The 116,508-nt window shown below is 42.5% G+C and overlaps 1 protein-coding gene across 5 annotated transcripts; it reads right to left on the reverse strand.

The window, feature by feature from the left end:
• Positions 1-5,895: 5,895 nt before the first annotated feature.
• dscamb (Down syndrome cell adhesion molecule b) lies at positions 5,896-115,029 on the reverse strand. Of its 5 annotated transcripts, none has more exons than XM_086035904.1 (33): positions 114,304-115,029; positions 96,159-96,476; positions 95,934-96,080; positions 45,645-45,791; positions 44,551-44,829; positions 44,202-44,477; positions 42,845-43,141; positions 41,222-41,494; positions 38,473-38,751; positions 37,733-37,852; positions 33,525-33,704; positions 26,066-26,262; positions 25,839-25,935; positions 25,304-25,432; positions 24,554-24,721; positions 23,777-23,847; positions 22,475-22,718; positions 21,392-21,538; positions 20,615-20,770; positions 19,611-19,744; positions 19,291-19,444; positions 19,076-19,193; positions 17,789-17,955; positions 17,510-17,608; positions 16,545-16,733; positions 16,142-16,432; positions 14,337-14,513; positions 14,192-14,222; positions 13,994-14,109; positions 13,764-13,913; positions 11,841-12,041; positions 11,434-11,736; positions 5,896-7,203 (listed from the first exon to the last, which is right to left on the reverse strand). In XM_086035904.1, the coding sequence occupies exons 1-33, from the start codon at positions 114,344-114,346 to the stop codon at positions 6,707-6,709; spliced, it is 6,195 nt and encodes a 2,064-aa protein (XP_085892030.1). In that variant the 5' UTR covers positions 114,347-115,029; the 3' UTR covers positions 5,896-6,706. The 5 variants fall into 5 exon arrangements, with proteins under 5 accessions (XP_085892030.1, XP_085892027.1, XP_085892029.1 ...); XM_086035901.1 differs by having other exon boundaries at positions 13,749-13,913; XM_086035903.1 differs by having other exon boundaries at positions 19,605-19,744.
• Between the last annotated feature and the right edge of the window lie 1,479 nt (positions 115,030-116,508).

Genomic DNA, 116,508 nt, shown 5'->3' on the forward strand with positions numbered 1-116,508 from the left:
TTTTTTTTTTTTTTAATATTTTGCCTTGAACTCACTGACAAGCAAACATGTTGAATAAAAGAAAAACACCAACCGCAGTTGGCAGTATGTCTGCGTGTCGCTAACATGCAGAGATAGTGGAGCCTGTGATGTGTTAACTATAAATAGAAAAGCTCTTTGGGATGAAGCTTCGGCTGAATCTCCTCCGCCCTAAAGTTTGCTGACCTTCTCTATGTGGAACCGCTGTCTGATTCCCACGGAGCTCTTTAGCCGGAGGCACTTTAAAAGCTGCGCTGTCGCGTAGCGTACACTTTCACAAAGGTCGCGCATATTTAGCTCGTGCTCACCTCAAATGGATTTCTCTGATATTGTGAGCCACATTGTCGAGGCTTTTACCTGAATTTGAGTGCACTTGGCTCGTGTTTAAACGGAAAGCAGCCTATTAAAGTTGATCGCAGGATGCAGCGGGAAGTGTTGGAGAAATCACTGCGCGGACACTTGATGTGCTCTTGGGCACGAGTCGTCAAATAATGCATGCGTTACACCTTTGCAGATTCTTTGACAATGGTCTACGGGCACTTTACACCAACCAGACACTTCGCCGGGAACATTTGCATAATCTAATGTCACAAGTTAGTTTGACTGCACTTGTATAGAGCACACAGCATCATGCTGAGAGCTGTTTCTAATGTTATAATGTTATAATGTAACATTATTTAGATGCAGTAAATAACATTATTTTCATTTCTGTTTATGCTATTATGTTGATATTTTAATCGCGCACTTGGAGTTTAGTGCGTACATTAGTGTGATAATTATTTGTGTAAACCTGCTGTGTCCTCATAGTTAAGAAGTCATGTTGTACACAGTATATATATATTTTAGTGGGGTCAAGCAATAAAAAAATTCTCAACTAATTCATCTTAAAATTTTCCATAATTGCTCGCGATTAATCGCATTTTTTAACTACTTTTTTTTTACGAACCTTGGGACAAATATGTACCGGAGTAAAATCTTGGCATTACTGTGGGAAAATAAATCAAAAGTATATTTCGATTCAAAGATTGTTCTAATAGCTTTCTTTGATTCTTGAATACGGTTCTTTCCCTGTAAACACAACTGCTGAACACCAAAGATTGAATTTGGCTTTGCAAAGTGCGCCAATTATTTTGGATTTCTCCAATGAGCTGTCGAGCAAAAGTAGTTTTTAAAGTACAGGTACGTGAAAGTCCGTCTTTGTCTGTCTTTGTGACATTGACTCTCCTCTAAGTTTGGATGCGAAGTGAGCGGAGGTCAGCTGCCACAGGAAGTAAATAAAACTGAGTTAACCGAGTTTTTTTTTTTTTTTTACCGCTTTATAAAATTCTCCACAGTTAGTGCTTTAACTTTGACAGCCCTAATATATTCATATACATATATCGGGTGTTCCGTATGTATAGCCACAAGAGTTTGGTTGAAATCCTAATTTGAGAGTCCATAATATACTAAGTAATACCCAAGGTCCTATGAAAAAGTTGCTGCATGTATTATTTTAAGAATTAGGCTCCAGGATATTGCACAATATATCAGGTCTTACAAGGTTATACGTCTCAGAAGAATCTGAGGGTCACCAAGAGTTTAAACCGCTCAAAAAGCTGCAGAGCTATTCTTTAAATTTGGGATCATGACGTCGCAGAGGACTAGTGGAGAAATGAACCTAATAGCAGCTCAATGTGCGCGCCTGCGAGATTAAACAACTAAACCGACTGCACCAAATTCGTGCGTTGGATATGAAGGTGGTTAAAAAATAAAATAAAATACAGAACATAGCTTGCAACTTAATCTGTTCTCTTAAAATGTAAGTCTACATATGGATGTCCAGTTCAAGACATTCAGACTTGCAGCGGAAGTCACTATCTCAAGGGAATAATAAAGTCACAACAGCAACTCTGAGGGCATTTTAAAATAGAGATTCTGGAAAGTCATCTCAAGGCTTGCATCATTTCTTAGAGCCACACCGCTATGCTATCAGACAGGGAGGTATTCGTCATCATGTATATTTAATATGAACCTATGGACTTGTTTTACATAATAATACATTTGAAAACGGACCCAAAGTTTCCAGAAAAGATCAGTGACCATGAACATTTTTCTGTTGTTTGTGAGATTCCTCCACAGAAGAGAAGATGAAAAGCGTGATCGTAACAATGGAACAAATGGAACTTTTTGCGACGTAGTGGCGGACATGTTTCGTTCCTGGATGATCAAAGGCACAGCTTTCCCTCCCTTTCTTCTTGTCTGCCACATTACATCAATCAGTGTTTACATATCCAATGGCCGGATTATTTTGTATTCTTCCAAGACAGTTAAAGCGGAAGTCAACCCAAACATATTTTTTTAAGAATATGTTCTATGCAGGCCCACAAAAAAACACAGCATTCTGATTAATATTGTGTTCGTGGAATATGAGTTAAGCAACAAAATCCACACGTTTTTTATCCATCTCAGGGAGCGACCATTTTGTCACTTCTGTCAACGGAAAATGACAACGCAGATGCTCAGGGCTCAGATAACGACCAATCATAGCTCAGCCTCGGAAAACAGGTGAGCCGTGATTGGTCGTTATCTGAGCCCTGAGCAGTTGTGATGTCATTTTCAGTCGACAGAAGTGACAAAATGGCCGCCCCCGGAGATGGCTAAAAACGGGCGGATTTTGCTGCTGAACTCATATTCCACATGAATCATATTGCCTTGTTTCAACTAGTGGGCCTGCATAGAACATATTCTTGAAAAAAATAATGTTTTATAGTTGACTTCCACTTTAAAAATGCTACAAAATAATGCCACTTAAAATTACTCATACAACTAAGGTCAATAGTACAGATGATTTATTTACCATGAGGAAATTATGAAGAAAATGTGAAGAAAATGTATCGGGAATATGAACTAGAGTGCAGGTGTGAACCTTTCATCCTGAAATTGGAATACCAGTTGACACGTCTTTCATCACACTATGCAATTGTAGCAGTTTGAAGCTTTCAACCATCCTGAGTAAAACCAGCAGAGATTTAGTGAGGACCATTGTGGGTATAATTACATGTTGATATATGCAATGCAATGGGGGGCATTTGCACAGAGGATGAAACTGCAAAATTCATAGCATCCCTTCTGTTCTCCTTTGCGAGAAGATTTTGGACGGTGAAGATTGCGGATGGGGCAATTTCCTTTTCTGCTCACGGTTAAGTGAATGCAACATTTAATTTAATGTGGACGTGCCGTAGATGTGGGGCTTAGCAAATGGAAGTTGCTTGATAAGAGGGCTGAGATAAAGGTGACATTTATGGAAATGTAATTTTGTTAATGTCTTGCTGCGGGAATCAATTTCACACCATGGGGATAGTATTAATATTTAATCATCTGTGTAGTCTTAAAAAAAAAACAAGTCATTTTCCTGATTGTGTCACACGTAGTTTAGTGAGACGAAAAGCATGGAAGTGTACGGTGTGTGCGCGTGTGCGTGTGTGTGCGTGTGGCACTCATCTTGCATCACGTCATTGACATCTACTTACTTTCGCTCATTACATTTACACGAGTCATTAGCGGCTCAACAGTTTGGTGAAGTGAAACTAATAAAAAGAGTATGCAGTGGGAAATAATTCACCGCCTGCTTGTGTACGCTTGAAAGATGGAATTAGTTCACTTCATCATCCTCTTAGTGTGAAAACTCTCAAAATGGATTTGCTTTTATGCACAGACGCTATCTGTCTCTCAGTGTTGTGCCTCCAAAAGTCCATTTATTTGACGTCTGCATAACAGACTTGTTATTCTGATAAGTCCCCGACAGTGATGAGTCTTGGAACTCCTCAGTACAGACAAAAACAAAAATAACTCCCAAAGACTGATACATTCATCACATTTGCATTCTTGAATTAGGACAAGCGCACACACACACGCGTTCCTTCACACCCTAAACTGACTTCCACACTAATTCAGTGGGAAGATTATGTAATGACTTTAATTATTCTTTAAATAAAGTCCAGTAACTCACAAAAAGCTCTATTTAAAAAAAAAAAAATGGGTAGGACAATTTAGCATTTGCCATGAGCTCTGTGTGGGTAAGTGAGATTAGATAATGGCTTGTGTTCAAATAATTGAAAATGGAAGCAAATAAGGAGCTGGATTTCCTTTTGCTACATCTGGGAATATTTTGTGTGTACATTTTGTAGGGATTTTGTCACATAATTGCAGGGCTGTAGTCAAATCCGCCTTTACTGAGTTCAACTCAAATGCGAGTCCAAGTCAAGTTCTAGTCGACAAAAAAAATAATATTTCGAGTCCAAGACTCGAGTCCGAGTCCGAGCCTTGCATAACTGAAGTTGTGTGTTTGAGGGGAAGGGGAAGGCAACCCAAACATTTTCTTAATAATAATACGTTCTTTGCGCTTCAACTAGTCCAACCACACCATTCTGATTAATATTGTGTTTATGGAATATGAATTAAGCAGCAAACTCCAGCCATTTTGTCTCTTCTGTCGACTGAAAATGACATCACAGATGCTCAGCGCGCGGATAACGATCAATCATGGCTCGGCTACAGGTGAGCAGTGACTGGTCGTTACCTGTAGCCCGAGCAACTGCGATGTCATTTGGGGGCAGCATGGCTCAGCGGAAGAGTGGTCGTCTCCCGACCCAAATGTTGCGGGCTCGATCCCAGATTCCTCCGGTTGTCCTTGTGTGTGTGCTTCCCTTCCTGGTGGCTGGAGCAAGTGATCAAGGTCTGCTGCGAGAAGAATACCTGCGCTGTCCTGTCTTCATGTATAAGGTCATCAAATATTCTCGGAATACAATTTGGCCATCTTCCATCTTCTTCACCGCTTAACAACTCAACCTAATACCCCCAATTTTGTGGGGGTATTTCCTGCACATATTTTTTTTTCTGACACTGTGGCTAACGAGGCAAAACACGTGATTACATTTTACAACAGTGATTTGCCAAAAGATGTGATCACTTTGATGGTATTAATTTGATGGCATGTACTGTTAGTGCAAGCATGCAGTGATTTCACATCCGCATTTCTTTTTTTGTTTCTATACAGCGTTGTTCATCGTGACAGTCTTGGTCCCCTGGTGTGTGCTGTGGCATGAATTATTCACAGTATTCAAGGAGGCGTGTGCCTGCAAGTGACAAAAGTACACACCGGTAGGCTATAGGCTGCAGGGTCACCCTTGATGATGTTTCACTTGAGCTGGTCACACGGATTTTGCTGTACAAGTTTCCACCCTCTTTCCACCTGCTGAAAAGTCTGCAAACTCTGCTCAGTGAGACACGTAAACATACATGTGACGTCATAGCGCCATCTGTTGACCAGAGCAAGGTGATGAGCAGGAATCTTTTTCAACATTTCTCCTAGTATCAATTGTTTTTGTTTGTACAAAACTGTATATTTCTATTTGAGGTGATTCATGTGGAGTACTCCCTTATGTAAAATCCTTGTCTACAATGTCTACAATTTTCAGTATAAGAGTATGCTTCTGCAAAAAAATAATAAAGATAAATAAAAAATAAAAATTAACTTATTCAAAGGCTTTTAACTCACTAACCAAGGGTGCCAATAATTTTGGAGCACACTATTTTGCAGGTTGCCAATGCCATTATGTTATTTAAAGCTACGATATATTAGTACCTTGATGTATTTATTTATTTTGGATCATCCGTGTGTTCAGCCCAGTGGTGTATTATCAAAACATATAAAGCGTATAAAATAATGTTTATTATTATTATTATTTTAACTTTATACTGCCTTTAACTTGAAAAAGTGGAAAACAATTCCAAAACATAAAAACTGAAAATAGCTTGGCCAGGACTGAAGGTCAAGTAAAAAAAAAAAAAAAAAAAATCAGTAACGTTGGGTTCAAGCCATGGACTCCAAAACAGATGTGTGCAAACATGACTAAGGACTTTATTAACCAAATCATTTCCCCCGTAATATCCACAAATAAAAGTGATCTCTTTATATATATTCACATTGTCTATTTTTTTTTTATTTTTTTTTTGTGACAAAAAAAAAAGGACCTTTCTTGTGATTTCCCGCCATGCAGTCGCCAGGAGAGTTTGATAAAGATTACAATTGATCGACATTGGCGTCACTCTCCTCCACTGAAATACCTCCTCGGTCACCCAATCATCAAACTTACTTTAACAAAGAAAATAAATTATGAAAGCATTGTTCACCTTCAGATTACTTCTTGATCTTCCTCCATTACACTTTAATTTTTTAATATGATCTTTTAATATATATATATATATATTTATATATATATAAAACAATAGTAATCATAATAATGACTATAATCGTCCTTGATATAAATTCAATAGCATTTTTTTTTTTCCCCCTCTATCTCAATCATTAAATAAATCATTTTGGCAATTCTCGTGTGTCGTAACTTTAGAATAAAAGAATAGAATAGTCAAGTAGAAAATAACGGCCGTGAGATCCCAAAGAGGTGCGAGGGAATGAAACGTGTCAAAGCAACACAGAAGAGCGAGGGGGGGGGGGGGGGGAGAAATGAGAGCAAAAGTGACAGACTCAGAGAAAGAGAAAGAAAGGAAGAAAGAAAGACAGAGCGAAGGGAAAGCATCACCATCAGACGCATGTCAGAAACGGCTCTATATACAACAAAGTGTGTTGTGGAAAACCATCCTCGGTGTGCCCGTCGTCCGACAGTGTGTCTGCAGAGTCATCCCAGCGTTATACCAAAGTGTACGACTTGGCATAGGGGTTGTTGCTTTGTTTCAGGTGTCCTCTGGAGTCCAGCAGGGACTCCTGGGAGGTGCTGAGCTTAGCAGCCTGTGCTTGGGCCAGGTCCCCGGCGGGGGGGACTTCTGCTCGGACCTCACCCCGAGCCTCTCCCCGTTCCCGGGCATCCCTGTGCGGGAGGGTGGACGCCGTTCCCGGCTGCCACTGTTGCACCTCCCTGGGCGAGGGCACTTCCATGGGGGTGGGCTCCATGGGAGGGAGCCTCTTCAGGGTACGGCTCCTCTGGGGCTCCAGGCAGGTCTGGCCCATGGCTCCTCCTCCTCCTCCGCCTCCTCTTGTTTCTCCCGTAGCACCAGCAGAAGCTCCGCCCACTCCGGGACCGCCTCCTCCTCCTCCGCTCGCGCCGCTCGCCCCGCCGCCTCGGGGCACACCGCGGTTCAAAAGGAAGTCCATGCGGAGGTATGGTGGCAAGTGCACCAGCTCTCCTCCTGAGTGGCGAAAATGGACAGAGAAGACATCTGAAGACGCCTTAATCGATCAATCAATCAAATGGAAGACACATTTTCTTGGGATTGTTTGACATTGGAGGACTACGCCTATTCCAGCTTGATATTTCTGTACATCAGAGATGGGCAACTTAAATGCTGGAGGGGGCCACAATTTTTCCATCAGTGCTGCTTACTTTGGCGATAAGAGATGTATGACAAAATGCTGTTTTAAATATGGAGAAAATCTGTGCAAAATATGTGCTCTTAGTATTTTTCATTTGTCATAGTACATTTGTCAATGCATAAAATCTAAATGTAATATAAGAGGTATAATAGAAGGGTTTGAGGCAAACAAAGTAACAAAGAGTAATTTGTTAGTGCTCGCTTGCATCAAAATAATCATTGAAGGAGAGCACAAAACTGCTTCACAAGTAACCAACCAACCCAAATTGTTGATATCATTGAGGTACTATGTTTGTTCTGCATATCATTCAAAATCAGCAAAAAATAAATAAATAAATAAATTAAAAAAAAAAAAAAAAAAAAAAGGCCTACTCACATTGTAGTATAGGGCAGTATAGGACCCACAATAAACGCAACTGAGACATTTCTGCCATCTTGTGGTGATTGCTGATGTTGCAACTTAAAATTACAATCAACCTCTGCATATTTGCAGTTTGGCACCGGCAGATTTGCATATTTCTAGATTTTTTTTCCCCAACATTTGGACCCCCCCCCCCCCCTGTATTTTGTAGAAAATGTTTGAAGAATTTTTTTTAGGTTTGCATTTTTTGCCGAGGGGGAGATTAATCAAGGGGGGCCACTCATCGGGCTGCCGGTTGGCCATCCCTGCTGTGTATATGAAACATGGTCCAGCAACCTTCTGAAATCCTTGAACATGTTCTCCCTCGACTTTGCCACTTGGCTTTTTCCAGATGCATTTACGCAGTCATCTGCTTCGACATGCACATAAGGAACACACCAGCGACTTTTTAAACCTCTCGTCGGGAGGCTCTGCGAGACATTAGCGGTCGTTAAGTTTGTCTCGCAAAAAGTGCTTAGCTGGTTGTTTAGGAAGGTTAAGAAAGTGGTCAAAAAGCACCTCAGCTTTGGAACGTGGCCGGTTAGTAAAGTGAGACACTAAAGTGCTACAATATTACAAAATAGTCGGATACGCAACATGCCAAGTCATAATTGCCAACTGATACCTTACGAAAGCCACTTCAGCAGGGACTTAACATACTAAGCTAGTCCTCAACAAATGTACTGCCTTTGAAAGTACAATCCTTAAGTTTATATTTTGCAACAGAGAAGCAAATTGATGTGAGTACAAAATGTGCCCCAGGAGAGCCAGCAATGCAAAAAAGAAAATCTACAACAACCGAAGAAGCAACATTCCCCACCACTTTTAGTCTTGTGAGTTGTACCAAAACATTCTAGTCAGAGAGCCACAAAAGGCTTCCATTGCCCCTCATTACTCCAATGACGTGACGCATTCAAAATTGCTCAGCTGACTTCAGTTGATCAATTTAAAATTTGTAGGATGCAAGCTGATCGTTCCAATTTTTTTTTTGTTTTTTTTTTTTGGTCCCCTTCACCAATTCATCCCCTTTTAAAAGTCTCCCTTAACTTTTAAATAATCCATTAAGAATTTGTGAATTACATTAGAGTAAAAAAACCCAAAACAAAACAAAAAAAACCCAATCACAATCAAATCAAACCTCCTAAAATAATCACATTTTCTGACAAAGACAAGCCACACAATCTATCTTACTGTCAAGCTGCTGAGGTTTTACGCGCAGTGTAGCTTTTACAAATTGGGCTAACGATGACATTGAGGAGAGCCTGCTGCCCCCACATACCGCGCATCCTCCATTGTACCCTCGACGGATAATACACGCTCCTTGCAAGCCAGGGTTCTGTCACCTTGACTCCATTTTTAGAATCCCTCTGTTTGAATCGACGGCACACCGACGGCTGGAAATCTCATTAAAATCACGTTCACACTGTGACACGGGTTCACCTCGGGGTTTAGGGGATTGTGATCCACATTACGATGATTCTAATCTTATACCAATCTTCACCCGCTGGCAATGTAGCTGATGTAATAATAAGTGAGAGAGGGAAAACTGCGCTGAACATAAGGAAATGGAAGACTGAATTTACAATCGAATCTTCCGTGGCACCGCGCATGATGGTGATTATATTATTACACTTGTTGATACCACAACCAGCCGATTAGCTCAGTGGGCATTTGCGCCATTGTGGGCGTGAACACAGTTGACGTTCTGGCCAATGCAAGGGGCTCCCTTCATTCGCTTTGGCGCGCTAGAGGCTTTGACATTGCGGAAGCGGAAATAGACTCGCTGGACTGCATGCGGTCGATCCAAGTGCACAATCTACATTTATATCATCAAGAAGACCTCCGCGGGTCGATGGTCTTTTCTCTTTTCATGATATTATTTTGCTATTGTACGTTGAGAAAAGTTGTTCTTGGGCTATTTCCTCACGCAGTGGTTCACAAAGTAGTGAATCTAAGCTTTGCTCGTGAAAGTCGGCCGAAGTTTGCAGTCGGAATCGAAGACGAGATCGGTCTAACAAAAAACGAGTTTAAAATTTTCTTTTCTCCCGTAGAAATATTGTTATACGGCGTACACGATTTGAAATGATCAAAAAACGCATAAAATACGGGGAAAACGTACAAGTTGACAGGTATGCTAATGTATTCAATTTAATATAGGTTGAAAAGGATTTGCACATCATCGTATGGAGCTTGCCAAATATACACAAGAATTTTCAAAACAAACTGTCCAAAATGAATTGTATTTAAAAGTTAAATACAACTTGACCGTACCTAACAAATATAGCGTACTAGATTAAAAAAAGTTTATGTTCTACTGCGACGTTCGTAGTTCACAATTATTGGATCTCATTGAGATTTTGTATACACAGCACATGCTACACAGAAAAGGAACACATTAGCTCACGACTTTGTGACAAGCAACGACCTCGAAGGATTGATTCATGGATTCGCACGCGTGGCAGCTATTAATGCTGATAATAATGATGAACGTCCTATTAGGCATAATCAGCTTCAATAAAGACAGAAGTGTTTTGCTCATTGAAAAAAAATATAGATCTGCGATATCCGCCGGGCGGCAAATTGCTAAATTGATGAGATGTGAGTATAACAAACTGTTAATCTGCTGCTGCTCTTCAGTTCTGTGATTTTTGTGTCACAACATCTGCTGAGGTGAAAACTTTATGAGCAAAGTGCAGCAAAATGAATTTGAACAGAACCCAAACTCAATTATAGAGCCATTAAGAGGAAAATATATCAAAGTCTTGGATCAGTGACGATCGGACTGAAGACGTATTACGATGTGTCAAGTGTTCCTCCCCACGTGTCAATTCTAAATGAAAAGTAATACGTACGCATGACGAACGTAGTCAAACAATCAGTTTGACTGCCAGCCGGATTTGAAGTGTCTCGTTGAACTGTCCTGAACTGACCTCGGGGGTCACTGCTGACATTTTTCTGTGCAGTCTGCTTATCTGTTCTATGACGCCTCACCAGGTTGAGAACCAAACGGGGTTTTCACACCGACTGAGCTCCGTAACCGCATTGGTACAGGATTTCCTGGCGATTAGCGGCATCAAATTAAACTGCACTAATAAACTAACCACCAGAGGGTGCTGGAACTGCATACCGTATTTTCCGGACTATACGTCGCTCCGGAGTACAAATTGCACCAGCCATAAAATGCATAATACAGAAGAAAAAACATATATAAGTCGCACTGGAGTATAAGTCGCCCCCTCCTCCAGTCCTCCACCTACTTATTTAACACAATATTAGATTTTAACCGTTGAGATTATTCATGCATTTTAATAGCTTTTAGGATTTATCTTTATGTGGGTTGAAATGTGAAATGATATACAGGTTCATAATTTCACACATGAGTCGCCAAACGATGGCACACATGATGCCACACATGAGTCGCCAAACGATGAAAAAAAAAAACCTGACTTATAGTCCGGAAAATACGGTAATTGGAAAACAACGGGATTTTAAACAGCGTTGCTGCTATTAATATGGTGACATTGCCACGACGATATAATGTGGCAATTTTAATATCGCGATATCGCGATATTGCCGATATTAAGAGGTCCCTAGAAGAAACCAAGCACGACTGGATCCTCAAATCACAGACACGATGGCATCCTTACCGGGTCTGTGCGCCTTGGGCACGGCCATATTCATAACGCGGCTGACATCCTGAGGTTTGGGCGGCGAGGCGGTGAAGCGGCAGATGCCCGACTCGGACGGCGTGCTGGAGGTCAGGCTGTCGGTGTAGTCGTTGGTCCCTGCCGTCATCTGCTCGGAGGAGGTGTCAGAAATGAAGCACTCGGTGATGGTGAACTTGGCGTGGCGGAGCTGCTCCTCCATCTTGGCGTGCTCGTAGGCTCTGGCCAGCTCCTCATAGGTGGAGGAGGCGCTCTCGGTGGACACCATGCTGCTTCGTGCTCGATCTGAGGGTAAGTTGCATATTGGGACGACAACACTCAAAACGTATGGGGTACGGTGTATTGCGTTCTGCCCTTGATGTTTGGCAACACATGTATTGGTCACCCACCGGTGTCCTGTGATGGGCTGACACTGTAGCTGTCGCTCTCCTTGTCCACAGATCCGGTAGCGCGTGGCGTGGGGAGTCTCCAGTCAGTGGTCAGCGTGTGTGAAGAGCTGGTGGGGTGTGGCCTGTTCAGAGTCCACTGGCTGGCGTATCGGCTTCGTGCGGCGGCAGGACCAGCTTTGGCAGTGCGTCTGGCGGTGGGATCTTGGGGGGCGAGAAGGGCGCCAAATGTATCGTTCCATAAAGGCCAGGGAAAAGTGTTGACAGTCACGCTCACCGTTATTTGGCAAGATAATGAATTTGTCGAAGTGCGTTCAATCATATCGCAAGGTGTTTCGGATATTTCGGTCGACTTTTTTTTTTCAATTTAGCGACGTGAGCGTAGAAAAATATTAGGGACCGCTCTCAGTATACTCCACAATCGTTTGCGCAAGTGTCGGTCAAAACTGAGCCTAATTATCTTTGCAAAGGCAGAATGAATGAATGAGGCTTAGTGAAGTGGTGACCGAGTGTTTGAACGCATAAACAGTAATATATCGAAAAATTGCTTCAAATGAGGAAATACTACCAAGGTTAAAGCGAAAGTAACCACGTGCCTACTAAAGAGTATCTTGTTTAGGAGGGAGAGCGTGGTATAGTTTAAAGCAGATAATATAGGTCCTGGTTACTATGGTGACCGTTGTATTTATTTATTTTTTTTAATGAAGCGTACACTGTGTGAAAATAACAAACACAGGTGAGCATTTTACTCCATTTTGCTAGTCCGTTATTTGTTATCCGTCAACGGCCAGGGTACCCGTCCGTCATTCGTCAGTTCGTCATTTTTCGTGACGAACTGAATTGTAATCGTCAGTCCGTCAGTCAAGTCTGTCAGGTAGTCCTCAGAAGTATGTTAGTCCGTCAGTCGGTCCCCCCCAAAAAACGTCCGAACAACGGGCGTCCGCCAGTGACGGACTAACGGTCCGTCAGTGAAAGATGAGGATTACACTGACGGATAAAAACACACTTCCGTCAGTCCGTCATTTTTCGTGACGAACTGAATTGTAATCGTCAGTCCGTCGGTTAAGTCTTTCAGAAGTCCATTGGTCCGTCACTTGGTCTTCCTCAAAAAAAAACATTAAAAAAAAAACCAGGCATCCGTCAGTGACGGATGACGATTACGCTGACGGATGAAAACCCACTTCTGTCATCCGTCAGTCCCTCATCTTTAAAAGTTGTCCCATCATTCGACAATCGTCAACAAAATGGGCATCCGCTTGAGACGGATGGACCTGTCCGTCAATCTGATGGAATGCCCACCTCTGATATCAAGCCTAATTGCATTTTGGTCAGGATAGTCGTAAAAAATTTTTATCATAACGTATTTATTTGTGTTTTTGCCATTACGGTCAAATATAATTGAGGACAAGTGAAGGCATTGACAGAGCAGTAAGAACAGTGCTCAAATGCAACGATATAATCTTGACCTTGGAGGAGGCTCTACTCAGTATGATAAGTAGTTAATAGCTGTCTAATGCGTACTCTTTTAGCAATGTATGACTTCACTGTTAAATTTGTATAAGTAAGCGCAAGAACGACGGGGAGACTTGGGTGACGATGTGTCAAGGTGGAAGTATCGAGAACTTCATCAGTTCCGCTTCGATGGAGCACCGACACAAAGTCACTCTCCAGCACTATTGCTGAGTCATCATCATCATCATTGGTGGCAGCCGGAAGTCACCTCATTGAGTCGCTGACTAGCTTGCAGTAAGAAATATGCAATGAGGGAAAATGACCAATTACGTGCGACTCGGTTGTGTCGCAGTTGCTAAACGGACATTAAAATGCCGTCTTCCGTGGCGATGATGACAGCAATAAGTAGTACAACAACATGGAATATTTTTGAAAGAGGAAATAGAAATGGGCACTAACAATGGTGGGACTCACTGGTTCCGGGCCTGGCATCGGACACGTCCACCAGTGGTCCGGTGGCCTGGGAAAGAGACTGGTAGTGGACCGTATGCGTCACCGTGGACGACTTCTGCTTATTTGTGTCGCCGAAGTCGTTATCGGTCAGCAGCACTGTGGACCGGTCGTCTGCGCAGTAAAATCAAAGATCAAAAATAAAACCCACGCGAGCCAACCGCAGTTCTTTGAATGGATCATCGAGGTCTTACCGATTGTCTCCATGGTGTCCCTCTCCTCGATGAGCAGCTGCGCTCTGGGAATATCGATGTGCATTCTCAGCGTCTGTTGCTGCTTGTTGACATTTTCGGGCGTCCGCGTGTTCTTACTGCGCACATCAATGAGGGGCAAGACATTTATGTTGCCTCGGATTGTGCAAGGAGGCACGGGCGAGGACGAAAAATACTCACCTCATGAGCATTTCTGCCAGGCTTTTGGCATCTGTGAAGTCAACAATGACACTTGAGTTAATAGCGATAGAAAGGTGTCAAAATTGACAAAAGTGGCAGCGGATATGCAGGGCAGTTGTTGAAAGAGATTGTTTAAACCTCGTACCTCGGAGTCTTTTGAGCCTCTGCTCCCTGCGTCTCCTCTTTAGCACCAGAAGCATAATGAACACCAGGACGGCCACCACCAGGATGGACGTGATGGTCACCACCATCTTCAGACCGCCGCTTCCCGACATGTTGTCTGAGATGGGATCGCCTGTTTTCAGCAGAGGAGGAATGGTACCTTGAAAGAAACACATTTAGACAAATTTAAAAGGGGCGTTAGTGGCTTTAAATGAAAAAGAGTGAAAGCATGTACCCGTAGTTCCCGTCCTGACAATAGGGCAATTAATCGAAATTCAATGACGATTACGATTATTACAATCCACGATTACAGAATTGGCGTAATTGTAAAAAATGTTTGTTCACACAAAGAATTCTGACTTGAATTGATACATTTGCACCTATTATAAAATACATTTTCTTTGGTCCAAAAGGAACTTACCATACATAATTATAATTTTTCAATGTATTTGTCTTTATATTTTTTACATTAAAACATTTTCCTTGTTTTGTACGCCCCAAAAAATGATCGTTTGAATAATCATGATTGCAATTATCACCAAAATAATCAGGATGAATCTTTTTTCATAATCGAGCAGCCATAACTTACAATTTTATTTTTTTTCATTGAATTGTGTTATAGACCAAATGATTCTTTAAAAAGATTTGGAAAGAACCCTGTATGGATCGTGAATTGAATCACATTTGAAACAAGTACAAGTTTTCTGTGTTTACAGCATTTATTACATCTCAGAATGATCAGGCACTTGTCTACAATCCCTCCAGTTAGAGAAGAAATTTTGCCGTGATCCATGTGAGGCTCGTGTTGAATGTTTTGCTTTTATTCCAGCAGCTCAGCTGTCAAACTGACAAGTTCCCCCACAAAATCGTGTTTGCCCACACACGGGAAAAAAAGCACATCCAAGCGCACACGCGCCATCCCTGACAGGCAGCTTCGACTCCTCAAGCAAAAGCCCTCAAAGAAAATTAATGAGTACAGTGGAGTGTGGCGCTCTCCTCGCCTCCTGTCTGTCCGCCTTAAAGGCGTCCTTTCACTGTGCTGGCACAATCGGTAGTTGCACAATAAAGCTCTACAATTAAATATGAAGAGCAGCTTTCTTTCTCCACTGGAAGCGTGACAGCGAGTCTTGTAGATGCATATGATAATCAACCCTGGAAATATGCTTGGACCGCCCCCAGGCCAGATAATTGATAATTTTTTTTTTTTTTTTCCTGGGAATTTCTGTCAAAATTTCTCCCCGTCCCCGTAGGGAACATATTATGAATGTTTATCAGTGTTTAATGAAGATTTTTGTTTTTTTGTTGTTGTTGTAATTTTTTTGTTTTGTGGACCCGTTGAGATATCCTTGGACTCCCATGAAAAAATCCTAGCTCGGTCAGTGACGCCAATGTTGTGTTACTGTAGTCATAGCAACTGACTGAGTGGCAGCTCACAAACACAACGGTGATTTAATGAGTGGCAGACACATTCAAGTGCCTGCCACTAAGCTTGCGAAAGGGCAAAACATTTTCCGCTAAGTGTCCGGAAACTCTCCACAAAGTTTTAGCGGGGGATTTTCGGAAAAATCAATTTCATACTTTTCACTTGGTAATGAATGAGATTCAACTATCTGTTTGTATAAATCAAGATTACACAAGATCGCTCTGCGGAATTCATGTCTGTATTAAAGTGCAGATCGCAATCACCCAATGAAAATAAAAATCACATAAGTAAGTATATAGCAGCATCTTTTTTTTTTTTTAAAAACATCACTACTGGAAATAAATGTGCCAAAATGTCAAACTCACTTCCATCTGCATTGAGAGTGGCAAAGGTGAGCTTCTTTTCCGCCGAGCCGGCGCTGTTGACGACCTTCATTTGCAAGTCGTACCAGGTGGCCTCCTGCAAGTCGTACAGGATGTAGCTCTTGGTCAGCGACGTGCGCTGAGCCGTGGTCCAGGTGGCCGAGTCCACGGCTTTGTACTCCAGTATGAAGGAGGTGATTGGACAGCCGCCGTTGTTCCAGCCAACCAGATTGAGTCTGGCGCGGGTGGAGTTGATGCTGGTGAAGAGTTCGTGTTCTTTGGCAAACTGCGGTTCTGAGGAGCAGACGCACAGACGGTACAGCAGCAGCTCGGCTTTTGGACTCCATTTACATGGTTCATAACATCAATCCACCAATCTATCCTTTTTTTTTTTTTTTTTTCATACCTTTCCCATGGGTTTTAGCTTCGATGATCTCACTAATTCGGCCCGGCCCGACGGCGTTCTGGGCCGTCAGGGTGAATTTATACCAGGTGCCGCACTTTAAGTTCTCCAGACGGTACAAACGCTCGCTGGGACTGATTGGAAAACTGCCCCACTGCTCGCTGTTGTCCTCCGAGTATTGCAGGATGTATCCTTTGCCGATGAAAAGAGGATAGGATTATGTCATGAAAATCTTTCCAGTTCTGTTTGGCAATGTATTTGTTGAGCAGTCATGATGAAATATTTTATATAAAAGTCAAATAGTATGAAGGGATGGAAGGACAGAGATAAGCTATCACATTTGATCAAATAAGGTGAAAGGATACAAATGCGAACGTCGTAAAAGTAAGAGCGATCAACAAGCAAAATATGCAGTAAAGGGTAAATACTGCAAATGAAACACGTGCACAACGCGCAGGTAAATAATATTAACTTGACAAAACAAAATATCTGCAGACCTTAAAGCAATCAGGCGTCTGTTCTAATTTTATATGCAGGTTTCAGGAAGTTATAATTAAGACTTAAGACTTTGGTAAAGCCACTTTTTTTTTAATTGAACTGCTCTAATTCACTAAATATGCCGTATAGGAGTCTGCGAAATAGGCTCAAAAAATTTGATCACAAAAACTGAACAAATAATATTTTTCATAAAAATCCCGAAATATTTTTTTTACTGATTGCGGAAAAATTACAACAAAATACCGTATGGCAATTGAGTCGATCATGTCATTGTAGCATTTTAAGACTTTTTTTTTTTTTAACAGCAAATGTAAGGATAAAGTGAAATTGAAAAAGATCATTAGGATCTTCATTTTGGAAAATGAAATGTAAGACTTTTTAAGGCTCCGCAGACACTCTGGATAAAGTTTGGTAACGTGCTTGCCGATTCTACATTACAGGTTGCAGATTCATTTGCCAGATTGTCTCACCTCTGATGGAGCTGCCGCCATTGTCTCCCGGTATCCATGACAACGTGATTGAAGTTGTGGTGGTCTTGGTCACTGTGAGACGTGGCTGATCAGGAGGCACTGAGCACATAAGGATAAAGACATTTCAGTGCATGATGCAACATTTTGGTGCACGGTGGACCCTTGCATACTTGCAATGCAATTATAATCAATTACTCACGGATTTTCGCTATTTGCGGGCCCTATAATATAAATATATATATATTTTTTTTTTAAATGAACGATCTGTGCATGACTTGCCTTGAACCTGCAGGTTAAGCGTGATCTCGTCCGAGCCCCAGTTGTTGCTGGCCACACAGCTGTAGTTGCCGGAATCCTCTGCTTTGACCGTGCGGATGATGAAGCTGCCATTGGTGTGGACGCTCCGGCGGCCATCCACCAGGACGGGTGTCGGAGTCCCATTGGTGCTGCAGAAAAAAAGAGATTGGACAATAAATACCGTACAGATTACTATCCAAAACAAAGTATGCAACTACATTACACTGCACATCTGCAGAAGTGAATGTGTCCTTGATTCGAATTCTGTTTGGGGATAATGTTGATAATGTTAGACTTTGACTGTGTTCAAATCTCCCTGTCCGGACTCTGTTTTGTGGGGCAGCAGATCCCCAAATTACTTAATGGAAACAACAAAGTTGGTGTAGTTAGAAAACTTATAGTAAACTATCCTCATTTGTTCATCGGCATTGCGAGTCCCCCCCAAATCTGCCTAGCAACAAGTGGGATGCAAATGTCTTAAAAGGGAAATCAACCCGAATAATGTTTTTTTCAAGAATATGCTCCTAGCAGGCCCACTAGTTGAAACACGGCATTCTGATTAATATTGCGTTTGTGGAATTAGAGTTCATCTATCCATTTTTAGCCATCTCTGGCTTTTTTAGCCATTTTGTCACTTCTCTGGACTGAAAATGACATCACAGTTGCTCAGGGCTTAGGTACGACCAATCACAGCTCATCTTCGTCACTTCTGTCGACTGTCATCTGAAGCTGAGCCGTGTTTGGTCGTTACCTGAGCCCTGAGCAGTTGTGATGTCATTTTCAGTCGACAAAATGGCCGCCCTCAGAGATGGCTAAAAACGGGTGGATTAACTCTTATTCCACAAACGCAATATTTATCCGAATGCCGTATTTAGACTAGATGGGCTGCATAGAACATATTCTTGAAGAAAATGTTTGGGTTAACTTCCTCTGTAAATGACTGAATGAATTTTGATATTATTATTATGATTATGATTATGATGGTTGACACTACCCAAACTTTTTCATGCTTATATACCCAGTACAACATAATGTAATCATCAAGAACACAATTGAAAATAATTTGTGATATCACTCCTGAATTTAAACGTCCTATGCCAAGAAAGTGTGAGCATGCATCTTACACTCATTTATTATAACAATGAGTGACCCAACAAAAGTGACCTGGGTCCCATTTTGTGTTCACAGGGATGACATAGATTGACTATAGTTTTTCTGCAATGTACCCTAGGATGTTTTTGGGGTAACAATTATTGACGTGTGACTTACTTTCCCTTGAGCCACTTGATTGTGGGAGGAGGGTCCCCGACAGATTTGCACGGCAGGACGATGTCCTTCATCCAAGGAGTGGTCACTGTACCATTGAAGGTTAAAATTCTGGCCGGAGCTAAATACGACACACAAGCGTTGGAACAAATTAATGTTAAAACAAGAGACCTATGCAAAGGGAAGACCATCCTGGAACTATTCTTAGCCCACTGCACCTTTAGCCAGAGGCTCCACTGTGATCTTCTCGCTGTTGTTGCCATGACCAGCGGCGGTCACAGCCACCACCCAGATGCTGTACTGCCTGTTCCGTGCCAAATTTGTGATCCTGTAGAAATTGGCATCGGGAGAGGCCTCAAACTCGCTCATCACCTGCAAATTGGAGAGGAGAAGAGATTACTGTATCAGTGTGGACAACTTTGTCACACAGCATTGCAATTTGAGTCATCCGTTGTACGAGAACTGCGGAAAAAAAAGAAGAAGAAGAAGAAGAAAAAAAAAAAAAAAGGAGAATCCTGTGGCACACAAACACTATTACCATCGGATGCAGGTTCGAGCAGAAGACGATGTATTTCCTAATGATGCCGTTGAGCTTGAGAGGTGGCAGCCAGGAGACGAACACCACCGAGCTGCTGGAGGCAGCCGCCTTCACGCCCGCAGGGGGACCGGGAACTGGGATGGACACAAATAAGGCAAACTCAGAAAAGAAAACAAACATGAAATAGGGAGGGTATCATTACTCTCTGTTAGAAAGGCAATAACTCCATAATTCCATTTTATTTTATTTTTTTTAAAGCGGGAAGTTAAGCCAAACATTTTTTTCAAGAAGAATTTTTTCCACTAGTTGAAATACAGCATTCAGATTAATATTGCGTTTGTGGAATCTACGTAAAGCAGCAAAATGCACACACTTTTAGCATCTCAGGGGGCAGCCATTTTGTCACTTCTGTCGACTGAAAATGACATCGCAACTACTCGGGGCTCAGGTAACGACCAATCACAGCTGACCTGTTTTCTGAAGCTGAGTCACAATTGGTCGTTACCTAAGCCCAGCATTTGTGATTTTCAGTAGACAGAAGTGACAAAATGGCCGCCTCCTGAGATGTCTAAAAACAGGTGGATTTTGCTGCTTAACTCATATTTCACAAACACAATCTTAATCAGAATGACTGGTTTCAACTAGTGGGCCTGCATAGAACATATTTTTTGAAAAAAGTGACTTTAAATATGTACCGGAATATACATGTGAAGATGAAACACATTTTTCACCTCTAAGCATGATGCAGTACAGTTACACCACAGCAACCACAATAATAAATAGTGTCACTTATTAAACCTGAGTATTTTTATCTTTACGACACTTCTTCCACACATTTTGTAATCGATCTCATGAGGTGGAAGGTGCTGTCGATCCATTCATTGCAACCCAAATGTGAGGAAAGCAATGCGAGGAATTACAGAACAGACTGAATATATATGGAAAGTTGAATACCTGAATATGAACATTTGGTATACGTTTGTTTTCCAATTGCAGTGTCTTACCGTCCTCTTTGGTCCGCACGTAGATCTGTTCACTGCGTACGCCATCTCCAGCATTGGTGAAGGCTAACACCTGAATGCTGTAGTTAGTGTACTTCTCTAGTCCATCCAGTTCCAGAGATGGCTGACTGGTGGTTACGTTCCTGATTTCTCCGAGTTCTAACACAAGGAGGGAACGAATTTATGAGCCCAGTATGCATTATACTCGTTGACGTTTTATCACGATGAACACTGAAGACCTTATATCCGAAACAAGGAAAGGGACACCACACTATAGCCCGGCCGGGTGTGCACAGATATCTTTTTTTTTTTTGTTCACCTGCACCTCCATCAAATTCACCAAAATGGCGCGTGAGTGCGTGTGTGTTCGCGCGTGTGTGTGTAAATAATGTAACAACAACAGCAGCATGTACAATATAGCCTTCTTAATTGGAAGAGAAACAGCGGATTACCTTACATATCAAATGAATCTTGAATTATTGAGGGATAAAAAAAATACACTTAGGGACAAAATAGTATATGCGTAAAATGCTGTTGAAATTAAACCCATAATGCAATTTGAAAATCATGGCAAAGTTAAAATACACAATTTGAGAAACACTTTCAAAACATTATAGGACGTTCTGGTAAAGTATAATGATGCAACACTGCCCCCTGGTGGAATAGTTACAAAAGCCCAGCATTGGAAAATATGTACAGTATTTAAAATTTAAATGAAGGCTTCGACAGCAATTAACTTGCATTGATTTGTGTATAACGTGACAATTTCAGTGTTGATACCTCCATCAGGAAGGTTTGCCCAGTAGATGACTCTGTAGCCTTGCAGGTTCCCATTGAGAGCCTCTCTCGGGAGCTGAATCCAGGAGAGGGAGATAACCTCGGGGGACTTGGCTACAGCCAGCACATTTTCAGGAGGCCGTGATGGCACTGACAGTAGAAACAAAGGCAATAGTCTTACTGTATGCTTGAACGCAAAAAAGAAATGTGAACTGAAATCGATTTCGAAAATAGTCTTGAATGTTCCATTTAGGTGTCGATCAAATGAACTGGACTTAATCACTTATCTGGAAATATTATTTTCTTCTGAATGAAAAAGACAGATAACACTTTGAATAAATACTACGAAAACTAGAAATGCGTGGTTTTAGAAGAGGTTTTCCCAATTTGTTAAGATAGTACCTTAAAAGCTGTTCAGCAAAAGAATCAGCTTCCAAAAATAAGGTCATCTTAAATTAAATCATTCTCAGTCATACTCTCATTCATCCGTCATTTTTGGCCCATGTTGACACAGCTGCTAAAATTATGAATATATTCAAACACAGAGGAACTTCCAAATGCCACTAAAGTGGTACAATTTGGAGTTCAACCATTTAAAAAGAAAGAAAAAAAGAAAAAAAAACAATAGAATTAATTCCAGCAACACCTTTCATTACATTTTACAGTACCGGTAGTTACATCTTATTATAAACGAATGAAGATTTTCATGATGATAATGTCAGTTTTAACCTTGGATAAATCAATAGATTTTATCTTATTTCCTATGGGAAAGATTGTTTTGGAATTCGAACAAATTGGAAGTCAACCAGTGGCACAGACTGGATTGTGTTTGACTTTGGAGCTTCCACTCTACTACTGGCGTGTTAAAATAGTCCACTTGGTGGTAGCATTGCATAAATTGAATACATCTTACTAAATCGCATGATGAACTGGGTATTTTAGCTTGGACTCATTTTAGGTCAGTTGTAATCCATTAATTCCGATGAAAAACAAAACAGCTAAATTATAATCAAGAAAACGTGCTAAATTTGAAATGCGCAATCAGCATGAACGCGCACACACACACACACACGCACACATGCTTACCGTCCTCCAAGGTTTTGGTGACCACCTGCTGCGAGGACGGACCAGTCCCGGCCCGGTTAGCCGCTTGGACTACCACGCTGTACTGCGTGAACTTTTTGAGGTTGTCCAGCACAATGCTCTCCATTGTGTCTCCTGTGGTGTCCACGCTGATGATGGTGAACTGGTGACTTCCTCCGGGGCTGTACTCCCTGTAGCCCACCTGGTAGCCTCGGATCACGCCGTTCTGCAAGTGCTTGTGGGGAGGCTGCCGGAGACGAGAAGCAATCAGTCACCATGTGAGCACTTTGGAGTGTAAAATAAAGACGGCGAAAAAAAAAATATATACATTTGCGTACAGTTCATGCAGCGTATCTCATGTTGATCAGGCCTGTCCATATTGAGACATTTGTATTCTTTTTTTTTGGAGAAGATTTCAGAGCTTTCCCGATGAGAACAAAGTTTTGAAATTGTGTTCGAATATTGTTTTGTTTACTGTTGTTTCAGTGATTTGATTAAGGCATCACAATTACTTGCTTGGCTTAGGATAATATAAAAGTCTTTATACAACTTGACCCGTAAGCTTGACAGACTCTCTTCCCATTGTCAAAACCATTCGGCAGAATTCTTCTCACATGGACGCTTTTCTTATTCCATTAATGAATTTCTGGCAGGCTGCTCTCAAACCTTAATGTTGTTGTTGTTTTTTTTTTTTAATTCACAAGGCCAATCCTAAAATATTTGTTGCCCTGTTAAACATGTGACCGCTTCAACCATTTGATATTATGAATGAACCTCTTGTACCGACGGCACAATTCAACATTCAAACTGGACCGAACAAACAACATGTGATGAAGCTTGAAGAGCCTAGAAACAGTTTCTTAGGCTTGTAAAAATGCCATGTTTTGTATCTTTCCATGTATGACCTCAATTGTTTTTACTAAAAGGGCTGTGGCGTGTTATTTTCAACATTTTTTTCCCCCATGTTATCTTTTCACGTTTCTACTTATCATTTTCATTTGTTCAAAACATTTACAATTTGAAAAAAATAGTCTGACCAATTTTCAATTTTTTTTTTTTTTTTTTTACAACAGAAATTTCAAATACAAAGTGTGATATCTTATTTCACTGCCCTTTTTTTACCCATTTATTTTAAATTGTGAGGCATTTTTTAACATTTTAATTTCTTCTTGTAACTTCCTGATCCAGGTCATATTTTTAATGTATTATTAGAACGTGTGGTAGGCTGAATAAAAGCAAGCTGCAAAAGGCCCCCAGGCCAGACTTTGGACCCTACTGCTAATGTGCCCTGGACTGTCAACGTACCTTCCAGGACACTTTGATGCTCTGTGGGGAGGTGGGCTCCAGAGTGACATCTTGTGGAGGACCGTCTGGAGCTGCAGAATGAAATCCATCAGTCAACATTACCAGGAATTTGACTCTTAAATGCGACAGATTATCAGCCATCCAAGGGCAATTTAGTTTACATGTTAACTTCGCTAGAGGGTGCTGTCGAGTTAAAAATACGGCATCTGAGCGCTCTCTGTCCTTAATGTGCCTCGCAGCTTAATAGCATAATAAAAACAACAACATTAGCATTTAAATGTGACAAATGCTTTACTTACTTTGAATTTCATGCTTTATCTCATTAAGTTAATTTAATGTGCTCACGGGAGAATCAGTGCAAGTACTAAATAAATTAACATTTATTGAGGGCGAACACGCCAGAATGATGGGTAAGATAAAAGCCCCCCCCCCCGTATAACTGCATGCGATGGTGAACTCTTAATAGTTATTTCATGACTAACTTTCACTTTTATGGCATCAAGAGTGCTCTGCTGTTTACTGATAGTGGCGCCTGCGTAAAGCTGAAGTTGCTCTATGTAGCAACATGTAGGACAAACACACGTGAGTTCAAAATTGCGTTAATGGTATTTAGGTTTGAAAATGATTGTTAAAAAAAAAATACTGCAGTGTTTAGCAAAATTGGCCTCCGAGCATTAAACACTTTTGCCCTGATAGATGCCTCACTAAAGATGAGTGAAAAAAAAAAAAAAAGCCTCAGGGCATGATATGATGAAAAAGAGTGAGTCGCTCTCTAACCGGCTTCATCGGTGGTGATGGTGAGCTCGTTGCTCGGGTTGCTGTTGCCGATGATGTTCTTGGCAACCATGCGGATGTTGTAAGTGGAAGAAGGGTGCAGGTCAATGATGGTGGCCTGGTTGAGCTGCGGTGACACATCCTTGGTCACTTGGGCTGATAGCCATGAAGCTGGAGGGAAAACACAGAAAGACGAGCAATCGGAAATGTTGCCTCGTCATAATGTGGACAGAAGACAAATGAAAAGACGCTTAAAAACCAAAACAGACGATGTGCTTTTGAGTTGGTATACGTCATATAGATTTCTGGGTCCTTAGTGAAGCAGCTTGACTAATAATTTGGCGGAATATGAGTTAAGCAGCAAAATCCGCCTGTTTTTAGCCATCTCAGGCGGCGGCCATTTTGTCATTTCTGTCGACTGAAAATGACATCACAGTTGCTCAGGGCTTGACCAAGCATGGATCAGTTTCAGAAAATAGGTGAGCTGTGATTGGCCGTTACCTGAGCCCGGAGCAGTTGTGATGTCATTTTCGGTCGACAGAAGTGACAAAATGGCCGCCCCCTGACATAGCTAAAAACGGGTTGATTAACTCTTATTTCACAAGCGCAATATTAATCAGATTGCCTTGTTTCAACTAGTGGGCCTGCATAGAACATATTATTAAAAAAAAATGTTTGGGTTGACTTCCACTTCAATTCAAGTTTTTTTCTTAAATTCTTCATCCAGATCAATATCGAGTAGATGATCGGTACCTGATTTGTTTTTGCACTCTATGTCATATCCCGTAATGGGGCTGTTTCCATCGAAGCCCATGGTCCAGCGAAGCGCTATGGTCCTGTCTTTGACTTCCCGGATTTCCACCTCAGGAGGGTCAGGAGGCTCTGGGGTAAAGTGGGAATCAAACAAATACAATAAAAGCACTTTTGCTTTGAACATAGAACCCTGATAGAAAGGACAGCACAATTCTTTTGATCTCATCCTATGTTTCTGTATGAGTAATAATAACAAACAGAAAGGGGGTACAAGAATTCATTACAAAGTATGCAGTAAATGACAAGGCTGCATATTTGATTTTTTTTTTTCTCATATAAGGCTATCAAGGAGCATATTTTCACATCATTCAAATGAGACACGTTTCGGAAAGGCTTCAAGCAAGCCGGATTTGTCAAAAAGAGAGCACAAAGGCGTAGAAAAATATACGTTTTTAAAATGCCCGTTTATATAAAACAATTGCAAGTGCTATAGTTTAACAGAACATTTTTAGTCAACATTTTTGGTGTGTTTTACCTTGCACAGTAAGCTGTATAATTCCTCGATCTTCTCCAAAGGAGTTGATGGCGTGGCAGGAGAAGAAACCAGAGTCCTCGCGAACGGTGGGCATAATCTGTAGAGAAAACACGCATTCCTGTGATCAAAGATAGACTCATTTACCGGTGACTTCCCCAGAGACATATTTCATTTGAAAGATTTTAAGGTGCAGCGGTAATCCGGGCCCGACTCTTTGACACACTCACCACCAGCGTGGAGATGACTTCGTCGGCCACCTCCTTGACGGTGACGATGTATCGGCTGGTCTCAGGGTTGATGATGCGTTCTTCTTTGTCCCAGCGCACCATGATGGGCTTCTCTCCATGCGCTATGCAACTCATCTTCTTTTCCTCGCCCTGTGTGGCCAGGGTGGTGTTGGGATAGGACGTGATCATGGCCGGGACTAAAGGTTGGACGACACGGAGGGAATATGGATTGGTGAGTAGAAAGAGACCGGCTGCATGGGATCATGATAGTAGTAGAGTCACATCAATCCTTTTGAATGAGGGTTTAAATGTTTAAATTTAGACGTGCGCGACGATTGTCTGGCAAGCGGTCCAGGAGGCATCCGTGGCAAGGTAAGGCAAGGCAACTTTATTTACATAGCGACGCCATGTGCTTCACACGTCGAAAGGCATTAAGAAAGAGAACACCGGAGACATTGAAGGCAACGCAAATAGAAGAAAGTAGCTTATTAGATTAATTAAAAAACAAAAAAACAAAATGTACTTTGATGACATTTAAGCACTTTTGCAACCAAAGATTTAAAGGGCAAGTCAAACAGCACATTTTTTTGACAATAATATGTTCTATGCATCCCCCACTTGTTTCAACACGGCATTCTGATTGATATTGTGTTTGTGGAATATGAATTAAGTCGTAAAATCCACCCATTTTTAGACATATCCGGGGCGGCCATTTTGTCACTTCTATTGACTAAATATGACATCACAGTTGCTCAGGGCTTAGGAAACGACCACAGTTCAGCTTCAGAAAACAAGTGAGCCGCGATTGGTCGTTACCTGAGCCCTGGGTAGTTGTGATGTCATTTTCAATCGACAGAAAAAGACAAAATGGCCGCCCCCTTGAGATGGCTAAAAATGGGTGGATTTTGAAGCTTAACTCATATTCTGCAAACACAATATTAATCAGAATGCCATGTTTCAACTAGTGGAGCCGCATAGAACATATTATTGTCAATAAAATTTTGGGGTGGACTCCCCCTTTAAAGACATTTAAACGCAAAGGAGAGAAATAAAAAGTAGTTTTCTGAAATGACAAAAACACCGTAGAGTGAAACTGATTTTAAAAACATTTCAAAGACTTTAATCAAAGGAAAGGGTGGGGAGGGGGAAGCATCGTTCTTAAGGTGGATTTAAAAGCACTTATATTTGCGGCTGACTTCACTTCCAATGGTGATTTATTCCATATGTGTGCAGCATAACAGCTAAACGCCGCCTCACCATGTTTGCTTTGAAACCTCGGCTCCACTAACTCTCACCGAAAGTTAGCTCGGATAGGCATATAAAATGTATTTAGTTACGATATGTCGCTGGCAGAGATAGATAAAAAAAGACATCATTATGAGCAAATGGATCATTTTTTATGGATCAGACACGATATATTGGCTCTAGTTTCGAAAAAAAAAAGGTTTTCTCTCCCCTAATGAAGGAGACTTGTGCAATTCACATTTACGTGTTGTTTTTGATACAGTATGTGTCCGTAATGTCGCAGCACAAAGCATTTTTTAAACGATTATTTTTCAATGTAAAAAAGTCTTTCGGGCTGAAAGGAAACATTTAGCAACTTTGGAGACAGTGTTCACTCGCTTTTCACGAACACCGAATGTTCCCATTGTTACTGGAAAGCCATGGTACGAGATTTTGTCATGTTTGTAATCTATTTGTTTATTTGTCAGTGTTTTGGCGCACAGTTTGTAGAAAGGATCTGGTTTTCGATCATTATTTGTACATTTCCTGCAACACACCGCGAGCATATAACTTGGTCTAAATTCTCTCCGCCTGCTTTGATGACGACAGTGAGCGGTAACGCGCAGCTTTTTTTTTTTTTGGAGGAAGAGGCTGACGAGACGAAGAAGAAAGCCGTGACTCCCGACTGAACTCCCATCGGTCTGAGCGTGGAGTCAATCTGGCGGAGTGCCGCCCGTAACCGCACACCGGACTCATTATCAACACGTCTCGTCGGTGTGTGCTCGTGCGCGTGTGCGCGCGTGCGCGTGTCTGTGTGATTCAGCAGAATGAGTATCTGTTGTTCCTCTCTCGCACCCAGACTGCTCAGAGTCTTTTTTTTTTTTTTTTACTCATTCTCACACCTTCTTTGCTCCTCCTACATGAGGCCGATTAGTCCGGAGATTTCGGGCTATAATGATCAGGAGCAAGTGTGAAGCTGCTGAATTGGATTACGCCATATTAGTTCCGAAGTTCTGAGCGGAGAGCGCGAATGTGCTAATCTGTATCACTGAGCACATTATGAGTATTGTCCTTATTCTTGTTGTTAGACGTCACATCACAGGTGAAATTATGCAAAGATATCTGTGCTGCATTGGTACAATGGGAGTATAATCTCAATCTCACCCATCATTTTGGAGGACAAAACTAGACAACAGCGTAGCGTCCACACAAAAATCTGGAAATGGATGAATAACGCGCTGAGGCAAGATATTAACGTTGGCCCGAGCAGACATAGCGGCTTGGATATTCTTTCAAATTTGCTTTGAATTTTGAATCACGACTGCTGAAAGGTTTGAAGACCGTCCGACAACCTTTGACCTCCGATGGAAACTATCCATCTGATTTTGGGTGAGAGGCAGGTTACAACCTGGACTGAGAGCACATACATAAAAACATATTCACGTCATTGGACGATAAAATGTCGTCAATTACTCCACCACGCATGTTTTAGGGAATGAGAGAGGAAGCCAAAGCAGCTACTGTGATTAAGACAGGTTATCATTTGACTGTGCGGGAACAAAAAATGGAATGAGATTTTGTGGTCTCCCGCATGCTCTGTTGAATATGTGTATCGAAAACAACCATAATGTTATGTTTTTAACAACTACCACCATTCATTGCCAATGCTTGCACTTGCACCCAAAACGTCATAAAATGCTCAAGCGTCAGTCGCTGTTTGCTTTAATAAACTAACTGTGTACAATCTTTGCAAATTATGTGTTACGCTGTTTTTTGAATTATTTATGTTTTGCCCTGGGCCAGCACGGTGGAGATTAGACGTGGTTAGCACGGTTGCCTATTGGGGAGTTTCTGCTGGTACAACACCAATTTAAACAAGTTTATGTCATCGCTTTAGCTTTAGATAAACAACAATTCTGGTTCTCTTCTTGGTTGCGTTCTGATTTCCGGAAGTATCCTTTAAAGGGCAAGTCAACCCAAATGTGTTTTTTTTTCAAGAATATGTTCTATGCAAGCCCACTAGTTGAAACAAGGCATTCTGATAAATATTGTGGAATAGCAGTTAATCCACCTGGTTTTAGCCATCTGCGGGGGCAGCCATTTTGTCACTTCTGTCGAGTGAAAATGACATCACAACTGCTCCGGGCTCAGGTAACGGCCAATCACAGCTCACCTGTTTTCTGAGGCTGAGCCACGATTGGTCGTTATCAGAGCCCTGAGCATCTGTGATGTCATTTTCAGTCGACAGACGGGACAAAATGGCCGCCCCCGGAGATAGCTAAAAACAGGCGGATTTTGCTACTTGACACATATTCCGCAAACGCAATCAAAATGCTCCGTTTCAACGAGTGGGCCTGGATAGAACAAAGAAAAAAATGGTTTCGGTTGACTTCCTGTTTAACAAACATTGGGAGTTGTCCTATACGTCTGAAATTCGCGCCCTTCTGAGTAAACGCTTCTGCCTGATTGGTACACAGCATGGTCAAAAGCCCGAGTGTGTGTGTGTGTGTGTGTGTGTGTGAGAGCAGCAGCAGTGTTGCGGGGCTGAGTGGGCAAGCGGAGCAACCCGTGCTCACGACACATCTCAGCCACACTACACGATGGAGGCTGGGCGAGAGAGCATGTACCCCTGCAGCGCTAACTATGATCCCTCTCGCTCCCTCGCTCCATGCGCCTCCCCAGGCTCTCACCGGGACAGCCATGATTTAATGATGAGAGCGACCGCTTTGATTATTCATACGCAGCAGACAGGTCCGCCGGGCATGCCGGAGTCTCACGCACATATTTGAATACGCATGCGTGCGTGAAGAGAGGCGCACGCGCCTGTAGCATTTGCCTGGGTAAAGACTTCGGCAGGAAAGGGACATTCGCGCGCATTGGGGACGGCATTCAGGTTTTACACAACAAGTGAATGCAAACCAATTCGGAGAAGGAAGTAGCCTCATGAAGGAAAATGGATTGTTAATAATACTTTTATCAACATAGAGTTGTTGGTGATACAGTTCGATAATAATCGACGCTCATACGATACAACTAGCAAATGGGGAGAGTGGAACTGGATTAAATCTTTGGGCCCCGTTTGGCAATCAGAGGTCACCTTTTGCCATTCTTAGCGATATATATATATATATATATATATATATATATATATATATATATATATATATATATATATATATATATATATATATATATATGTATATATATATATATATATATATATATATATATATATACACGTGCGTGCGCATCTGTGAGACGCTTAGAGCTCATCTCTTATTCACCGGCAGCCCCTTCTTCTTCCTCCCTGGTGCCCCAAACCATCATCTCCCTTCCGACGCCCCCCCCCCCCCCGAACAAAATTGCTGATTTATTTTTGCACAGCAACTATGAATTTTAAGTAAGTCCTATTAAAAGAGCCTGCGCTCTAAATGTTATTGCTTCTTAACGGGGGCTATTTTTGCCATCTAAATCTGAGGACTTGGCAAAGCGAGCTCAAACTGACAAGTCTTGTGTTTGCTCAGTGAACTGAACTGAAGAAAGGCCAAGCGTCGACACCATCCACTTTCATGCAAATGTTCCATTCCGAAATGTATGCGCGAGGCTCCAAATAACTTTCTTTTTCTTTGAGGACCAGTTTTGCTAAACAATGACTTGATCTGAGTAGTCATTTTAGACACTTGAGGATCAATTTTTACCCCCCGGTTAATCTCAGGGACCTGAATGAAGGATTTTATTCACAGATAAAAATACAACAGCATAGCGCGTGATTTGAATAGAGGGCTGCAGCTCAACAAATATTTTTGTACTTGAGTATCCTACTGAAAATTCCATTGAATAATAGAGTATGAAATTTCTCTTTTAAAAAGACAGCGAGAGAACCAAGCTTTGCTTGGCCTTGGCGGATGCTGAATTAGTGAATAATTAGAAAAACTAAGAATCTATAATGTTGATGGTGACTAAAAGTGTATCCCACCAGACGGATTAAATTTCTCACGCATTCTAATTCACAAGTGGATGAAAGCAGAGTTGAAATACTGTTGCTCTCGCTACCAGTTAAATTAAACTGAAGTCAAGACTTCATCAATTCTTCAAAGCTAAAGAACATATTTTAACAGTGTACGTTTTAAGTGTTTAACAGTGGAGCCTTCTCCAGCTGCACTGGCGGAGCTAGGATTTTTTTTTTTTTACCATGGAAAAAACATGAGAGGGCCAAGAATTTCTCAGTGTGTCTGCAAAACAAACTATTTTTTTCTTTTTAACAAACCCAAACAATTCTTCAGAAAATGCTGATAGATATTCATTACAAGTTCCCTACGGGCGATGGAAGGAAATGTGGAAAATAATTCCTGGAAAAAAATCTGAAAATACACAAAAGTCAATTACCTGGCCTGATGCCTGGGGGGGGGGGGGCGACTAAGCATATTTCAGGGGGTGCCAATTCCCCTGTGGCCTCCCCTCTAGCTCCGCCAGTGCCCGGCTGACTTTGGACGAGAAATGTCTTTTATCAAACACTTGATTAATCACTTCTAATCGAATTTATCATGAAGAATGAACTAAAAATGAGAGGGAAAGCACGAAAAAAACGCTTTCTGCCTGCGCTGAGGCGCACAGTCGTATCGCGTATCAACCTCATATTCATTTAAGAGTAAAACCACTTTGTTAGTCCTGTCGCTGGCAATAAGTGCAAAAGAGAATGATTTACGAGCCCCCAAATAAACAGTGTCTTAGCGGGTTTGTCCACTTTGAACAGGTGCCAGCAATGGAATGAGGGCAAATTGTGAAATAATGTCTTGTTTATCATTTTACTTCCTCTCATTGGTGTCAATAGTGGAAGCAAAGGCAGCCGCAGATTGCAACCAAAGCAGATAAATATGCAGACCGTTCTTCCCCCGAGCACCTTGTCAACCTCTAATTGATGTATTGACGCATTTGAACGAGGGAGAGATGCACGGAATGCCACGTTCCTTTAACGCGCGCTAACACGCACACGCTCACACGTATATGAGGTGTGCTGCATGTGTTACATGATACAGTAGCAGCGCAAGTAAACAAAACGTGTCCAGGGAAGGGGCACCAGAGTTGTGAATGTGGAAAAATTACACAAAAAAAACAACAACAAAAAAAAATGCTGGGTTGTTTTCCTAACCCACTCGCTGGGTCGCTTTGGATTTTGAACGGTTGGAACTTCGGCGGCGGCTGGATTTTGCAGTCAATAACAGCGAATAAACCTGATCAACGCAGACGGCCGTGGAAAAATGGGCGGGTCGCGTCGGGGGAGGGCAGCCAGTGTCAAAACTGTGCCAAATATATCATTATGATCGACTTGCTGCGGTGAGTTGCATCTTCCTTCTCGAAAAATCATCACGCATACGAAATGAATAATGATTAAAAGAGTTGCTGCCGGTGTTTGTTCGGCGGGGGGTGAGAAGCAGAAGAAACAGGGTCGGAGGCTCAGGTCCACTTGCTGCGTAGCAACCGGCTACTGCAGTCATGAACGTGACCCGTGGATAGCCCCGAGCGCATGTTTGTCCAAGTGCAGCGTGGCGGATCGGAACCTTTGTCGGAACCTACGCCGACACATGAATATCCATAACACGCCGGGCGGTATTAATAGTCAAATATTTCTCTCGCAGGGGATTTCGACGCATTTATCTTTGGAGCTAACAGGGGATGAGGAGGCGCTGCTACAGAACATTTTTGATGATTTTCATTTGCTGGAATTAAAAAAAAAAGATACGTCGTGTCGTCTTTTGCTTTTTTTTTTAACAAATGATCGCAAAAAAAAAAAAAAACACTTGCTATCGAGGTTGTTTGGCTTCAGCGCTTGTTACATGCCAATAACCGTTCGGACCATAGTTGAGTTGGAGCCTATCCCGGGTGACTTTGGGGCGAGAAGCGGATTACACAGTGAACGAGCCGGGCACAGTAAAGAATCATTCACACGTTAGGACAATTTAGATCCTTCGATTAATTTGGCTATCCAGCCTTTTTTCAGATGTCTCCCTCCTACAAAACATCTGATTAAAATGATCAGGATCATTACCAAGCTTCTGCGAAGCTTACCGATGAGCTGAGCATTTGAATCGGTGTGTTGGGGGAGGGAAACATTGAAAACCGGCTGGAGAGGCGCTCTCGAGGACCGCACTTGGGCACCCGAGCACCCTTTTGGAACATTTTGCGACAGCGACCCAGACTTGCAATTGCATGGTACGGATGAGGTAAAGAGTCTTACTTTTGACCGTGAGGTACATGGACTTGCTGACGTCAGCGCCCACATCGTTGCTGACCTTACAAAGGTAAAAGCCGTTGTCGTCCTCCAGCACGTGTTTGATCAGCAGAGAGCCATTACTCAGCTGCTGGATGCGAGAGCCGCTGTTCAGGAGGATGGGCTGGAACAGGGGGACACCTGCGCCTGTGGCAGACAAAGGGAGACTATTCAGTCATAACTTGCAAGATATCAGCAGCGGGAAAACGTTTGTGCTCAAGGGCCACATTTGATCGGACAGACTCATAGACTAGGTCGTTTGCAGATGTGGATGTAAAAGATGTAGAACAGTTTCTTTTCATAATAAAAATCATGGTTTATCCTCGTTTTACATCGTTAATTCAAATACAGTCCATGAAGAAATGATTTTACAAAAATACAAAATGACATACGTTTTGTATTGGAAATGAAGAAGTGAAATTGGTTATTTCACAATATTTTATTCATTAAATTTCAGTTAATCAATTTGAGGGGAAAATGGCTAAATAAGGCAACAATCCGGCACGGTGGGCCGGATAAATGGCCAGCACGTGCCGTACGTGGCCCACGGGCTGTATTTTGCCTACCCCTGTTTTTTTTTTGTCTTTTTTTTTCAACTGTAGGTACAACTGCAAAAATAAAAAATAAAAAGTAGGCTATAACTACAATAATAAATAGTAGGCCATAAATGCCTTTCTGTTATTATGGTCTTTCACTTTGCCACCTATGAAGGCACTCAAAGTGCTTCACACTGACTGTCATATTCACCTACCAGGATCAACGAGGGGCTCAGTCTCTTGCTCAAGGTCTCAAGAAGGTCCCTTTTAAAAATGATTTTCCTAACTGATTTTATGCGATTTTATCTATCATTTTTTTTCCTTAAATGGTGACACCCCCTTTTCTTTTATCTGTGGCTTGATTGTATTACTTTTATCGTTGCCTGTACTGTGCAGGTTGTGATTTGTTGCCCAAATGTAAAGTGTGTTATAAATTAGATGTATTATTATTTTTATTATTATTATTATTATTATTATTATTATTATTATTATTATTATTATCATTATTATTAATATATTATTATCAACTGCAGGTTGCAATTTGTTACCCAAATGTAAAGTGTGTTATAAATTAGATGTATTATTATTATTATTATTATTATTAATATTATATTATTATCAACAATAATAATAATAATAATGATAATAATAATACATCTAATTTATAACACACTATACATTTGGGCAACAAATCGCAACCTGAACAGTGTTATCTTATCAACACTTATAATAATAATAATGACAGAAGGCACATTTAGACATTTTTTTTAAACGTATGTATGCCATAGTGTACAATGAATGGATCACAATTACAAAATTGAGGTAGAGCATTTACAGGAGGTGGGTTTGCAATAACGGACAAATTAAGTGCTGATGCAAACCAAAGTAAGATGAATATCTGGCACAGATGTCGTACTAGGTCTCATTAGCGAGTGCATTTGCATACGTAATGAAGTGTCCAGTGAGTGTATAAATACACGGTTGTCACATATTGGCACGGCCCAGACCTAGATGATCATGATGTCCACTGTGTGCGCGTTCATTTGAGCACATGTGTTTACAGATTTGACCACAAAGCCTGTCAGATTTTGGGAGGATTGTAAACATGTTTCTCAACACCGGGTCTAAATCCTAAAACCGGCCGACAGCTGCCGAGCGCAGTGTCGCGAGCTGAGCCGCCCGCGTGATGTAATCAGAGCGGACGTAATGCTCATGTTGAACAAGGCGACAGATTGGTGGCAGAGGCAGAGTCTCAACGTGAGGCTTTGCCGGTCTGATTGACGGTATTTAGACGAGGATTAATACGCATGTGTGAGTGGGCAACTCCCGGGATTTATCGTTTGTGTATAAGATAATGAAACGGGAGGACGATAAGTGGCGTTAATGACTTTGAAATGATGTCATGTCCTTTTCACAGACAACACCACATTGTCTTAGGAACAGACAAGAGCTGATGCAAAAGCAACGTACTGAAGTCTTGTTGACGTAACAGTCACACACTGCCAGCAAGTACCTTTGATTGACGTGATTATCGAAGAGTGGTCTTCAACGTGGAGATGTCACCAACAATGACAGTAAAGTCCCCAGGAACACTCAAAAGTGTTGTTTTTCACCTTGCTCATTTACAGTAAAATGCTTTCGAACTGAGTCAGACGTTAAAAATGCTGCTTGGAGTTAGCGTGTCGAGAGCAGAGCATTTAGTAAGCTGTGTTTTTTCTTTCTTTTTTTAAAAAGTATGATTAAAAAGCAGTCAGGTGGCCTGGGGAGCATATAGGGTCAAGTGGTGATTCATACCCGTCTTATCTGCTGTGCTGAATCTTATAAAAGTTGTAATTTGCCCGTACATTTCTGTATATAATGTTACACAGTATTTAGCGCTCTGCGGGAGAGGTGGGGCAAACAAAACGGACATTTCAAAAAAATGAGTTTTAAAATGTTTTTTTCCCCCCGTACAAAAATTGTTATACGGCGTACACAATTTGAAATGATCAAAAAAACGTATAAAATACGGGGAAAACTTATAAGTTGACGGGTATGGTGATTGTTTGTGTTCCCCTAGCTCTGAGCGAAAAAGCCAGGGAGATGTGTTCCCTCCTTGAATTATGGGTTTTGCATATACAATCAGAGCTGGTTGTTATGCTAATAGCAGCTGACCTTTACTTTCACTTCCATATTTCTCACAGACATTCATCTGGCCCTCAGCTAAGGTTGCTGTAAAAGGAAGCCAGACCACCACTCCCCGTATAAACTGCATTCTGATATGAAAAGAAATTCGAAGGTACAATTGAAAGCCTCACAATTTGGACAAATCGCACACGGACACAATCGAGCAAGGTGGAAAGCCGTCTCGACGTGCGCGCTTCACAGCGGTGATTTGTGATCGCCCTGGCCAACTTGACATCATCCGCCCCGTGGAGGTCCGCTTGCAGTTCCTTATAAGCGTACTTTGCACGATTCAATCCCCGCCATGGACTTCGCAAATACAGTCGTCTCTGCTTCCAAGTCAAAGACTGTGTTCACACCCACAACGGCGCAAACATTATGTTCGTAGCTGCGTGCATCAGCGAAAATAAAAAGGAAAAACCCGTCCGTGCGCACAGTTAGACCGTACCCAAAGAAGGTCTTGCGCTGGGCACAAATATAGAGCCCATAAGTTATCGGCTGACTTTCAGCCACCGGATTGTCACTCCGCCAGGCGCAAGACACTCCTTCTGCTGCACCGGCCCACCCAGCTTGGCATATGTTCCCTCCAAAATGGACTCGAGATGATCCAAATCTCTTCAAACATAAACAGAACGACAATTTCACTGTCCGCCGAAACGTGTTTGAATATTTCACTTAATTCTCCCCTGCATTTATACTCAACATACTTGATAAGAAACGTAATCGCCGATAATTTCCCATTACTCTGACTGATATAATGTAGCAAGGGTTCTTTGAAAATCTGTGAGAAAGACCTCAAATCTTGGATACCAATCACGAATGGTCAGATGGCGTTAATCAGGCATGACGCCTGCCCGTCTCTCTCTCTCTCTCACGCACACATAAAACACACACACACACGCGAATCCCATCAAAGGTTGAAAAACAGACAATTCATTCTTTTGATCCCAGGAGCAAGTACACACACACACACACTCGCGGACGGTCTCACACGCACACGCACGCTTGCACGAATCCCCGTTGGCTGCTGTCTTTCTGTTGATGAAGCTTTCATCCCTGCTTATATGGACGAGGTAGCAAACACCTGGGACCTCTCTTCATGCGTTCTGCTCAAGTGGCCCAAACTCACCTGCTGCCTTCCTGCCCGCGTACGCCCGGCTGCCTTATTCTACTTCTGTGCCCCGGGATGTATCGTCTGTTTTTCTACAACGGTTTCTTTCTCAGCGAGGGCGCTCGTAGGATTTCGGGGGCGACACCTTGCAAGACCACGTTAGCTGAAAAGATGGATTTGCGCGCATCCGTGAATATGCCCCCAAGCACTCGTCGTGTCTAAATGCGCGCACCCAACGAAACACAACCGAGCCTACTCATCTGTAGAAAACTGGACAAAACAAATACAGATGCCCATCAACGAATCATCTACGTTTACTGACAAGTATCTGAGGTGAAGGTATGCTTTCGTGTCATGTATTGTACCTTTGGAGTGCTCCCACACAATGGTGGGGGGTGGGTATCCTTCAGCAGAGCAGTTGAGAGTGACAGTTTTCCCGTAGATCCCATCTTGGTCCTCGGGCTGAACCACAAACTGAGGAGGAACTGTAAAACAGTTCATATAAATGAAAGGTTTTGTATGCATTTTCGAAAGCAAACTAAAAAATATATATAGCATACTTATCACGATTACTTCAACTTGCGACTTGAGCGCTATAGTGGGGCACGAGCATTTCGATCATTCAGAATTCACAGGGCGATACTGATACCGATTATTAGTGGTCAAGCAGGCCGATAACCGATATTTGGAGCCGATATTCATTTTCAGTAAAAAGGAAAAGATTGGCGGCAAAATCTAAAAAAAAAAAGTAAACTCTTAACTTTGTTGAAAAGTCTTTAAGCATATGTTTATTGAACATTTTTTCAAAGAGCTAGCTCCATGTAGTTTTCTACAGTAAATGAAGTTCTCCGAAATGTCTAAATGACAAATATTAAACTTCCCACATATCTTTCGTTTTGATCTCAACTACGTTTTAAATTGATTCATCATCGGCCATCAGATTTTTTAAAAAGGCAGATGCCGAAATTCATCGAAACGCCAAATATCGGCGCCGATAATCGGCCCGGCCGATGATCGGTCTGTTCTTGAATGTAAAATAATATTCAAGCAGGATCAAATCCTTGCTCTGTATCGAATACAGAATATATTGCTCGTATGGCCTCACCTCGAACAATGAGCTGACTCTGGTGCTCCACGGCGGCCGCTTCATTGCGGGCAATGCACGTATAGTTGCCGTTGTGGTCGGGCGTCAGGTTGGAGATCCTCAGTGAACTGGTAAAATCGATGTTATCCACAGTTACGCCCAGGCTATTCGGGATCGGACGTCCGTCTTTCTGCCAGGTGATGTCCAGAGGCCGGTCGCCTGACATGACCACGCAGGGGATGAAGACACGCTGACCGATGGTGAATCGCTGAAACTCAAAGGGCTGAATGTAGGGAGGGACTGAGGACAGAGGAACGGAGAAGGGTTGGGGCAAAACAAAGGAAAAAAGAAAATCATCGACAATTAGAAAGCATTTCAGATGTCAGGGAACATTTGTCTTCTTTAAATTCAAGGACGTCCTCTAATTTTCGAACTTACAATGCTTTGGAAAAGGACATGGAAAGCAAAGAACTCAGTGATAATTACTTTCCATTCTCAATCCGGAACATTTTGTCTTTGGCCACAATTTGACACAAGAACTTGGACCCACCTCCTTAGCTACCCGTTACATAAAATGCCAACTTACAGGTTCTTAAAAGAGAGCAACCTTAAAGCGGAAGTCAACCCACACATTTTTTTTTTCCCAGAATATATTCTATGCAGGCCTACTAGTTGAAATATGGCATTCTGATTAAAATTGGGACTTGGGTTGACTGGACATGGACAGTTTTGCCCTTTACACTTCATCATAAACAATTTCAAATAAAGCAATCAATAAGTAATTGAAATGTTGACGTTCACCTTGAATTTTAGAACTTTCACACGCATAACAAGACTTGAAATGGATTTTTTTTCACGCTTAGTAGCTGAGTATTTGTTCAAAGTATAACATGAAGAAGGTAGACATGTAGTCGTCAACATATAAATCCATAACCAAGAGATTGGCTTAATCTTTCAGCCTTGTGGGGTACATTTGGACTTTAGAGGCAGAAATGGACCCGTATTGTACCCCAATTTCTGACAGTGTAGCTTCCTACCAATCAGCGACTGTATACTTTGCATTACCCACCCTGTGCATTATGCCTTCATAATATATGCTGCCAAATGGCCTGCTTATTTAAATGATTACAATGATTAAGGGGGCACAATCTGGACCATAATTAATGTACCCCTCACTCCTGTGCGGGTGGTTCGAACATTGATCAACGACGACAGGAATAGCGCATGAAATCAAGGCGTGGACAGGCAGCCGGCCAACATAATAAGCCAGGGTTACGCAATAAACGCGTCTCTTGGAAACCATCAGCAATCGCACAAGTCATCCGTGGGTTGAGTGTCCAGTGAGATCAAATAACTGTGAAAATAAGCAGCACTTTGGCTGCTTATTTAATTCTCAACAACGTGGAGATAATGGACTCCCAGGATCCCCGAAAGACCGCCGCGTATTTTAAGCACGAGCGGGTTGAAATGAACAAATGCATTCGCTCAGCACGGCACCGCTGGGAAGCGTTGTTTCGTATCATCGGCCTCTCTTGCCTTCTCACTCTTCTCCCCCCCCCCCCCCCCCCCTGTTCCCCTCGCTTCATGACAAAGTGTAATGCGGCGGTGGCATCCTCGCGGACTGATCAGACGGAAGGAAACGGAGCATAATGGGGAAGCCCTCCTTCGTCTTTCCAATTACAGCCTTGTAAGATCTCGGCGGAGATCGGCTCCGTGATAACATTAGCACGGATGCAGTCTTCATTAGCTTGGCCTGATGAACTGAGGAGACGCAGTCAGGTAAGCTCATTTGTTAGGCCGAGATGAATATGAAATCTTTAATCACAATTTATTTGTTGACCTCGACCCTGTGATGCACTTTGGAGACGAGTGGCGGGGACAAGTTAATGTGGTTGCATAAAAAAATCAACATGAACAATCTAGGGCTGTCAAAGTTGAAGCGTTAACTATGGGGATTCATTTGAATTTTAGAACGCAGTAAAAAAAATTAAGTCCGTTTTATTTACTTCCTGTAGCGGCTGACCTCTGCTGACTGTGCAGCCAAACTTCGAGGAGAGGTCACTGTCGGACTTTTACGTAGTTTTACTTTAAAAAGTTGCTCGACGGCTCATCGGAGGAATCCAAAATAAGTTGCACACTTTGCAAAGCCAAATTCAAATACCATATTAGTTGTGCATCTTTGGCGTATCGTGCACAATTGTATTGTATTGTATTGTAGCAAAGAAAGCTATTAGAACAGTCTTTGAATCGAAATATACTTTTATATTTTTTTCCCCCCCACATCAATTCCAAGATTTTACGCAAGTAAATATCGTTTCCAAGCTTCGTAATAAAAAATTCTAGTTGAAAAATACGATTAATCACGATCAATTATTGAAAATGTGGCAATTAATTAAAAAATGTCATCGTTTGACAGCACTAGAACAATCGTTTGTTTCTTGTTTCTGTAGTATGCATGCCAGGCCACTACTTGGCAGTATAGTTCTATATGTATGCTTTTTTTTTTTTATTAGGCAAAGTCAGAACTCTGTCTTGTCCATATATATATATATATATATATATATATATATATATATATATATATATATATATATATATATATATATATGAACATGAATTGTCTTAAAATGCTGCAATTTACTGGTGACTCGGTAGCTTATATAAAAAAAAATTGAGAGTTGGATATAAATATATATATATGGATATATATATATATATATATATATATATATATATGTGGATATATATCTATTGGATCCACAGAACTTACCTCTCACACGGAGGTGGACACTTTGGGAGTCCATCTTGTTGGGTTGCACCATCACTTTGCAGTTATACTCCCCGGCGTCTCCCTGCTGCACATTGGTGAGCCTCAGCGTGCCGTTGTTTTCGAAGGCCCGCTGTCGATGGTTGAACGGCAACAATGCCGAGTTCTTGTACCACTTGATGGAATAGTACGGATAGCCAATCACACGGCAGTGAATGAAGGCATCCCGTCCAGCGACGGCGGTGACGTTTTTCATCGAACGGATGCTGGCACGGCCTGAGAAGGAGAGCGGTTCAGAAAGAACTCCTTATGAGGACATTTATTAGTCACGGTGTGAGGCTGCAAGAGCTGTGACGCTTGCTGCAGTGACGTGTACACAAAACAGTCCATTTGCAGGGTGTTAACGCAATGTCGCGTGGGGAATAAAACAAAGAACGGCTTCACATGTGGCCCCTGCCATCAACATCCTGTTGAATCGCTGGCGATTTGCTTAGCGCTCAAAATGTTCGTCTTAGCAGAGGGCAGCAGAAGGACATGCCGAATGAAAGCGCTCAACATCTGAGGGGAGAATTGAAATAATAAAGTAATCATGATTCTTCTGACTGCTTCTGGCTGCTCGCCCGCAGAACAATGATGCATTCCGTGTCACATAAAATGGAGGATTTGATCTTAAACTGTAGAATTGGCCGCCCTTGTATACACACACAGAAGCGCAACACAAATACATTCATGGAAAGGGAAGACATATCCTCTGGCTATTTACTAAGTTGTCCATTTTGGAAAGCAATAATAAGATTATATGCAGCAAACCGGGAAAATTAATTTGACCTGAAGGTACGAGCATGCAGACAAAAGCACGGTTAAAAACTAATGTAAAACATTTTGGCAAGGGCAGAAAAAAAAATTACTCATAAAATGAATAAACTCGGGCTGTCAAAGTTAAAGCGTTAACTATGGAGATTAATTAAAATTTTATAAAGCGTTAAGAAAACTAACTCATTTAATGCCGTTTTATTTACTTCCTGTGGCAGCTGAGCTCTGCTCACTTTGCAGCCAAACTTGGAGCAGAGCCACTGACGCAAAGACGGACTTTTATGTAGTTTTACTTTAAAAATGTGCTCAACGGCTCATTGGAGAAATCCAAAATTTGCGCGCTTTGCAAAGCCAAATTCAAATACCATATTAGTTGCGCATCTTTGGTGTATCGTTCAACAGAAAATAATTGCATTCAAGGATCAAACAAAGCTAATAGAACAGTCTTTGAATCAAAATATACTTGTCATTTTTTTTCCACATTAATTCCAAGATTTTAATTGAGTAAATATCCGTTCCAAGCGCCGTAAAAAATTGTAGTTGAAAAATACGATTAATCGCGATCAATTATGGAAATTTTTTGCGATTAATTAGTTACAAATTTGTAATCGCACTTGAATGAATTTAAATTGTTAAGATGCATTGGACTAAAAAAAAAAATTTAAAAAAAGCGACATCAAATACAAACAAACAAAATTCTCAATTCTCGCACAACATTCAGACGTGTGCAGCATTCAGGCTGACAGACAGATATCCACAAAGACAGACAGGTATGTGTATTGTTGTTCTTGGAGGAGCTGATTTGACAAGCACCTCTTACGTTTATTCGAGCCTGGTGGTACACGAGGCCGGCCGAGTTGCTGCAGGTGCACCGGTACACGCCGCCGTCCTGCACCTGCGTGTGCGTCACGTTGAGCTGGCTGACCACGTGGCCCTCGTGGCTCTCGTAGTGTCCCAGGTGATGGTGGCTGTCTTTGATGACCGGGTCCTCGTCCAGGGACCACATGCAGCGGGGCGGCGGCGTGCCCTTGACGTTGCACACCAGGAAGACGGGCTCGTTGGGGTTCACCACCTTTTCGCTGAAGGAGGAGAGGATCTTTGGCGTACCATCTGCGGACGACGACATTGGTATGCGCTCGTGAATAAAACACGGGGGCAGGCTACACGTTATTTGCAGGGCACAATCACCAGGGTGCAATCATACTCACTGGGCGGATGGAAATAATCACCACCTGTTACTCTCGCTGGTAGAAAATTGTCGATATTTATTTCAGTTGTTATTTTACGATGTGGTCGTTTTTTCACCATCGAGCATGCGATGAGTGTTGTCTTTCTTGTTTTAGAAATAACACTGCAGGTACAATTAGACAAAACGACAGCATCTCTAAATCGTGCCACATCGGTGAGAGGGCAATCAATAATTGGATGAAAACAACTAAGTTTAGTTAATATTATCTTTGTTCCCAGATTCCTCGGGCATACATGATTGGATAGTCTTTCAAAAGTGCAAAGGATTGAAAAAATAAAATTGTCATCTGACAACCTTTGACTTTGGGTACCTCTTGATTGACTGATACAGACAGTGAAACGTCAAACACAGAAACAGAGGCTTAAAAAACAGCTCATACAACATTGCACCGATCAGAAATTCCCGTAATCACGTCATGACCCGTCCGGTCCCCACGAGTTATCCCACGACGGTCCCGTTTCTTCCACTGTTCCCTGAAATGGGTGCTCTGACTTCACGTGAGAGGCGGGGAAACGGAACGGTCACTAGTCAACGCACGGTACGAGAGTCTGTAATTACCGGAACTTGCACGTTTTGAGGATGTGGGAGGAAACCGGAGTACTTGAAGAAAATTCCGGAGGTGTTCTAAGCAAACAAAAACCATAGCTGCCTTTTGAAATATCTGCCATCCATTATTCTCAGATAACCTGGGTCCGCTGCACATGGTTTTCAATGATCGATATATTCTTTTTACAGTTGCCTGAGCAACACTGCCGAGGTAACCTCCAAATTACATGCATGTGATTTTGTATGTCTTTGTGGAGTCAGGGATAACAATATTAATGGCTGGCCTATAAAAAAAAAGAGTCACAGCAGGATGTCCTTAACATGTAAAGGCATTGCGACTGTGCGCATGTACACGAACGCTTCCTGCACTATTACCTTCAAGGATGACTTGCACAAAGTCCTGAGCGGACATTTTGCCCTTCCTGGCAAAGCACTGATAGGCCCCGCCATCGCTCTTTGACATTCCTTCCATGATGAGATTCTCCCGGTTGAGACCGGTGAAACGGACGTTGTTGCCCGGGTAGATGATCTCTCCATTGCGGTACCATGACAACTCGTACTCATCGGAGCCGCTCACGCTACAGGACAGGGACACCTTGCTGCCCACGCTGCCTTTCACCTTCCGAGGACTGACCATTGCCTTCAAGGGTTCTGAGGATACAAAGACGTTTCAGGGTAAAACGCTAAAACTCAACGCTACTCAAGAAGAATGAAAATGCCTCACGTCTGACATGCAGGTGGCCCATGACCTCGGCGTTGCCGTAGCTGTTCCAAACTTCACAAACGTATGTGCCAGAGTCGCTGGGCTGCGTGCTTTCTATCAGTAAGCCCGTGATGGTCTGGCGGAAGCGATTATCGGGCTCCAGCGGGCTGTTGTCCTTGAGCCAGCGGTACTTGGGGAACGGGTAGCCCGACGCCTTGCAGGGCAGCTCCACCCGATGATTAATCATCACGTCCCGGTGGTCAAAGCCGTCCAAGATGCTTGGCTCGGCATTGGTGGGGTCTGGAGACAGGAGGGTTTAGCGTTAGCATGAATTAGCGATGAGTGTCGCTAGGCACTTGAAGGTAGAATCCAATAGTGAAAATTCCGCACTTAAAAGGGTAGAATTTGTCGGGTGGGGAATAGAAAGTGTGTGACAACCAATTGAAAGAAAGCACCACGGACCGGTGCCTTTCTGAGTCGTCGAGCTACCATCGCACAGAGAGCAGCACTACAGTCGTATTGCGCTTAAGCTTCACTTGTAGCACACACAAATCTTGCATATTAGGCCAAGGACACTTTGGTTTTTACACGCCTTGTTTTGTCCCCTCATCAGTCAGCAGGATTACACCAAAACTACAAGCTGATTTTCTCAAGACTACATGGGGGAGGCGGGGCGGTTGTTTCTCCTCAAATGAAGTCATTGATTCAAAAACTGCTCAGCAAAGAAAAAATGATACTTTCAAGCCTACGATGAAAGGTGGGCATTTTGCTCAATTTTGCTTGTCCGTCATTCGTCAGTCCGTCGTTTTTCGTGACAAACTGACTTAGAATCATCAGTCAGTCCGTCGGTTAAGTCCGCCAGTTAGTCAGTTGGTCCGCCACTGTGACAATGACACGATTCTTACGAAGTGACGGAACCCGGAGGTGGATTTCCATCCGTCAGCTCGTCATTTTCCACAAGTGCCCCGTCATTCGTCAATCGTCATCAAAACGGGCGTCCGCTGATGGAGCGGTCCTTCCGTCTGACGGAACGCCCGCCTCTGACCATTACTACCGCTATATCTCTTTGCATTTGTACGATATGCCAAAATATTGCATCGTGACTTAATACGGACCTGACACAATGAGACGTGCGCTGTTGCTCTGTCGAGTCTCGCCAGTGTAGCGGTGACGTGTGGTGCAGCGGTAGTTATTCAGCCCATCCTCAGGCAGGACGTCCAAAATGTACAAGGCTCCTGTAGGTGTGATGAGATATCTTTGTCCTGTAACGCACGCACAGAAAGAGAGGAGACACGATGATCAGATTTGATCCAACAAATAAGAACGACTACGAGAAAAATGTCCGACTAACAACATGACTTTCACAGAGGGAGCGGTTGGTCTGCCTCACTGTGAATTGCCCGTTGGTGTAAAATATGAGTATGAATTGTTGATTGTCTGATATGACGGATATGATTGAACCCGTATAATAAAAACACATTTTGAGTGCAATTCCCGTCAGTGGATGTTGTCTTTCCCACTGCACTATATTTTGTCAACGCGGATTTTGACTCGATGAGGGGGAGAAAGCAGTCAACTAACTGCTATTTTTAATGAAATAAATGATCAGGTATTTGTTCTTAACATATAGCGGCTGAAATGAAAACACGAAACAATGTGAGTGCATTGTATTCTTCTTTGACGCTTTTCCCTGTAAGCGCAGACATTGTGATTGTGAAGTATGCGAGGTTTCCAGCTGCGGACGATATTCCACCGAGTGAGTTGTTTTGATTGCGCTCGGTGGTTGAAGGCAGTGAGGGTGATTTTTTTTTTTTTTTTTTTTTTTTTTTTAGAAAAGTAGAACAAACTGCGGCTTTGTGTGGGCGAAAAAAATGATAAGAATGGGGTGATTGCAGTTTAGTCGGTAAAAGGGAGAAGTGGGTGTTTGTGTTATTTTTGTCTAAAAAAAATAAAAAATAAAAAGGTAGACCTATCTATGTATACTGAGTACTGTGACTAGTATGCAGATACTGCAACTAGTCCGCCATGAAAATACAGGTCCAGCCTTGTATTTATTGCAAACTGGTGCAGTTGTAATATTTATTGCTGTGATTTCTGGACAAAAACGGCCTTCCAGTTGTGCTTCAAGCTTACGTGAAAAATGCATGCGCACGCACTCGCGCGGGCCTCTGTTTTCTGTGCGGCTTAACAAAATAGATGTCACCTCCCTCAGGTCACATAATGCCAACCCCGATACATGACTAACGAAACTATCAGACGCTAAACGGCTGCGCTGCCGCTCCCGTTTTCATCCGCAACACCAGCGCGCTTCGCAACAACAAAGTCCAGAGCAATTAGCTATCAAATGTTCATAAGAAATATTCAAATCCGCAGTAATTATATCAACGTTTTTCGGAAATATTCCACCGGGGACTCATTTGTGTGGACGAAAAGCAAAGCGTGTTTTATATGCTGACATTTTTGATGATTATAACTTACAAAACAAAAGAGACCTTGTGGGGCTGAGCAAACAGAGAGGGAATAAAGTGGCAGAGGCGAAGGAATGGCAAAGCTATTGTAAGCGTTGACCTAGATAGAATAGACAACAGATCTCTCGGATTTTGATGTCCTGAAGGGCTTTTACTGGTTTACATGCTGCGGAATATCCTCTGAGCAAGTGAAATTTATGAAGGTGCCGGCGAGTAGGGAGGGGGTAACCGTGTGCGGGTGCGCGCGTGTGTGTTTTTAAGGGCCGGCAGCGTGTGTGCGCGTGCTTGACAACAGTGGGAGGACATCTTCTCAGGGCATGAGGAGCAAGGGAGGGGCAGATGCAAAAGCAAAAAAAAAAAAAACGACGAAATGTCATTTTAGAAACTTCAATTCGCATAAGCCTGACGATATTTAATAAGTCGGCCATTGATAAGAGGGCTAAACACGTTTCACCCCCAGTCAACTATTATGAATGCGGCCACAACAAAACACAATTCTGAAGCCGTTCACTCCGCGCTGGTTCTCTCCCGCTTTTCTCTCCTCCCTCCTGGCTTCTCCATTTTGATTCTGTAGCGGTCCTCTGAAATCTCGCAGTGGAATCCATCTTGAGTGAGACAAAATTGCATTTCGCTGCAGCCGCTGCCAGCCACCGCAATTTTCTCAAGCACCTCGATGCGACTGCAGCCTTTTTTTTTTTTTTTTTTAAGACGTCCGAGCTCGGTTTATTGTGTTATGACAGAATGAGAGGGGGCGGGGGGGGGAGATGGGGCTGAAAAATAAGACGTATTGTGGCCAAATGGATTCTGTCAACAACTCGCATCGCTAATTCCTACTCGCGCTAGCGGTTCGTCGAGTCAGGCACGATGTTTCTTTGTGGCGCGCTCACGGAAAAAAAGCGGGGGAAAAAAAAACAAAAAAAAAAACCTGCCACACATTCATAAAGGTGATCATTAAGATCCACTTGAGCTGAAATAAATCAGGTCACTGTGATTATTATGGCAGGCTCCGCTACACCAGACACTTTATCTAATCATCACCCCTTTGCCAATAGGAAGCCGACACTCCTTCTCAGCAAAATGTAATCAAATGCCTTTGAGGTAGTACGGTTTGACACGTGATTTACATTGTGTGTGGGGGGGGGGGGGGGGGGGGGGGGGGGGGGGGGCAGTCCTGCAAAAGGTTCCAAGCGCTGCCATGCGTAACGGGAGCGTTAGCGTTAGGTTCAACTTTTGCGCATTTTCTATTTCGTTTCGATTTTTCGTCTTGAGTGCAAAAGCAATCTGAGTGCTGCGAGAAAGAAGATGGAAAGAGAATACACGGAAAGTTGCGGCAAGTAAGTAAGTAGATGCGCATTCAAAGGCGTAAGACTCCAGTGTCGGCGTGTGTGGCATCAGTTGTTAGCAAAGTTAGTCGCGAGCGTGCTGGAGACTAACCCAGCTGTCTTGTTTTCTGTCCAAACTGAGATAAAGTGATCATTCAAATGGAAGTGGATTGGATTCTTTTTCGCATACAAATCAGCAGAGCCACGTTGAGAAACTGGAGCGTTCTGCGATAACGGCTATTTCCAACAGGAAGCCTGCGGAGAAGTGACTGATGTGTTCACAGACTCATTTCTGTCTGCTTCATATTGGCGCCACGGTGTTTCTTGAAAGAGGGCGCAGGGGGCCGGACATTGGGATTGCAGCTTTAATCTGAGCTGATTGAGGTCAGATGGCAGGACTGAACCTTCCACTGCCAAGCTCTCTGGGACAGTGTGGCTACATGCAGAGAAACTTAAATAAGGACTATTACTACGACGTACGCCAAAGCACCTTTAAAACTAGATTGTCTCTCGGGTCAAATTATTCCAACAATTTGACACTGTATATTTAAGCACTATAAATTATGTTTCACATGAGGGCTACTTAAGTGTGTCAACATCATTGGAGGAACTGTATAATAGTCATTACCATCATAAGATGCCTTTGAGACTTCCCGATTTTACCAAAATGATTTTCCATTGAACTTCAGATTCATTCTATTAAGTAGGGCCTGTTAGGTTTTCTTACAGGTCAAACTCCCACACTTTTGTTTTATAACCGAACTGTAATCAGACAATGCAAACAGAAAAATTATGTGAGCTTGCTGACAGGGTGGACAATGACTGGTTGAACGTCACGGTTGACCTTTACTTAGCAACATGATTCAGTCAGGAAGCTGACTGTGTGCTGTTTAGCACATATTTGGAATTTTAAACAATTTGATAGTATATCAATATGACAGGGTGGACATGTTAAGCTTGACGTCATCCAATTACACATAATATGATGAAAATGATGAAAGATAAGCGTAAATAAAAATCACTCTGCCACTGGTCGCTGTCGCAGGCTCCACGGAAGAAAGTCAAAATGCTGATAGTTAGGTCGACGGAAACAACAGAGGGCTTCTTAAGGGGAAGTTATGCTGTTATGACAGGAAAGACAGCAATTTCAGGGACACATAAATCGTTCAGTATGAGCATAAAAACAGAATATACGTGATCGTTTTGCCAAATAACTTGTTGTGGACGGTAAAACCATGTAAAATGTTTTAGTAATATTGAACCTCATATTCAATGTTTGGCCACTTTTAATAATACCTCAGCTTCATTATTCTGCTTCATTTTCATGATAAGCATGTGATTTTAGTGAGGACATAAAAGGCACTTTATACTGATTTTGACAGTCATTCGTTGACTCAATAAGAAATCAATGGCCGTGCAATGGTGTAAATACAATGCGATAACACATATCTTAGAGGAAAAGTGAAGTGAACATTAGAAAGTGTTGCACAATATCATCAGTAACATTACTAAGTGAATACAAACTAAAAACTAAGCAGTGATTTTTACTGCTACTAGCATTGTCAAAAATGACGGAAATATACGGAATATACGGAAAACCGTACGTACGATGGTTAGTGATCGTGCCGTGTGACTGTCTATTCTTATATGGCCGTGCAAAGTAGTTCATGGCGCACCATTTGTAATGTTCAAACGTTGGGGCCGTCGTAAATCAAAGACCCCCCGGTGCAGTTTTGAGTGCTTGTACGGTGTTCATAGTTTTACTCTGGAATTTTCCAATTTTCATCATCGCCCAAGGAAAAACAACGTTTTAGAAAAACAAAAACAGAGGTCAGTGAGCATCACTCCAGTTTGAATTTCATAATTGAGTCCTGACCTGAATCAAAGGCATTAATTGAGCATGAGATGGAATATTCACACGGTACGGAAAAGATTTGCCTTGAGGCATAATTCATCCTCCAGATTAAAGTTGTAATTGATTCAAAATGTATCAAATGGATGCCTGGAACAATTTGAAACCGCGAGTAAAAACTCAATTCAAAAAGCCCCTTGCACCTGTAAAAGTGTCTTTCTGTGAATGCACCTGCCGTGTGAATAGATTTTAGCGATGCACGAGAATGACAGAGCCGCTATTGACACTCCATTGAAGAAGGCGTCCTTGGTTTTAAGCGAGGGTTTTGGCATTAATGCTAGAATGCTAAGAGAGTCTCTGTGAGTCTCTTATTTGCCCTCAAAAACCTTCTGTGTTCCTGTTTGGCTCATTCTACTTCCTCTCCTGCCTCCTGCATGTTCTCTCCAGCTGTGTGTGTGTCCTGAATGTGAAACTAGCGTTTAGCTCGCTTGGAACTTTGCGATCCTGCAGATGCCCACATAATCACCTTCCTTTTCATACATGGCATTTTATCAAGGCGGGAATGTGTCACTGTGAAACTATGAAATTTTCACGTGAGGTTAGGGCTTGACTCTTGGAAAGTAAAAAACATTTTCAACAAAGGCATCATCGTATCAGAAAAGACGTGTGGTCAACGAAACAAAGCTGATGAATGAAATCGTAATACTGTGGCACTGCAATGTCATTTTCACATTTGTCACATTGACAGAAGTGAAGTCAGCCCCGAGTGTAAATTCTTTTAAATCTGGGTTTAAAACGTTGCTTTTTTTTTTTCCTCATACCTTTGATTAAGGTCCTCTAGTCAATTTTAAATCTTTCTTTTTTTTTTATTCTATTTTTTTAATTCTTTCATATATTTTAGAAATCCACTTTTATTTCTGTACTTTTAAATGTTTTTAAAGTTGTCATCTAATGTGCTTAAATGTTGTAGTTTTGATGGTTGCTTTTGTTTTTGCTTGTGTGAAGCACATTGAGTTGCCTCGTGTATGAAAATGCGCTATATAAATAAAACTGCCTTGCCCCGCCTTGCCTAATACATATTCCACAAACGAATATTAATCAGAATGCCGCGTTTAGAGAAGCGGAGCTGCGTAGAACATATTATTGTAAAGTACCTTTTTGATTTGACTTCCCCGTTTACGTCAAAATTTACAGCAAACAAGCCTATTGGGAAACGTCCTCAAATAAAACATTGTCCGATCGAAGATGTTCGTTTTGAGTTAAATTACACAGAGGTGCTTCAATCTGCAAAATATGCTTGAAATAGCAGATAAGTATTCACATATTCCACTCTTCCCCACAACCCCAAACACACAAAGACGCACGCACGCACACACACACACAAACGCAGAAAAATGCAGACATATTTTAGAGTGGAAACTATTGTGACAAGTGGTGTTATAGAACCAAGTCTTTATATTGAAAATAGGCTCTCGTTTATCATCAATTATTGCTGCATTGTAATCCATGCAAAAAATGTCCAACTGCCATGAACGATTCATATTTAATAAACAAGCCAGCAAGTGAGCGATGTCATTGTAAATAAAGCATGAGACCGCCCCTCCGCTGCATCAGATTTGTACTGGTGCTGGTCGCTCAGATTTTGCTTGACGACAGTAATGGGATTACTGTAACTGCTGAGTGAGAACATTTAAATGCTTTTTGGTATACCTTTTTAATTCTTTAGTCAAATCCAAACAAAGAAACACAGAACTGTCTTTACGATCAATTAAAGATTCATTGGGGGAAAAAAAAAAAACCTCTGCGCACTTCTGGAAGGATGCCACCTTGATAAAATGACCACCGACAAACAAGCTTCGCTTCCAAACAGTCTTGATCTACTGCACTCATCTAATGTACTTGTAATATTGTTTATTAGGCGGCAGCCATGTTCATATTACTGCATTAAAATGGGGTACACTTTGTTTTCTGGCATCCCAGAAGAGGAGAGTTGCAGATTCATGTCATAGAGGGAGCAACCTAATATCAGAGCAAGCGGAGAAAGGATTAATTCCACACTAATGTATAGCACTTTGCTGAGCACACACAAACACGCACTCTTAGCACAAAAACTGCTGAAAGGGAAAGTCGGGTCTCCCAGGTTAAAGAGTCGTGGGGTTGTTTATGCCTTTGATGAGGTTAGCAATCCGGTAATCTCCGCTCAAACCCGGTGCAATTAAACAGCATGTTGCTATGCGGGCCCAATGCAGTGAAGCGAGGAGAGCATCGGCACAACTGAGGAAAAGCAAAAGAGGATCTTGTATTGAAATTGTTGGGTAATAGAGCCTGAGGATTTGGAACAAATCTCTGCACTAGAGGCTCTGTTCGAATAAAAAGGCTAGGGATGTGATCGGCAATATCGTGATATGGCGATATTAAAATTTCCACGATATCGTTGTTGTAATGTCACCATATTAATAGCAGCAAATCTGTTTAAAAGGCCAAGATGTTTTCCATTCGCGCAGTTCCAGCACCCTCTGGTGGTTAGTTTATTAGTGCAGTTTAATTTGATGCCACCTACATTTAAGGACCCACGCTAATCGCCAACAGGAGCCCATGACCGGCCAAGCCTATTTCTTTGTAATGCTTTTTATTATGTACAAAAGCAGAATATTGTGATTTTTTTTTGTTTTTTGTTTTTTTTAAATATGAGCTCTTTTTTTTTTTTAACAATATGGTGAGCTTTTACACAGCATCGTGAGCTTTTCACATATCACCAACCTCCCCACGATATCGTGATAATTATCGTATCGTGAGGTTCACATCGTGATATTATCTTATCGAGACACTTGGATACCGTGACATCCCGAGGAAATGCATTGGCACGCTGTTGAGCACATGCCAAAGCAACAGGGGGTGCTATAACCCCTAACTACGGGTACATGATTTTACCAAATCGGAAGCCTGAGGAGAATTCATTCTGCAAACCTATTTGTACTTAGGACTGATAGTTAAGTGGGGTGACTTTGTCACATGTAATGTTTACAAAAATAAACAATACAAAATTAAATTGATTCAGTTAAGAATACGATGTGTTAAAGGAGACATTCGGCTTAGAGCACTGTCAGGTCAAAAATGGCCAAAACCGAGCCATGTTTTGCATGCATTTTGCTCTGTACTTTCCCAGAGCAAAATGGTGACTATATTAATATATTAAGTATTTATAGAGTCGCCCTTTTATATTTTAGTGTATTTTTAAATGCATCTCTTTAACCTACAATTGTTAAAAAAAACTGATAATAATAATCGCAATAACAATAACGGTGACAACTGTCGCACTTGATGTCTAGGAAATTGTACTCTCAGATGGATACTAACATAACATGAATAATTAAATCAAGCCGTCTATTTACACCATACTGGAGAGAGGACATTGACTTTGGCTCTTCAATGAACGCGAGCGTGCGTGCGCTTGTAGCAGTATGCCATCATAACCTAATTATTGCAACAGTTTAACAACAGCAATTAGCACATTTCCATCAGACGACACTAATTTGAGAATTCCATTCTAGCGCCATTCTGCCCTGCACGTGTGCGCGTCTGTGTGTGTGTGTGTGTGTGGAGTGAGAGACTTAGTTCAGATTTAGTAGTTACTAGTAATTCTCAATCGCATCTACAGCGCTGTGCAAATGGCATAATGGTAATTGTTGTTATTGATAGACTAGGCTTAAATCGAATATAACTCGAATTCTGTTTCTTTCCTCAAGAGACACATTTTCCACATGGCTTTTTACAACTAAGAGAATATATACTAAATATACAGTACTCAACAAATGGACAGTATTATACCATCACCCGATTCTACATAACAAATGACTACATTTTTTCCAACAGTGCTACTGGAGTCCACATAGGACCGTGCACTTCTTAACCAGACTTATAACAAAAACGCCATTTTAAATGTGGACAGAATATGTGCATATGTGCAAAATATGTGCTCTTATATTATTTCATTTTTCATAATGCATTTCTGAATGCCGGACTATCCTAACCCACCAACAAAAGGTGTTGAAGCAAACAACAAAATAACCACATATTGTGTTTGTAAGGGGTAAAAGGCTCTCTTGCATAAAAATGTTCATTCAAGGATGGCACAAAACTGTTGATTAACCAGAAAGCCAACATTTAAGTGCAAGAACTCATTTTAGGATTTTTTTTCTCACAAATCAAGTCACTCAAAGTTGTAATATTATTGAGGTAGAGGAGTTCTGCATATCATTCCAAATCCGCAAAAGAAAAAAAAAAACAATAGTAATAATAATTCACATTTTATTTAAATATTTGTTTGGGTTTTTTTTCCCCATTTTTTTCTGGGATTTCTCACCCAATTTCCCACACTGAATGTTAATAAGCTTTTTTGAAGAAGAAAAAGAATAGTTTGGGTTTGAAAAAAATGAAAACATTCTTGTTGGGGGCTAATCAAGGGGCCACTCAGACTACGGTGGTGGTGCCGCATGCAGCCCGCAGGCCGCCAGTTGATATGGATGTCAGTTTGATCCTATCACATCTTGATGACTGAATCATGTCAGTGCAAAAAGCAAATCACAACATTCAAAACACTTAATGCACTTCAGTACATGTTCATAAAGCAGTCTTGGCAGCCCCTCCCACTTTATCAACCCTCCAGTGACCCCCGCAATCAAGCCACATCCCCCACCCATTGAGAGTCGCACGATGAGCGATAGGCCCGAGGATGAGACCGGACAATGCAAGTCTGAGGCCTTGCTTTTTAATACGGCTCTGTTCCAACTTCCCACTAATTATGCTGACACAATTTGATGAGCACATGGTTAAGCATCTTTATCTGAGGGGGCTTTGGAGTTGGGGGGGGTTGGCGCTGATGTAATAAGTACAATTTGTCACTATTAAAACGGAGGTGTTGACAGGCGCCGGTGTTGTCAGGGCAACTGATGGTGCTCCCTCGCGGCAGCGTATTCTGCTGCATCCGGCGAGTCGAGCGGTCAGCCCCCTCAATAATCGATGCCTCGGTTGCTCTGCAACCGGCAGAAGCGCACGTAGGATGACATGCTGATATACGGCGTTATAAACATACTGGGGCTGAATGCCAAGCTGCCTTTCAACCTCATGCAAACTACATGCTACAAACTCGGGCTGCAGCTATTGAATATTTTGGCTGTCCTAACGAAAAGGTTCAAATACTCGGCTATTTTGATTACAATATACTGTGTATTTATTTTCCGCTTGGTTAAAGAAACAGAAGACAAAAAATCTTTTCCACTGAATAATAAACAGCCAACTGGTTTCCATTTTTAGATACTCAACATTTTATACTTAAATCTAAACTGTGCATCGCAGTACACTAATTTCCTCTCTGGAAACATAAGTAAGAATTCAGATAAATTTTGGTCTATGAAACCAAGTGATGTCAGAAGCGATTTTGTTGGCTAAAATGACACATTTGAGTAAGCCTGGTTTATTAAAAAGTGATCAGTAGGAATGGCAACTGTGTGAGGCTGTCCGCAACAGTCATTAGGTCGATTAACTTGAGGGCGGCTAGAGCTACGCTAGCAGCGCTAGCCGCACTCAAGTTATTAACCTATTAACTTGAGTGCGGCTAGCGCTGCTAGCTAACAGCTAGCTCGCACCGGCAACAGATGCCGTACAATACAATGTCAGGTTTTTTTTTCGCGCCCTTATGTAGCAATTGAACATTATTTCAGGATAATGTTATGTTGTTGTCGTCGTCAGAAGCAACAGTTTATGTCAAGCCTTATGCTGCGACACGCTGCCGGGAACAACCTCAAAATAAAAGCTAGGAATCGATGTCCATACTTAGTAACTAAAGTTTCTTTTAAAGTTGGCCTTCCTACCGCATTGGCAGCGTGTTACTGTTATGTATAGCATGAACAATTGTTGTTGTGGTTAGCTTGACTTCTCTCTGACAGTGCTCACGTAAATAAGTGGGTCGAGGCAGAAAAAATGCATCAAGCATTTTTAAAAAAAATTTTTTAACCGAGGTACTCAAATTGCTCAAAGACCCGTTCAAGCACTACCCCCATGAAGTTCGGCCTGTAATCTACAACTATTCCCCCCGATTTTCCCCAGATTTTCCCGATCCCTGGAGCAGCGTGTTACTTTCTATTCTTATCTTCTCTTTGGCTCACCAAAATCATTTTGACTGTTCATGAATTTTTCCAATGAGTTACTGTTCACATTTTGAAATCAATTCCGCACACATTCAAGCATTCGTATTTAAACTGCACTGCTCAAGGGCACAGCCTGATTATGCCCAAAAACGCGACGGAATAGGCGTAGCTACGATGTAGCCTTCAAATTGAGGCAGATTGACCAGTGAGCAAGACGACGTTGAATAAATGAGACAGCCCGAAGATTCTGGACCTTATTTTTACTGTATATATTCAGTTATGACAATACTGAATAGCAATATTTTTGCTTTTAGTGCTACTTAGTGCTTTTTTCTCATATTGTTTATTTTCTATATTAAAGTTGGACGTTTTTGTTTGCTCTCATGTTTGTTTGTGTCATCCAGTACGTGTGGCTCAGTGACTTATGTGTGAATAAAGTTCAGATTTGGTTTAGACATGTGTTGGATTGACACACTTGTGTGCTCAATAGACGGACTTTTACTGTCGTTAGAATCTCATAAGAGTAGAAAGAGGCATTTAACTTGTTTGAAGTGGACAACAGTAATCTGGCCTGAGTGGGCGTGACTATTTGCAGACATTTCCTGAGCAGTAACAAAGTCAAAATATGACATTCTAGTAGTGAGTCAGCTTGCTTCGCCCTGTGCCCTATGTCGGGGCGGCCATTTTCCCTTTTAATATCGAACGCGTTTTTTTTCCATTCGCCCTTGTATGACATTTTCCTTCCTTTTCTCGCAAAGTTTTCAGGTTTGAAATATTGATGATGCCTTTTTGTGATTGTCAGTCCTCTTGACTGAGCTCTGCTCGGTTTACAAAAGACATGGAAAAATTCTGCCGTGGCTATAATGGAAGGCCGTTATCTGTGTTTTGAAGACTGGCTTTTTTCGGTGATTCATTTCTAAAAATAAATCCAAATTGAATACAAAACACAAAGGCCTTTGAAGCGGAGAAAGTTGTGCGTCAGTGGCAACGCATCCACGCACTTAGCAGCCTGCCAATCCTCGCGCTGGCCAAACCTTGGGCCTCGCATATATCATCAATACTGCTCTTCTGCCACGAAAAACGAATCCAGCAGGAATAAATGATTTCTAAAACCTCCTTGATGAGGCCATCTGTGAAGGAGACCCGTCCTTTTTCAAAACACCGAAGACGGCTGTCATGTCACGTTGTCATCAGCAGACATAAAAGCTTGTGACGTCTGACATTAACTAAAGGTCGCATGTAGACTCCTTCCACGGGCATCATTGCTCCGAGTCCCATGCCATCTTGCAGTCGCGCGAGAGGAGAGCCGAACAGGAAGTGATACACTCCGCACCGCGCAGGATCGGCGGACAACGTGACACAAATGCCTCGGGCTGCTCGAATAAAGCTCCCAAAAATGAAGAACGATCTAGCGGTCAGCACGTGAGTTACGTGATGACGGTCATTAAAATGCATACTTGGACCCAACGTGGTCAAAGTTACTTTGAGCTTCTTGCCTGTGAAACATGAACACGCGTTTGCACGATGTGCTGTGTGTACAATTTGAAGGCATTGTCTTGGGAGGCATTTTCCGCGTGTGTGTGCGCGCGCGTGTGTGCGCGCGCGTGTGTGCGTGTCTAGGGGCCAAGTCAGCACTTGCACACTGTGCTTTCCAGCTGACGTCAGGGGTGCAGGAGCTAGTGGACCGGGCAATCCCCATCCCGCCTTATGAGAGCTCCACGCATCCATATGGATCAGTTCATGCACTTGCAATTTCATTTCACATCAGCACATATTCTCTCGAATCTGCTTTACCCAAGCCGAGCACAAAAGCTAAAGGCATCCTTTTATTTGCTCAATGTTGAAACGTAATGGCGGCGCAGCAACCTATGTCCCCACAATGCTATTCTTGACATCTTACGCACACGGCAAAAATATCGGTACCCTTCCATTCACCGGCTGATGTTCTTGGAGTGATTTGTTTTTCTTTTAAAGCAAATACAGTCATTTAGTTGTGCCATTTGAGTCACAAACAAAGGATCGCACCTAAAACCGGCATCACAATGTTATCATTTGTTTGGACTTTTTCCAGGCATGAGCAGGACAAAGTCCTGTGAGTGGTTTCACGGCGATGAGCGTATCCTAATCTGTCACCTCATCCTTGCCAGCGCGCACGCGACGGATTACAGAAGTTACATTCCGCTAGAATAGGATCTGACAAACAGCTACAGTACTCGAAGATTGCTTTCCCTTCTTTTAAGAGTTGGCGGAGGCCCGCACTCTACCGGCTGCTTTTCTAGGTCATGTTTTTGTTTGTTTGTTCTAACCTCCTTTGTCTTTTCTACTTCGAAGCTATCCCCGCCATCCCCCCGCCTTCATCTCAGGCCGCTTGTCATTCACTGCCATCGTCTTCGTTTTATCCTCTGCCTGCATCTGCCTGCGTCCCTGGCTACTGTCTTTAGTCCATCCCTTCCTCTCTCCTTCCTCCCGAGCTCAAAGTGAACACTGCCGCTCCTTGTGCGCGACCTCCTGCCTCGGACAAAGACTCTCCTCTGTGCTCTATCTGGTGTTTAGCAAGAGCCGCTGCGGGCCGACCTCTCAGTATGCACAGCGGCCACGTGGCCTGACAATGGCTCATTTCAACCTCGATTTCCCCTGAAATGAATGGGAGCCCGCCCCGGCGCATGCGGCGTGCCTTTTAATTGGCCCAAGTTAGATTCAAACCATTAAGCCACTGATGTCGGCACATCGCCGCGACACCGAGGCAAAACAAATGCACACTCGCGACGCACGCGGGCGCGCGCACTCTTTGCTTCTCTTGCCGCCGGCAACAAACGCTTTATTTCTAAACCGGCCTAAGTGCAGACACCATGAATTGACTTCCCCTGGACAAAAAGGAGGCCCATACGTTCACTTGCACTCACACATGCAGGGGGGGAATACATACACTGTAAATACGCACAGACACATTATTTTCTTGTTCCTTGGTATTGCTAATGCAATGCTGGGTTTAGCTCATCTGTCTCTTTGCTACAGTGTGAAGGACATACATATATATATATATATATATATATATATATATATATATATATATATATATATATATATATATATATATATATATATATATATATATATATATACATATATATATATACATATATATATGTATATATATATACATATATATATATACATATATACATATACATATACATATACATATATATATACATACACATATACATATATATATATACATACACATGTACATATATATACATACATACATATATACATATACATGTATATATATTTATATAAAGTGGACATCAACCTAAACATTTTTTTTCCAAGAATATTCAATTAATATGACAATATGAAATATGAGTTAAGCAGCAAAATCCACCTGTTCTCAGCCATCTCAGGGGACGGCCATTTTGTCACTTCTGTCGACTGAAAATGACATCACAGACCCTCAGTTCACCTGTTTTCTGAAGCTGAGCCGCGATTGGTCGTTATCTGAGCCCTGATGTCGTGATGTCATTTTCAGTGGACAGAAGTGACAAAATGGCCGTCCCAGAGATGGCTAAAAAGGGGTGGATTTTGTTGCTTAACTCATATTCCACGAACGCAATATTACTCCGTTTCAACTAGTAGGCCTGCATAGAAGATATTCTTAAAAAAAAGATGTTGGGGTTGACTTCTAGTTTAAAAGTAAAGTTGCCAAGAGAATATACTAGAACTACTCTGACCAGCATCATGAGTGGGTGCCCAAAGCCTGGGCTTCAAACCGCCATCAAAAAAGAGCAAAGGCTCAGAACCAGGTGCGTTTCATCTCTGAAAACACAAGCAAGAAGGCCGAGCCCAGCCGAGGCGGGCCGGACCGAGTGCTGCTGCCTTTGAACAATTTGAGCATTTCAACTCCGAATTCACAACAGCCCCCCCCAGATGTTGCCCGAGATGAAAGAGGCAGTGTGCGCCGGCACCCGTCCACCGCGCTCACTCGTGGTTTTCGACCGCTTGTTCTCTATGCAACGCCCACAAAATTAAAAGGAAGTGATTACTCAAGCAGCTCAAGCCGTTTACACCACCCGCTTTGATCTCCTTACAGCACAATGCCGCCATGACACATCGACAAGCCGCCGTCTTTGTTTTAGAAGCTTTTCTCCACACTTTGCCCTAGTTGGAGCCACACGCATCTATTTGCTTGCCTAAGCCTGCCCTCCCTTTTCCTCTCCAACTGTCTCTGCCCACCAGTTGTCCTCCTCATTTAGCTCGTTAGCGCGCGGCGGTAGCGGCGGAATCAATTACAGGCGAATGTGAGCTTGCATCTCAGCATCATTACCTACCACAAACTATATTAGGCGGGTCTGAGGGGAACACAAGAGATTGTGATGATTTGCCGTCCGCCCAGCTACTGTTATCCAGCATCCTGCTTGACTGCCGCCTTTGCACGCAGCTCTATCACCTCTGAGCTGGAGAGGGTTTATTTATTTATTTATTTTTTCGGGTTCATTTGTAACCACCAGCAAGCATGAAAATTGTTCATAAGACATGCGCTTGAACACAGAATCAGAGTCAGAGGTACGAATAATAAGATATATAAATAATGTGCATTAACTGCCCGATTTACATGTGGAGTGATTTAGTTCTTTTCTAAGTTTAATTTGCTCCATCACCACGCTTGTAACTCAAAACACATGTATGTCAAATCATCTTTCCCAATAGAAAATAATGGAAATCCCATTATTCCAGTCCAAGGGTGAATAATACTGTTTCGAAGACTCAAAAAAAACGTTTTGACAACTACAGTAAGTGATTCAGCAAACTGCAGTAAAATTTGTCATTTTTTGCAAAGTATAACCAAAAATATGCCATTAAGTATTGCTAGATTGCCTGTCTACATGTGTTGATGCACCGTTTGTATTGAAATATTCATTTCTTGAAAGGTTATAAGTAGGGCTGTCAAAGTTAAATCGTGAACTTTGGAGATTAAATTCTATAAAACGTTAAGTCAGTAAAAAAATTAACTCGGGTGTATTTACTTCCTGTGGCTGCTAACCTCTGCCAAACTTAGAGGAGAGTCACTGGCGCAAAGACGGCCAAAGACGAACTTTTACATAATTTTACTTTAAAACGTTATTCGACGGCTCATTTGAGAAATCCCAAATAATTTGTGCACTTTGCAAAGCCAAATTAAAATACCATGTTAGTTGAAAGGTTTTGCATATTTTATTTTATGTATCTTGCAGGAAAAGAATCATATTCAAGTATCAAAGAAAGCTATTAGAACAGTCTTTGAATAAAAATGTACTTTTATTTTTTTCCCACGTTAATTCCAAGATTTTACCCAATTAAATATCTGTTACAAGCTTCGTACACAATTGTAGTTGAAAAATGTGATTAATCGCGATCAATTACGATCGATTAAGGAAAATTTCGCGATTAATTCGTTTAAAAATGCCAATCGATTGACAGCATTAGTTATAACACCACAACTTTTGATACTATGCTGATGATACTTTGATACAGTGCGTGACACGAGCGACGCGCATGCGCCCATCCCAGCGAAACCTTTTGGGACTGTCTCGGTAGTTGATTGTCAATTTTGCTAATCACCGCGTTTTGACGTGACACAAAATGCTAATTTTGCCTGGCAAACTACGAAGCGAAACCGCTTATTTCCGAGCCTTGAAATCAACGGCGAGGCGGTGCGCACGATTTTCTACGCACGGCAACAATATGCTCACATGGAGTGTATGTCAACATCAAATGCAGACAAAACGCGGGATGCGCACAAGCCCGTTTTGATCTCGACTTTGCCTGCGTTTATCCCGCGCGATACTTCCCATCATGCAAGCACCCTCGCTATTCTATTCCTCTCAATATCGAGTCCTTTATTGTTCTCTACAGGCATTGTTTTTTTTTGTTTTTTTTTTCAGTCCCTTGTCCCCATTTCAGTCGTTATTTCCGTATGCCTAACCACGCCTCCTCCTATTTTCTTCTCCCCCTGGCCTCACCCTCGTAGGAGAGACTTTAGGACGAACTCCGCCCTCCCAGACAGCTGCACATCACCAGCTGTAGGAAGAAGCACAACAGACTCCTCCTCCCTCTCCCTTTCCTTCCATCAAAGTCCTCCCTTTCGGCTCCTCCCGCCTTGTCTGAATACACCGGGTGGGGAGCAGCCAGACGCAGCCCGTCATTGATGTCAGACTCATGACACAAATTGCCTCTTTTTGATCATTAATGGAAGCCATTAATGTGTCAGCCAAACACGCACTACTGCACACGCTTCACGCAGAAATGCCCTTTTTTTGGATTCCCGTCATTTACTGCGAAGAAAATGAAAGAGCCCGGGCAAAAATAATTCATTTACTTCCCATACGTGTGTATTGGCACTGGCGTTGTAGCATTTGACTCACCTGTTTCAAAATGTATCAATCGATCGCTCAATTGTTTACAATGGGGTGGAAGACTCTCTCTCTGAATGTTCCGAACTTCTGATTATTGCTGTAATGAGTAATGAGCTGTGCCATAATGCGGGTGTAACATAGGTAAACAACATGTTATCCTTTTCTAGACTTCAAACTTGGGAAGGCTGAATCAACAGCACGTCTGCTGGTCATGAGCGCACTCCATCACGTCAACAGCTTCGAATCCCGAAAAGGCTCATTGCACGCCAAATCACCCAGTGGGCTTCACCAAGCCGATTTGATTCGAATGAAACTTGGTGTATTTGTTGTTAGTGATGGCGCAACACTACATCTGCAATCGTAGGTCAATCGGAGCAGGGGCTTGGGAGTTACGGTCCGCCGAATTTTGACATTTTCAGCAAAAAAGGGGCGTGGCCGCCTTCCTTTGAACCCTTATATTTCAGGAACTACTGGGTCGGTCTGCACCCGAAAAAGTATTGTTGGAAAGGGAATTCAACAAGGATTAGAAATCATTTAGACGATTGGAGCGTATTTAGGTAACTTGACCTTCTGACTTTGAAATCGACCTTGTGGATGACTTTTAACGCAATTTTTCATTTAACGTCATGCATCTGGTTAAGAAGTGCGTGGTCCTATGTGGGCGGGGCTCATGAAAAATTGTGGCCCCTTCCATCATATATTGTGAGTTGCCCATCCCTGTTTTACATGAAACCAGTCCGTGGTAAAAAAAAAAAACAATGGCACCCTTTGTGATAGAGAACCGTCCCAAATCATCTGAATACACAGTTTGGATTATTACTATTGGGATTACCATTGTTGTTTTCCTTCATTAAAGAACAGTAAAACTCTGTTTCGGATGTATGTATGCTTTAGAAAAAGACTGCCGCACCCCTGGGGTGTTTACTACAGCTGGCCTCATCATGCATTATTTAATGTCTGAGGATCATTCCGGTCAACGGTGAACAATGGCCAAGGCTTGTCAGGACAGTGGATTGAAGCAGGATTTAACAAATAAGAATAAATGGGGAAAATCTCCTTGCGAACGCAAAAGTAAGTGAGGCGGATTAAAATACCATGTTTGTCTTTGAGATTCAAAATCCTCTATGTGGCACACGGTCGGATCGTGTAAGCGAGAGAAATTAAACTGCGCGGACCATAATGCCTCCTAATTTTGGATTTAGGCTCCTAAAATTCAAGGTTGCCCTTTTACGTTTGCAAAAATACATGATTACATAGATGGAAAAAAAAACTGTCATTAGTCCGACAATTTTTTTAAAGCAAAAGTCAACCCAAACATTTTTTTTTTTGTCAAGAATATGTTCTATGCAGGCCCACTAGTTGAAACAAGGCAATATGATGAATATGAAATATGAGTTAAGCAGCAAAATCCACCCGTTTTTAGCCCTCTCTGGTGGCGGCCATTTTGACACTTCTGTCGACTGAAAACGACATCGCACACCCTCGGGGCTCAGATAACGACCAATCACAGCACAGATTCTTTAAAAAAAATTTGTTTGGGGTTGACTTACACTTTAAGTTTCCCGTTTATCGCCTCCAAAATGGGCGTCCGTCATAGGCGGACCGGCCCGTCACATAGGTGGAATGCCCAGCTCTGCTTTTTACATACAATTCCCTTGTACTGTATAGTCTCATAAGCACACTTCATAAGCACAATTCGGCACAATATTTCATTGAGCAAGTGATGACGAGCCTCGAATGACTCCTCAGCACATGACTTAGGAAGGCAGGGAACAGTGTTGCCACAGAGACCACGAGTGACACCCTCCAGGATTTGCATGGATCTTAATTTGATCTACTTGAGATTGCAACTTCCTTCCACTTGATTTAATTAGGCGGAGAGATGTGACTAATTAAGTTGACGGTGAGAAACGCAAGCGCGTCAAAGGCAGCCGATGAAACGGCAAGAGGCAGACGATGGTAAATATTGACAAGGGAAGTTTATTGGCCGAGCGGCGAACGGAATCGCAGGGCGAAAGACGGATGTGTCTGGAGCTTTTTTTCGGGGTATTCATCATTCATTACGCAGATAATGAACGGTGTGTCTCATTTTGTCGCGGAGCACTGTGGCTGTACGTGTCGCGGATGAATTAATTTACCGCTATGAATGACGGAAGAAGAGAGCGACACAAACCACAAAATCGCCACTCCGCCAATAGAACATTGATGCGGGTGTGGTGGGGAATTGAGAATACGCCTGAAACTTCCAAAGTCAAACATGACACATGAAGTTGTTCAAATGAAAACGTCCCCTTGGGAAATCGTTTAAAATGAACACATTTTGTTGCCGTCATGAAAATTTGATGACACCAAACCGACGTGGGAGGTCGTGAAGCGTCGTGGCGTCTTGAAGCGCCGTCCGATCGGTGCAGTGACCACCGTCGCAGTGTCGTAACCCGTCTGTAAGCGTCTTGGGGGCGTTGTACGTGTGCTGAATCGGCGTCGCCGCTCGTGACATTTGGTCACTCTGATTGACTGTTAGCTAGCAAACAGGAAGTGACAAATGCGGAAAAACAGAGAGCGCGCCTCCGCTGCCTTAATCTTCTAAAAAGTACAAGAGCGAGGGTTGACAATGTAAGTTTTTCACAATGGTTTACTTCGCGTGGGAGTTCATCGCGAGCGAAGAATTAGAGCTGAATGCATTGTTTACGTTTTTATACTCCGCCGCCGGCCAACAGCTTTCCGGTTGGGGTTTTCTAACCATGAGAAATGGTGACTACCGCCGCCGATGGTGTGGAGGGGTATTACATCTTATGAATGCGATTGCGCAGAAGGTACTTTCGCGTCGCTGTCTGTCGTTGCGGTGTATTCCTCCAGCGTGACGTGGCGAAAGCCGCAGGGGGTAAGTATCTGTCACTGTTGGCCAGCGTCTTTTTGGTGTATCAGGGCCTTCACCCTTTAATGTAAACGTTACTTTTAAATCTAAAACGGACTGCGCAATGAAACTAAATAAAGGTCGGATAAAGAACTCACACTTTGAAGAGGACCAACAAACATAATGGAGAAAGGAACAGGCAGGTGTTTGTAGAAAGAAACGATAAGATATTGTTAGATTAGGCCTCTGTGGCGCATATGATTAGATAGGTGACTTGAGCTTGGCCCTTGTGTCGCTGTGACCTTTCCTCCTGGCTCGGCATCTTCCTATCTATGGCACCCTTGGCACACTTATTAGTTGATTTAAGTTAAGGCCCATAGAGTCACACGTAGTCACGTGTCGCCTTGTGGGTGGGCGGCCAAGAGTGTAAGAGTTTCACTATTTTTGTGTCTTTTGTTATTGATACCTGTAAATATCCCAAATTATTTATCAATACTGAATGGAGACAGACTACAGTATATCCATGTCAAAGTACACATACATTATGTACACTCGAGAGCCTCTTATCGCCTGTTACAAGGGCTTATATTCCAGTCTAAGAGCCTGGCCTATTAACATTTGGCAGATGTGCCGCTCCCACGTGAAATACCTGCGTGGTTAAAGGTCTCCTGAAATGTTGAGGTTTATAATTGCCAATCTTTGCTAAGCCCAGAGGCCTCGTTCACTTCGTTTAGGCCTTTTATGGCGGCGCGACAGACGGAGAGTCTTTTCCAGTACATAAAAGAACAGATGTTAAAATCACTTAACCAGATTGGTGTCCCTCAACCTCATAGTGTATCTCTCTTTTTCATCTCTCCGGTGATCAGCTGGACGTAGCGAGGCGGTGTTCACAATCTCGTGTTATTGCCCATTATGCAATCTCAGTTACCGGTGAATACATTCGCTCATATTAGATATCATCTTCGCCTGTACCAGCAAAAGTTTTTCATGTTATTAGTAGAGTGCCGTATAAGTGAAAATGGGTTTGACTAAAATTTGGTGTGTGGTTTTGGTATTTCCCTAAAGTAATTGATGGAAGTTTTTCTTAATGACCTGAACTCAAGCAAGCTCATCTCAAAGAAAATACAACATTTAAAAGCAGTTACAAACAGGGTTAAGGAGGTTGAAAAACAAAGTAAAGAAACACCAAAGCTTCCAAAAATTGGTATTGTAATAAGAGCGTACGATATTTGAAAAAAATATTTTAAAAATACTTTGAAATACCTTAATCATAGGTATGGGGAAACAGCATAGTTTTTAACCCTTAAAATTTACACGTTATTAGCTCATTCACTGCCAGACCCTCTTTTACCCTAACATTTGAAAAAAAAATCCAAAATCTAAATAAATTCCTGGGATTGAATGGCTGGACTGTGAAAATACGAGTAAATCCATCAATGGCAGTGAATGAGTTAATATGCTTTGAATTTTTTTTTTCATACATATTATTCACCCTGCTAGTAGAAATCGAGGGACCGTATTATACACAAGTACAGAGATAAAAATGCTTTTTAAGGGTGCTTTTGGTGGTGGTGGTGGGGGGGGGGGCGATCATTACATTTGTTTATGATGCATTTGCTGCGCACCACCTAACGGTTGGTGACACTGCATTTTCGAGCTCTCAAAAATTGGAGCATCAGCAAGAGACATTTTACAATCGTCCATCCATCCATTATCGATAGCGCTTCTCCTCACAAGGGTCGCGGGGCGTGCAGGAGCCTATCCCAGCTGTCTTCGGGCAGTAGGCGGGGGACACCCCGGATTGGTTGCCAGCCAATCGCAGGGCACACAGAGACAAACATCCGCACTCACAATCACACCTAGGGGCAATTTAGAGATGTTTTTGGAATGTGGGAGGAAACCGAAGTACCCGGAGAAAACCCACGCGGGCACGGCGAGAACATGCAAACTCCACACAGGGAGGCCGGAGCCGGGATCGAACCCACGACCTCTGAACTGTGAGGCGCACGTGCTAACCAGTCGCCCACCGTGCCGCCCTTTTCTAATCATCATATCTCAAATACATGAGGAAATTTTGGTGAATACCTGAATATGTCTCGACCATATTCACACGCGAACGCAACGGTAAACAACTGAAATGAGCTCCAGAGATATGAAAACCTTCCGTTATAATTTTGAGAGTTTTCAACTGCATGCATGTGGCCTGGTGAAAGGCAACACGCGCTGTGTAGTTAAATGTGCATTTGTGTACATTTTAATTGAATTTGAATCTGTGTTGGAGGCCACAAATCCGGCCGCGCTCCGTAATTATCTACGAACGATAAAGTTATTGGATTTATATGTAAATGCCCCAGCGGCAAGTTAGCGTGGTCATGCGGAGACAATGTAATAATGCATTGTTGCATGCAGGGTAGTTGCTTTTTTTTTTTTTTTTTTTGGGGGGGGGGGGGGGGGTTGTCAAGTGACAAGATCCAAAACAACATCCATCCTGCTTATCTCCCCTGTGATATAAAGTAGCTCTCCTTTGCTCACAGTCTGCATTTCCCTTCCGTTCCCTTGCTACTCTCCCCTTCTCTGTCCTCCAGTGGTCTCATTAGGGCGGGACGGTGGAGGGAAGGTGAGACGGTTACTGTGACAACAGCAGCGAATGACTGACGGGGTGGCGGGGAGCCGCTTGCGCCTGCGTATGCGAGATCTACCGCATTCATGAGTAGCACAGCTTCCCCCCGCCCCCCCCCCCGAAGCTGTTCCACGCAGCGTTTTCCGATGGAGTCGTAAAGTTGCGAGTGGCTTGGTGGTGAACGCGGCTCGATTTGACAGGGAACACAGCACCGAAGCATTCCGGGTCGTGGGTGTTGGCAGAAAGGGGGGGAAAGGCAAGTAAAAAGGATATAAAAAGTAGAGCACAAACATAACCTGGACATAGCGGAGATGAACAAAATAATAATCAGTGAGCTGGTGATCCATTAAAGGTCTTCACTATCCCAGGTGGGGGAGCTAAGATTAGAATCGAGTGATTGATATGTTTGTAGAGCCAACTGGAATCCTGCCATCCGTCCCTTTCGAGAGTCTGCTTACAGTAAACAAGAAGCGAGTGCCAACTACAGTATATGAGGGCATAAGCAGCCAATTAAAATGAAGCGTTGGATCCGTGACATTTACCCCTCAATTCAAATGGGTGAAGCGTTCCAACTCAATTTGGGGAAAAAAAGCAAAAAAACGAAAGAGAGATGGAGCCTACCTCCGAAAGGCAGAATAAAATGGCATTGAGCAACACTGCTGTGGGAAGTGGACGCTGCCTCCTGTGGTGCGGATGACCTTTTGCAATGCCACACAGCTCTGCAAGACTTTGATAAAGAGCAGCTGGGAGGTGACACAATGCCCTTGTGTTGGCCGCACTGGAGGCATAAAAACACACATGCACGCCCACGCGCGCGCGCGCGCGCACACACGCACGTACACACGGGGGCAACCAGCTGGCCTAGAAATATCATTTGGTTCAGGTCACGGGTTCAATTTCCGCTTCAAACAGCAGGGGTGTGTGACTGCGGGTCAAACATGACAGCTGGCAGAAAGCAGGTATTAGTCCGGAATACATACTAGTGTCATTTTCATGTCTCTCTCTCTCTCTCTCTCTCCCTCTCTCGTGTCATCTCTCCTGAAGTTACTGTATGATGCTGAAAGGATGGCATTTCTAGAGAGGTGATCGATACCTCCTTTTGGGACTGATACTAGCGGGAGTGCTCACCGATACCAAGTAACAAATACCACTGCTACTTTTGATGTATCGTCGCTGTCCTGTGAAAAACACTTATCTCCAATTTTGGAAAAACCTGTTTGATTTTCACTTTAATCGCGATGTCCGTATTGCGGAAACGTGATTCATGTAAAAAATAAGAAAACGAAAAACAACGGGGATAAGTGTTTTTCACTTGACAGCGACGATATGCAATTTCAATTAAAGCAATGACGGATCACTTAAAAGAAAGACGTATTTTTAACGGCATAGCAGTGATTGATTTCACATCAGCAAAAATGGATTCATATTGATTTCTTTACATATTCAAGATCGGAAAATATATTAAATGGACTAAAGATAAAATACAATAAAATACAACCATCCCGAGGAAAAATACCATTCACATTGCTAAGAATGGTTGCATTTGAGTACAAAAAAGAAGGCTGCGGATTCGTATAGCACTCTGCAGTAATACACACGAGTAAATAAAAGCGTTGCCCGTACTGCATCCAACAGAAAAAATAGACCTTATTCATGCACTGAATAATAGCAGCATTCTATTTTTCTCAGTTGACGAAAGCAGGTAAATGTGTTAATTAAGCATATGAATGAAATACAGTACTGGAGGGGGTTATCAAACCACGGCAATTGAGTTAGCAAATAAATGTGTACATTTTGGTAGCAACGCACGAATAATGCACTCTACGCATTCATATAAACCTTATAAACATACATATAGTTATGCAAATTGCATCTTAACGAGCATCTGAGAGGACGGACAAGGATGCACTTCACTCATTCTGTCACTCATACATGACATTTATTTCCTGATAGTAGAACAGCCAGGAGAGGGATATCAGTGACTGGTATCGGCAGCCTTTGGGAGGACTCGATACTCAACCATCCCTCAATTAAGAAAGCAAGATCAAAATGTGATAAGATGGTCTCAAGCGAAAGCTAGAGAGCATGCAGAGTCCTTGTGAACATTCATTTGCACAAAACAGGAGGGGAGGAATGTGAAAAATGACAGATGATTCATGAAAGGAACAGATGGACATGCTATGAAATGGAGCAGAATATGTAAAAGCAGTCTGTGCAACACATTGACACGCTACATTTGCTCTTAAATTCATCTGTATTGGCCTCAGATTATCCAGAGTGTGTGTATATGTGTACAGACATGAGTACAGAGCAGGGCCTTATTAACACAATCAGACTGACGGTTTACATAGTGAAACCCCGGAAATTGAATGTGACTGTAAAACAAAAAAAAACAAAAAAAGAAAATGCTAACTAAAAGAACATGAGGAGAAAAAAAAATGATACATACTCATTATTTTTAATTAGACTCTCATTCAGAAGAGCAAGACTAGCCATTTGATATCAAATAAATCAATGTGTATAATATGTATACATATATACACATATATGCATATATATATACTTATACATATATACATATATATATGTATATATAAATATATACATATATACATACATACATATGTATATAAATATATACATATATACATACATACATACATATATACATACATATATACTGTATACATATCATCACTGTCATGTGAAAAAAATGTACGTCCATTTTTTTACATTTTCTTATTTTTACGTGAGTGGTGTTTCCGCGTTACAGACATCGCATTAACGTGAAAACTTTAAAAAATTACAAAATTGGACATAAGCGTTTCTCATAGGACATTGACAATATGCATACATACATACATGTATACATATACTGTAAATGCAAAGCAACCAGCCGCGACCAAAGCTCCAGCTAACGATAACAACGAAGACGCTAATGTAGCGAGCCATTGCACGGCTCTTCGCTAAACTAAACTCGAGAACAGCCCGCGTATGAGCAAGTCTGCGACCGTCCTGTAGGCCGATCAACATAGTTGAAGACAAGGGATTCATTGAGGTGTTGCAAACCGCGTCCAATGACCCATTATACAAACCTGCAGTGATGACTGCATTGAAGACTAAAATCAGCAGGATGCATGACGGCGACAAGAAAAGCAAACTTGACGTTTTGGTGGGGGGTTCGGACAAATGTATCGCTATAACTGCAGATCACTGGATCTCAACTCGCAACCACGGTTCATTTTGCACTGATCGTCGTGAAAACAGAAACCAGGGACTTGGCTGATAAACGCGCAGTCTTTCCGCAATACGGCTGCCGATATGGCTGTATTTTGTCCCTTTTGATTTTCGATGAGTACCCGATTGCACTGAGGCCGCAAAACCCGAACCGCGAAGTAGCGAGGGATTACTGTTCTTCCGTTCACGTGACAGAACGGCTTGTGTTCAACCTTAGAGCTTCCTGTCGACTTACATACGCTGACATGGCCAGATATGCTCGCAGAGCGGAGCGGCAGAGCTTTTCCAAGTGGAAATGACCAGACATTAACACGCACAAAAACACAACACGCCCAAATTGAAACACTATAATCTGATTATGGAGCAGCTGTCACAGACAGACTTCAGTGTTGTGGTTTATGAGTCGCCATGCACATGAAAACGCATGGTTACATCCATACAAAAAAAAAATGTAGCCACGTGGCTCCATAGGTCCAAACACACTTGGGATAGCCCAACCAGAGGGAAGTCACCATAAATTGAAATATTAACACTTTCTTAGGGCACATAGATTTAATTTAGATTGAAAAGCATATGATCATGGGATGCAGACGGTGGACATTTCTACATCAGCCTCCACGCTCTACTGCCACCAAATGTCTCCACTGAGGCATGTCATGCCAGCCTCCCAATATCAGTATCAGTACTTTTCATTTTGTACTAAATGTCACTAACAAATGTAAATTTCACAATTGAAATTGCCCACTGTGCAAATCAACAGCAGAAAACATGCAAGCATCAAACGGTTTGATTGAAAAAAGATTTGCGTTAAAATGCTTTTTACAAAGAATTCATATTCGCAGTCTGTGAGTTATTATTTTAAGAATAGGATTATAATTGTGTTTGTTATGTGAAGTGGAGTAAATCTGTACTGCATCCTGCTGAGCTATTTCTAATCCCTCATGAAGTGAAATGGGGTAACCAAAGTAAGAAAAACACGAGACCGCCAGCGCACAAACCACAAATAATGTGGTTACAGACAGTGTCCTTGCCAGGTCAATTTAATGTTATAGACGATGAAAAAAAAGTTGATACTTGAAAGCTAAGAACAAAACAAAACAAAACACAAAACAAAAACAAAAACAAAAAACAAAAACGAAAACCAAAACACAAAACGAAAACCAAAACAAAAACAAAAACAAAAACAAAAACACAAAACAAAAACAAACACCCAAAACCAAAACCAAAACTCAGAAACAAATCCAAAACGAAAACCCAAAACAAAAACAAAAACTCAAATCCAAAACAAAAACAAAAACTCAAATCCAAATCCAAAACCAAAACCCAAAACCAAAACCAAAACCAAAACCAAAACAAAAACCTAAAACAAAAACCAAAACCAAAAACACAAACAAAAACAAAAACTCATTAGTAGCATTTCAAACGTACGCCCGTGCAATTTTCATATTTGACCATTTCCTTTCATATCAAAGTTAATGGGGAAAAAAAAATATTCAACAGTGCTTGTCATTTGACCGGTCGCGCTAATGATATCGCTGGCGCCCTTCCTTTGAGGTGTAGTGAGTCAATCAGTTAAGGAGAAGAAAGTCAGAAGACTCAGTGGGTCAGTCGTTGATGATTAAGTCAGTGCGCGGACATTGCGGCTGTGTTAGCCGCCAGGCCGCTCACCCAGCCAGGCAGTCAGTCGCTAAGTCTTCACTTAAGTCAGTCGGCCGGCCGGACACTCAATTACAGTCAATATGTTAATCGGACACCGCTGTCAGTCAGTCAGTCAACAAGATAATGACGGAGCAGCCGCTCATGCAGGATAATGACAGCCAGGCTCACGCTTCCACATGTTCCTTCATTGTGCGTTTCGCAATGTGACAACATGTGAAAAGCGTCATCCGGCCGACACCGTCAAAGACAACGGGAATATTCCTATGTCGTCAAATTCAACCGATTCGAAGGGAAAGGTGCCGGTACAAATGCAGTGCGTTTTACCCTCTGGCGGCATCGGCGTGGCAAGTCATCATTTCCTTGGGAAACACCTGCAGGCAAGACTATCAAACAGCGAGCGGCTGCTAACTGTTTGCTTTTTGTCGCGTGCGCGTGCGGGGGAGAGGAGGGGAGGGGGGGGGGTCGTCTGAAACAAAGCGCATAATTCCAAGAAGAAAAGAGAAGACGCCCCCTTAGATCACAGCCGCGCCGAGCGTGGCAAATCAGACGCCCGAAAAAGGTTCGCGTTTATCTGCTGAGAGTCATTTGCAGCAGGGAGCAGCGCCGCCGCCGCCGCCGCCGCCGCTGCAGCAACCGCCGCCGCCTTTGACTGCCACATGAAAATGTGATATCGCAAGGTGGCCTGAAGGTCGTGAGGCGCTGGCTGGCGCCGCCGAGAAATAGCTTTACCTTGCGCACTCGTCTAGAGGCAACATGGGCCCGTTGTCATTTGAAACAAGAGCAACACGGCGACCGATGACCTTGGGAAAATGGGCGGAGTGTTTGCATTTAAAGACGCGGGGAGCCTCCATTGGGGAATGCAAACGATGACATATTCTGGCCAATTCGAACGGGGCGTCTGATTTCGATAGGATCCCCCTGTCTTGTTGCCGAGAGGCTCTGCGTAACGTAGCGAGAACGCCATTAGCGGCGTGACAGCTAGCGCCAATCTTGACGCGCAACGGCCGCCGCGCTGATTGCCGCCTCGCTGTACATGGCCTCGGCCCGGCGGATAATAGGGGAACTATTTTTAGCCCCGAGCGCGAGCGAGGGTGCCGGCGTGAGAGGCTACGGCTTGAGAAGAATAGGGACGGAGCAGCCGGGGGGGCGGGGGGGGGGGGGTGGGCGGGGGTGTTGAGAGAGGGGAGCGATTTCATTGACAAGATGCAACACTCGAGCAACAGAAGGAAGACAGGAAAATGTTATGGGCAACCAAGCAACTAATAAGCTTGAACCTCAGCACTCTGCATAATGCGACAGCTCATTACCGCCCAATTAGGCATTACAATGCCTTGCTTACTGAGGTTTATTGACGCAAATCAAGCGGGGGCGCAAAAAATAGGCTGGTGCCAAAGAAGAGATGAAACGATGACAAAATGGTCAAAAGGTCTCTCTTTGGTGGTTATCCAAATTAGGAAATAGTCGGACATTGCGCACGGCCGATGCTATTATGACGGCGTCATTTTTTTTTTTTTTGGGCGTCACTCAGTGACACGTGACCAGAAGCACTTGCCTAAAGTTGACCTTTAATGACTTGCCGCGTCGTTAACGTTTGGAAGACACTCGTAAAAAGCAGCAACCCCCCGCCCACCCCCTGCGAAATTGCAGACCCTTGCCGTATCTTCATTTTATTCTGGATGTCTAATCCCGCCCCCCTGGCTAGCCCATATGCTGTTTAGATGGATTATTGCGGACTACTAAACTCAGTCTGGATCAGCCTGAGGTAATCACTTACTGTACATAATGCTGCAAATGTGTGCGCGGGTGTGCTTGTGCGTGTGTGTGTGTGTGTGTGTGCGTTAGACATGCGGGATCGTTGCGATGATGTTTTACAGACGTGTAGCATCTTAATTAGGTTTTTCTGTTTTATGTGAACTGAAAAGGACCCTACGGTTGAAGTCCTAATGTGCAAATGAAAAAAAAAAAAAAAAAAAAAAAAAAGAGGAAACAATCTGTTCTAGGTTCAACTATCATGATCCTAAAACCTTTAATAACTGTACACGCAATGTTTTAAGCTATTTTTTTTTTCTACAGTCTTACAAGAATATGAAAAACTAAGTAAGCACGCATCTATTCATTTAATTACAAATCTATAATGCTGCGGAGATCCGCGCCGCATTTCCGACTAGCTCGTGCTCACTTGAACATAGTTACTTGTCACACAAGTACAGGAAAGAAAACAAAAAACAGAGCATTCTGATAAATATTGCGTTTGTGGAATAAGAGTGAATCCAGCCGTTTTTAGCGATCTGTGGGGCGGCCATTTTGTCACTTGAAAATGACATCACAAATGCTCAAGGCTTACCAGGTTACCTGAGCCCTGAGCAGTTGTGATGTCATCTTCAGTCGACAGACGTGACAAAATGGCTGCCCCCTGAGATGGCTAAAAAGGGGTGGATTAACTCTTATTCCACAAACGCAATATTTATCAGAATGCCTCGTTTCAACTTCTAGTGGGCCTGCATAGAACGTATTTTCGAAAAAAAAAATGTTTGTGTATGTATGTCTGTTGAAAAAGTAGAAAGAAATATTCTGTTTTGTATGTACACTACCAATCAAAAAGTGTAGGCCTGATTTCTCATTCGCTAGCATGAGCCCAAAAATGGGCGGTTAGTTTTTGTGAAATGAAATTTGACATTAGAAACGCAAAATTGCTCGAGTGAAGAAATAGAAATGCTCGAGTGACGTTAACGTTCGGGATTTTCGAGAACAATTCCAGTATATTTTTGAGTTTTTACATCCTGATTGAAGGGATGGATGGATGGATGGGTGGGTGGATTATTCTTTTTATTACCGCATCCAACAACAAAGAAGCTTCACTTTTGATAACAGAGCATCCGCTCTGCCTTGTGATGATGTGTGGCCTCAATACCACGTTGCGACTGTTTGCATTTCAATAATTGAACAGCCGCTTACTCAAGTCGTATATCTGGCTGGTGTAATACAGTCATTGAAAATGACGGATCAAATTCAGTCTCACTGGAGCCCGGTGCCTTCAAAGAGACGGGAGACAATGCAAAGAAAAGCCCCGTCTCCATTTTGTTTCTCTGTCAAGGACGCACAGGAATTGAGATTTTGCACGGCGGAGCTCCCCGAAATGTCCAGTTCCACGAGACAACGTGCCGATCAATCGACGCTGATATCACGGTGCGTAGGCAGTAATCGACACGGATACATAAAAGCCCCCCCCCCAAAAAAAAAAAAAAAAAAGAGAAAGCAAACAAACAGACTCACTCTCAGTCTGGGGGTTGGGTGGAATGGTCCATTGAGAGTGAGAACAGAGGGGTGCAGGTCCAGTCTGGCTGCTTTCAGTACCCCAAGTGGTCGAGTCCGTTAAAGGGCAGCCATCTATCTGCAACCCACCCAGTCAACTCTGACACGGTTTCCAAGGAAACGCCACCCTCGGGAGTGGGATTGGTTGGGGTGAGGGGGGCGGTGGGGTGGGGGTGGGGGGTGGGGGGCTGAATGTGAGACCTTGAGGGAGCATTCTCCTGTTCTGTCAGCACGCCAGGAGGAAGGAGAAAAGGAATGGAGTGATTGAAGGGGTGGGGGGAGTGGGGCATGCAGGGGCACGGCGCACCAGGCAGCCACCTCAACTCGAATCAGCCACGGCACACATACGCACACCTCGGGGGTGGGGGCGGGGGGGGTTAAGTGATGACAAATGCAACTCACACGTGTACTTTGTTACACTGCACGCTGCGCGGGTTGGCTTTGGCGATCGATCTTTTACAATTGTCGATCGCCGCCAATAGTCGAAAAGAGGGAGAAGGCGTCGACGCCCGGAGTAGGGGCGTCGTCACAAAAGGCGGGGCCCCCTGCATCGATCCGCAGCAAATCACACTGTCACCTTCCATGATGTCACGCATCGGGATGCTCATCACTCATCGTAAGCGCGGTGTCACGTTTTTGTTTGGCTGATAACGTTCACATGCTGAATTTATTGACGCGCTCAAACAATTCACAGGAGCAGTCGTTCGTGTCTGGTGGGAGGTCCAACTTCCGCACCGCTCACATTAGGGCTGCTTGATTATCCGAAAAATATTAAACGCGATTATTTTGGTAATAATTGAAATTACGATTATTCAAACGATCGTTAATTTTTGGGTACAAAACAATTCAATGTTTAAAGCGGAGGTCAAACATATGTTCCCAGCAGGCCCACTAGTTGAAACACGGCATTCTGATTAATTTTGCGTTTGTGGAATATAAATTAAGCAGCAAAATGCACTCGTTTTTAGCCATCTCTGGGGGCGGCCATTTTGTCTTGTGTGGACTGAAAATGACATCACAACTGCTCAAACTGAGCCGTGATTGGTCGTTGTGAGCAGTTGTGATGTCATTTTCAGTCGACAGAAGACAAAATGGCCGCCCTCGGAGAAGGCTAAAAACGAGTGGACTAACACTTATCCCACAAACGCAATATTTTTCAGAATGCCCTGTTTCAACTAGTGGGCTTGCATAGAACATATTCTTGAAAAAAATAATGTTTGCGTTGACTTTCTCTTTAAACGTTAAAAAAATATATATAAAGACAAATACATTTCATTGAAATACTGTAATTATGTATTTCCTTTTGTACCAAGCAAAATCGATGTATGTGCATTGGATATAAATGCATATAGATAATCATTTTTTATTATCATGCCAATATTGTAATTGTGGAGTGCAATAATCATAATTGTAATTGAATTTCGATTAGTTGTTTACCATTGCTGCATTTCCTCCAGCCGTCCGTCCAATAGTTGTTGGATGCGTCATCCACTTTACACAAATAAATGCCTCCCATAAGTAGTCACCTCCCTTTTCCCACGGGCATCATTTTCTCACTTCATAAGCGCTATCGTTTACATATTATTCCCCAAAATATGTTTGGACGAATAAATAAATCTGCGGTAAATACATTCTAAATGCAGTATTTATTTAATTTTTACATCCCTTGAAAAAAAACCCCATTACATTACATTAAAGCTTTCATTTTTTTTTTTTTTTTTTTTTTCAGATTCACATATATTCTTAGGCAGTATCTCATGTCTCGCAAGAGCATATCATTATCAGTATCTCGAAAATTGTTTGGCGACCTTTACCTCGAGCGTCGTTTCGACCAATATTATGAAAATATATACTTTATAAAAACACAGGAATGGTGTATCATTAGTCCGGTTTCTCTCTCTCTCTCACACTTTGCTGCCACGTCTGGTCACAAAAACACTGAACGCAGCTCTAAAATCCACCCGGTATGCAATTACAAGTTAATCTGTGTTTGTTGATCTGCCGGGAGGCCTGCGCACAAACGCTGAGCCAAGAGTGAGTAAATAAGCGTTCCTATTAGCAGGCACTCGCCGACCGATCACCTGCATTGACAAAGTCACACACAATATTGGTACAGCGCGAGGATGCGCATTTGACGTCGGTTGTGGGACTTTACACAAAGCATTTGTTACAACATCTGTTGCTAGCGTAATTTGGAAGTTGTAAAAATGACCGTAAGACTTCCGTCCTCCTCCCCGCCCGGCAACTGATTACAAGTGTGTGTAATGTCTCGCTGACTTAATGCTATTTTGCCCCAGCAGAGCCATTGCAGCAACCCAGATGTCCGTATTACGATAATCTAATCGAGAACGTTTCTGGCTCGGGATTGGCTAATCCGACACCAGTCGTCTTAATCGGACGTCTAATTGACAACATCCGGACGAGGCAAGATGCAAAACGTGACCTCGAGACAATCTGGCTGATTCGTTCGGCTGCCGTAATCTTGTCTGTCCACCGCGCTCGTTTTGCTCAATTTAAACTCGATTGATCCGCCCGCGTAGCGCCATAAAACTCATTCGTGAGATAAAACTGACACACGGTGTTGGTTCTGCGCATTGGGCTTTGAGAAATAATATAGCAAAATATCTCCCAAGGGGTCCACAAATTGGTGTAGCATGCTAGTCTTCAGTAAAGCTAGGCCTGAAAGTATTAATTCAGCATGTGATTTCGATTGTTTCGACATTTTAAAGCGGCTAACTTATTTTTACACTTGTGCGCGTGTGACTAACTCAGCGGGACTCTACAGTATATTTGTGCCCACGAAAAGTGCTCTAACTGTGTGCAGGGGCGGTTACACAAGTGTTGGTATTTCCGCAAGCTTGGCGCGGTTACAAAGGGGGAAGTTTTGCGCCGAAGTGGGCGTGAACACAGCCGACTCGCTTCGAAGCCAAAAGGAATGTTGTCTGTCACATTTGTTTCTGTGACTTAAAGCAAGGGGTGAACGGATAATAAAGGCTGGCGACAGGTTACAGTTTGATGTGGGTAAAGACTATTTTTATTTCCAATGTTTTTCTTTAAATCGGGATGCTTATCTTAGACGTTTTCACAGTGCACCTAACGCGAACCCGTTATTGTGTTGATTCTCTTTCCCAGACTAGATGTGTCACACTGCATTCACACCTCTACCAAAAGCAATGAATAAGTCGAGAGTCTATTTTGGCCGGTGTCAACACGTTCCTTTAAGTGTATAATGGATCAAAATCATTAATAATCAATTGAATATGTCCCACGGGAGAAACACCTCCCTTTATTCCCCCCAAGCAATATTTCGCCTCCCGTCCTATCTGAAGGTGTGATAAGATCCCTGAGTGGATGGGCGCCGTCTCCTTCGACCTGCAAGAGACCTTCTCGGCAGTCGTAGCAACAAGACGCCCCCCCCCCCCCCCCCCCTGTAAAAATAGGATTGGCCTCTGCGAAGCCTTCTCAACGCCTCGGATACGACACACACACGCCGCTTCATCGAGTATGCGCCCGAGCTCCTCGGAGGCTAGCGGCATGCACCGGCAGCGTCTTCGACTCCATGCCGCGCTCTCTCGCCTCATATAGCCGACCATTTTCACCCATTTCTTCTCAGATTTTTCAGCCATTTACCTCACAAACATATTAATATTTCAGACGTCCTGTATGTCAAGGCGTCCCCCTTCTTATTATGGACATCTCTATTGTTCCTACGGCATAATTAAATGTTAATGCTACTTGGGTATGTAAACACTCACCCAAAACGGCCTTGGCAGGCATTTGGTGAAAATCGAGAAAATCGAGGCTGAGGTGAGGTAAAGGGCGTATTTTTTGGGTTTTTTTTTTCTTTAAAGTGAAAGTCAACGCAAACTTTTTTTTTTTTCAAGAATATGTTCTATGCAAGCCAACTAGTTGAACAGGGCATCCTGATAAATATTGCATTTGTGGAATAAGTGTTAATCCACTCATTTTTAGCCATCTCCGGGGGCGGCCATTTTGTCTTCTGTGGACTAAAAATGACATCACAACTGCTCACAAAGACCAATCACGGCTGCCCTGTTTTCTGAATCTGAGCCGTGATTGATTGTTGTGAACAGTTGTGATGTCATTTTCAGTCGACAGAAGACAAAATGGCCGCCCCCCAGAGATGGCTAAAAACAAGTTCATTTTTGCCGCTTAATTTATATTCCACAAACACAAAATTAATCAGAATGCCGTGTTTCAACCAGTGGGCCTGCTGGGAACATATTCTTGAAAAAAGTATGCTTGGGTTGACTTTTGCTTTAAGACTGACAATAAAAATAACAGCAATGAGAAGGCAATAAACTCAGGATGGACAATTGAACACTTTTACAAAACAAGATTTAATCCCATTGCCTAAAAAACTCAAAGGACAAAAAAAGAAGAAAAAAAAATCCCTCAAAAGACTCAGACGTTTTGCGTTATTTTTGGAGGAATTTAAAAAAAAACACACACATTCACATTAATGACTTCATTCATTTGAGCATGATTTTTTTTTATTTATTTTTTTTAATATCAGATTATGAGTTATCCCGGATTATGCAAAGGACCTGATGCATAAACACTTATCGGTTCCATTTCTTTGTCCTCCCCAATGATATTCATGCCCAATCCTGCAGTGGCCTATCTTTGCTCACAGCTGGCAAGTGTAACTAAAGGATTATGCAAGCAGCTTCTACAAGCAAATAGATTTCTCCCTACTTCAGAGGAAACCGCTAGTGATGCAGCGCCTATCTATCCGCCAGGCATCCGCAAAAATGTGGCTCCCAATTTCTTTTTTCTACTTGTTTTAACAGGAATATGCGCAGGGGAGCCGCGCAGGGGCACGTCTCGCGTATTCATGCTGACTCGTGCAGTTTAACACAATGAAGTACGAGAAGGTGTTGCTTTCTTCAAACCGACTAATCACCATGCACTGGACAAGTACTGAAGAAAAGACATTTGGTACACAGCACATTTAGAGTCAAGGGGAACACACAAGGTGAGGTACTTTATGGCATACAAATATTGCTGGGAAAAAAAAAAAATAATAGTAAAAAAAAAAAAAAATCGCACTTCAAGTGTAGATCGTCAGCGATTCTCTGCCTGCCCTCTTGAGTGTCCCCGCGGGAGGTACGGCGTATTAATTAACATTGATCCGGCGCAAAGAAAACACACTCGGATTGGGACGGGTCCAAGGCCGTCGGCATGCTGTGGGAGCTTACGTGTCACACGCATCGCGCTTGATCGTTCGGGCAACTCATTGGCAAGAAAAGCCTTCAGTGCCATGTTTTGATTTGTTTCTCAGGGGTGACATGTTTTGCAGTTCTGCCATACTATTTGGAAATGTGTTTCCACATCCTGCAGTCGACGCATTTGAAACATTCCTTGAGCTTTGTCGGTAGGCCCATCGGAGAACTCCAAAATCATTTGCACACCGCAAAGCCAAATTCAAAGTCTTTGGTGCATTGCGCAACTATTTTACTAATTGACAGGAGAAGAATCGTATTCGAGGATCAAAGAAAGCCAGTGGAACGGTCTTTGAATTGATTTTTTTTCCACGTTAATTTTGAGGATTTTACTCAAGTGAATATCGGTTCCGAGCTTCGTAAAAAAAAATTGTAATCGAAAAATACGATTAATGGAGATAAATTATGGAAAATGTTGCGATTGATTAGTTTAAAAATTGTAATCGCACACAGCTGGGAGAGACACTGCCCCTCAACACTCGAAAAACAGTTGGGTTGAAAATAACACAATTTGGGGTCAAACATGGACTGATCCACAACTTGGGTCAATTTGACCCCAAATGGTCTGTTTTGTACAAAACAATGCAAGGAAGCGGGTCAAATTGACCCAATTTGTGTATCAGTCCATTTTTCTGACCCAAAATGTTGTTATTTTTAACCCAACTGTTTTTGGAGTGAAAGCGGTACAGAAAATGAAGCGATTCATCCGATAGCTTTGCGGCCGGAAAATTAACCCCTTCCATGACATTTTTAAAAAGGTAAGGCTTGAAATACAGTAGGTTAGAGTCGGCGAAACTGGTTCAGCGCTCCAACCCGCCAAACACAAGTTGTTTTTGAAGACGCTGAAGAAATGTATCCACGGCCCCGACAAATGAACGGCAATGTAAGGAAAAGAAAGAGAAATCGAGAGTTTGGCTGCGAGAAAGGCAACAATTACACTTGCTCTCGGAAGCAGAAGGAACCTGACCACGTTGCCATGGAAACTCAAGTACAGCAGAAAGTAACGGGAAAATCAATTCAGACCGAGCTTATCTCTGCTTCTCGCTCGCTCCCCTCTCATTTCGCGAGCGCTACAAAGCACGAATTGCGTTTTAACAATTGCAAGGCCGACGCTGCTCTCGTCTCGGCAAACATTGATTCCCTCTATTCATTCGCCCCAAATGACAAATGAGGATTATATAGTGGCACGAAAACTATCTGTCTTTGAATTCAAACCTCTCAAATGATGCGAGTGAGAGATGCCAGTGCGAATGTGCTACACCACAAGACAAACGGCGCCTTGTTTCCGTCCCATCGTTCCTTATTGCTGCCTCTCCCGCCGATCAAACCCCCCCCCCTCCCCCCTCCCCCCTCCCTCACACACACATCTTCCTCCCTCGCCAGCTCGCCTCCTCCGAGGGACGACCGCAGCTGCATGCAGGTGATAAGCGTGTGCGGCAATGGGCGCTCGCCTCTGATTGGCTGGCTCTGCTCCTACGCTGATGTGAAGATTGCAGGGTGCGTCCGTCAAAAAAGGCCACTCGGTTCTTGGCCGGCACCTCGTGACGAGGCGACCGCAAATAACTCGGCCGGCGAGGGCTCGCAAATGAGAAGCGCGTCCTTGCATCCTTGACGGAAGCATCGTTTAAGAGCCTATCGCGCACGTCGGCGTCGGCTTCTTTGAAATGACGTCGCCGTGTAAGCGCCGTGACGGGATTTGACTGGCTTCTTGTTTGCAGCAGCCTGCAGGGAGTTCGGGGTTGGCTGGATCTTAGATGCTTGCTGCACACGGCAAGGTGAGGCCAATGACAGGCTGCAAAGTCCGTTCGTGCGCGTTCCAAGGCTCACGACGAAGAAGGGCTAAGATGAGAGGCGAGCCTTGAAGAAAAAATGAATGATGCCTAACGCCTGAAAAATACAAGGTCACCTTGTAGTGAAGTCAGCTGGTCATTTTAGAGGTGGGAGCAGGCAAAATATTGGCTTCAAATATCGGTTAGCGGCCTCCTTGACTGCTAATAATCGGTATTGGGATGGGCCCTGAAAAAGGGCCATAAGGTTCCTCTCTGAGGCGAATGTGCTGACCACTAAGCTGCCCAGTTGGCTTTATATTTTATTTATTTATCTTATATTTTATTTTATTATTATATATTCAATATATAAAATATATTATATATTTATTACATTTTATTTATTTATTTTTTGACTGATTTCCACTAGATTTCCATTGCACGTTCAGTTCATTTGTAACTTGCTTTACCGCCACGACTTGACTCGCTACGTTTTGCTTCCAAAACATTCTGGCATCATATTAAACCAAGTTTAAAGTGGAAATCAACCCAAACACATTTTTTTTTTTCAAGAATATGTTTCCAGCAGGCCCACGCGTTTGTGGAATATGAGTCAAGCAGCAAAATCCACCCGTTTTTAGCCATCTGAGGGGGCGGCCATTTTGTCACTTCTGTCAACTGAAAATGACATCACAACTGCTCAGGGATTTAGGTAACGACCAATCACGGCTCAGCTTCATAAAACAGGTCACCCGTTACTTGAGACCTGAGTAACTGTGATGTCATTTCCAGTCGACAGAAATGACAAAATGGCCGACCCCTGAGATGGCTAGAAACGGGTGAATTTTGCTGCTTAACTCATATTCCACAATTGCAATATCAATCACAATGCCTTGTTTCAACTAGCGGGCTCGCATAGAACATATTCTTAAAACAAACGTGCTCGGTTTGACTTCCCCTTTAAAGCTCGCGCTCACCTCAATTAGCTGTGAGTGTGATTTAAAAAAAAAAAAATAAAATAAAATAAAACAGCTCAGTTAAAGGAACGGGGCTTCTCAGTGTGATTGGTGTCCAGCAGGTGCTCTCAAAGCAGGATCATGTCTAATCAGTGTTACAGATGCCCAGCGTGAGGCCGCAGACACCGAGGCTTTGTGCGAAAGTTTTAAAGAGGCTCAATGCGATTTAGTGTAGTTTTCCAGATTTACCACCCCGGGAGCAGAATAAGGCCGTGTCTTAATCCTTGATTGGATGGAAGACGACGCCAAGAGAAATAAAAATCTGGTGGAAAATCCTTCTTAGGTCAGCGGGGTGATTTGAATTATAAGTGGCTTTTTTAAACTTTAATCAGTCACTTTTAAGATGGGATCAGACACTTTTGCATACGGGATGTGACTAAGGACCCAGTTTGACTCCATTTTCCCCCAGTAGGGAGCATGTGGGAGGGTCTTCAGCTCAAAAATGTGCCACCTGTCACCAACGCATGCATGCAGCAAATGCAGAGCCGATGCAAACAGCAGCCATCCTGCATCCAGGAGAGTTTATGAGCGGAAATTAATTGCTTGTTCCGCCTGTAATTAGCCAACACCATGCCTATTACTAATCTGTACTTTGGCCTAGCGCCAGGCTAATTTTGGCACCACCCCGGTGCATTTTCGCCACTGCTTCTCTGCAGTAATCCATAAACTCAGGCCGGGTGGACAATGTCTCTTTAACAGCGAGCGCCAAACAATACATCCGAATTCACACATAATCATCAAAATAAAAGCAGTGCTTTTAATTCAATGAGAAGGGAAAAAAAAAAAAAATCACTGCCATCTAATAATCACACTTCCCTGATACAGAACATCCAATATGTAACATGTAATATGTAAATATGTTCGAAATGATCCAAAGCAAGTCTCATTTCCAAATCCGTCCTCAGTCCAAGTTAAAGACAAACCAAAACAAATGGGCATCCCCGTCACGGGAAGCCAAATTGCCTATTAAAGATGAGAGGCTGCTCAGTCTCCCAAAGCGTGCAGCTATCAGCACCCTAATCATCCCTTGCCCAAACAGCCTAATGGCTGCCATATTGCTACTGTTTATTAGTAAACACTGATGGAAGAGTGCCCGCTTCAACAGTTGTTGAATTTGTCTATCCGTATGGACCATCAGCTGGTAATCGCAGCCGTCGTGCCGGATCGTTACTCGTTCAATCCCCCCGTCGCTAAACAAAACCCTTTATTGTTTTATGTGCGCAGTGATTAAGACGCGATCACATGTCTCCATTAAAACAAGACAGTAGAAATATGTGAACTAGCACAGACAGTATTAGTGCGCGAATAAAAACAAGTGAACTTACAAGCTAACCCGGCGGTGAGGTAGCATATGGTAGCTAGCCAAGGGCTAGCTTCAACAGCTAACGTTACTAAGCCGCTCCATTACCTCAAGCCGTCCCTCGAGAATACGCTTTGTTGCGGTGTTTTGTTCACTCCCAACATTGCGTTACTTGATTCTCTGTGAGAAAAGTGAAAGCCAAGGTATCATTTCAAACTAGTTTGTCCGAGTGAGAGCGAAAAAGGATGAGAGCTGCAGCTGACCTTAGGTTTAAGATGCTTTCGGGAACGTCGGCCCGTGATCGATTTCCGTCCGTCTCTGTCTCAGTAACCCTTCTATCTATCGATCCTTATCAAATATGTATCACGTCCTCAAACCTTCACCGCAGCTAAGAGGGAGACTTCAAACGCATCAAACAGAAAAGCCAACGATAAGTATTCTTTCTTGCCCAAACCATAAAGCGCACAGGGCCAGACCATGAAACCAAACATCAGCTCAAGAAACACCATCCGAGCTATCCCGAAGCTACTATTCATCAACAACATATCAGTCAAACCGCATCAAAAGTATTTTTGTTTCGCAGTCTTAGAGTAGGCGTTACAAAATACAAAATATGTCGGGTTTATTCTTCTGTCAAAGGCAAACAGCAAACGTGTGAAGAAAGCAAATATCCCTTTCGCGAAAGGAGGCCTCCGATATCGCCCTCTTCCAATTCCCCGAACTCCCCTCACACGGCACTCATAGGTTGCAAATGCACAAAATGCACCCTTCACCTCATGTTCCCATCACTCTTTCTCACAACGTAATTAATGCACACAACTATTGATTTTTTTTTTTTTTTTTTTTTTTTTTTCAAAATCTGCGCCTTTTTAAAATCCTTTCAGGAGAGTGCAGCATCCAACCACCAACAAACCAAAGGGCATTTCCAAAATGACAGTTTGGGATAGAGATGACATACATGATGATATACGCAAAATCTTCACGCACACACACACACACACAAGCACTCATTTCGGTAACGGCTTGAACAGAGGATGCGGGAGGAGAGTGGTGCAAAACCATTCGGTTGCATTGTTTTCAGTGTTGTACGGCAGGAGTGTGAAAAAGATACATCCGCGTACAGGTAAATATACAGTCTGCCTTTCAGAAGATACGAATACACACTTAGATTTAGACTGATCAATCAATAGCGCCTTTACACTAATTTTTCTGTTCAATATCACGGGAAACTACAGGCTATTCAAGTTGACCTCTGGTAAAAAGCAGACGGCACCCTAAATGGGTCACTCATATAGAAAAAACATTCACACTCACATCTTGACCCTGACTCACGCTGCCTACAAGTGGACTACGACTGCTTGATAGAGACTTTTCGCTCAGCTAATTTCACAGGTTGTTGACCGATTACCAGTCGTCCTCTTTTCATCGTCTTAGAAGACTAAAGGAATGGACATTGGATGTTGGATATTTTATGCATTATATATTTTTTTTAATTAATCGGACAGTTAAACGGTAATCGGTATTTTTTCTGCCAAAAATTTGCATCGGCCTAAAAAAAATCAATTTCGGTCAGTCAATGTTCTAGTTCATCATTTGGTTTTATCTGTTTCTATAGTGGTCCATCAAAATACGGTATTATCCGGATTATAAATCGCACCTTTATATAAGCCGCGCCCACTCTATTTTTAAAAAAAATAATGAAAACATATATAAGCCGCACCTTTATATAAGCTGCACCTATCTAAATTGGATATTTACTGCATTTACAGAACGATTTTGAATTGTAAATGTCCATGTATGTACCCAAACAGATTCTTTTCTAACAGTGCCTTTTCACACGGCAGCAATTTTGCTGATTAAAACGGAACACAACCAAGAGAAAATAAAGTACTTATCTTCATTTTACTGCCCAGCGCCACTCCAGTTTGTCAGATAACTTCCGCATACCACCTAATTCATAACCTAGGGCATAGCGCCCTCGCCTGTTGAACTCCTCCACCTGCAGTCACATCCTGTTCATGGCAACTGTATTGTATTGTATTGTAATTCCGGTTAGAGCACCCCTAGTGGTGGAAGAAAAATCCACAGAACAGCTGCACCTTTATAGAAGCCGCATGGCTCAAAACCTACGAAAAAAGTAGCGGCTTATAGTCCGGAAAATACGGTGTCTAGACGTGAAACCGGTGCATGGCACGAACACATGGTTGCGGAACCTCAGTTTTGTACCACGCGAAAACAAAGCAGGTCTTGAAGAGCTGCCTGAAGCGTTCCGCCATAATCAAGAGCACCTCAGTAATGTTCAGAAAGCAAAGCGGCATCTTAACCAGACGCAATTTCGAATATTTTGGACAAAAATAGGATTTGAACTTTTGCCTCGAGCTCCACAAGCCTAGTCCTTTGTTCGAATGAACTTTTTCTCAATACAGCGGGGGATGCTAAAATCGATATATGTATCGGTGAAAAAGCACCGACGTGCCATACATACAATCGTCGTAGTGCAGAATTTCAAAAATTGAAAGATGTCTAAAATACAATTTTCCATTGCGGCGAAAAGCCGTACACGCGTGCATATTTTGGCACGACTGCAGTGTATGCAGGGATCACACACTCCCGCTTGAGCCTTGACCCATTTTCATCCTCCCTAACAACAAGCACAACAAGCCATGTTTGCGCCAGGAGGAGAAAGATGGAGTCTACCAAGGCGAGAGCGAGATGGAGGGAGGCAAAGTGAGAAAGAGATCATGTGGCCAACGTGACGCAGCCCCTTGTTTACCGAGCAAAGAGCCTCGCCCACTCACCTCCCCTCTACCTTTCGCATCGCCTTCTTATTCTCGTGTTGGCGCCACTCGCCGCCTTCTGTCCGAATGTCCACGCCGCGTTTCTTTGCGTCTCCTTCCCTCGCAAGCTCATTTCTGTCACGGTGGCCCCCTTTCAAGGTTGGCCTGACTTTGGGCGTGTTGGATTTACAGCCCCCCCCCACCCCCCCCCCACCCCAAGTCTCTGCCTGCCGCTCAGTGCCCTCACTGTCAATCTCTGTGAAAAATGGAGGCGGTCGCACATGGCATGGCATGATAAATTCCGCCGAGCGGTGATCCTTTACGACCAAACACCTATAGTAGCCTATTTGAAGACATCCTTAACATCCCTGCTGCTAAGTGTGGTTAAGACTGTGACTGTATTAGCTCGCCAACAGTTTTATTAGGCTCTGTAAGGATGAACGACATTAGGAGGCCTGCACTGAATGCAAGAGGCACATTCATCCCTTAAAAGCTAAAACGCACAGTTGGGTAGCTGCCGACTTGAGTGGAACTAAGAGATTTGTTTTTTTTGTTGTTTTTTTTACAGATGCCCTGAGTATTGGACGGAGCCATTTGCATAAAGCAAATAAGAAAGCGGCATTTTCGACATTAGGGAGGAAATTGACGAGGGCGCTTTGCCAAGCAGGTTACGCAATGAGATGCAAAGGAGAAGAGGGCATCGGTGAAGGCCAGTGGAGGTGGATGCAAAGGAGTGAAGGAAAAGCGAAAGGAAAAAGACGAGACGGACAATTGTGGGAGGGGGAGAAGCAACCAGCATTGCCACGTGCTTGGCACACTAGCGTGCGACGGGAGATCGCCGGGAGTACGGCAGGAAATCGTCCCATTTCGACTAATTCGTCTGAAAATGATTATTTGCGGTAATAATCCGAAAAAAAATATCGTTTTTCATTTATATACGCCAGCAGCATATAGAAAAAGGCAGAAGAATTGAATGCTTCAGTATGCGATGGCAGATGGTATAATAAAAGTTATGGCTTCTTGGCTTCACCTCAACTGAAGAGGCCCACATTTCACACTGAGTAGAACAGTTTGCCAAAAAAAAAAAAAAAACAACATTAAGACAATATCATCGTTATTTCAGTAGTCATGCTTTTTTGTGACATTTTTGTTTGAATGTACGCTGCGAGACTTTTCTCATGTAAAATATGTGCCTTGGCTCAATAAAGATTGGGGAACACTGGTTTGGATGACCATTAAAACCTACTTAGCCTACTGGCTATCTCCAGATGAATTCAAGCCTTTAGTTTTAATTTAGCATATGGTGATGAAAGAAAAAAAGTCATTAACCACTGGGGCCTCACTGAATGCATGAATTTAAGGCACAATGACAGCTAATGAGAAATATTCCTATTAATTCAAATGGTACAGGTTGGTTCTCGGGTCCGGGAGTGTAACATAAGAGCCCCAAAATAAACTTGTGCAAAAACAGGTCAAAATGATGTGCTTTAAATCAAACCTTCTTGCAATGCGCCCTGAAAATATAAAGACACTTCACGCAGTCCTTTGTTCGCAAAGAGATTTGCAATCGTCGTGCTCTACTCCATAGTGTCACAGTGGAACACGTCGTACCTGGGCACCAAGCACGGAGCATTCGAAAAATATTTTGAAATGAATGACTTTTGCACTTGAACACTTCAAGTGAACTTCATTCAAAGATATTCAGTTGAAAAACCCGTACAAATTGTAGGTAGAAAATGAACTCTGAATGGTGAACAACGGCCGTCGTGTTCCGTAGCGTTACATTGGAGGCGTGGTAGACGCCCACAAATGATCGATGTTTGCTTCGTGAAAAACACCATGCCTGCGCCTTTCAAATGCTGCTCACTCACACGCATGAATACACTAAAATAAAAAAATAATGCATGAAATCGATCTATTTTATTGAACGTGCGTTACGAATAAAACTTTGACATGTCGCTTAGTCACTCGTCATAAAATGTAAAAATGAGTTTTGTTAGCGTTTCATTTTGCAGCGGAACCCATTTACTAATGTCGTTTCGGTGAAATTATCCAGAACATTACAGGAGTAGATTGCATTTTGTGCAGACAGGATGAAACGCAATTTTTTTTTCGGGCGACGTATTATCACATCACGTGACAGCGTGGGACTTGATTAAATGGTAAAGTGTTGCACTGACGTCCTGCCAGTTTATTGGTAACAACCGTTTTTGAAACGGATGCGTTTTAAGGCTATAAATGTCTCATAAAGTGGAAATCAACGCAAATATTTTTTATTCAAGAACATGTTCTACGCAAGCCCACTAGTTGTCGCAGGGCATTCTGATAAATATTGCATTTGCGGAATAAGAGTTAATCCACTCGTTCTTATCCATCTCAGGGGGCGGCCATTTTGTCACTTGTGTCGACTGACAATGACATCGCAACTGCTCAGGGCTCGGGTAACGACCAAACACGGCTGACCTGTTTTCTGAAGCTGAGCCCTGAGCAGTTGTGATGTCATTTTCAGTCGACACAAGTGACAAAATGGCCGCCGCCGGGGATGGCTAAAAACTGGGTGGATACCCTTATAAATTTTTAAAGCAGTCTGCATATTATCCGAGCGCAGCTCATTGTAACTACTGTTAAAACTTCAATCAAACCTGAAATGACCCGTTGTAGACTACGGTGTAAACGTTATCAAATCGTTTTTTGGGCGTGCGCCAAATTATTTTCAATGCATGTCACTTCAAAATATTGATTTTGCAAAACGCTCACAATTATTGCAGAATGTTTGGGCAAGCCAAACAATTTCATGAAAAGTTTTGAAAGCAGCCCACAGGGTGAAGGGCAGACCAAAAAAAAAAAAAAGTACGAAAAATCAATGAGAACTGAAAAGTTTGGAAGTTGTACAGATCTGTGCCAGCTCTGGGCTGATAGGTCACAACTAATACTTTTTTTTTTTTTTTTTTTTTTTTTTAAAGGGAAGAAAGAGACTTTCAAGCTGATAAATGATACTCCAGTTTCTCAAAGAATAAGTTTTCTTACTCGCTAAACTGCACAAGCCAAGTGCACAAGGTCTCACTGACATGTTGTTTTCGACTTTTTCAATAACCACTCTTTGTTGGCTCTTCTCCCTGCTACCAAGGTCGCCGAGTCTGTCGCTCCGGATGATATTTTGAACGATGAGGGAAAAGTGAGTACGTCGAAAAGCACAAACGGGACTTTAGCAACACGGCGTCCCTTCCGAACGGGGCTTTTGCTTTTTCATACCAAAGAACGCGGCGCCGCAACTCATCTCCTTCCCGGTCCGCTGCCTTTCTTCCCTTTGTCTCTTTCATCTCTCCATTAGCTCCGTCAAATTGTTTATCAAAAGCAGCAGACGACAGCAGCAGGGCACGTGAGAGCTTGTACATGCAAAGACCCGTTTGAAAATTCATGACAGGTTAATCGTATCGTGGTTGCGACGTTAGGAGCCAGTGAATAGCGTTGTGCACATTCACATTCAAAACAGGCTGCTTCAAATGACTACTAAAGCAGTCCTGATTTTTAGGAGGTCATTCATATTCTAATTAACTTTTCAATCACAGCTGATTAATTAAGACGGGGTCTACTCTGTAATTACGCATCTATTTTAGACCCATTGAGAACGGGCGGTGATTCGTTGATTTTCGCCACACTTTCCTCTGTATATTCCAGTAGCCGATGTTGCGAAACTACAACGGAACCTAACCAACTATTTGAAGTTCGACCGAAAGACGTCAGCAAATCTTGTGAGACTTCAGCGCGGTACAGAAGGCAGGGTTGTAGTACTTGAGTCAATACCATCTGGTTTTTTTTTTTTGTTGTTGTTGACTCGGACTCTTTAGGATTTGACTCGCACTTGTCTCGGGTACGGCCAATGGACGGGCAAAATATTTTTAGCGACCCAACCGAGTTCAACTATGTTTTTATTCCTGAAAATGGACATCCTCCTTCAAAAGAAAGTTTTTCAGATGAACATCTTTTCCCGGTCCAGTCATTCGATCCCAAGAATTTATTTATCATTTTTTCAATGTCTGGCAGTGAGTGAGTTAATATTTTCTTACTTGAAACACCCTACGATTAATAACGGTTTGAATTGAATGGTCAAATTTATGACATGCAACCAAAAGCAGCGTTTTGAACTCTGACGCAAAAAAAAATGGAAGTCAATCAGCACTCTTAGTGCTCATCCTAGTTTTTTTTATTTTTGTTTTGTTTTTTTTTTTCATCCAAGCATTGATTGCTCCCCCTTCACCTTCTAATGCAAGAGAAGTGCGCTTGATGTTCCCATTCCCGACGAAAACCAGAGATTAATAATTCAACGTGGCTGTGAGATAGCTTTATTTTATGTCCATTGAGACCAGGTCTTCTTTCATGAAAAATTGAAAAAAAAAAGAGAGAGAGAGAGAGAGAGGGAAAAAAGAGAACTGGAGAAGGAGTTGCAAAACAAGGCTAGGTCAAACTGCACCTCCTCGCCACTGTCAAAGCTCGACTGGTAGCCTTCTTCAGCCCGCTCACCCTTGGAGTATACACGCGCTCTCCATAACAGTGTGAGGTGGATCTGCCCATGCATCAGAATCCACCATCAAATATTTATCAGGAGAGCAGCAGTGATTTTGACCGTGTGCTCATGCTTTTGACAGCGCTCGCCTGCTGCAATACTTATTGGAGTAAACACGAGCGATCCAATATTGTCGTTCTTGCAAAAGAAGGCAAAAAAACAAACCGCACGCGTACAATTGCAATTCATCATTCGGCGTCACTGCATAAACATCGGCAGATCAACAAGGAAAAAAAATAAAATGACCAAAAAAAAAAAAAAAAAATGCCGGTTAAATAAAGGTGTTTTGTTTCATTTAAAGCAACAGACCCAGGAGTCCACTCCATTTGCACATCCAAATCATATCTGCGTGCCGAATATTTGGCCAAATCTCTGTGACATTAGGCAATGCCTTTTAACTGGCAGCTTGCAGTGAGCAAGTCAGGCAAACTCGCAAGTAAATACGTCGCCGGCATGGATCAGAGGACACATCTTCATGCTCGAGCAGACGCATTTAAAATGCCACCAAAACATCGTCCCAGATTTTGCCCTCAGTCAAATGACATCAAGTGCTCACTTACAGGTCCCCGAATGCCGCGGTACCCGACGAAATCAGTCCGTAGGCGGAACACGGAACAATCAGAGAGATAAGAGCTTGCTTTTGACTTGAGTAAAAATGTCAACGCACCGTTGTCGCGCCGAATCGCATGACTTCAGAAATGAAGGTTTTTTTTTTTTTTATGCCATGTAAATTTAAATTGTACTCGCCGGACTGAGGTCGAGAATGTGTATGGACAGGGGAAGGTTCAGTGTGAAAGTTCTCAACACCCCCTGGCTAGGTAGACGACACTGTTGCATGGAGCTGTTGAGGTAGGATGACTCACGTGAGAGAAAAAAAAAAAAAAAAAAAGTCAAAGTCGTAGCATCGGGAGAACAAGTAACGATATAGCGAGAGAAGTCATAATTTGGAGTAATGTTTGTGTTTATTTGTGGGAAAGACAAATGTTCATGAGCTGATCAAACAAACCCAAGAAAAAGAGGCAATCTCAGTGCGTAGATAATTTTCCGACTTTGTTCTTGTTAAATGACCCCCTTTTTTTTCCCCTCGTAATAGCAGGACTTTATTCTCGGAATAAACCGTGCTTAATAAGTGCATCGGACACCCTAGGTGCCCTAAATAAACATCGTTCACATTCAACTAAATCGTTTTCTGTTTTTGTAATGTTCAGGTTAGTGTATCAGTAGGCCAAGCTCTTTAACTAAAATGATAATTTTATGTAGTTATTGCTGTTATTCAGGAATTATCATCCCTTCCGTTATACAATAACTGAAAAAATGGAAAGAACGTGTTATGCCAGCCCATGCCGGAATGCGGGTAATGAAAGATAAATTGAAAGTTGTCAAAAATGCTAAAACATTGAAAACTCACTCAAACAAAAAGCGTCTGCATTAAAGCACGTCCTGTCAGGTGGTCTAATAAATTGGTTAAGCGCTTTACATATAAACATATAACTTGTTCTTTACAAAATTACAGTTTCATTTTCGCAATATTTTGACTTTATTCCTTTTCTGGGTTGGTTCATACTTTTCAATCTAGCCAGAATACGCTACTCCTTCTTGCATGGTTATGATGTGTAATTTACGGTAAAGCCACTGTAGCCACAGCGCAGCAACAACTGCAAATTGAATGGACAGCAATATTTGGCAACTAGTCAACGCAGAATTTGGAGCAAAACAAGCCAGTTAAAGATGGAGTCAACCCAACAATTTCCCATACAATAATATGTTCGATACAGCCCCACTAGTCTAAACTTTATATTCTGATTAATATTGTGTTTGTGGAATACGAATTAAGCAGCAAAATCCACGTTTTGTTTTTTTCTCCATCTCAGGGGACGGCCATTTTGTCACTTTCTGTCCACTGAAAATGACATCACAGTTGCTCAGGGCTCAGGTAACGACCAATCATGGCTCAGCTTCAGAAAACAGGTCAGCCGTGATTGTTCGTTACCTGAGCAACTGTGATGTCATTTTCAGTCGACAGCAGGTGACAAAATGGCCACCCGCTGAGATGGATAAAAAAACTGTGGTTTTTGTTTCTTAAAGCGCAAGTCAACCCAAGCATAATTTTTTCAAGAATATGTTCCCAGCAGGCCCACTAGTTGAAACACAGCATTCTGATTAATTTTGCGTTTGTGGAATATAAATTAAGTAGCAAAATGCACTTGTTTTTAGCCATCTCCGGGGCGGCCATTTTATCTTCTGTCGACGGAAAATGACATCACAACTGTTTACAGCGAACAATCACAGCTGACCTGTTCTCTGAATCTGAGCTGTGATTGGTCGTTGCGAGCAGTTGTGATGCCATTTTCAGTCGACAGAAGACAAAATGGCCGCCCCCGGAGATGGCTAAAAATGAGTGGATTAACACTTATTCCACAAATGCAATATTTATCAGAATGCCCTGTTTCAACTAGTGGGCTTGCATAAAACATATTCTTGAAAGAAAATATGTTTGCGTTGACTTCCGCTTGAACTCATATTCCCCAAACGCAATTATAATCAAAATGCCGTGTTTAGACTCGTCGCATACAACATATTATTGTAAAGAAAATCTTGGGGTTGACTTGCACTTTAATGCGCGGCGCCAACCACAAATAATATTATTTGATTTGAGCAAGTGGTTTGTAAAGAGAATATTATTCCTGCAAATACAACACCAACAATCTGCGATCTGTTTATTTCACAGTCAGTGAATGGTCCAGATGATTTTGAAGCGTTTATCGTAAAAGGAGAGTCACTGCATATTGCCCTCACATGGTCCCGACAGACATTCCGGTTCTTGATTTCAAATCCTACGTGCACGCACGACACGTAGCGAGCGGTCCTACCTGAGCTGAGTGAGACCGTGTCTTTCTCCCATGACACAACGCTGACGTAGGACTCAACAGAAGCAGGGATAATGCACTTGAAGACGGCTACGCTGCCTCGCATAGCCTTCTGGTCAGCCACTCTGACCGTGTAGGGTTCCCGTGAAACTAGGCGAAAAAACATTTGGACGAGTGAACCGTTTGTTTCTTTCGCTTCCTCCGACATCCGTTCCATTGTGGACTTACCGGCTTTAATGTGGACATCCTGACTCCTAATCTTGCCCGCGGGGTTTTCGGCAGTGCAGTAGTACGTGTTGTCGTGGATCAGCTTGCTGAAGCTGGATGGAAGGAAGTTGAAGATCTGGAGCGTTCCATTGGGGTGGACATGGCGGATGCCCGGCACGTCATAGATCTCCTCACCGGTGGCCAGGTACCAGCGCAGCGAGGCAGGGGCCGCGCCCCCAGCGGGACAGGGCACTGAGGTCCCTGTGGTGCTGGCGAATACTACCTCTTGAAGCGATGCATTGACAAAATATAAGCTGGAATGGAGGTCCTCACTGAAAACTGTGGAGACAGAAAAGAAACACAGGCTGTTAGCATGTTTACACCGGTTCCTCTACTCGGAAGCACTTTCTGTGTTTTGTGTCGCGGCTCTTGCCAAAAAGGTACAAGCTTGGTGTTCTTCTGTGCATTTACTGTAATTGTCAGCAGGATTATGTTTAAAACAAAATTTCCACAAAACTTTTTTTGTGAGAGTGATGCATGGACCAAAAAAGAACCCAATTAAGTGTTGGTGTATATACAAACTTTTGTAATTGGTTCTATTGAGCATTAAAGTGTAAGGCAGGATATTACCTTTTGATTGTTGTGAAATGATTGTTTTTTTGTTACATAAAGTTTGGATGAGAATAAAATGATTCCATTTTGGAATTTCAGGTCTTACTGAAAGAGCAGGTGTGTCAAACCAACTTTTATCACGAGTGACTCATCTTTACTGGCCTAGTATGTCAAAAACGCTAACGCGGGGTATTTGTCACTGGTTGGCGTCAAATGACTCTGCACTCATAAACTAACCACCAGAGTGCTGGAACTGCGCAAATGGAAAAAAACTTGGGATTCTAAACAAGAGTTGCTGCTATTAATATCGTGACATGATGACGACGATATATACTGGCAATTTCGATATCGCGATATCACGATATTGCCGATATTTTGACATCCCAGTCCTGTAATACAACAGACTGGCTTATTACAAAAATCATATAATGGGCATAACACAGCACAAAATTACAGAGAGTCCTCAAGCAGTATAAGGTGACCAGTCGTGCGGCAATACTGGTGAGCAACGATGACGTAGAAAGTCATAAAACAATATTAAGTGTCCATTAATGTGGCATGACTGATAAGCAACAGTTTTTCAAATGATGCATAATGTCGGAAAGGTTATTGTCTTTTGTCGTCTCCCTTGAACCAAGAAGCAAGCGGCTAATGAAAAAAACGGCCAGACAGTCGAAACCCAAAATCCATACAGAACTGCAAAATATTTACGGCACACATTTAAAATGAGTCAATTGTGGATGCGTTACTTTGTATGCCTGATAGATGAAGCCAGCATTTTATTTGGATTTCTTTCGTTATATGTGAACAAGTACAGGCAACAATCATGTGTGTCAGGCTAAAATATGTATACAGTACGTACTGTACATACTGTAAATGCTTCGTGTTACTAGCTTGCCATTTGAGTCTGGCTACGAGCATGGTGGCTCTGCTCTAAATGGCTCACAGTGACAGTGACAGCAGGCTTGGACCCTCCCTGGGGAGAAAACATTTTAGCACTTCATAAATTCCTAACAAGGTTTCAAATTGCAGACTTTTCCCATCGTTTTCTGTGCTCCTGCAGCTTTAAACCAGCAATAAGACCCTCTAATGTCTTTCTCCTACACTCTCAGGCAGACATACTAATCTACACAATATTGCAGTAAATCTAATCAACTCTAAATTTGAAGTGAAACTGACACGTATGGATTGTAGATTGTCGGCTATTTACTGTATAAGCGAGCTTTTTCAATAATGTCGACAGATTCAATAATGTCGATGGATTCAGGTCAAACCATTTTCTATTTACGCTATTTCACATACCTGCCATATATACTGTATTTACTTACAAAACTCAAGCAGTGAAATGATGATAAAACAAACACGGAGGGATCTATTATACTTTATATTAGGGCTGGGGAAAAAATATATCGTAATGTGTCGCGATACTTTCTACGCCGATACCAAGTATCGATACGTTGATGAAGTATCGATACTTTCGATACCTTATGTTATGTTATGTGTGCACGTTCTATACTTTGGAAACACATGCCTCTGTTTTTTTTTTTTTTTTAATATATATTTTTATAATATCTAAGTATCGCAATACGTATCGGATCGCAACCCAAGTATCGGGATCCGTATCGGATTGGGACGAAAGTGTATCGTCCCAGTCCTACTGTATATGTGTCCAGCGCAATCTTAGCTGTGCATAATGGCAGGCTACAACAAGTTTTTGCGGACATACGCATCTTGGTCCAGTTACAAATGGCCAATTTGCGCCGTTGTGGGTGCCCGTCAACCCCGTCACACACTATTATACTATTTATGATTCATTGTTCCGTAATTCTTCTACATTTTGTAAGCCACCACAAAGTTCAAACTAACTTTTGGGGACTCATGGATATTTTTTTCTTTCTTTCAAGTGGCATATGTAGTTCCATTATTCAGTAAACCCCGAGACAGGTACAACTGGCAGAAATAGATGTTTTCAGCAAAACAATTTAGGTACTTGAGTTAATTGAGGTGGTAGAGAAGTAGATCAAAGACGAGCGTGATTGCCACGAAAGCTTTTATTCCGTTCTGGCATCAGAGAAATTGGATTAGGATTTATGTCCCGGCTGTTTCCATATCCGTCTGTTTCACATATGAAAAGTATGTGAGAGTCACTGACTTCAGCCAGGCTGAGAGCAAAAGCCAGATTGATTTAATTAAAAAATGGAGAAATTGACTGTTTCACTGCGCTGCTCGTTTTGCTAATTGACTACGCTCCCCTCAGCCAGGGCGCACACGGTCTGGTGGCGCAGGTACATCGCCTGCTCAGACCTCACAAAGAGGAGCATGTCGCGCCCCAACAAACGTCCTCAGCGCCCAGCCACTTGCTACTTTACCCGAGAGGAAAGGCGTAATTGGCGTCATTTTTCATGAGCCCAACTGTAAAGGTGAAATAAGTGACACTGTTCAATTATGCAGTATAAGCATTTATAATTGACTATGATTTTTTTTTTTCCACGTCTCTGGTTGCTGGGATGTGCAGTTCAAGCTGCAAACAACGCATTCCTTTGTTCTGTAGCATGTCAAGATTTACTGTAGTTCCGATCATACCGTCATTGGTTGGAAAATCTTCCATCTGCGTGTCCATTTTAGACTGCTTATCATGTTGGGAGTCACAAAAGAGTTGGAGTCCATCCCAATTCAGACGACAATTTATAGTCTTTCACTCATTGACTGCCATTGACGTATTTATTTGTCTTTTCACAGTCCAGTCATTCCAGGAATTTATTTATATTATATTTTTTATATTTTTCAAACGTTAGGGTAAAAGAGGCTCTGAAAATATTCTGGCAGTGAATGAGTTAATTACATCCCTCAACACATTTTTACTTTTTCTTTTTTTCATCAGAAAGGCAAGTAAACTTCTCTTCTGTAGATGATTTTTTTTTTGTGTCTGTGTTGATTTCAATTCTGCCCTTGTTTTTTCTCTAGCACATCAGGTGTTCATAATAATAATCTAATAATAGTATATCATAGGTTCAGAAACAAGTAGATTGTTTTTCTGAAAAAATTGCAATGCATGGACAAGTGTGTATTGCGTAAGCTTTTATAGGTCCAATTTCAAAACAACAAATGAATATATCCCAAAAACCTGATGTGCTCAAAAAAAAAGTAAAGATGTGTTTTAAATAAGCGTCAAAAATAATTTTTGGAACATATACAGCCATGTTAAAATTTGCTGTTGACCAGTTTTATCAGAAGGCGAACCGATCGGTATTTCAATGAAAACGGATGTTTCCGACTCCCAAATGTCGTCTTCAACTTGAAAGTGTCTGCTGCTTTTTATTCTCGACTGCATTACAAAGCACATTTGCAACACATTTATTTTTGTGTGCCACCTGACGAAATGCTCAACATAAATCCTTCGCTTCTGTTTGTCAAATTGGGCCAACAAATTAGGAATACTTGTCACTGTCAATGCAAACGACAAACACAGCGCTTGAGTTTCTGATGGTTTCAATAAAAACTGGGCCTTATTTTCCTCGTTTAAGGTCAAAATATTGGCTATTGCATCGCGCAAAATTGCACTGATGTATGAAATGAAGTGTTCGGTGAATTTACATTCAAAGATGTTCCGCCTTCTTTTTTTGCACCAAATATTCTTTTGTTGCATGGTTTTTATTTCATGCAGCCTCTGGTTGCTTAGATTCCACATTCTTTGACAGGAGAATAAAATAAAAAGCTGCACAAAGCAAGCAAGCGGTGGAAAAGGAACAAAAAAAAACAAAAAAAAAAACAAAATTAAACCCGCAGGCGGAATTCAATCTCCTCTCTTTCAGAGGGCATCTGTAGAGTTCATTTCGTTGTCATGTCTGCCGCGGCAACGGGATTGGTGGCAGTGTGGCACGGGGGTCCTTACAGTGACAGTGACAGCAAAGAACCTTGGGTAATTAAAGCATCTTTTCTGTGCCCTCAAGTGTGTGAGGGACCGGGAGATCACACAAGGGCTCAGTGAGATACGAAAATAGAGAAGCCAATAGAGAAATGTTCCAACCTTGGAAATTTTCAGTACTTTCGCTTACTCTCGTATGCGTGTGTGTTTATATCTTCTAGTTGCTTTTCTCGCTACAGTGCTTCAAATTGCAACAACCAGGCAAATGATTTGTAATTTGTCATCAAATGTAACCAACTGTCACATAGAGCAGTGGATTGGCACAGACTGATTTTGCTGATTATATCTCAAATTCGTTGTAGGCAGCTTATAGAAGTTTCGCTTGATTGCTCCATAGGTCAATGGAAAAAAAACGGGCAAATACAAGTCAGGCTCGTTAAGATCAGGGGGCCTTGGGCAGAAAAATGGCAGGAACAGGGAAGTCTGTCAGCCATATTAGCAGGGTTTGAAATTAACAGCCACCAAACCGCCAAATGTGGGTTGAAATTCATTTTGGCAGGTGTCGATAAACCTTAGCAGCCAGTTTGGCCGGTGATGCGTGAGGCAATTGTGTCAGTCAGATATACCAGGTGCCTTCAATACGTTGCGTGAAGTGTCGCCTCTGATGACCAAGCAAAGGCGGTTGCATGGTGTCCGACGGGCTTGGTGCGAACTCCCGCCCCACGACAAAGCCGACAGCGCAGTGAGCTTAAGTGTCTTGATCGGGTGAATCAAAGAACAAATATTGCCAACAATGATGCGTCTAACAACTAAACGGTGGGTCAACCCAAATGCAAATAATGAGCTGACATTAGCATATGTGCAGCATTTTCTATAACAAGCGAGCGTGGGTGTCCACAACAGGCACATTGTAGACACACACTGCACCTGCTGCTGTTCTGGTTACCAAATTGCTCTGCTTTTGTCTGACTACACAGCAGGTTAGCCCATCGGCGGGAGCTCACTGTAGCGTATTCTCATTTACACTCATGTGTCAGTTTATTTTCATGAGGTTTTCAAATATAAAGCTCTCTGTGAAAGTTAAAAAGAATTATATATATATATATATATATATCAGGGTGTCCCCCACCTACTGCCCGAAGACAGCTGGGATAGGCTCCAGCACGCCCACGACCCTTGACCCTTGTGAGGATAAGCGGTATAGATAATGGATGGATATATATATATATATATATATATATATATATATATATATATATATATATACATATACATATACATATACATATATATACACATATACATATATATACACATATACATATATATACACATATATATATATATACATACATATACAAATATACATACATATACACATATACATTTATACATATACACATATACATTTATACATATATACATGTATACACATACATATACATATATACATGTATACACATACATATATATATACACATACATATATATACATATACACATACATATATATATACATATACACATACATATATATACATATACACATACATATATATACACATACATATATACATACATATATACATATACACATATATATATACATATATATACACATACATATATATATATACACATACATATATACACATACATATATACATATACACATACACATATACATATATATATATATATACATAAAGTACATGAGCATTTCCTGATATTAAAATGAATAGAATAGAAATATAATAGAATAGAAAGAAAGTATAGTGCTGCCTTGAGCTGAGAAATGTGGTTGTTTGAAATGTACAAGGCGCAATTCTCATTGTTTCATGCTTAGTTTGACCAAAAAAAAAACTCAACTGGGAATGACAAACAGCTGGAGGCCTCTTTTTGGGAAAAACTGTTGACTATTTGCCCAAGTGTTGCTTGCTAGTGAAGTGAGTTGCGTTGATTTCCCCACTGTAGCTAAAGCAAAAAAAACTGCAGAACGACAAAAACAAACAAACTCGTAAGTGGAGGCACTCATATCTCAAGGCACCACTTTAACTTAACCAAACAAAGATGTCTGAGACAGGCAGATGCCAAGCAGTCGGAAGCGAGTAAACGCTCCCACTCGTGTGATCTGCCTAGAGGCAAGACACCCCGCGCTCGCCGAGCTAAATGACTGTCCTCCAATTTGCTCTCATGAATATTAAGCAGCGCTGCGAACCGCAGAAAGGGTTGGCTGCGTGCGCGCCGCTGATCCTCACCGACAGATCTGTCCTGTGATGTTTAAGGGGCGACGCTTAAACGATGATGTCTAATTTATACACTTGCTGCTTCTGCATAGGAAGCTCACGAGAGAGAACAACGGCGAGGAGCTATCCTTTTTCTGCTATAGTAATATCCCGCTTTGATATCAAATACGAACGAGACCACGGATCTTTTCATCCTTTTTTTTTTTTTTTTTTCCCCAAGATGGATGGATCTGATACACAATGAGAAGATATCACTTCTTGTTTTGAATTCACTCATTTTTCAAATGAATTCAGTAAAAATGTACTTATTTTCCCAATAACTGCGAAGGGCCTTGTTGTGGTATTTCCCCCTGCTTGACCTAGTTAACCAGAATTTGAAGAAAAAAAAAAAAAAAAAAAAAAGACATATTTATAGTATGCAAATGCTAATCCCTTTGACAGACGGAACTGGATGAATATAAATTGTAAATGTCATTCATGGTTTATTTGGTCTACAGAGGCGCACCGTTTTCAGCATCAAGTCACACATGTGAAACGAATTTCACCTTTGGTGCCGTTGAATGAAAATCCCATGATAGTATTTGCAGACCAATTTTACTGCAACAAGTATTACATAACGATGAAAGGCACTGTCTGCCAGCATTTCAATCTGATCTCACCTGGAATATTGACTCCGACTGTGAAAATAAAGGCTTCAGAACGGATGCGCTAATGTGTTATTAATGAGTTCACCAACCGGCGCTTACAACACAAGATGCTGCCCGCTCGTGAACTCATAAAAACAGGAATAACAAACGCATCTCTTGGTTGTTCTTAATTTTACCCTTTCTCCTCATTTTCATTTAATCCATGACAAAATAATATATGTTCCGGCCGTATTCCAAGCCCGCTGTTCACCCACTGCGTTGTCGCTGTTGCAGTGTGCCGGTAAACGGCGAACCTCTGTGATACTCAAAGACGTCTGATTGAGACTTGAGTGCAGATAATCTAATCCCGTCCCAAGTAATCTAATGGTCAGCATACATCGTCTCTCTCGATAACGTGATTAAGCGGCAGCGTTCACGTTGCACAGATTGTTGCTGACAGAGGCCTGACTTGGGTCGGTCACGGCGCATCCTGGACGGCCAACCTTATTATGTCAGCAGTCATTAAGGTTAAGGGCCTTCAAAGGAGTCGCTGTGCGCTGTCCTAATACGACCAATGTCCACTTGCGTGCGAGCGACGCTAACGCGCATGGTGGCTCGGCACAGGTTTCACTGAGCCCGGAAGCGCTCGGCGACTAGGAGAAGATGCTGAGCTAACTCGCCTGTCACAGATTGGCTTTGGCCTCGACATCGGGTTGAGCTAAACTGGAAGCAAGTGACAGAGATCTAGTAGAGATCTAGTAGTGGCTTTAAAGGGGAAGTCGACCCCTGAAAATCTTTGCAATATGTTTTATGCAGCTTCACTTGTCCAAACATGGCTTTATGATTAATATTGCCTTTGTGGGATATGAGTTAAAGCGGAAGTCAAGCCAAACATGTTTTTTTTTTTTCAAGAATATGTTCCCAGCAGGCCCACTAGTTGAAACACGGCATCCTGATGAATTTTGCGTTGGTGGAATAAGTGTTAATACACCCGTTTTTAGCCATCTCTGGGGGCGGCCATTTTGTCTTCTGTCGACTGAAAATGACATCACAACTGCTCACAACAACCAATCATGGCTCAGATTCAGAAAACAGGTCAGCCGTGATTGGTGGTTGTGAGCGGTTGTGATGTCATTTTCAGTCGACAGAAGACAAAATGGCCGCCCCCGGAGATGGCTAAAAACGAGTGCATTTTGCTGCTTAATTTATATTCCACAAACGAAAAATTAATCAGAATGAATATGAATGCATATGTTTGGGTTGACTTCCGCTTTAAGCAGTTAAATTCACCCTTTTTATCCATCTCAGGGGGCGGCCATTTTGTCACTTGATGTCGACTGAAAATGACATCACAGTTGCTTGGGTAACGACCAATCACAGCTCACCTGTTTTCTGAAGCTCAGCCACGATTGGCCGTTACCAGCAACTGTGATGTCATTTTCTGTCGACAGAAGTGACAAAATGGCCGCCCACTGAGATGGACAAAAACGGCTGGATTTTATTGCTTGAAGCGCAAGTCATCCCAAAGATATTTTTTTCAAAAATATGTTCCCAGCAGGCCCACTAGTTGAAACACGGCATTCTGATTCATTTTGGGCTTGTGGCACGGCTGACCTCTGTTCTGAATCTGAGCCGTGATTGGTCATTGTGAGCAATCATTTTCAGTCAACAGAAGACAAAATGGCCGCCCCCAGAGATGGCTAAAAACGGGTGGATTAACACTTATTCCACAAACGCAATATTTATCCGAATGCCTTGTTTCAACTAGTGGGCTTGCTGGGAACATATTCTTGGAAAAAATATCTTTGGGTTGACTTCCGATTCAACTCGTAATCCACAAAGGCAATATTAATCATAATGCCATGTTTTGAAACTCATCTTAAATTATGCAGTAAAATTATTAACTGCTTTATAAACTAAATTTACCCCCGGCCCCCCTCCTCCTTAACAGCTAATATCTGTGTCTCTGGTCTTTGTTTAAATGTTATTGAGCATGCCTAATTATCTTACTTACTTATTTCCCTAGCTTAAGACAATAGCTAGGAGGGTCATATCAGAGCCATAAAAATGTATTGTGCTTTTATTGTCAGGGTGGTAATTTCTTTGAGGCTATAATGTAAACTTTTATGATGCTGCTGTGATTTTTATTTAAATAGTGTTTGAGATTTGTTTGTTTTGAAATCGCTACATAGGGAATAACTATAGTTTAAAAAAAAAAAAATCAACAATGCACTCCAAACAGCAATATTATTATTTTATATAGGTTTTTTTTTTTTTAACAGTAATATCGCCGTACACTGATTGAAATTATCTGTATGTTCAGAAGGGGAAAAGGGTTGCTCCGTCAGCAAAATAGCAACCGGTCCTATTTTCAAATATTTTGTCTTAAACTTGCGACCCTCCCCTATCCCCAAGCAAGCCACCTTAAAAATCAATCAACTAGCCATCTTATTTCTAATATCGGTCTTTTTTTTTTTTTTCCTTGCATTGTTAACATCATTATCGGGCCACGGCAGGCCTTTGAAGCTCTACTGCCATCCCTATTTTGTCCGAGAAACGTCTGTGACCAGCAGCTGGTGGAGTGTGTTAATGTCGATGTCACAGCAGCTGGCTGCTCTCATCCTGTTAGCTCTGTCTGCCATTATTCCCCCCCCCCCCCCCTACCGCCCCCCCACCCACCTCCTCCTTCAAAGCTGCTGCTGCGTGCCATTCTCATTTTAATACTCCAGACTCATTTGACCGTCTTTATGGACTTATCATATTAAACATTTATCGCAGCCATTTTCCCTAAACCAAGCATGTTTATTCAACACTTAGGGGACCACCGCACGGCTCCTTTCAGCACTCCCCCACCCTGTACACACGCTGCCTTATTTTCTCCTTTACCTCATTTCTTTCCATTTCCCCACCTCTGTCCCTCACACACCCCCCCCCCCGCCGCCCCATCTTGGTTTATTACGACTCTCCGTGTGCCACGGGCTGAATAAAAAGGAGCAATATTTGTCTACATTTCCTCTCCGGTCATCCTTTCCTCAAGTGACGGGGGCCTCTTAAGAGACCAAAGAGACACAAATGTATTCTGAGCATTTTAATACCTTGAATGAATCATGTCTTAATTTAATCATCTGATCAAATAGTAATTAGCATAATCACTGGTGGGGGTTGGATGTTCCAGATAGAGAGGCACAGAGCAATACATAATAGACCGCAGTCTGACAACAGTGTATGGGGATACTTAGCACCGTGTAAATGGTGACACGCTTCTCGGGACGGCACTCGGTCCAAATTACTCCCTTAACTACGTCGTATTCTTCACTTCTACGGTTAAATGACCCTGTTGCATCAGCTCTCCGTGGCTCCGCTCGCCTCGGTTTGGCGCACTCACTTTTACACTTCAAAACAGAATGGCCGGACGGAAACTGCGAGAGAGAGAGAAAAAACAAAAAAAAAAAACATGTTACGTTGAATTGGAGCGAGATTTGCCAACAATCATCGGCGTTGGAGGAGATGCGATGCTTCTGTGTGTGCTTCTCGACACAAGATTGTCAGTAATGGTAAGAAGGCGCGTTTTATTCAGGGGGTGACTAATGGCAGCGGCAAAACTGACCCGAAAAGGGAAAAACATAAGAACATAATGCTGCTGCTTGCGGAACAAGTTTATTGTTTATTTAAAATAAACATGTTTATTTTTGTCATTTATTTCGTGTTCAAATATTGCAGTGGCTGAGCATTGAATTTCCGCTTAAACAGTGTAAGAGCAGCTGCGGTTTACGTCAACGGTCGGGGTGGCAACTTAAATGATGGCCACAATATTTCATCATTTCTACTACGGGGGGCACATAAGAAAGAAGCACCTAAACAGATGTCAGGCAAAAATTTTAACTATGGACAAAACGCATTCATGTTGTTTTGTATTGAACCAACGGACAGAAGTGTATGTCCATATACGTCCTTTTTCATAATACATTTGTGTGATGTCATTTTCAGTCGACAGAAGTGACAAAATGGCCGCCCCCGGAGATGGCGAAAAACGGGTGGATTCATTCTTATTCCAAAAACACAATATTTATCCGAATGCCTTGTTTCAACTAGTGGGCTTGCATGGAACATATTCTTGAAAAAAAAAATTGTTTTTGGTTGACTTCCGCTTTAATGTGGGATTAAAATCTCTTTCCAGAAATAATTATCACTGAAAGGAGAAAAAATACATTATCTTGTGTTATATCAGTACTAGTCTCATTCCGGTCTCGACCTAAACCTTCAAAACGAGGTCTCCAGAATGGTCTTGAGACCAAGACGAGGTCTTGGGAATGCGGGTAGATCCGCGACAGGTGCAATGATGTGGCGTTAGACTACCCGTTGACGAGTCACTGCAACACCGCAGCGCACCGCAAACGTGCAAAGAGGCGGGTGAAATCGAGGAATACCGCAAAGTGCGAAGATTATTGACAACGCACTCAGTCTCGCGCCAGGCTTGGGGATCAATGAGCGCCTGAAAGGACATAAATCAGGCCCGTATGTCACACCCACCAAGCCCCTCAATGAAACTCACAGTGCAAGCACACTTGCACATACAGTAGTAAACCACATTTTGATTTTGCAGCTTGGACCTACTTGTACAAAGAATCACACCAAAAAGCATCTACCTCACTGTAATTAAAATAGGATGACGGTATTTTAAAAATGGTGGGCTAAAAATAGCCAGCACTGCCTAGGTCTTACGTCCTAGCATCCGTGCCACAATTTCAAAATGAAGAGCAGTGTCCGGAAAACCAAGATGGACCCATTTGTCTTTGCGTCACTCTGTCTATCCAGCCTCCATTATCTCGGACTGCGGAGCATCACACACCCAGGCAGTGAAAAATCTCCTGAAAATGAAATTGAGCAGAGATGCAGAAGTGAAACAGCCAAAACTGTAACTGGTTGAAAACTAGAAGCTCAAAGAGAGTATGTGTGCCTGCGTGTTTATGTGTAATTGTTGATTGTTGTGATGCTAAACATGTCCAAGTAGCAGCATCCCGGACACACGCATTGCGCACAGTCGCCGGATCAATCCAGCTTTGGGCATCGGCGTGCGTCGAGTTCAAAGCCTGGCCGTGCTACGTGCTAGAGTGGATTAAGAGGCAGTATTTATGAAGTGCGGCCGTTATGTTTGTCTCGGAGGGTGACGGATGGCAAACTCGTCACACGTCCACCACCTGTCCTCCACAACGGACAAAAGCTCAGCTGGGATATACACGACACAAGCACCATGGGCCTGGCACACAGAGAGCAACACGGATACTTGCGTCATTGTCATTGTTTATGATCGCAGTTTTAAACCAGGATAACCGAGATAGCCGAGCTTTAGCTAATTACGTTCGACAACCATCCACTGTAAATTGATCTTACAGTCTTCTTCAATCTCACAGGAAGTCGACTCCCCCGAAAAATCTTTGCAATGATATGTTCTATGCTACTTCACTTGTCGAAACGTGGCATTCTGCTTGATATTGCGTTTGTGGAATAAGAGTTAATCCAGCTGTTTTTAGCCATCTCAGGGGGCGGCCATTTTGTTACTTCTGTCGACTGAAAATGAGAGATGCTCAGGGCTCGGATAATGACCGATTATGTCTCAGCTTCAGAAAACAGGTCAGCCGTGATTGGTCGTTACCTGAGCCCTGAGTAGTTGTGATGTCATTTTCAGTCGACGCAAGTAACAAAATGGCCGCCCCAGAGATGGCTAAAAACCGGTGGATTAACTCTTATTCCACAAACGCAATATTTAACATATTCTTGAAAAAAAAATGTTTGGGTTGACTTCCGCTTTAAGGAGCAAAATCCACCAACTTTTAGCCATCTCAGGGGGCGGCGATTTTGTCACTTCTGCGGACTGAAAATGACTCATCTGTTTTCTGAAGCCGAGCCATGATTGGTCGTTACCTGAGTCCCGAGCAACTGTGATGTCATTTTCAGTTGACGGCAGGTGGCAAAATGGCCGCCTCCTGAGATGGAAAAACGGGTGGATTTGACTACTTAACTTAAACGCCGCAAACACAATATTAAATCAGAATGCTGTCTTTCCACTTGCGGGCCTACATGAACATATCCTTGAAGTAAATTTTTGGGGTTGACTTCATCATTATCGATGTAGAACATTGTGCCTTAAGAAAGAGCCTAATTGTCCTTTTCTATTGACACCGGCAAAAATATTTCGTGTTTTTGTTGTTTGCAGTGGCGTTCTCATGACGATATTGAGTAATATTTCGGTTCCCTTATTTAGCTGTCCAAATATTAGCTCTCAGTATGATGCAGTGCATTTCTCCACCACGGCAAACGACGAACCCATTTGTAAACATTCTGTTTGAGAAATGGAAACGTAACCCATCCGTCAGTTTCAATCAAACCCGACAGCTACTATCTTTATGAAAACAGAATCAAATTCTGCCGACAGTGACGGTCCTCGTTTGAATGGCCCGACGGGTAATGACGCCCGCGCATTTGTAAATGCCAGAAAGCGCCACTGACTACCTCAAATTAGTCAATATCGCTATTTGTAATGATTCGCGATATGCTCATACCCTTCCAACTGACCACACACAATCCTTTGGACAGGTTGCATAGGATTTCTTCAAATCGATCAAATATTCATGTGCGTCGAGTATTGCTTGGTCGGCTTCTACCTTAGACTGAAAACCGACCAAGGAATGGGCGTTTGACTTCAATGAACAGTCAATTACTCGATGGGATGACCGCTCCGTCCTCCTGAATGTTCTTAACTCCTGTTCCCAGTGTCTTATTGAGCAAAAACAATGCTTTTCAACTTCCCATAACCCATTTCTCGTCGTCGTCTCTCACTTCCCCACTCCAGTACGTGTGAGTAGTGCAGCACACTAATATGATATGTCACTTTGACAGGTGCTGAGCGAAGGAAAAGCTTCCTCTCTGCCGAAACGCCAAGCCTGAGAGGGGGAACCCCCCGCCAGATGTACTACAACCTCACTTTGCACGCATGATCAAACAACTACATCTGGCTGCTGAGGGCTTTTCTGCCGCAGCTTCTTTCCACGCAGATGCCAAATGATATCGTTAACATTTTAACGCGAGAGACGTTTACACGCCGGCTTGCGCAATTACACCTCCGATTTGCTGCAATCCAGACGGACACAGTGTGATCAGTAATTAGATTTTGCACTGGATGAAGCACGCGCGCAAGCTAGTGGCCAAAGCTTGCACCTAATTGGAGTGCGAGATGGGCTCAAGTAGGCGCCGTACAGTAGAGTAGCCCTCATTATCCCTCATTAGTACAAAGGAAGTAGGTGTATCAAATATTATCACACGCCCATTACGCAACACTGGCAACCTTTTCAGATGGAATCGCACCGTGGTGAGAACGTAACCCAACAAACCTTTTCAAAACACAAGTTAAGTGGGTTGGTGTACTTAACGCAGCCCGTTCGATATTCACGTCGAAGCAAAGCAAGATGATCCATCACTTGACTGCGTGTTTTTTTAACATGTAATTAGATTTCATGGGCAGCGATTTAATGTCCGCAATCAAGCCATAATTATTTTGCTAGTGAACATCCTTAATGTGCCGATCAGTAAAAACGGGTCAGGTTTTACTTTATTGCTCTATGACAACAACGCGCCGGTGCAGTCATGCCGAGGGTCATTCCACAGTTGTACCTTTCGTCACTCTCCATTGCCTGGTTACATTGGTGCCATGTTGTTTGGAACCTTCTACTCGCGGACAATTTGGTGTCTCAGCTTGCTAGGTCCCGACAAAATCGGCAGGCTAGCTAATCGTACTAAGCTAGCAGCATGCTCAGCGAGAGCTTCCGCTTTTTCTGAGGTTTTGCTGGGAGAAAAGGTGAAAAATAATTGAGATGAACATTTGATTGCGTGATGCCTTGATCGTTATCTTATTGAACACATATGTGATTAAGTCTTTAATGTGGGATTAAGCCTTATGACTGCATTTCATTGCTGCTCCTCTTTATGCCAGAATGTGAATGTGGCATTTTAACTTGAGACTGTTTTGCCTTGAGGCAGCTCTCAGGGAAAGATTGAATTTGTTTCCATTCGTGTAGAATATTGATGGCTGAATCAGGTCATTAGCAGAATTGGGGGGCGGGAAAAAATGAAATACCGTACACCTTTCAATGTCTGTTAAGACAAACACAGCAGGTCTTCGTGTTCGCTTTAGAGAGCTGGCAATGAATGACTCGTTAAATGAGGGCACGTGTATATGAACACAGGTATTTTTCTACGCATCTCAAATGGAGGAGCAACTGACAAAAAAAAAAAAAACATTGGAAAGGAAACAGTGTAAAACTAAAGAGGGCATGGTAAAAACATTTTTAAATTGTGTGTCAATCACATTTTGTTTTGAAAAAATGGTCATTCCGTTTTTTTGCCCTGCTTTAGGAGCATCAATCTGATTTTATATCATCATTGTCCAGTGAAAAAGTTTGTTATACAACTTTTGCGATTTTTGTTGTTGTTTGTGTCTGGGGAAAAAAAAAAAAAAAAAAAAATCGGAGCTGAATCTGGAAAAAAAAAAGACATGGAGAACGTAGCTCTTTCAAGCTTGTATTGTAATTGGCTGAATAGCACCTGACATGGGGCATATGAGTTTCATACGGACAGGGAATTTTTATTTATTTATTTATTTTACTATTATCTTTTTTTTTTTTTTTTATTTTTTTTTTTTTTAAATGGGAGCATGCGTGGACTTTATTTTTATTTTTTTAATGGGTCACATACTGCATGTTAACTACAACTGTAAATGTGGACATCGCATGGGATACAAAAATAAAGCGGCTTGAATTGATCATGAAATGATAATGCCTACTTCTGTCTGAAAACAACTCAGACTACAGTGTCTAAAAACATTTAGCGCATAGACATTCATAAAAGTTCTGTACTGTAAACCGATGTAGTGTAGTGACGTAGCAAGCGCGGGGGGGGGGGGGGGGAATCATTTCTTTTATACCCGACAACCACCATATAGTTTTCTACACCCCTTATGGTGAATGTTTTTGGACAGCCATAAAGGATGTTACCATAGAGACGGGCCAGTCAGCATGTGATAGGCCTAACTCTGAAACAGAAAGAATTGTCTAGAAACCAATCATTGCGCCGCCTCCTATCTACAAGGTCATTCATTCAGTCTGACAACACCTGCTGAGCCAATGAGCAGCTCATTTTCAAGCCAATCAACAATAGTTAATAAAGAAGGCCTCCTCTACGCTGAAATCGAATAAAATGACAACACAAACAGCAAATGGTGAAACATGTTCTTCTTTTAAAAAATAAATTAAAAACAAACAAAAAAAAAAAGACGAGCAGCCTAATTCCTATCAGTTGTTCGCCACGGCCCCGGTTCAATAATCCCTCACGCAATAAAAAGACAGACTCTTGCATAGCAGTTAATGTAATCTCACAGTCAGATGATTATGATTGATGAGGATTCCTTATTGTTCTTTTATGAGTTTCAGCACAAGCCCAAGCCGAACACCATTTTAGTCGGTGTCAATATATGGCACTGGATGGAAAAAAAAAAAAAGAAAAAAGAGAGGCAACGCAGAGACCAAAATCCATTCCGAAGCCTTATTTTATCGTCCGAGGCAGAAGGGAAAATCCATTTTAGGGACACACCGTTATCACATCAGCGCTCCTCAATGCGGCTCAAATGTATTCATACCTGTAAAAATGCCACGTCCCCTACATTGCTGCTTTGTGCATTCATCTTTACTTGACCTTCCATTTTGATTGTGTAACCGTTATGTGAAAATCTAAGCCCCCCCGATGTGTTTTCGCAGACATTTTACCATCCTCTTCCCCTTCGTCGACGCTGCCTTTCGTACACACCCAGGCAGCCATAATCCCCTCCTTGTAGAAGGCGCGCTGGCCAATAACTGAATGCAATAAACTATCAATTTTCTTCTATTGATTCTAGAAATGAAAATTCATGACACAAATAAGCCCGCACAGCATCCGCCACATGGATGGCGGCGTCCTCACGCAAATATACACGTCTAAGGACACAATAAGCAAAGCTTGGATGCATTTCAAATGGAGAGGGAGACTTTTGGCCATTTGAATGGAAAATGCATGTTTCGCGTGCATGTGTTTTGAACGAGACCCTAAATTCAAATAAATGTCACCTTTGTGCGACAACATTGCGCAATAGTTTGGGAATACCGCTGAGATGTTGCATTGGTTTTCTTCCCCCAAATGGAAAAATACAAACATTGACAAACGTCGGTGATGGAGAAAAGTGGGGAGAGTGAATGAGGATTTTCTTTAAATGTGCTCGAAATGACACTATCAAGTTGCTATTGGTTTGCACGCGCGGACATGATTTTCTCGCCTTGATTAAACGCAAATTTGAATAAATGTGCTTAAGGACGGACAAATCAAATGTTTACCATATCGAGTACGTCACCTATTACTAAGGGCCACAGTGGCGCTGAGAGAATATGTAGCATCAACAGTTCAGTTTAAAGAAAGACATGAAAATGCATTCTTTTCATCAAACAGCCCAGAATCAAATGTCAAATTACAAATCCAACTATTGAATATGAAACAGATACCATTTGTCTGATCAAGACATCTACAGGCCAGCGGTGCAATTTGGTAGCCTGCTTGAAGGGATTTCTATGCATCTCGCGCCCGCTTTCACCTTCCTTTATGGAGGGTGTCAGCCTTTTGACAGCCATGAAAAAAAATCCATTTCATGTGGGTCACATTCGTTCTCCCTCACGATATATGTCACATGCGTCGGTAATAAACATCAAGATTAAAACCCCGTTCAAAGGGTGAAAACTTACCATTCAAGATGCTCTGGAACAAGGTAAAAGCCAATATCCACATGCCCTGCTCCGTTCAATCCCCCCACAGCTATGCTTTCTGTTCTTCCTCACACCGGTGCCTTCCTGGGGTTCTCTTCAGAGCGTTTAGGGTGATGTTAAACATTTGTCTTCAAGCAAGCAGCCCCCGAGTCTTGTACTTTTAATTTCTCCTTGCTACTTTTTTTTTTTTTTTTTCTTCTTCTTCTTTTTTGCCCCACTTATGGAGCATCAATGAGCCCGGTGATTGTCTCGGAGAGAGCTGTGCACTCTCCTCTGCTCCGCGCCTTGCTGCTTCTCAAAAGGATGCTGAGGGGGTGAAGCCCAGGTGTGTGTGCGTGTGTGTGCGTGTGTGTGTGTGTGTGTGTGTGGGATGCTGAGTCAGAGGCGTGCACGAACAGATCATTTAACAACAGAAGGCTTCAACTGCCTAAACTCGATTCAATTAAGCAAAAAAAAAAAAAAAAAGAAAAGAAAAAGTCCGACGCTCTAATTACCCGACAGGTTATGTTTTTGGGAGGATGTTTATTAGGACGAAACTAAAAATTAAAGAAAAAAAATAAAATAAACACGCGGAGACGCAATCGGAAAGGAGAAGGCGCGGGGTTAAGGTTGTTTTGTGCAGGGATTCCAAAGTCAAATTATCTTCATCGCCTCTGTGCGTCCAGCGAGAGGCGAGTAAGCACATCTTCCCCGTTGACGCTCTCTGTAATCGCACCGCACGGACTCCGGGAGCATTACATTGAATAAAGCTCCCCCCCCCCCCCCCCGCCCCACTTGCCCCTGCAGACGCTTTAATTCCTCATTGCCTTAAAGGAGCGAGGCGGATCCCGGCGGCGTCCCGAGGGCAACACGCCACTGGAGACGACACTTATTTGCATTAATGATGCGGAAGCACCTGACGCTCTGTTTTACCTCCGAGCATAAAAAGTTTTTTAGAGTCAACAATAAAGTGCCTTGCAATTAAGGGAAACGAAATATTACAAATCGGATTACGTTTGTTTACTACCCAACTTTCAAAAGCCACGCGATCAGTCACGTGGTTCTTCCGATCTTTCAGGATGGGCACGCTAATAGTAATCGGAAAATAAAACCTGATTTGCTCTCAATCTATGATGACTCGGGCTGCGTTCAGAAGAATTCACTCGTTCCATCGTGGTTTCCTTGTTGATTTACGTTTTTGACTGTAGTTTTCGTGTGTTTACTTGTGTTCCTTTGTGTGTCTGTCTCCTTATCTTATTGTGTGCATCTGCGTTTGTCATCACGGTCCTGAGTGTTAGCCAATCAGCTCCCTCCAACCCTTTGCGTCTTGTCCAGGTGTTCCGCGTTGTCTCGTCAATTTGTCTATTTAGTTCCCCGCTTTCATTCAGTCCTCGTGGGTTCGTTGTCAATTGTCCTTTTGTTTGTCTGCAATAGAAGTCAAGCCCAAGTCCTTTTTCCAAGTGTTTGTTTAGTTACTTTGATCCCTGTTGTTTTGGACTTCTGTTAATTTTGTATTTTTGATGATGCCAGTTCCTTGTTTGCCTTTTTTTTTTTCTTTTGTTCTTAAAAACATTTAGTTTTGAACATATCCCTGCGTATGGGTCCCCCTCCACAACATACACTGAGACCTACTCCGTAATTATTATATAGGGACAGTCACATTTATATTGATAGCTTTCTTGTGATATTCGCACCCGAGTTGGTCAGGGTTCATTCAATGTCCATATCCACAAAATATTCGCCAGATGTTTGCCAACAGTTTTAGTGATTTTCGAACAGGTTCAAAGCTCCCTTTTGCGACTCGTCACGTCATGAGAGAAGGCAGCCTGATCCTTGCGGCCGGAGCTTTCCAAGGACACCCAATGTCACATATTCAATGAGGTGTATTCCAATACACGTAGGAAAAAGAACAGATGATAACAAATGATATCCTGAAATCGCTTAGAGAAAAGTAGGAAATCATTGTGGGAAGAAAGAAAGCCTACGATACCGTCGTAACGGTTGCATAAAATGCAGGGTTAAACCAGAGCATCCCCCACCCGTCAGGCACACGCATCATGCACACATGCATGCGCCACGCTGCCTCCCTCAAACCCCATAATGCAGCCAGCACCGGCAACGCCACCACCCCTCCATTTTAATGCCTGCCTTGAAGTCAAGGGTGTAGCTGTAGTAGCCGCGGAAGCCCGCGGGGCCTGTCCACAG

This window comes from Filicampus tigris, chromosome 7 (genome assembly GCF_054856515.1).
Source record: "Filicampus tigris isolate MCC_2025a chromosome 7, RoL_Ftig_1.0, whole genome shotgun sequence".
Taxonomy (NCBI): Eukaryota; Metazoa; Chordata; class Actinopteri; order Syngnathiformes; family Syngnathidae; genus Filicampus; species Filicampus tigris.

Bases quoted from the DNA above. Each gene is read 5' to 3' on its own strand.
- dscamb (XM_086035900.1), bottom strand. From the start codon at position 114,346: ATGTGGATATTGGCTTTTACCTTGTTCCAGAGCATCTTGAATG. The intron at 41,495-42,844 runs GTGCTTGTCAAA...TCTCCTTCTCAG, and splicing joins GGCTCGAATAAACGTAAGAG to GCCGTGCCAGCATCCGTTCG. The intron at 7,204-11,433 runs GTAAGGATGCCA...TTCGCCACTCAG, and splicing joins GCCCAAGGCGCACAGACCCG to GAGGAGAGCTGGTGCACTTG.